Here is a 119756-nt window from a genome sequence, read left to right as displayed (position 1 = left end):
TCAGACAACTCACACACACATCCATCTGCACAGACGGGACGGATACAATTTTCTGTCCTTCCTCACAACCTCCACTTCAAATAAATGGTAAATAAATGTCAGTCACTCTCACACCTTTATCTGTTACGATTTTGAAATGTAGCATTGTCACAGTTTTCATTCAGAGGGAGCTTTTAAAGCTGGGCACATTTTACTCAATCAATAGGCAATTACAAAGGAAGCAGTAGTGGTTGTATGAGCCTGTGTAGCAGGTAGAGAGAGAATTATTCATTCAGGCAGCGATCCCATGAGCACGGAGCAACAACGCAAACAGCGATTAGGGGAATACTGAGTTATATTAAAGATGATCTAGTTTCAGACATTACGGCGAAATAATACAGAAGTGAGATGGAGATAAAAGCTGATAAACCATTAAACACCGAGCTGAAATGTGAGGTCCAGCTACATTCAGATATCTCTGACAAGGTCGAAATGAATCAACAAACTGAGCCTGTCTCAGTGGGACTGGGCTGGCATTACTGGTAACTAACTAAGCACCAAGGCTGGAGGAGTTAAGTCACATGTGTCAAACTCCAGTCCTCAAGGGCCGGTGTCCTGCAGTTTCTAGATGTGCCACAGGTACAAAACACTGAAATGAAATGGTTTAATGACTTCTTGCTCCAGACAGGCACTAAGGGTTGAGTATTGTGTTGAAAGAGATGAGTATTTATAATAGGGAGGAAAATGTTTATCACTGTACTCCAAGGCAAGGTAGAAGACATCGGTTTGAGAGACAGCACTATGTGGCAGGTAGTCAAGGTGAGTGTAAATGAGGAATGTCTGATGTAGCTTGAAAAGCCTCCTTCTTAAAAGAAACCAAGGAGAAGCTCAGATGATGCCTTCTGGAAGACGGCAACACCCGATAAGCACACAAAGTAAGATCTCAGAGGTAATTTGACTTGGAACTCTCACAGCAGGTTGGCATCAGGCTAAGAGGGGCCGTCTGGCAGCTCCTTAAATCCTGACTGCCTGATGAGTCTGAAGGAAATCAGGTGCGCCAGCTGCAGCCTGCTCGGCTCCTCCCTCCTTTAGAGAATCACCAGCTCAACTGGAAGTAATACAAACTACACAGACACAAGAAAACCTCACAATGATGACAATGTAGATGGTTCAGAATTTCAACTTAATTCAGAAGAGTTGAAATGATTATTTGTAGCAACAAATTGCAGGGTTAAAGATCAGTGCTCAATTATACTCAATGCAAGAAAACATTTGGCTAAAACCCAAAAAGTATGTAAGCAACCTGACATGTGGACTCAAATGTAAATTTTAACAATGGCATCAGCCCTGGAGAAAACTCCCTGAAGATCTGAGATGTGCAGAAATTGTAAACTCATTTAAATCATGAAATACTTATCACCCAGAAATTTTCCCTAAAGGATTATTCTTTCATTATATATTTATTGATCTTCATGACTTTGTTTATTTCCTGTAAAGCACTTTGATTAACCTGATTGGAAATGTCACAGGAACATTAATGAAATTAAAGCATGGTGAATAATGTTTCACAGCATTTTGTTATTTCTTCTTCTTAACAGATTTTGCAGTTACAATTGAATATGTCTTAGAGAGTAACAAATGTATTTAAAAAGAAAATATTATCCACATATTAAATATGTAAATGTAAATTTTAGTTTTCTTGTTTCCAGACTCTACATGTACACTGCCCAGCTCAACTACTGTGTGTAAAAGTAATTCTTTTGAGGCTTAAACATATTAAAGTGCAGTTTTAGCCATATAACATCCATCCATCCATCCATTTTCCGTTCACCCTTGTCCCTAATGGGGTCGGGAGGGTTGCTGGTGCCCATCTCCAGCTACGTTCCAGGCGGGAGGCGGGGTACACCCTGGACAGGTCGCCAGTCTGTCGCAGGGCAACACAGAGACATACAGGACAAACAACCATTCACACACAACACACACCCCTAGGGAGAATTTAGATAGACCAATTAACCTAACAGTCATGTTTTTGGACTGTGGGAGGAAGCCGGAGTACCCGGAGAGAACCCACGCATGCACAGGGAGAACATGCAAACTCCATGCAGAAAGACCCCGGCCGGGAATCGAACCCAGGACCTTCTTGCTGCAAGGCAACAGTGCTACCAACTGCGCCACTGTGCAGCCCGCCATATAACATGTTAAACTTAAAAAGTTCACGCGCTTTGCAAGAGTAATTGTGGATCGTAAGATGCATCTTGCCCTCAGGAAGGTAGGTCAGGGTGCTGCATCAATTCCTAGCTAATGCCTCATAAGGTCTTATCATAATTCTATCTCCCCAACTGTCTCACTGACTAACATTTTCTGACACTCTTTGCTTCCTAGTCAGCTGCAAAATTATAGATTACAGATTTGCTTTGAGTCAATTGAGGAAAGTGGTTCACTGGAAGGGAGAAAGATGAAAGAGGGAAGTAAAAGATGGGAAGGGGAGATTAACAGAGAGAGGGTGCTCAAAACCTACAAAAAAATATATCAGACCATCAGAGGCTTGAGCCAGAGCCAAAGTAGAAAACGGTCACCTGAATAGCAGCAGGAAGAGATGAGAAATTTTGAAACGCTGAGGTTTCCCAAGGGAACCTTTCGAATAATGCTGAAGCACTTTGGCACACAGATGCTCCAACCTCATCACAGCTGTGACAGAAAAAAAAAGGCTGAGTCATTTGGGAGAGGATAAATTAACAGAGTAAACAACACCTTGGTTGCTCTTTTGCCATGCTAAAGATCAACTGGAGAGAAGACAAAAAAGTGAGGACTGTCAGTATGTTAGAGACAAAGTGACAGTATTCCTGTCTGACCTTCAATTAGCATTTTCTTTCTCAAATTCAGATCAAATCATTAAGCACAAATGTGTCACACATTAATATGGATGCTGTCTTCATGCATACTTAGTTTTTTCCCTCAGTTTTCCAGTTTTCCCACAATCCAAAAACACGCTAGACAGTTTAATTGAAGATCTTACATGGTTCCTATGGGTTTGAGTCTGTGCAATCATCGTCATCTGCTCTTTCATGGACTCTATTTGAAGGCTTTGGACTTATCAATAAATCAATATGTGAACAAAGACAAGACTGTGTGCAGTTCCTGTTCCTACGTTAAAGTGTTTTCTGTGAAAGTTGTCAGTAAAGCCAAGAGCAGCAGAGGGTAACCTAAGATCTATACACCGAATAAATGCCTAGACTGGCAAAGTGAAGGTCCTCAAGTGAAGGACTTATAGGGAAGAAAGAACCTCTGAAGTTCAATCTCTACCTTGAAACCCGGGGAGATAAAAGAAGGATCAAACAAGGGGTCACAGCATTAAAGAAACCTGCTGTGAGCAGTGAGCTCTGTCACTGAAGTGCATGTTTTTATTCATTTATCAAACTTTTCTCATCACACAAAAGGACAGTGCCAGTCAGACGTTTAGATACACTCATCATCACGATGAATTAGTTTCTCATTTTAGGCTTATAATGATGCATTTGATCAGCTGCTTTAGTGGCTTGGGAATGATTATTAAGAATATACCTTTAATAGATTAACTTAACGACAACTTTGAATTTATTGTGGATTTTTTTGCAATTCTCACAAGATTAAAAGTATACACACAAGCTCAATACTGTTCAAAATGTTTGCCACTTTTTTTGTTTTGTTTTTGGCAAACCAAATAATCAAAAACTATCTACATATGGAGAAAACATGGAACAGTAATGATATGTTCCAGGAGTGGTCAGCCAAAAAACATTCTAATATTCTATTAATCAGCCATCAAAAGGGGTTAGAAAGCAAATTAAGCAAAGTTAGTTAAGTTAGATTAAGCAAAATTGAAAGTACTGTAGGTCTTACTTGCCTTATTCAATGTTAATGTTTACAATTCAACAATAAGAAAGAAAATGGTTGACATATTGCTGACATAAAAGGACACTGAGTCTTGTCTCATATTTGGAGGGAAATAATCCCCAAGAATTTAGCAAAACTATTTTAGAAAAACAAAGCATCATACCGAGAGCACGCCTGGTGGCGGTGGTGTGAAGTGGGCCTGGTTTGCTGCTTCAGGATCAGAACCTGTTATTGATCGAACTATTAATTTTATTCTCAAGCAGAACATCCTGTGCAGGTTCCTCCCTCAGTCCAAAAAACTGACTGCTATTCATTTGGTCTCTTGAAATAACACTTAGTCATGAGTGTGTGCATATTGTTTGTGTATCTCTGTGTTTCCTTTGTGATGAACTGGTGTCCTTTCCATGGTGCATCCCTGGAGATAGGCACCAGCTCCCCTCAGTGCTGCTTTGACAAGCAGCTGTAGGCCATGGACAATGTATTTTTTGTATTCTTCCACTGACTGACAGATTTGAACAATGAGATCCTTTCTATTCATTGTGACCTCTCTGTTCAACATTTTCGTTCTCTACAAACAGGCAAAAATCAGAAAAATCTTACTGGGGTAAATGAACTTTATTATGGGTTAATAGAAATTGTTGTAATCAATGGCAGATGTGAACTCAAGAGGTGCTTTAGTGAAGTTTTAGTTTGAAGGAGTGAACACTTGTAAATCAAAGTTATTACAACTTTTTTATATTTCATTTACCATTTTAACTGAGGTTTGTTGACCTTTACTATGCAAAAACTCCACAAACCACAAACAATGTATTGACCTCTTGCTAGAAAAAACTATTTTAACAAAATAATAAATTTTACATAATCCACCCTACTGCTTTATATTGAAAAGCAACAATAATGTGTAAAAGTACTAAAAAGTGGGATTGAAAGTCATTCTGTTTTTTCTGGTTTTCAGGTTTTTGGTTCTTCAAACCAAACATGGAGAATCATTGTTCAGTTTTTATGCTCCTCTAGTCTGGAGCTAACCTTCAGAAAACTGCAAAGCGGCTGAAACACTGAGTTCCTTTAAATCATGGTGAAAAACCCACCTGTTTAGAGTTTCCTTTGACTAATAGTGGAACATTGATTAATTCTACTTAATAAGAATTATTTTTGATAATTTTGATTTTAAAAAAATGCATTTCAAATTGAAAAATGCATTTGAAAAATGTTTGTTGATTGTTTGCTGTCCTCAACAGAATTGGTTATTGTGTTAGGTTTTTATTATGTAAAGCACTTTGAACTGGCTTGTTGCTTAAATGTGCCAAACAATGAACATTAAATGCAGTTTTGCTGCCTTTCATTTGTACTTAATGGTTGGATTTTTCAGGTCCATGTAAGAAAACATGGCTGTAGTGCCCCTTGAAGATGAAGTAACTTGATGCAATGAGAAGGTTTCTGTGGACTTTTGCTCTAATATTTCCTAATATTTGCCCTCAGGTTATATTTCAGTGATATACTGACAGTGGAGATGAACCGAGTGTCAATCTACCTGAACTGAACTCGAACACAACCACTTCCTGCACCTTTTGAAGATGAGCAGTATTTGCACACATCTGACTCAACACAAGACATAAGTAATATGGATCATCTGAAAATGGATAAAAGTGAGACAGAGCACATTCCGACATGTTTCATCGCTATAGTAACAGCCTTTGTACTTGTGGATGGAAGTGGGTGGCAAAAAAAGAGCAAGAGTTAGAGTGAGAGGAGTGAGAGGAGTGATAGAGAGAGGGAGAAGTTGGCTTGCTCCTCTCTGTTGGCGAGCTTCTACCAGCGCAGCTCTGTGCCAACTCAAGACCCCGGGGGCTTTAACAGTCAAGGTCACTGAAGAGGAAAAAGTGAACAACTCCTAGACGTGTTTCTGCATAGTTTGTATCCAAGAAAGAGTGTGAAGAGCAGCTTTGGCCCCATACAGGCAGAGGGAGAGACCGTTGTTCTCACAGCATGCAGATGATTGTTCTCTACAAGAGCTGATGCACACGTGTAGAAGGTAGATTGCAGACAATGTGCATCAAAAATAAGTAAACTGCTACTTATTTCTTGTTATATTTCATCTTTCAATGATTTTCAATGAGGTGTTCTGACTCCTTAAGTGTTCCTCTATTTTTGCGCATTACACCACAAACTTCAATGCATTTTTAGTGGATTCTATGTGATTGATCAACACAAATTAGTGCAAAATTGTAAACTGGAATTATGTAGTTTTGAAATATTTTTACTAAACTTTGAACTAAGTGGCATACAGACCTATTCAGATCTCATGAGGAAAATTATCTCCATAGCATGAAGCTGCAACCACCATGGGTGTCGCTATGCTAATGGTGCATTCAGGGTGATGTGGGAATTGCATGCCAGAAGTTTAATTTTGGTCTCAGCTGATTAGATGCTAGTTTTTCACATTTTCTGTATCCCCTACAAGGTTTGTGGCACACTGAACATGCAGTACTCTTGAAAGAGAAATAAAATACATAGATGTTTTTGTTTGTATTTTGGCAAAATGTGGAAATGTCCAAGGAGAATTAATACCTTTATAGTCAGTTTAGATACCTCATGCAGACATAACATTATGACCACCAACAGGGAATTATGAGTGTACATAGTTGTACAAAGCATTTTGGTAAAGTTTAAACTTGCCAGTTCAATATGCCGCTGTGACTTTTGTCACCTCCCAAAAAGATATTTCTGTAGATTATCACTCCCCTGCTAATAACAGCATGTGGTGAATATGCAGTCTCACCATCACAGCAGAAAGAGTAGGTGGATGAAAACTGCATGTAAATATGTTTAAAAAGTTGTAAGTTCAGAGACGCTTGCCAGTCTGGCTGGCGGTGATGGCCTCCATAGGAAGGAAGCTCACACCAGAATTGAGTCTTAATTTGTCTTGATCAAAGATGTTCTGGGGAGAAAATTTGGTCCAAGTTAAAACTTGTGTTGAATGTTTGGAATTAGATTTTTCCAAGCCAGAAGACTTTGGAAAATATTTGTATTTCCAGATGTTTTTGCTTATTGGTAAATTCGAAAAACCTTAGTCTTACTGTCCATTCATCCACCAGTATCTTAAGATTCTACATTTAAACCCTGATCTCAATACAGTCATTTTTTTGACATTTATTTCTAATCAAGAAATCTGGTGAGAGCTTAGAAGAGTATGAAATTTGGTCAGAGAAAATCTGCAGAAACCTTCACTGTGTGGTATTTTGCTATCAAACTTTTACCTCATCATTTTAGAACAAACAGCCATCAATTCAAATTAGCAATTTTATGCAGTGACAATTATATTATGAAGTTGCATCAAGAGCAGTATTAGCATGTGGAGGAGAAAATAATGTCATGGCTGTGCATGTCACAGTGAAAGCCCTTCCTAGAGGTGGAAACGTGTAAACCAAATTAGATATAGTTATTACTTCTCCCCCTTCCTATCCACAGAGGCACACATTAGTAATCAGTCTTCTACACACACCCTCCCACCCAAGTGTTTATGTAGACACAGACATGCACCTACCATCTTTATATGTCCTTTTAAAGACTTGTGAGACAGCTCAAAAGGCTTTAGTGGATTGCATAAAGCCTGCTGTTACGGCTGCTGAAATCAGTGATGGCTGCTATTTTTAGAACATGCGAAATGTATCTGTACCAGCAAACAATCTCACACATACAGCACATAATTACAACGAGACGGACAGAAATACACGGCACAAAGCCTTGTGCCATGTATTTCTGTATTTTGGGAGATTTACAGACCGAAATAAAGTGAGACGTCAGATTATGTGCAAATTTAAACATGCAGTATCTTCTCATTTTCTTTTAATTCCAGCAAATCTAAACGTCAGCTTTATGAAGCTTTAGTAGATGAGGGCTGGAGGTGTGTTGGTGCTGGTGCTTTGAAACATAAAAGTCATTATAAAACATTGGATAAAAGGTAAATTGAAATGGTTACCCTGCACTTAAGACATGCTGCACAATAAACAATTCTGGAAAAAAAGAGGATGGCCTGTGTGGTTATATAACATTTAAATCATATGAATATACAATATCTTCTTAACACTGGAAAATTAAAGTCAGATAATCACGCAAATACAATAAGAGAACATCCCTTTTATAGATTTTCTTTTTAAAGGATGCAATTTTTGCTGAGGAATAAATTAGGACAACTCCACACTTATTCCTGCTTAAGATGACTAAGGTTACACACAGGTGCACGATTAAAGCATCATTACTCAGCGTTTTGAGGGAGGTTTTCTCTGTTTAAGCATAACACATTTCGCTTGGTGTATGACTTTTAAAGAGCGAGTGAACACCTTGCTAGGATCTAAAGAGATATCCAGGCCTTTCACAAAGAAAAGTGTAGCAGCTTATGAGTCTGGGAGGGGATCTAAAGAGATCTCAGAAGAATTGAAAATCTGCCATCCCACTGTATGGAAAACTGCAGGAAAACACTTAAAGCAATTACTAATAGGTCCAGATCTGGCAATAAGTACACATGAAAGCTTTTAATTGTAAAAGCATTGATGAAGAAATGATAAACCAGGAGGAGTGTTCTCTAATTTGTTCTCGTCAAGAGCTTTGTGGCAGCCATCTGGAGACAATCAACGGCTTGTTTGCCAAGACAAAATATCTAAACAGAAGAAATGAAATCTTTAGTAATCATCCGTAATTCAGGGTTGACACCAGTGTTTCTTATTTTGCATATTTCCACATGAAGAAAATAACAGAGTTTAAGCCCAGCTGCTTAAGGATAACTATCCATCGACATCTATTTTCTAATAAAATAACTGACAGCTTAAAATTGATGCCTACTCTATGATAATAGAGTAAGTTCTCAGATAATAAAACACTGAATGAAACACTTAAGATCCCATTGCATTCTCTTTATATCATTTGGGATTTTGTTAAATTGGACCATTTGTGTAAATGTAGCCTCTACAGCAGGGGTCTAAAACTCCAGCCTTTGAGGGACAGTGACTTGAAACTTTTAGGACTCTGTAAACATGATGAGGAGTGAATGCAGGCATCTCATTCAGGTATGTCGTACTATGAACAAACTTCCCCAAACATTGGCCCATATGGACTGGAATGCACACTTGGGAACCCATTACACAAGATTAAATTTTTTGCATTTAGTACTTCAACTTGGGTTTCTGCCAGTTCTAGAAACAGTCAGAGTGCTAAAAAAAAACCCAACATCCAGCTGCTTTATTGAATTAAGTCAATAATCTTTGGTGTCTGGAAAACTGTTTCCAACACCTCCTGACTATTAAGTCACAATTGACTGGCACGGCCTCATTACGTTAAGCAGCAGCTTATTTGGATTTAAAGTGACAAGAGGCCCTGAAGCAGCTCATTCTGAAAGGAGCTCCAAGTAGGCAAAACTTGAAAGGAGAAATCTAATTATCTGAGAATGCAATAAACACTTTTGTATAGCTAATAGACCTGTTCTAACTTGTTGAAAAGGAAACATAAAAGGTCTCTTTAGGTAAAACCAGAAGAAAAAAACCTCATAAAAAAAAAAAACAACAAAAAAAAAACAATGTTGAGTAACAGAGGACCATTACAAAGTGCAAATATTTTCCATCCTACATATTCCCACAGTTCTCAGACCTTTTTAACTCAATCTTTTCATTCGTGTTTGGAGGCTTTTCCACCTCTTCATCCTGACATGTAACATCTCTCTCCCTGCACCGCAGTGCTGTCCTACCCAATATAACCACCGCCTGCACCTGATGAGATGACTTAGATAAGAAATAAATTCAGGCTGAGGTGAAGGAGTTGATAAAGTTGCATGAGGTCTGATGAAGTCAGATGAAACAGATACGGAGCGAGTGTGTCACGAAGCAGGGGAAATCAGGCGAGGGCAGAGAGCAAAGACAAACACGGGAGGAGGAGTCGTGGCTGACAGGCGTAAAATCTTCTCATTAACAAAATCTGCAGATGAAATTACGACTAATAAGTCACACTCCTACACTCGCACTCGTAATTTTTCTTTCTCCTCAAATTCTCCACTGAGAAATGATCTTGTCATTATTGCCGTTTCATCAGATTTCAGTTTCAATCTAATTCTCAAGGTACTGATTTGTTAATAAAACTTTGCTACTTGCTCAAAAACATCTGTAACAGAGGATGAACAGAACAGACACTAGTACCACTGAAACATTTGCTTTATTAGAAATACATAGTTAAACACTGACAGATTTATTTATTTATTTTTTTACCACAAAAACACAAGCTTACACTTTCAACACACAGTATAAAAATACCTTTAAAAATAGCACCTTTTCTCTGGCAGGTAAACATGCAGTCATGAAAATAGACACAACTTTCCCCCAAAATAATGAACACACCAATATATACAACAAATTGTTGTGCTTGATACTTCATTTTTAAAACAGATGTTAACACGATACCTGGAATAATATAGTCATGCTTGCATAGTTATTTTGGTGTATAGAATAGGAGGGTATTTTGGTCCTGTTCATCTGTTTTTACATAGAGAGTATGTGTCGGTGCATCAGTCTGGTTTAATTTAGATTTTTATGAGTCTGGAGAACCTGCCTGGAAAACTCAGAAAAATAAACAATGTACAGCAGATGACAAACCTCATATATTGGTCCCTGGATGAAAATAAATGTGAAGAATATAAATGAAATGTGCACACAAGCTCTCCAAACTTGGTCCAAGATGGTTACTACTAAAGGGATGTGATTATCTGAGTTCTCAAGTGTCATATCAAGAACGTAATAGAAAACTGCATAAAACGTAAGTTGGATAGTATTATGTACCTACTACTACTAGGTACATTTTGAACATTTACAGTAAAAACAATTTGATGGTGGGTTTATGTAGCAATGCCTGAAGCTGTAGCTTTCAAAGTTAAATGAGGTGGTGGAAAGACGTTTGTTTCTAAATAACCCTGGAATACATAATAAAAAAAATTCTATTGAGAAAACCAAGATAAAATTATAAAAATAAGGCATGATGTATAAAAAAAACCTTTTAATTTTCTTGGGAGGAGTTAAACGGAACAAAACTTTAAGAAATAAACACTTTTCCCTTAAAACAATTAAAATCACAGGGTCATATTTGCGACTCAATTGTATCAACCTCATTGTTAAAAAATAAATGCTGCATTTTTCTCATCTTTAAATATCTCAAAGGAGGACAAAAATGTAGAAAATTATACCCACAAATATCTACCTACAAAATCAGCAAAGTCACTTATCAATAGTTTATTTCAGAAAAATTTCAACCTATTTCACTTTTTGTTCCTGAATTCACAACTTTTCTCCGACTGTATTCTCCATCATGCCTCGTTTATATGGTGCTCTGCAAATTCTTCCTTCGCAGCTGAACTTTTTAACATTTTGCCACATTACAACCACACCCTTCAAATAGTTTTGTCTTTTTTAATTAAAATCTAAGAAGTGTGATGTTCATTTGCATTGAGTCCCATTTATGTTGATCCTCTTAAGTAAATCCAGTACAGATGATTGCTTTATCAAGTCCTGTAGAGTTTGCCTGTGTGTAATAAAACCTCAGTTTAAATAAAGCTGAGTTGTGAAGGTTTCCGATGTTTGTTAGTGACCAACAGAAAACAAACAGCATTATGAAGACCATGGACCACAGCAGACCTGCCAGCGATGAATTGTGAAGAAGTTTAAAACTGGATTAGGTTCTAAAACTGTTTCTAACTGGACTAGTATTATTCAGAGAAACAGCCAAGAGGCACACGGTAACTCAGGAGGAGCTGCAGAGACCTTAAGCTCAGGTAGGAGAATTTATTGACAAGACGATTAGCAGTGCTCTCCATAAATTGGTCCTCTATTGAAGAGTACAGGTAGCAAAAAGAAAGTTGCTACTGATAGGATTGCTTGTGAGAAACTGGTGGCCGTATGCCTAAAACGATGTGAGGATACTTTTCTTCTGTGGAGACAGGGAGGCTGGTCAGAGTGTAAGGAGATGAATACGGGATAATTGAGCTTTTAGAGGCTGTAAAAGGCTGGAAATTGGGGCAAACGTTGATGCAACAGACATAAACCCCTACATATAGAGCCAGAGCATCTCTATTTGACAGAATGGCCCAGAGTCAAATCCAGTTGAGTATGTATGGCCAGATTTAAAAAACATTGGATGCTCTAAATCCAATTTGGCTGAGCTTGAGCTAATTTGGAAACAGGGATGAGGAGAAAAATCCACCTGGCAAAACTGGCAGAAACATACCCCAAAAAACATGCAGCTGGGATTGAACTAGAGTAGACCAAGTCTGCATGCAGCATTTTTAAAATTTGAATTTTGAAAAAAATAAAGTAAAACATTAAAACCATGCCTCATAATCTTTCCATTTTACAATTATGTACTACATTGTGTTCATTCATTACATAAAATCCTAACAGAATATATTAAAGATTTTGGCTTAAACATGACAAAATGTGCAAAATGTTCAAGAGGTGTGAATATTTTTGAAAGGTAAAAAAGTTAAACAGTGTCAGGGCCACAAAGACCAGAATCCACTGGTCCAAATGTGAATTAGAAAATAATAAAGACATGGGGGGAAAAAAAGAAAATCAACTACCTTAAATTACTTGTAAAACTTTGGCTTGTGAATCTCTACACTGCAAGGTGAGCTGAGTTGTCTGCCCTTGCTCTTGCTTAATTTGCACCTATTATTCTTACTGCCGGTGAAGGATGTAAACTGATGGTCCCAAAACACCTTAAAGCGGCGGCAATGTTTAATTGAGAGAACTAGCTCTACAGTGGTGAAGTCTCAAAAATTGACAAAGACAAATTTTCGGTGTCAGATTGATAAATAAGGATTTGTTATTACACTGACAAATGATTCTGTTTCGCTAAATATACACTTTGAAGTAACTTGGCCCTTTGAAAACAGTGTAAAGTCCCACCGGGTGTAAAGAGGCAATAAATAAACAAAAACTACTGACACCTGAAACATAATGAGCTTTAAAAACATTCTTGTGGTGGAGGAGAAGGTAGCCACAATCACCGTGTCGCCTGTAAGGGTTGAGCATCTGCAAAACAGAGCCCCTAATTAGATCCTGACCCTTAATATTTGACTAATAACAGTTTGTTCCTTCATGTACCTTTGGTCTCCCGGAGGCAGGCCTGCTCACACTCCTCCAGGTGAAGGAAGCGGTTGTCGTTTCCTTTGCAGCCGCTGTAGATGAAAGGCCTGCAGGCTCGAACCTGGTTGTTAAAATACCAACGCAGAGTGTACTTCTGGCAGCTGCCCTCGTCCATGGGCAGCAGACAGAGGTCTGTCAGACCTGCAGAACACACACATGTAAAAAGTGTGCATGAACGAACGCCAACACAACGAGGGATGAGCACAGTGCTGATAAAATGGAATAGAGGTAGAAGAGCAGTGAAACCAAAGGGGTTGAGCCAAGCAGGCATGATATGTACAACTGTCAAAACTGGTAGAGATTTACATTAGAGGTTTTTGCAAAAAAATACTGATTCTTTACCTGGATGCATGCATGAAATCAATTACTTCATGTGAATAACTATTAGAAAGTCACTATCAAACACGACATACCTACTGCAAGATAAAACAGTACCAAACATCAGACATGGACAGCAAAATTAACCCTGAATTTGTCCCCAAAGTGAAAAATAATATGAATTGTTTTACCTTCCTCTTGCACAGCCCTCTTCGGCCTGTCTGATCTGGACTTGTCTGCGGCCAGAGGTAGAACTTCTACTTGTTTCTGACCGGCAGCTGCTTTGTGAGCGCGAGCAGTGCCGCTTGATTTGCTTGAATCGGCTTTGGCAGCTTTTGTTTTAAAATCCTCGCCTAGTGATGGAAGGAGAGACAAAAAGATTTACAGAGACAGAAAACAAGACATGCCAACATTTCAGATTCTAAAAACAAACACATCCTAACACAAACTGAACGTCATGGAGACAGGATGATTGAAGCTGCACAGCTGCAGAAACAAAGACATTTAGGATGAGATGGTAAACTGTCTCAAATTGAATTAAAGGCAAAAATTTTAACTTGACTCATAAAAAAGGGTACACAAATTACAAACCTTATTAAACATAGAGTACCTTCAGTGAGATTGGCAGACTCTGTGGAGAAGTAGACCATGTCATCCATGGGGCCATCCAGGGCCTCGATGGAGTAGATGTGCTCGTATTCGGGGTCATTGGTGTTTACCACCACACGCAGCTCCCGGCCTGACACAGGAGTGGCATCACACTGATCAAAATCCTTCATATGACTCTGAAACTCTCCAACCCTCAGACAGAGTGAAGAGTAATGATGACTTGCAGTGCCAACAGAGCGTGTTCTGAGCCTTTCAAGTTTTCCACGGTGGAGTCTGTTTCCAGACTCCTAATTGAGACTCAAGACTTTTTCTCACAAACATAAAACTAAATTTGATGATCATCATTTGTTAAAAAAAAACCCCATTAATTTAGTCCAGCATTGGCCTACATCTTATACTGGAATTGGTGTTGCTTATTTTGTTTATTTAATAATTAAAATGTAATGTTACTTCATGTTTCTGTGTTGTTACTAATATTTTTTGTTTATGGCTTATCATGTCATCTAACTGAAGGCTTCACTTAAGACAGTTTATTCTAACACAGTAGTAAAGGGTATTTGCAAAAGGAAGTCCTCAAAGGTGCATCGTTTTATCTAAAATTCCTCTTAAAGCATTGCATTAGACTCTTTGAACTGAATGTATTTAGTAAAGACAATGTGGACTTTTTGGTTAAAGGTCAAAGAAAGTTAAAGAAACACAGTTACGTGCTGCTCATCCGGGAGTTTGTTTAAACTGGAACTTTCTGAATAAATGAAAGCTCAAATTATCAAAGTAATGTGGCAAAGCTAAGAAGATAATTCCAGTGAAAACAGGACTTTCCTTGTGGCCATGAGTAGCAAGTAAAAACTTTGTTACTTGCATAACATGAATATTGGAGTTCTTTTTAGTTGTTTTTTGATTTTTTATTTTTTTTTATCAGAGCTTTTAAATTGCTCTGTTGGCACTGTGAGATCAGGATAGTCATTAAACATTACTCTTGTATTTGTCTTCACATAATGTGACAAATACATCCTGGGTCAAAAATGGAGTCCTCTGTTTTCTAGCCCAGAAAACCACCCAGTTCTCAGAGGTCTCCATGTGTTTCACCACCAGGTTTACATGTTTGTTAATAATGGACAGACAAACAGACTAAAGTCAGCTGCAGAGCTGTGGAACAAACACTCACCCTTCTCACCATTCAGTACCAGTTCTTGCTCTGTTGTAGGTCGAGCCCTGAGTGTGGGCTGGGACCGAGTGTCAGGGCCTGAACCTGAGAGAGCCGGACAGGAGGGAAGATGGGTGCAAAGGAGCAAAAAAGATGATCCGGAGCGTGAGAGTGACCAGGTAGGTGACACACAAAAGAAAAGGAAAATGGCTCAGGAAAAATAAAATGAGGAAATTAGAAGAAAGACGTAACATTTTGGCAGCACCAACGCTTGAAAGTTTAGTTAATCTTTACAGGTTATTTATTTTCTTTTTGCATAATTAGGAGACCCATTATCCTTACATTTTTATGATCTCAAAGAGTAAATGCAGAAATCTTATTCATGCTGTTTCATCCTCTTGATTTTAGCTGATTTAACATTGAATTTAGAGCCTTCTGAAGTTCCCGTCTCATAATTAAACAGCAGAATGGAGCACATGAACCAGATTTCTGAATGATGCAAAATAAAACTTTATAAAGCTGAAAATGCTGGCTATTACTTTGCCAAAAGAAAATAAAAAAACACACAGGTTCCCCCTGCTGCTAAATAAGAGAAGATATAAATTAAATATAGATTTAAGATTAAATTTGAGATATTATTTGTAGCAAATGAAATGTTGCATTCCAGCATAAAAACACCTCATCAGTGAGACACAATGGTTGAAGTGTCTTGGTTTGGGGCTTTTTCACTGCATATAAGTCATATTACTTTTTGTCACTTGTGTCTTTTGTGTGGGGGGTTTAAAAGATATCAATGAATTTTAATTGTTGTACTGGCCAAGTTAAAGTTCTGACCTTAACCTAAAAGAAATCTTGCTGCAAAAAATGAAGTAAAGAGAAGAAAAGTTGTTCTCTGTGCCAATATGGGATATAATTCATCCAAGGTAATCAGCAATTACTTCAAACATTTAATTTTCAGCGTTTCTTCAATACACACAGCAAAAGCAAAACATTTTTCTTTGGATCATTTCAACTTCGTTTTATCTTTTTATTCGACTTTCAGTAAAAATCTGGTTCTGAATCCCATTTATGCAAAAAGACAAAAACATCCAAAGAGTTTATAAACTTTCAAGTCCCACTGCATAACATTCATCCACATGACCTATGAACAATCCCAAAAGCACCACAAAAAAATTAATAAATCAACCCACCAATCTTACACAAACACCAGATGAAAGGATTCACCAATTTCTCCCAACATAAACAATCTTTCCAAAATTGGCTTTTAATCCTTTGAAGTCCCAGTTTATAATGACTTCCGTCATTTAAGCTGGGCTTAGATTTTGTTTGCCATCACAGTAAACTGATGACTAAAATCTTTGTTAGGTTGGTAATTATGAAACATAAAATAGATTTTTTCTGAAAAATAACACATTGATTAAACACGAGGAGAAACTGACTTTGGCTACTTTTTTTGCATATTCATTAGCGGTCTGCTTCAGCATCACTTATCTCATGCTGGTTCATAACACTGGTGTTATCCTGCATTCATTAACAACTTACACAACGAACACATTAATTAGAATGTGGGTAAGTACAATCATTTGGGAGGTTTTTGCTAATTTGCATTTAATTTTCTTACATTAACACGGACACAAGTTGAATTTTATGCAAATAATTAACTCCTGGAGTATTAAAATTAATCAAAATGAAATATGTCACATTGCTTAAAAAACTGTGGAGTAACTTTGTTTAATAAAATATGAAACACACTTTTTTCAATCAAGTATAAGTGACTGCAGACTCCATAATACAAAAGGAGTTCATACACTGTTGCAAAATTTGCTTTAAAAGATTTTGGTTCATGCTTTTCTTCATATTTCATTTGTATCAACCATATTTTCACACAAGTAAATATAAAAAGTGATGTTTCTTTTTTTGTTAAGGGATAACAGTATCCAAACCAAACTGATCCTGTGTGGAAAAAGTAGGTCTTCCTTTCAAGATTACCAAGAGCTTCTGAAAAATATTCTGTCATTTCTAAGGTGTGTGTGTCGGTACATGTGGCTGTGGAATGACCCGAATCAGAATGAAAACCTTCCAGTGTAACAGAATTAAAACAATTCTGAAAGGAATAATTGCTTCACAGAGGAATAAAATCATTGCAAGTTATTGCAAATGTGGCTGTGGTTAATGTGGCAGGGCCAAAGGTGGCACATCCGTCGACTAGGAATAAAGCTACTGCATCTTTACATCAGACTTGGTTGGTTTGGAAAGTGTTTTTTTTTTTTAAACAAAGGAATAATTTGAAAACTCCTTTTTGCATTTACTTGAGATATACAGTACATCTCCAATACTGAAGTATTTCTATGATCTGAAACATTATTGTGTGACAAAAATCCAGAACAAAGGGAGTCTACTAGCACTGAATACTTTTTCACTGCAGTGTAGCTAAGCCTTTTTTGTCTTACTTGCAGCAGTGGGGCGGCTCACTCACCTCCACACGCTGAGCAGATCAGTCAAACAGACCGAAGGGAATCAGAAAGAAAGAAAATGGCACAGATTAGTTTTGAGAAATGCAACGTTGCTACAGTTCTTCTATGGCTTCTCCTAAACAGTTTCAAAATACTGTGACTCGTGCTCTGTTATCAAGTTTGGAGTTCAGCTTGGAGGACAACATTGTTTTAAATTGGCAATGTAAGCTGAAGGACTCACCACAGTGCTGTTTCATCTCAGCGCGAACATACTCTCTGATCTCATCCTCCTGAATATAAAACAAGAAGCAGACAGACAGAAACTGTATTATGAAGCAGCACAGTAAGAACTCTGCGGATGAGTGTCATTTCCTGTCTTCACATTGAACCCTGAGGTAATGACGCCACACTGACCGTCATGCCTGGCTCTCCTCTGTCTCCCTTGGCTCCATCTGGTCCCAAGTCTCCCTGCAATGTGGACAGGTATTAGGACATGCAGGACCCCCAGAGAGACTTTCAGGGAAGTGGTTGCATAGACTTGGGCCAGGTTCCACATTTGAACAAAATCAACAAATAAGCAGGAAGGTTAAATCAGCAAAAGTGACTTGCACTGAAGCTGTTCACACAGTCGCATCCTCACATAAAATAAGCTGAGCTGTAGCTCTGCAAGAGCAAAAGAAATGCAAAACACAACTTTAAAGTGTCATTTTATATAATCAGCTTTTTGGTCCAAATACCCTCAAAGCTATTTGTCAAAGCAATAAATAAATAAAAAAAAATGAAGTATTTCTGAAAAAAAAAAACAATATTCTGCAAAACTAAACAAACCTCAGCGGCGAGGGACAGAATACTAACCGGCTCTCCTCGCTCGCCTGGGATTCCTGGGATCCCCCGAGGGCCCACCATGGCAGGACCAATTGGACCTCTTTCCCCCTGATGCAACATAAAAACAGATAAGAAGGAGAGAAAAAAGCATCATGAACTAAAAGATTGATGAGTTGAATAGAAAACAATGGTCCAGTGTCAGCATACGAGTGATTAGCAGGTTTTCAGTCAGTAGCCTGTTCAACGAAACTGGTATAGTGCCAGCAGGGTCAAACACTGACAAAGCACAAAGAGGCAAATAAATGCTGCCCTGAGTTATTAATGCTGCTTCCAATAAACACGCATCAGAACACACACTGCATTGCAATTTACTTTTTATTGGGCTATATAGCTGTAGAATGGTCTGGCTTCTTTCTGCTGATTTGTGCTAACCACAATCACCTATGACAGGGATGTGAACAAAAGAAGGAAGCTACAAATCAATGGAAAAGGCTGGCTGTGACTTTTTTTTTATCATCGTTTTGACAATTAAAAAAAAGAGTGCTTAACAGTGCCTTGCAAAAGTACTCACACACATTTTGTTTTTCACATTTTGTCGAAAGAGACACAACTTTAATGTAGATCATGGATGGATGGATGTTTCCATGTGACTCTTATTTATATGAAGCAGAAAGGATTTAAATGAGAGGAAGATAACTGCAGCTTAAGCGGCAGGAGCTAAATAAGTAAACTACAAATCAATCCAATTTCACCACAGTTATTCAGATCTTTGTATCAGTCAGTCACATACTATCAAGCATTGTAAATACTTTTCAAAGGCACCATTTATTTCCTCTGTAAGCCTGTTCAGGTGTTGACTTTAGTAACATTTTGGACTGGTGGGCCATTTTAGTTCTCAATTATCTATTTTTCAAATTCTGATTCTCCCCTCAGAAATGTCTTCCTGCAGTTTTCCATTTGATGCACCAACATGACTGACGATGAAGAAATTAGAAATCTTTTTAAATGATTATTTATCAACTTCCATGTCCCTTTGTAGGAGGGAAGATCAGTAAAGACAAAGATATTTTTTCATCAGTGTAGTAGAAAATAGTGTCTGGATCTGAAAGGTGCGTCCATCACAGGGACCTGATGAGCCCCTGCACCCCGTCACCAGCTTCCTTTATTAACTTGATGATAAACCAGACAAGCCAGTCACACTGAGAGCCCTTCAAAGTGCCAATCAACTTGAGGCAATAGATGGCAATCAAAGAAGACAAGTGGAAAAGGAAGAGGACAACAAAGACAGGAGAAACACAAAAAGACTGTAATCTTTTTATATCAGTCGTAACATCCTTCCTCCACTCTCAAGCCTATTATTAGATTGTGTCAACTACAACTTCAAAACCAAAGCTATTTTTGGTGTACCAGTAGACTTCTGAGATGTGTTTATTCTTTGTCTTTTTCTCCCTATAAATAATTCATGTACTGTAGGTGTAGAATCAGATTAATCCAGTGAGGAGAGTCACCTTCTGCCCTTGGAGTCCTTCAGGGCCTTTAGCACCAGCGTGTCCTTGTGGGCCAGTCAAGCCGGGGGGCCCGTCGGCCCCTCTGGGACCAGGAGGCCCAGGAATACCAGACGGTCCCTGTTTAAAACACAAGCGCAGTACACTGTGGATTTCAGGTTTTGTGACTTCCTGCGAATGGGTGACGCTGTGAGACACAGTGATGATAGATAAATATGTATAATTAATAAAAAATTATTAGATTAGAATACTCACCCTTTCACCTTTCTCTCCTTGAGTTCCTTTAGATCCAGCAGCCCCATCAAAACCTCTGTCACCCTACATCCACAAATACATGTTTTAGTTTAAACATCAGGATTATTTGTCAGTATTAATGAAGGCATATTGCCTTTTACCTTGGGACCAACTAGTCCTTCTTTCCCAGGAGTGCCAGGCGCCCCAGCAGGTCCAATGTCCCCCTGGAAACACAAACAGAGCAAAATGAGCTGCAGGAAATCCTTATTAAACACCTTTGGATCTTTTTTATGTGCAGATATCACTCATACCTGTTCACCTTTTCTTCCTGGTAAGCCTGATCGTCCATGAATGCCTGAATTCCCCTGAACACACAAACACACCATTTAGTTTAAATATGAAAACATGTCAGAGGAGTAGATCTCTAGATAGAATTAGAAAAGCTTTATTATGATAGTAATATTTTTGCAATTATTATCATCATTGCCTACAAATACAACTAAATTACAATATTATCAAATTATTAACTTATTAAATCAATTTACTCAAAAAGTGAAAGTTACTTATATACATTTTTGATTACACACAAGGATTTCTTATCCATTTAAATTGTTTTAAATGTTAATTAAATCTAATAAAAAAACCTTTGAAATTTTAAATATTGAAAAAATTAATAAATAAAATGACATTTAACAGATGTTAAAGGTATAAATTGTTCTGGTATGGCCTATACCAGTGGTTCCCAAAGATTTTCTGGGCCCCCCTATAGATTACAATAAAATCCATCCCAAAAAAGAAAACAAAATCCACTGGGCACACACATTGTTCAACCAGACATAAACCTATACACATATTTTGTTTTCAAACTCCACTGAAGTTTACTTCACACTTCAGGTTGCAACAAAACAAACTACAAACCATCTTTACAGTTAAACACTTTCGTGTAACTGTGTTTTTTTTGGGGTTTTTTTCATTCATCCATACCGCTTCCCGCGCTCCCCTGCAATGGCACTGCGCCCACCTTACGGGGCGCGCCCCACACTTTGGGAACCACTGGCCAAGACTATCATAGCAAAGACTGTTTTCCAGCTGACAGCCACTGACATCTGCCATAAGAAAGATACGCTATAAAGATGCTGGCTGTTCACAGAGTGCTGTGTCCAAGTATACTCATAAAAAGTTCAGTGAAAGAAAAGCTCGATAACAAAAAGCGAATCATTGATGCGGGAAGAGATGGCATAGAGTCACTCTTTCACAGGCAAAAACACACACACACACACACAATCAGAAAATGGGCAACAGTTGTAGCGTTTCTCGTGTGAAGCCACTCCAGAAACAGAGACTTCAGAAGCATGTTGAAGTCTAAGGAGAAAAAGGACACTACATGAGTATTGTCAAGAGGAAGAAGAGAGACACGATGAAGATGACATGAAACCCACAAATAAATCAACTTGGGATTCCTAAAAACCTCATCAGAATCACAGTGTCCACGCCACGCCGCATTTACTCAGTAATTCATTCAAACAGACCTCTAAGTATTGAGTTCATGGACATACTTGTAAGTTGTCCAAGATTATTAAAAATCTTTTTAGACCAATGGAAAAAGTCCTTTATGGATTTCTCTTATTTAATATTTTAATTCTCAGAAAAACTGAATTTTCCTCAAGTCATAATAAATAACAGAAATAAACTTTTGAAATATATCACTCCCTGTGTAATAAATCTTAATATGTGAGTTTAACATTTTGAAAATAACCAATAAAGACATTCATTTTTAATGATACTTTTATCTATTGAAATGCACCTGTAAAGGTTCACTCATGTATTATTCTACACATCCGGTTTTCATTTCCCTGTCTTAGTAGCTAACCTTTTCTCCTTTGGGTCCATCACCTCCACAAGCCCCCTTGGGTCCGCGGTCGCCCTGGAAACACGAGAGATCATCACTGACAGACATAAAAGGCAGGCGAGACTTTAAGTGAAGTGGCAGCTGAGCAGAGAACCCATCTGGCTGGATGGTTCTCTTACTGATCACTTAGGTTATTCAGAACGGACTTCCACAAACCACGGACATAAAGCGGCTTCTGCAGCGAGTTTCCATTAACAACCCGTGTATATGATGGGGAGCTGGATGAAGTTATTTTATAGGTAATGTGTGTTCAGACACTCAGGATATAATAAAAGCATGATAAGAAATGCAGCCGTCTAAAACCCAAACAGAAACTTGATTATACTCAGCATGGTTATAAAGAATGCAGACAGATGATGAAATCTTTTATATTTTCACGTCTTACAGAGGTGTTTCTTTTAAAACTACATGGTGAAGTAGTAGTAACACTTCTATGCCTGGTAGTAACAGGCATATTGCTCTTTGACAGACATTTTCTTCCTCTTCTTTAATAACTGAAAATAACACTTACTAAACTAGAAACAAGAATATGTGCAGTTTACACCGTTGTCTCAAAGGTAAGCACCACTTTCAAAGCTTACTGTTAAGACAGTGTTTCTCAATTCTGGTCCTCAGGCCCCCCTGTCCTCCATGTTTTAGGTGTTTCCCTTCTGCCACACACCTGGATTGTATCTGTGGGTGATTATCAGGCTTCTGCAGAACTTGATGGTCATGCAATCATTTGAATCAACTGTTCTGGAATAGAGGCACATCTAAAACATGCAGAGCAGGGGGGTCTGGGGACTGGAATTGAGAAGCACTGTGTTAAGAGAACTGCAGCATCTTGGAGTCACGCAGTTGCCATAACAACCATGACATGATTTATGAAAGTCAACTGGGTGTTCGGGATGTATTGTCTGCAACAAACACCTCAGGTGAGTTTTGCTTGGACCAAACAATGAAGATGTGGATAACAATCTCATTCTTACTCGTCAGTATGTAGGACAACATGAGATGCTGTGGGTCTCGGTTTCTTTTGCAAAAGAAGTCAGTCTGCTCTGGGAACTTTTTTAGAGGCCAAAGAAAAATCAATAAATCAATGTTTCAAGATATCTGTAGGTTTAAAAAAAAAAATCAAACTTTTTGTACTCTAACATAAAACTGAAAACGCGTGTCAGTATCGGTCTCTCTCGGGACATCAGAGATCTGTGACATATGGCCAAATCAACATGGAAATGATAAATCAGACACAAAATCAGACTTCTTCCATTGCAGTTAACGTTCTAGAGATTGGAATCATATGGAAAATCCTGCATGGGAACTGAACAAAAGGAAGCATAAGAGAGAACCCCGAACAATGGATGATCTAAAAAAAAAAAAAAACTGTGCAAAAAGTCAAGATCAGAGATCGCTCAGAGAAATGATGTTCCAACATTTTGAAATGTTAAAAAGAGAAGAGGAAGAAGTGCTCCGCTACAGGTAAAAATGGGTTGAAAGTTTCCAATAAATGTGATTTTATAAAAACAGAAACATTCTAAATTGGGATGACAATGTGACTGCATGCAAGGTTGACACCTGACAACACCTAATTGTTAAAAGAGGATTTAAACTCTGATTAGACCACCTCCAAAACCTTGAGGCAGTCATCACCCACCACTACTGGAAGGTTGAAACCACATATAATAAACAAACACTCACTGCAATGCAGACAACTATAATACCTTGATTCCTCTCAGTCCACTGACACCAAGTTCACCTTTATCCCCTTTACGGCCTGCTAGACCATCTTTTCCAGGTAAACCCTGGAAGAAAGAAAACAAGACAAAGTCCAGTTTGCCCGATCTTAATGAAAAATGCCCATACAGAAAAAGGATAAGTGAAAACATGTACCGATTCACCAGGCACTCCAGGATCGCCTGCCTCTCCCTGCACAGAAACAAAGCAAACAAAAACAATGATGATACTTATTAACAATTTATATTTTACAGACTCTTTTCTTTCATCTTTAGCATCATGATATCTGCACCTTTGATGAACTAAAACTCTAAAACAGGCTGAAAATTTTTTTTTGTCATTTTGTTTTACATTTCTTGTCCTTGGCATTATGGACACACCATATTGAAAAGATGGTTACCTACATGTGCCAGGGCAGGTTTGCTCTACAGAAAGCATATTAGATAGGAGTCTAACTGCATGATTGACTTTATAAAGTACAGACTGCATCCAGCAGGGCACATTGATATAATAACAACCTGTGTTTCTATGACCTTCAACTATTTGGTGTGTGTGGATGCTGGTGCTTGTGTCTTAATCTTAAAAGCAAGCACATTTGAATACATGGCACTTACAGTCTAATACTCTTGCAAGTACTACATCCTTTATGTCCTCACTCATTTAAAAAAAAAATTACTGCCGTCATTGGACATGTGGTGCAGCTCTAAATGCAGTGATGTTTTCAACAATGTCCTTAATTAACTATTCAAATGTTAATATATGTTACTGCATGAATAATACAAGTTTCTAAAGCTTAATTGATTAAAAAAAATACCATGGCAGAAATGTCTGTATCAGTATGAAAACTCAGTTTTTCTAGAGGTACTTGTTGGTTTTTGACTTTTTTCTGCATGTTGCCAAAATGAAACTTCTTACTGAATCAAATTCTGCTCTGCTGCCTGAATTCATCACTGTACTTTTACTCCTTTGAGTTTTTATTCATTCTGCTTTGATTTCCTTTTTTTTTTCTTCAAATCAAGTGTTTTAAAATTGATGGTTTTTATCAATCTAAACATTCTTCTCAGACAGATTTGGTTTTACTAATTAAAAATTATGTCACTTGCCTTCTGTCCACCAGGGCCTCTGGCCCCTGGGAAACCAGTGGATCCTCGCTCTCCAGGTTCCCCTCTTTGACCCTGATGACAAATATGCTCACATTGACAATCTGTACAATTTGATCATGTAAACTGCACAGATTTTCTTCCTTTTGCTGATGGTTGATCCAAGTCATTTAACTAATTAATACCTGAATACTCCTCAGAATTTCAGTGAGAAATTTCTATACACACGCTGCAGGATGAATGTCATCATATCCATACAGATTCACAGAATTTCAAAATTAAGTGGACAAGTTTGAATTTGTTGGGGATTTTCTTTAATCTGCACATAGTCACATTAATAAATATATGCTAAAATATATACACACTTTCCCAAGCGTTTTCACTAAATGTCCCTCAGCAAATTCCCCCTGAACAGCGTGTATTTTGTATCTGTCAGCAAGTTTCTGGATATTTGACCACCCTTCTTATCAGAAGGGAAGAGATAATGTAAATTGGTTGGTGTTCTGGGACATACCTGGCTTTTTAAGAAGACTCCAATTTTTCAATACGGTTGAGGTCAGAGTTTTGGTAAGGTTTTCCCAGATGTCTGACTTTTCCAATTCGAAAACAAATTTTACATCTCCATCCGATTGCAACACCCGACTTTGTCCAATTTCAATTAAATGACCTTGTCATGTGAAAAGAAAATGGATGTTCAAATGTTAAGAAAAATCCAAAGCTCAGCCATGAACAGAAACCTGCTGTAACATCTGTCCCTGTTTATAGTGACAGATTTCACATACTGAGGGAGCTGACAGAGCAATATGCTCTGTCCCACAATAAAAACCTTGAAGCCTGACTAAAATTTGCAGTTGCCCACGTGGACAAACCAGTTGAAGCATTTTCTGACTAAATTTTTCCAATTATGTTTCTTTAGTAGAAGAGACTACCCTCTTCCTACATTGTGACTTGGTAATATTTGCCCTCTCTGCCTTGCAAACATTCTCTAAATCTATCAGGTTAAGAGAACGCCAGAATCCTAAAATTAATCTCTTCTCCACAATCCTCCTGACTTCTGTCTTCCCATTTTATTAATTTTGGAGAAAATTCCAGTTTTTTCTTATATCAGTGTTGTTCCATATTTTCTCCAATTGTTAATGCCTTTCTTTGTTCCACGTGAAATACACAGCTATAGTACTTCAGATATCTTACCCTTCTACATATTGATTTAATTGTACAGCAAGATAACTTTGATCCTTTGTAAAGCTCTGAATATTAGGGTTTTGGTTTAAATAAACTAGCAAAAAAAACAAACAAAAAAAACAAAGTCTGGTTTCTGTGCAACCTGTGCATTTAAGGAAGTATGTATATATTTGCACCCTCATGTCTAATTTTGACTCTCTTCATTAAAGAAAATCCACAATAAATTCAAGCTTGTGAACCTAATTCTTTCTTGTTTTTTTCAATTTATTTTGTTTCGTAATCATTCTCACACACAGTTAAGCGCATAGTTCAAACACACAATTAAAGAAATCAAACTATCGATTTCCTTCATCAGTGTGTGTAAACCTTTTACCACAACCACATGTTCCATGTTGATGACATTACATTGTACACATTGTGAGAAAATTAAAAAAGGCGAAACAAGAAACTCTTTAACGCTGACAGAGTTGTGAATCAGTGCAACTATCTTCAAACTGTTTACATTAAACACCAAACAATCGATTCCTCTCCACTTAAATTTACCTGCTCTCCTGATGGACCCTCTTGACCTTTCGCCCCTTTTTCTCCTTGAGTACCTTTGACTCCTCTGTCACCCTGAGTTAAACAACAGCAAAATCCGGCGCTTATTTTCTCTGCGTGAATATTTGTTTAGAACAATGTGCCTTTGGACGTCCACTGACTGTTTCTCCTTTGTTGCCCTTTCCTCCAGGTGGTCCTCCCACCAGCACAGTGTCCCCCTGTGAGCGACAGGACAGATTTTGAAAGTGCTGTTTCGACCCCCACAGAGGAAAATAATAGTGTTTATTCTCGTTTGTTCTCTCACACTCTGTGATTGTTTCATATTTCAGCTCATCAGTATTCTGCAAATTCATCATATTCACCCAACTTGATGTGAAAAAGAGCTCTATCAAATCAGGCGCTGCTACTGTTTCCCATTGATTTCAAATGTATAAATAAAACAAAAACACTTTGCGAGAGAGTGAATGGCAGTGGCGCTCGCTGCATATTAAAATGCACAAACCTTATCTCCTTTCTCACCCGGGAGTCCGCCGTCTCCCTGTACAAAAAAAAAGAGAAGAAAAAACACAGATTAGGTGAAACAATTTATTGGTGTCTGTAAATTTAGTTCACTCTTTTACATGTAGAGAAAACTCAAGATGAAGAAGATGGACTACCTGAGGATAAGTAAAAATGGGAAAAGAAATGAATAAAAGAAAATCACCTTTTCTCCTCGAAGACCTCTAATCCCTGATGGGCCCTGATTGTTGAAAAAACACAAAAACACATTATGTTTCCATGTAAAAATGACTACTGTATGTCTGCTTCTGCCACTAAGAAATTATTTCTGTTCTTGTTCAACAATAAATGACCGGAAATTAAAGGAAGACACAACTTTGTAAGCCCTTAGAGCCTGTGGCTATTGTGATTTCCTTCTTCCCTAAAAGTTGCAGCACTGAGAAAGTAAAAGACACAGTGAATGATATGTTTACAGTCCAGAAAACATTTTGTGTCCTTGTGAGAAAGGCTCTTCATCTGTATAATCATTAAACAAATGCTTCTTTGCTTCCATTATGCCTCCAAACAAGACTGTTTTATGCTTTCAAAAACGAGAACGAGAGTGCTGAAAGCATTTCAGAAAACACCCGGGTGGTCTGCATAATGCTCCTGAGTGCTACATGAAAACAGAACCTTCTGATATTTACCGCTGGTCCTCTGTCCCCATCCAAGCCAGCTCGGCCCTCCTCCCCCTGAGACACAAAAGGCAAACACGCCAGAGTTAGTTTTCCATCATCCAAATGTAAATTTACTCTTCAGTGCAAACACACTGTTGCAGTCCCATAACTGGCTTCTTACTCTGGGTCCTGAATCTCCTCTCTCTCCTCTGGGACCGGGAACTCCAACACCGACTTCCCCCTGGAACCAGAAAACACACATTTATACCTTTAATAACCTCGATTGGCATTCCTGTAGTAAGACAGAGGTAGTGGGCTTGTGAGCTGGAAATAAATTACCTTGTCACCTTTGACGCCATTAGTACCAGCAGACCCCTAGAAATAATTAAAAATATATATATTTATTTATTTATATAAATAAATAAAAGTAATTGTATTACACTTAGAATTGAATTGGATACATTGTAACTACTTCTACATCTGGCAATATGGTTAAATTGCGATGACTTTGTTAGATTTGTAAAAATTTAATTTGGACTGAATAAGAATCTGTGTGGTCCTATATGAATTGGCCCTATTTGTCTTGTTAAATTTTTCAAGGATAGATTTGTTCAGTTGGTGCTTTATAATGAACTGAAATGAATTGAGATAAATAGAAAATATATATTCACCTTATCAATTTAACAGAAGAGATTTTAGAAAAACTCATCTGCACAGAGTGCTGTCCACACAATTACAATAAAAACTATCAGAACAAGTAAAAAGACAATAAGTCTACAATAAATCTCAGGAGCTAATAAATCAAAGAACAAAACAAAAAAAACAACACTATTAAAGTGATACCACAAATCAAACGTCAGTGTATCAGGCTCAGCCAGAGCAGGAACCTGAAATACAAGCGTTTCCAGAGGTGTTATAAATAGTTCAGTCATATTGGCAGATCTCGCATGAGGCGGGAGACTATTCCAGAGCTTAGGGGCTGCGACTAAAAAAGCCTCGTCAAATCTATTACATAACTGGCAAGTAGGAATTTGTAGAAAATAATTGGTTTTGATGGTCCTATGGGTCTGGTATGTGCATGAGTGATAAAAGTTCTCTAAAGTAATGTGGTGCTATGAATTCTTAAATAATCTAGGAACCAGTAGCAGGAAGCTAAAACCAGGATTCTGTTGTACCACAATAGATCTGTTAAGAAGGCCAGATTTTTAAAAGCTTGAAGACAACAAAGTAAAACCAAAGTTATTTGGTGAAAGGAGATGCTAGAAGGTCAATCGTACTCTCATCACCTTAAAAGACTGTTGAATTTCCAAATACAAGAAGTTATATGCTGCATTGAAGTTATTCTTCATCTAAGATAATATATGTATTTTTAGTCATAAAGACTAAACTGAAGTAGGACTGGGCCTTCGTCACAGGGAAACATGTAGTTATAATAATGCTGCTGTAATTGCAATTGATCCACTTTTCAATTTACTGCCCAACACTAAGCAGATTTATTTGCTTGAATAGAAAAAAATATATAATCTAATGACCAGCAAAACAATGAAAGGAATGTTGTATTCCTAAGAGTTAACAGATGCAATGAAAATATGTTGGGGCCTAAAATAAAGTCTTGGAGCATTCCAAAGAGAAACAACGACACTGAGGATTAGAGCATGTAAAAGAAAAAATCAACAAAAAATTTGTTTTACCTCAGTTTTAAAGCTGCAGTGCATAACTTTTAGAAAAATATATTTTTTACAATTTTGTTCAACCTGTCACTATGTCCTGACAATATGAGACAGATAATTTGTGAGAAAACAAAAATCAGGCTCCTCTGCAACCTCTCTGTGGACCTACTGCCATCTGCAGAAATACAGGTCAGAAACAACCAATCAGAGCCAGGAGGAGGGTCTTATCGCTGTCAATCACACTCATGTGTCCTACAATAAGATTGGCAGATGCAGGCAAAACAGATTCCCACTTCCTGGTTTAAAACTTTCAGACAGTTATCACAAAAGAGTTCTGCAACGTTAAAAATGAACTCACTGGCTGCCCTGCAGGCCCAGCAGGACCAGGAGGTCCAGGGTTTCCTGCACGGCCAGCAAATCCCTGGAGGCCCTGAAGATAGAAGCATGATTGTTCCAAACTTTTCCCAAAGCTTGGCACAGATAAACAAAATATAAAAAGAAAACAATGCTAATTGTCCACAAACCCTTTCTCCTGGGGGTCCAGGAGGCCCTAGTTGTCCATTTTCTCCTCTTACACCGGACAGTCCAGGATCTCCAGCCTTCCCTTGTGGGCCCGGTGGGCCAGCTGGACCAGGAAGCCCTGGATCGCCCTAAAATACGGTGATTGTTTTTTATGCTGTGGCAGATCTGATCAGTTACACTGACTCCGACTGGAGATAAAATCTTAGATCTTCCTCAGCCGTAACGCACCTTTAAACCCGGAGGCCCAACTCGACCGAGTGGACCTGGCTGTCCAAGACCTTTCTCTCCCTGCAACATAAATTTTTGTTGTTACTTTCATTGACAAAGTGCTTTGAATTCAGATGAAATAATGAAAATGCATAATAAAAGATGAACCTTATCTCCTTTAGGTCCTGGTGATCCCGGTGTTCCCTGAAAAAACAAATAAGAACACGTTTTAGAGTTTTAAATAAAATATGACAGCAAGAAAAAAAAGACAATAGGTAATAAAATAGAGATTTAGTAAAAGATGACACTTTGACCTTAAAGTTAAATTGTCCTTTCATTGTCTCTTATATGTAGTTAGTTCATTTTTCAAACTTTTTTTGTTCATTGCACAATGGTTTTCTTCTTGCTATTCTTTCAAAAAGTCAAGCTTTGTGGAGTGCATGACTCATACTTATCAACTGATTCTCCAAACAGTGCAAAGATAATTTCTCACTGGGCAATATTTCTGAATAAATGTTCTTTTTGCATCTAGGAATAAATGAACCAAAATGTGATGTTTGTCATTTTCTTTGTACACTCTGATTTATTACAAAAACTGAAATGAAACTCAAAATTTAAATCATAAACATGCAGTAAATGATGATTACTTACATCCTCTCCTTGCTCTCCTTGCTCACCAGCCACTCCCTTACATGATGACAGGTAATACGTTGTAAAAAGTGCTGTTATGAGAGAAAACACACTGCTCTGTTCTGCAACTATACTCACATTCTCTCCTTTGATGCCAGCAGGGCCTTTGTCTCCCTTGTTGCCCTAAAGCACAGAAGTTTACAAAAAGAGACACTTGAAGCTTGTTTTGTGTTTTTGACTGAGAACGAGCTTGTTTGGTCATACTCACCTTCTCTCCAGGTAGGCCTCGCTCTCCAGTCGTACCGGGCAGCGTCACACCCGGAGGACCCTGCATCAGACAGAATCAGATAAGTCAGCTGCAGTGAGCTACTGTTCTCATTTCTAATGAAAAAAACCCCCACAGCTTATAACACAGTATTTGCACCTTTCATGCCGACATAAACAGTGACTCACCCTGTCTCCTTTAGGACCAGCAGGTCCAGCCACAGCCTGGAGGAGGGAGGGAAGAAAAATACAGAAAATGACTATGATTTCTATTTGCAGCGGAAAAAAACACCTGCTATTGCTATAAGTAAATGCATAACTAAAAGCTCTGCCATTAAATGCCTCAACATTCATCAATATCCTCTCCAGCTCCTTGGTATTTTCAAGGATATCCAATAAACGCAATGTCAGCCTTGCTCAGAGTCAAAGGTGTTGGGAATTGACTTTTTTTTTTGGTTACTTGTGTAAGTAAGTCACTTTTCTTAGCAGTATTATATTCAATGGTTTTAAAAGAATCCTAATCTGTAAAGAGCAAATCTACCTACAAATAAGCCCAAAACTATTCATACCCCTGGAAGCTGTAGATTCAAATGAAAGAAACGTCTCAAAGATGATAAAGAAAACTGATGGCATGTTGCTTAATTGTCTTTGGCTACAATTTTTTAAAGTTTGTAGACCACTTTCCCCCATCCTAATCTTTAGGATTATCTCAAATGTATTTTCTGGCCTTGGCTAGGCCACAGCAAACATTAAAAAGACCAACATTTAGCTTATTATTATCCAGAGAAACTTCTTCTAGCTTATAAATTATGGAGTACTTATAACATGAGCCTCTTTATATTCAGGAATTAGAAAAAACTTAGAATCCAGAGAAAGCTTAACTAGAGAAACTACTCATTACCTTAGATCAACATTATCAGAACAAAGGTCCAGAGAAACCCCTACTAGTTTATAAATCACAAACTACTTATTCTTAAACATGGGGTTATACTTTTTATTTTCTTTTTTCCCCTTTTGCTCTTTTCTTTGGTTTGTTGTTTTGCTGTATTTCCTTCTAATTCATGAAAAGCACTTTGATTTGCCTTCTTGCTGAAAATGTGCTAAATAAATAAACTTACCTTACCTTACCTAATACCTTCAGTAAGAAGGTACATGTTGATTAAATTACTATTGAACACTATATATATATATTTCTGAGTGTGTGTGAGGATGTGTGGGCGTGTTGTGTGTGTGTGTGTGTGTGTGTGTGTGCGTGTGTGTGTGTGTGTGTGTGTGTGTGCATCCAGTGTAGGTACTTAGAGTGTTTCCTCAACAAGGCTCTCAAGGTCTGGTACATCCTTGTTTTAAATATCTCATGCTCTTCTTGACAGGAAAGCTCTCAGATAAGATGTTGGCTATCCATGCACAGCCACGTTGTGTTTCAGCGAGGGATGTTCTTCCAGAGCCACACTTTGGATATGGACACAATTCATAGTTTAATAAAATGTTATTGATGCCAAAAGCTCTGGTTTGTTTTCTTGGTTTAAGATGAGGCAGATAAAATATGAGGACAATTTAAAAGTGTCTGAAAACTGCCAAAGATGTTAACAACAGATGTTTACATTTTATACAAAAAAAGTATTTGTTTTGGTTAGAGTTAAGAGCTTTTCTTTGGGAAATAAATGTATATCAGTTTAGAAATTTCCATTTCTTTGGACAAAGTTTTTATCTAATCTTATCAGTTAATTGCATGTTTCTTACGAGTATATGTGAGGGATGATCATAACAGCAAGTAGATGTGGAGCAGATGCTGCCTGGTCATTTATCAAACTGCTGAACTCACTGACAGCATCACCATGGCTCTGTCCAAGGTGCTGAACCTGAGGTTGTTAACGATGGGGGAGCTTGTCGAGACACATGTCACCACAACTCATGTCAATATTATGAACAGCAGGACATCTGTTGAATAGTGGGGCTGCTCACAAAACAGAAAACTTGTAGGAGTGAATGTGAGTGTGTGTGTTTTCTGGAAACATTTTAAAGCAGCTAAAATAAGAACCAGCATCTCCAGATCAGATTAGGTTATATGACCACATTCCTTTCTATTCTATTCTACAGATTTATTTATTTATCATCAAAACACATAAAACTAAGATTTTTAAAAAAAGAAACCAAATATATTTTACTCTATCAACTATTATACTCTATCAACTATTGTGAGCCAGATTTAAATAAAGATGTACATAAAAAAGAAAACTACAAAAAATACATTCAGGACAAAAACAATTATCATATACGTTAAAATATGAAAAGCAATACATGTTTTCAGCTTATTCCGTGCAGCTTTGTTTTGCACTGATTTAATAAACACTGCCTTCAATGCTGCAACGATGTTTCCAACATTTCCAACAACGTAATGAAGCTGTAACCCAAACTGTGTATGAATAAAATATGTGCTCTAGAGCTGAAATGTTAGCTTGGAGTTTCATCTTACAGTTATGATGAACTTACATCCAATCTTAAATTCCTACATTTTTACTGGGCGCTGTGTGCCTCTGGAAACACTGCAGTCATGTGTTTGCATCCAGTAGATGCAGGCGCTTCTGTATATATGTCACAAAATCTGGCAGCAAACCAGACAGACATGTTCTGTGTTATAAAATGCAATGCTCCAGGCCAAAATTTTTGACTTTTGTTTCAAACAAAGAGTGTCGGTGTTGGAGGACGTGTTGAAAGATGTCACAGAAGGCTGCAGTTTAATTGATGGTTATAGGATGCCATAGAGAATATTGATGGCAATACCTACTGATGCCACTTACACCATTAAGTCCGGCAGAGATCAAGGAAGAGAGCACACAGCTTATGATAATGTGATGAATAAACAATCCAAGTGACCTTCTCTGTCACTTTGAGACTCAACAAGGCAAATTTGTCTCAGTTAAGATCCTTACTGGCAGAACTGGCACGTTTGTCAAGTCAAAGCCGGTCGTGTTTGCAAATGTCTGCAGTCATTACAGCAGAGACTGCAGGCAGGCGGAAACCTAAGAGTGTCAGCAGCAGGATGGTTCCTCTTTGGAACCATTAACAGTGACAAATTACACTTTTGGAGCTATGATGGCTTCATCATAGAACCATCCTGCTGTAACTGAGTACATTAAAGAGGCTGGCTATTTGTGTTGATGCAGAAAACACAGACCTTCAGGGCTTTGTGTTGCATTATAGATTATGTTGTTTTATTCAGCCAATGACATGGACTGTGTAGAGGAAATATTTTATGCGATTATGGCCAGGATTTGTACCAGAGTACCAGCATGTTGCTGTAATGATGCCTTAGGGAGTCACTTACATAATTTTCTGTTTGTACACTTCAACATAATGCCCAAATCAAATAATTATTTATTACAGTATAAAACTGTGTTTAATCTGTTCCTTTAGATGAAAACATGTTCCTGTTAGAGAACTGTGACATTGACAGCAGTCAGCTAACATAGTCTGCAGTGTAGCTTAACTAACTAATAAATATATAGTGCACATACATTGTGTGACATTATGTCCTTTTACAAGCACAAATTGCAATGTATGCTATTGATATTAAATGTGATAAAGTATAACCATCAAGTGGAAGCAGAGTGAAGCATGTATTTAATTAAGTAAAAATATTTTCAATTTGAAGTGGATTCATATTTAGTCCACTTAGTCATTACCTTGCAGAATCATTATTTTTGCTGAATAATAGTCAGATTGGAGGTAGAGTGTCTAAAAACATCATGTCTCAAGTCTGACCACAGATTCTCTGTTGGATTTTCAGCTGGACTTTGACTGGGCCATCCAATAGAAAACAATACTTTGATCTAAGATAGTTCATTATAAATCTGGAAGTTTGTTTAGGGTGATTGATATTCTGGAAAGTGAATCTCTGGCCTAAGTTAAGTGTCTTGTAGTCTTTTAGCAGCATTTCTTCAAGGATTGCCATATATTTAGATTTATCTTCCAATAATCTCCAACAAGCTTCAATTCTACGGTAAAGAAAAAGTTCACATTGATAGCCACACACTTGTACTATGGCAACACTACTATTTCATCACGATCTAAATGCTTCTATCAGGGTTAGAGTTGATTCATAGCTTGAAAGAGAAGATTGAGATTTCAGGCATTTACATCAATTTAAATATGCAGCAAAGATTTACACCAAAGTAGCACGTGCACTTGCACAGCAGGTTGGCTCTAGAGGACCCATTTAATTTATAATCTGCATTGTGCCCCACTTGGAAAAGCGGTTAATCTAACAACCAAATTAAAACAAACTATATAAAGTAAAAAATAACAATCTGAGCACATATATTTTTGTTTTTGCTAAGATAGACCAAGACCAAGTCAGGTTGAAACAAAGTGACAGAATAATTGTCATTTTCAGTGTCAGCCCAGTGGACAGAGAAAACTCTCACCTTCCCAGGAGGACCACTGTCTCCCTGCTCCCCCTTAAAGCCAGCCAGCCCTGGAGGTCCTGCAATACCCTGAGGAACAAAGTGTCCATATTAACACTGAGGATGAGTCAACAAAAGCACACAAGGAACACAATGCTGCTGTTCGATAAGATCTCCTGGTGAATTTAGACAGTTTCTGATCTACATGTGTTGCCCTATTGAAAACCATGGACTACATGTGAGTCTAAATGTAAGGAAATTAAGCACATTTTGGTTTAACAGGTTCTGTTATACCATTGAATTAATCTGGGATTTAAATTTCAAAGTCTCAGCGGCTGACTGCCTGGCTTAGAAAGACATGAAACTCCACATGCTAGATTAAAACTGGCCAATCCCGATCTTCAAGAGCCAGCACATGGTTTAGATGTGTCTGTTAGTCCAACAAAGCTGAATTACATTCTAAGTTCTTGCAGAACTTAATAGTACAGAAGAAGTCTGAACCTTTCACTTGACTCGTGTGCTGAACCAGGAGAATATCTACAATATTCTCCTGTTTTAGATACGCTGTTTTAGTACACTCTGAGTGTGTCCTCCTAAAACATGTGTGTGTTTTAGGACGAGTGTGTCCTAAAACACACTCGTTTTAGGACACACTCCTAAGTTAGCTAGGATAAGCTAACTTATCCTAGCTTATCAAATGTGGCATTTACCAAATCTTCTTATGCAGCTGAAAAACACGGCAGATGTGCAACAGTGATGGAAGAATAAACCACATATTACGTCTTTCTATCTTCACAATGACTTTGCATTGATTTCAATCATTTTTTTCATTAATTTCATTAATTAACCTAGACTTAACCATCACCAGTACATCCACACCCCTAAAATTCACCAATATTCACAATAAATCACACCATGTCTCTAAACCGACACAAGAACATCACTTCTTCTTATTGGGCCAGGGCTGTGGGCCCCATAGTGAGCAGTGAATCCTCACAATATAGTATTTGTTGGAATATTAATATAAGCAAAAAAACACACACACACTCATATATAGTACCTGCTTTCCTGGTAACCCAGGAAATCCTTCTTTACCAGGAACCCCGTCTCTTCCAGGAACACCAGGCTTCCCCGCTTCACCCTGAGGAACAGGCCACATCATGGTGCATTTCATATTTGTTATAAACATGAAATGTGTAGTTACAAAACATCTCCACTCAATTCTACTTATTCTATGCACATATGTGCACCCAAACAGCATGTCTGAACAAACCAAATATGAAAGGAGAATGGTAGAACTAACATTGACCTAAAATCTTAAGGTTCTTCTCCATAAGCTTATTTTTAAGCTGCCAAAGAAACAAAAAGAAATGCTACTGAAGCTGCTATTTATCAATCAGGCCTTGTTACAGATGTTTTGGCATCGACTTTAATCACCTTCCTATTTTCACTACAAGAGAAAAATGCCTCAGGGGCAAAACATTTCTTCCATTTCCCATTTCCCCTCCATGCTCCACGGTGCAATCAGAACAGAATTAAATACTCACCACCTGCCCTGGCAGTCCTGGGGGGCCCTGCGGACCCTGTAGGGAGAAATAAACACATTGCTTTAAGGGAATATAATCTATGTTACACAGCAAGGAGTTTTCAATGAGGAAATATGATGGTTGGTTTTCCCTGAAGGGAAGCTGGCATTTTTTAACACATACAACAGCTCCTGGTGGGCCTGGTGGTCCAGGCAGACCTGTGCTCCCTTGAGCACCGGGAGGACCCTACAGAGAGGAAGAATAAACTCAAACACTGCACATCTCTTTCACAACTTCAGTGTTTGTACTGCTGTGTTATTGAATCCGAGGATAAAGAAATATTTAGTGTAAAAGACAGGCTCAGCTGTCTTACCTGGACACCGATGCCTGCCTCTCCTTGATTACCCTGTGGGAAGGAAATGTGTTTGGAGTTTCAGGACTTTATAAATGCAGGCAGAACAGACAAAGTGCTGAAAAATACTGTGAAGTTACCTTTACACCTGGTGGACCTGGGATCCCAGCAGGACCCATGGGTCCCTATTAGCAGAAGCAGGAAATTGAGCTTTAAACTGTGGCAAGCGATCATCAATTAAAACACGTTTTACTGCATGTTTATACATACAGTTGGTCCCCTTATGCCAGGCTCTCCTTGGTTTCCCTGTGAGAAAATGTTTCATATTTAATGTTAAAACTTTGTTGACAAAACCATAAGACAGCAGTATCAGGTGCAGGTACACACACCACATGCTAAGGAACATTCTGACATTTAGGAAATTGTCTTGGCTATTTCGCTGAAAGTTAAAGAGGAAAATCAATTTTTTTTTTTTAGATAATTTATCTACTAAGAAAGCTCCAGAACACCACTGAGTCTTATTAAACCTATTTTATCTTTTATAAAATTACTAAATGACACATTTCCAGATGTTCAGCTGCTAATAGTGCTGGAACTCTAAATACATTCCTCATGGAGTTCAAGGCCTTAATTTTACTACAACAGACTGATTTAAATATACATTATGAAAAGCACTGCCAGCTAAAATCACATGAAATATTCAAAGATACAGTTAAAGGATCAAACTCTGGTCATGTTTGTGCTCAATAAAAGTCACCAAACAACACAGCACATATTACTGACATAATCAACATTTCTACTAATTTCAAATGTTACACATATTGATGGGCTATAAGAAAAAATCTTGAATCGATGCAAATCCTTTATTCTTTGTGCCCTTCCTGTCAGACTAATCACTAAATCAACACAGTGCATTTTGGTTAATTTGCAATCGTGACAATTGGAGCCAATAACAACCCAATGGCATCAGTACAGATGTGGATACATTTATCCCTGGCAAATATGTGAGAAAAGCCTATTCATTTTTTATAAATAAATAGGCTTGGTGGAATAATGTCATAGTGTAAAAAAGAAATTCCATACTTAATTTTTAGATTTATTTAGTGAGGAAAACCACAAGAAATCTGAGTTTAAAAAAAAACTGCTGATAAAATGACAGCAAATCGTGCTCTCGTTTGTTGTCTTGTCTGGAACAGGGTACATGTTTTTTTTTTTAGAAAATATTTATATTTCTGAGGACCAGCTGACCATGAAAGAGGAGTCTGGTGAATCATATGTGTTGATTTTGGTCATATGTACCTGAGAGACACAAAAGTGACTCATTTTTATTTTACTGACGTTGGCAACCAAACTTTTATTTATAATCTCCTGGTATTTCAAACAGGTCATGATTCAATGCACTGAAGTCTTCCACTGCATTTGAAGGAGCACCAGGCATCAAGCGTCATAGATGAGGCGCTTTTTTACATAACCAGAAAAAAGTGTTGTGACATCCTGAACATATTTTCTGAAACAGACTCTGTTTTTTCTAGCATCACTCCCAAACAACGAGATTGTCTATAGATTGTGTCTAATAGTGTTTATGGCAACTTGGAGACTCCAAAATGTTGCTCTTTACTGGAGTTCTCCAGCAGTGAATTTTGGCTAGTTTTTTCCCAACTATCTTGCACTATAACATTTTATTTAGTGGCTAATTAAAATGTCTCTGTTTTTATGTTAAGTCTGTTAAGATTCTTGGCTCCTAAAACAAGCCATTTCTAAACAAATCCCCAACATTATCCTGACAGCAGCTCAAATAGAGATAAGATTTTACAGTAGCTCTGCTTATTATTTACATCCTGTCAATAGATCACAGTGACCTTTTCTTCTAACTTTCAGCAAAAGAGTAAAAAAGAGTTTGACCTTTTCCCAAAATGTGGAACTATTCTTAATACAACATTTATATACATTGAAATAAAACTGCACACACTACATTGTACACAGAAATGGACAATACTGAGTCTCCAACAAATAATGTCATACATTTACAGACATCAACATTTGACGAGGAGACATGAAGACACAAATAAAAAACATGTACAAAACATATAAAAGACAAACAAGAGACACAATGACAAATCAGAACTGTGCAAGACAGACAGCAGGCACAGCTGCATGCACGAAATGCAACAATAAGTAAGTAAGTAATAAGTAACGTTTCAGAGCAACCCCACCTCGAGACAGACAGACACAGTCACCGACACACAGCGCCGTACACAGGAGCCTGATGGAGGCTCCACCTCGGGACCAGAGCCCACTTCCTTTCATCTTCATACTTTCTTTAAGTCTTAAAATGTTTTGAATCAAACTTCAAATATTACCTCCTGAGTTCAACACAAGTGCCTTTAGGGACATTTCATGAGGAACTAATCAAGGTCTGACTCTTATCCAGGCTGCCAGAATAAGGTTTAAAATTCATATGAATTAAGATTAAAGCAGCTCAGTTTGCCTAGGAGTTACTTTACAGTGCCGGCATCATGATGATAGGTTGTTCTTCCATTTGTTGCCGCTTTTCATGCTCCTTGCTGTTTAATCTATAGCCCTCAGGCATATCAGTGACTTTGGTCCATACCCACTTGTGTCTGATGTCACAGTGACACATCCCTCCCTCCCTCCTGCAGAGCTTAAAGCATGCCAGCCAGCAGCAGAAAACCTACCGGTCTGCCTAGAACTCCTGGGAACCCAGGAAAGCCCTGGAGAGGAGGAAAGACAAAGAAAAAAAAAGGAAATGACAGCAGGGGTGTGGGGAGACAGTTTGGTGGAGGAAGGTGTTGAAAAAAGAAGACAGACAGAAAAGAAAATGAACAGAGACAGAAGAGATGGTTAGAGAGTTGGGTGTTAGGTGCACAGCTGCAACAAGATCAATGAAGCATCGGCGCAAGGGAGGGGAAAAACAGAGCTCCGTTTGATTTGAGCTTGCAGCCAACCCAGTAGTTTTAGTCTGCAGGTCAGATCTAAAAGCAGACTAGCTAATGGGTTACTCACTGGTTGGCCTCGAGGACCAGGAGGCCCCGTAGAGCCCTGCTCCAACATGTCGAGAAGGAAAATAAAAATTGAGAGGAAGTGCTTAATGTCTGCAGCTCTCCTCCATTTTATTCACATCCAAACAAGCAATAATGAAACAGTGAGTTTGACTTTTAGTTTTTGAGCATAAAAAAACATCTTTAGAGTTAAAAAAAAAAGATGCATGGACATTATCTGGAGTATATTTTCAAAAATGTGTGTGCTTTTGATTAAAATACTAAAAATAAATCTGTTGTAACATATGTTGACTTCTATAAACAAAAATAATACTTACCAGTTCACAGTTTGAATCCCCATGCTTATACAAGCTGCTACTTCATCAAGCTAATCGTGCTATAATTACAGAATTGTTAAATTCAGAACTCCAGATTATGTCCTCCACTTACTGGTTTCCCCTCCTGTCCAGGTTTTCCAGGTTCCCCTGGCACACCCTGGAATTACACACCACTTATTGATACAATTGTGAAAACAATACCTTATGTTCACATAGTGTTTAAATATACAGTACACAGCAAATATGAATGTATGTGTGAATTGAAAGATTATCCTCTTTTGTGAAATAAGTTAATCATTTTTCTGCCATTTTTAATATGAACAATCTTCACATTTTGTTAACATGCAATCAACCCTGACTAGGGATAGAGATAAATGTGCCTCTTAAAATAAAGCTTAGATTTACCTGAAATAGACAAAAAGCATCTTATCCATTTTTATGATAACATTTCTCAAATAGCTGATTTTTTATGTAGCAGTCTAAATGGCTTTTGATTAGTTCAAAGTGACAACAAATGTTACTTACCACTTCTTGTTTTCATACAACCTAATGGCATTTTATCACCAAGATGTATATAAAAGAACGTCAATATAAACAAGCACTTTTATGTCCACACTTAAAATGTTTCAAGATAAAAGACAAATTATGATTTTGTTTATTAAAGGAAAAAATTACCCAACCAATTTAGTTCCTGTGAAAAAGCAATTGGCCCATCAACCTAATATTTGGTTGTGGCATAAATGGCAGCAACAACCACCATTAAATACGTCTGCTCACTGGAAATAGGTTTTTTACATTTTTGTAGAGGCATTTGGACCCACTCGTCCTTGCAGAATCAATTTAATTCGGATATACTGGAGAGTTTCTAAGCCTGTTTGAGGTCATGCCACATAATCACAATTATTTTTATATTATATGGCTTCTTCATCAATGAGCTCAGTTCTCATCTGTTCTTGAATTTCTTAAGATTGCAGCATGAGATATTTTTGGTTTACATCATATTGTGAGACAGTTTATTCTTAAGTGATTTCCTAAATCTGCAATTTAGTAATCAGGTAACAATGTGGCAAGTAAAACTGAAAGGACATGTGGCTAATCAGGAACTTTGTGATCTAATAAGCTGGTAATTGTTATTTCAAACAAGGCCAGGATGGTTTGAATGGATTTTAATATTAAGAAAAGAAATCATCATTTGAAAACATTTTATTTCATTAATATGTTATAAAAGAAGAAATATGGCTAATACTTTTTCAGGGAACTATACGTGAAGCTTACTGAACATCAGTTAATAGTTTGGATAATTAATGAGCACATTTCCAAAATATTGCAATAACCACTTTGAAAAATGATCTAAGTGAGGTTTGTTAGTTTTCAAATATGATGTTTTCTTTCTCTGTCCCAAACATTGAAGTGGTCAACCCATCTCCAACTCTGATGAACAGCATTAGCATTGCTAAAGCTCATGCTAGCTGAGCGTTAGCACTTTCCCAAGGCTAACTTAAAACATGAAAACATGATCATATTATCTTTACATCTATGTCTCAGTAGAACCAGACTTATTCATCATTTCACCCACACAGTATTTTTTTCATTATGCTTGTATACTGTAACCTAAACCAAGAGTTTTCTCACCATTGAACCTTCGCGTCCTTTATCTCCAGGATCTCCTCTGTCTCCTTTATCACCTCTAGGTCCCACAAAACCCTGTAATATATTTAACACACAATAATTCCACAAAACAGAGCATGAGATACTGACATGGGATTTTATATTCTTTGTTTCGTACTCTCTCTCCTTTGGATCCTAATGGTCCTGCAGCACCAGGCTCTCCCTTCACTCCAGGAAGGCCTTGAAGCCCAGGAGTACCAGCCAAAATCGAATCTCCCTGCAAGGAATATTTGCACTATTAAAATAAATTTTTGTTCTACTCTTACAAATACTGTTTCAGTTACAAAAAAAAAGCTCTCAGGTAGAGGGACTTAACCTTTTGACCTGGAGGGCCAGCTGGTCCTGTTAATCCAATTAGGCCCTGATAAATAGAGGCAATTATCAGCTGACAGTAAAAACCGTAAAAGCTAACTACATGTGTCTGACATAATTACTCACAGTGTTGCCTTTGTCACCTTTCTCCCCTCGCTCTCCCTGAAACACAGATACATGATCTCACTGTGCATGCTCAATGAAAAAGATCTTCATTTTGTGCACCATTTGTCTTCCTCACCTTTTCTCCTGGCCTCCCAGTCTCTCCAAGTTCCCCTGCTCTCCCTGGAACACCCGGTATTCCCGGCTTGCCAGGCTCCCCAGCAGGCCCTGCGGGTCCCTCTGGCCCTCGTTCTAAACTGGCTCTTCCTGGAGGCCCCGTTTGTCCTATGGGCCCTCGCTCCCCTTGTTCCCCTTTCGGTCCCCTATCTCCTTGAAAACCTCGAGTGCCCTGGAACAGAGACGGATTCACATTTTAGGATTCATTCAAGCAAATAACTTCATTTTTATTTGTTTTAATTTTTCATTTTGTACTTATCGTTACTCTTCAGGACACAATACATTGCCAAAAGCTTTGAGGTGTTTGTCTTTACACACGCATGTACTTTAATAACATTAGGGTGACCAAACGTCCGTATTTCCCGGGACATGTCCGTATTTCACGTCCTGTCCCGGGCGTCCTGGGTTTTTTTTAGAAAGTGAGGAAATGTCCAGTTTTTTAAAAATTTCCTTCATTGGACCATTAAATTTACAGGCACTAGGGCACTGCGCTGCGTGTGACGTAATCCCTGAGCCGCGTCAGTGCGGGCAGCCCTGTTCTTAATCAGAAGATAGATAGCGTGGCTGTCAGTACGCCAACAACATGCCAAAGCGCAAATGTATGGAGTTTCCCCGCTTTTAGAGCAGCCCCCGCTCCAAGGTGTTCTGGTTTTCCCAACCAGACTCTGGTCTTTAGTGAGACCAGAGTCCAGTGGTGGCCGGTTTTACACTAATGAATAACTTTCATACCAATCAACTCTGAACTGAAAGGTTCTACACTGAGCAGACATTTTTAAACGCAGTTTGAGATTCATGTAACCATTATTCTCTGTGTGCAAACACTAAAAGGGAGCTAGTACAACCACCTGGGAACCAACCAGGCATAAAAACAACAACATAAACACTAGTTTAACCTTTACTGGATTATTCTAAGCTAATTATGGTTTCATAAAACACATTTTGGGATTTGTGCAACCTTTCCTCCACATGTGTGAACAAATTTGATTCATAGTTTTCAAAAGAATATTCCAAAAATCTTGCCCTGTGCCATAAAATTTAACATCATGCATTGTTTTGTTCTTGAGAGATAAATTGCAACACCCCTTAATCAGATTTTATAATTATTGACAGCTCCAGTGCCCAGTTCTGCAGCCCCTCGTTTCAGTAATGACCGCAGCACTTTACCAGTAGTAGCTCTAATTAACAGAAAGTGACAAACAAAGCAGCTTGCAGCTAATCAGGAGATTGCAATTCACTGACGGCACACAGTTTTGTGTTGAGTCAACTTGGGTCAAATCAGAATCCGTCTGATTCACTTGCTCTTTGTTGTGCAGATAAAACAAGAGGCTGTTTGGTTCCCTTCAATAAATAAAATCATACATTCACATGAAAAACATCGGTCCTACCAGCTGTTTGTGTGCAAATCACTTTGCTCCTCATTATCTCTGTATGCTCATCGGAGAGTTATAAATAAAAAAATCTGTGCTTATACAATAGAAACATTAGAAACAGCATTGCAAAACACTTTTTAGAACACGTGCAATAAATCAAAGCATACAAGGATTTAAATGGCACCACTGGCAGATAATAAAGGTTATTAAATAGTTGCTGTAATTAAACTTACACTCTCCTCACTACATAACAGCCTCATAAAAAGAAACTCCCATAAATACATGTGCAACAAGGCAGATATCAAAGATCCTTGTTTAGATGCCTCTCAGGTGTAGTGCACATCTTGGTGTACACTTGGAAAATTTACCATCAACAGTCTTAATATTGCACAGAAAGTGATAGAGCATCAGATGAAACGCCTGAGTAACGGAGTGAGTCTTAGTCACGCTCACATCTGCTCCAGATGGTCCTCTGATCCCAGGCTCCCCTCTGTCTCCTTTGTCACCCTTCTCAACCTTTTGCGGAGGAGAAGACAGCATTGTGTCCTTTATGTCCACAAGCACCTTCAGATCCGACACCTGTACGCCAGGAAGGAATCAGATAAATGCAGGAGTGTTACAGTGGCAGCAATGAGTCCCTGTGAAATGCTTCTGACCTCAGGTAAAGGGAGGTCAGAACAAATTCATGTCCACAGCTTCAGAAATGCATTTGACTCCTCTACATGCCACATTCTGATGCTGGCTTCAGAAATGAAAGGTCTCATTATAATTTTAAGAGATGTTGGGGCGTAAGCTCTCAAACATTTCAGAAGTGTTGGGAATATCAGATGAGGGGATCATTTGGATTTGGCAGCCTTCTTGAAGAGCGGGGCTAAATAAGAGTTTGAGGTATTAGTAAAAAATAAAAGGATGATCCTGTCGCTGATGTTCCTAAAAAAATACTTTAATAATCCTGAATTTGTGTTTTATTACATATTCCTAAAACAGTACAATATTTTACATACATTAACTATTGGCATTAATTATGGCCTTTTGAAGAGGCATTTGAGTTGCTCTTTGGCCAAAATATAAAAAAACTGAGTTTATTTTGATTTTCTGTGACCTACAGAAAGTCAAAATTCTAGGTTCAGTTATCAGCATAGTCTCCATCTCACCCTTAACCCCTGCACTAATACCTTGAACCACACACTTATAAATGTCACAACGCAGTTCTGGTAGTATTCTGACCAGATGACGGACCATCCTTTATGGCATAAATTGACTACGCCCCCAACTACATGGGGAAAAAAATAATTTTTTTTCTGAATTTGCTTACTTTTATCTCTTTGATATAGCTTGAGTTCCTTATCTCTAAAACAACAGTCTCTTAAATGAAACATAATAAGCAGAGACAGACCACGTACCAGTATCCCGAGGCCGGACAGAGCTCTTTGTACATCCTTTTCAGAGAGCACAGACACCGCATTAATAATAGAAGCATAAATATATAAATACAAACAAACAAAGGAAATCATGACATCGCCTGTCATCATACCGCTGCTGTTCCGGGTTTACCAGGAGCCCCATCCTCTCCTGGGTCTCCCTAAGCATAAACAAGGCATGCAGAGCTCAACACAACAATGATGAAACTTGGATTTGAATTCTTTAGGACATCAGCATCAATTGTGACTTACAGCATCTCCTTTAGTACCTGCTGGACCTCGCTCACCCTGACAAAAACAGTGAAGGTCATGAAACCAGACAGTACATTTATTAATTGATAACAAAAGGCAAAAGCTGTTGCCTCTTACTCTGGCTCCCATCGCTCCTGGAATTCCAGGCACACCCTGGAAAACAGAGGAATGGAAACGAGAATATCAAGACACTGAAGATAAGTTATTCCACTGAGACAGGCGTAAATGAAACCCACAGCAAATGTTGCATCATATAATCAATACGTATACTGTATGTACACATGACATGTTTTTCAAACTTTATTTTATTTTATTTTTTTAAAAACTGAAAGAAATGAGCATAAACTAGTTAGGTCATAACTTTTAGATAAGTTCAGGATGTTAAGCAAGTGAACTACAATCATTCTTTGTCAAAGTGTATAAATTGAAATTAAAGAAAGTTCTTGGAATGGGTGTTCACAATAATGTAGTATTTTCTAGTTAAACTGCATGATTCTCATTGTTACAGTTTCTAGCTTATGGACCTAAAATTATGAAACTTTGATGAAGTTCAGGATGAGAAGTATTTTGCTTTTCAGGGATTTTTAAATCCTGAACTCACCGGCGTTCCTGGAGGCCCCTGTGGACCTGGGATGGGTGCGGCCCCATCACCTTTTACATATACAACCTGAAATAAATCAGAGATTATTCAAAATGCTACTTTCTTCTACTAATTTTCAGTTTTCTTCATGAGACTTACCTGCCCAGGTAATCCAACAGGCCCCTGTGGTCCAGAGGGGCCGGAGGGCCCAGCAGGACCAAGGTCCCCTTTCTGCCCATCACGGCCCTGAAAAAAAACAACTTGTGAACTTAAGACTGTGATTCACTCTACTCTTGGTGACTTCCTACTCAGTTGAACTATAAAATCAAAGCAGGTGGCTGCTGCCACCCCTCCGCTGATGTTCAAGAGATAATTAATATGAATTTGCACATGAAAACAGCAGTGTGACATTTGGCGCCCCTCTGGATTCCTCTCTGAAGTGGCTCCCCCCTTAAAGGCTAAGCTTCATCATTAGAAGATAGTGAATCTATACAACTGGGTCTAAGGAGCCTATTGATTCAGCAGAGGGCGAGTGTGTGATGTCAGGGTCAGAGCAAACTACGCCTGAGAAGCGAGCCATTAGAGAGAGGAACAGATGAATATAAAAGAAAGCTGGTGAACGAAATGATACAAGCAGGAAGTATGAGGGGAAGAATGGAAAATGTAGAGCAGAAACAAACTTTAAATCATATGCGTGAAAGATAAATAAATGAAAAAGGTTGAACCAAACTGACATCTCTTCCAGCTGCTCCAGCGTCTCCTTTGTCACCCTGCAGATTAGAAACAGCAGCGTCAAACCCCTGAGAATTTGAGCGTAAACACAAGCTGCAACAATTAGCATGCACTTACATTATCTTCCTGACATATTTATAGGTCTGGAATATGTTCACATTTTGCCACCTTACATCAACAAACCATAAAGCATTCTAATGGGATTTTCTTCACAGAATAATGGGTAATTGTTACCTGGAAGAACAACAATGCATGCTTTTCAATTTTCTCTACAAATAAAATTCTGAATGATGTGGAACGCAGTTGTATTCAGCCCCCTTCAGTCAATACTTTATAAAATCGCATTTTGCTACAGATAAAGCTGCAGGTCTTTTGGGTTATGTCTCTTCCAGATTTGCATATATGAACACTGGATGTTTTGCCCTTTTCCTTCTTGCAAAATGTTTCGATCTCAGCCAGTCAGATTTGAAGGAGAGTTTCTGGAAATGGAAATGTTCAAGTTTTTCCAGAGATTCTTAATGAGATGTGGGTTTGAATTCTGACTGTTCCACTATGACATGTATTTGTTTTTATCTAAACCAGGCCATTGTAGCTCTGGCTATGTGTAGGGCCATTCTCTGGCTTGAAAGTGAACTACCACACCAGGAAAGCAACAAAGATACCACCACCATGTTTGACATCTGCAGGAGATGCACTGCAGATGTGACCAGGTCCATTCTTCAAGATCATCCTGTAATGTTTAGATGCACACCTTCTCTAACTGACCTGAATTAAAGGAGTGTGAATAAATGCAACACTGACAGGTCTCTGCAGATCCAACTGACATGCTGATGAGGGTATTCAGTAGTTTGAAACACCTTGTTTTTTGCATGTGTGCCACAAAATACAATTTTGGTCTAATCCTGTCAGAAGACCTATTCCAAGCTGTCAGCTGTGATGGCTTCTAAAAGCAGTCCAAATGCATTCACATCACGCTTTTCAGATTATTTTTTGTAAATAACTTTGATAAACATTCATCATTTTCAACCCCCTTCAAAATTATGCAGTATTTTCTGTTTATCTATCAAATAAATCCCAATTTGACTTTTTTTTGTGGTTGTAATGCGCACACTTTAGTCCATTTAATTTTCATAAATTAGTTTAGTGTTATGTGTTATGATTAATTTAATGTTTATTTAGATGCTCACTGGACCATGAATGTGCGTAGAATAATCTCTGTATGTTCTGCACATATCACAAATTTTAACAACAAATTTGATTTTGAAAAAGATTCAAGGTCTGAATCTTTTTGAAATGCAGTGTAATACATTTGCTTGTTTTAGTTTAACTGACTTAAAAGTGTTGCCCAAACATAATCAAATACCTAAAATCAGAACATATTTTTATAACTGATAGGATGCTTTGCAATATCGTGTTGCTAGTTTAGCCTAAATATCTTCCACTGAGCTGAAATGGTAAACACTCATATGCATAATCATGTACTCATACATTTTAACCTCCTGGTGTCAGATGATATAAATTCATAAACAGCCACAGACCTTTCTCCCGTCTTCACCTGGCACTCCATCCTCGCCCTGTGTATAAAAAAATGCATTACATTCTGAATTATGGCCAGTCTGCTCCTGGGGCTCTCAGCTCTGCTGTTCCAGTGGCTCACTAAAGGCAGTCATTATGCAGCTGACTTTATAATACGTATCTGCACAGCTTTTGATCCTCCACAGAGAAATGGATCAGCACATCAAGCCCATTAGTGAGAGAATAACAGAAAGGAAAAAGTATGCACATAATTCACAATATTTTTACTCTTAATAAACAGAATCAATATCACATTGCTAACCAAAAGCCCAAATGCATCTCATCTGAGTAAATCAAAAGCTGGTAAAAACACATCCAGAATATGAATAGTTACCATTTTGCCCACAAGACCAGGTTTTCCATCTTCACCTGCTTTACCCTACATCATAAAAAGACTTGGTTATGACAGAGTAGTTTAGAGACATAATATGAAACAAACGTGTGAGTAAGAAGGTGAGTACTGACAGGTATTCCTGGATTTCCTGGAGGACCAACAGGACCAGAGGCACCTTGCTCTCCTCTTAATCCTGGTAATCCCTACAAGAACAGATCAAATTGGGAAAACCACATTAAAAAAAACAAAAAAACAAATATGCACAGAGTTTGATCATAGCATACATCAGCAGCTGCAGAGGTACAGTGTGTCCACCCATAAAAGCAGGAATTAGTTTTATTAAACCGAATGCTTGAAGCCGTTCAGAACCCTCAGAACCATTATTACTGTCAATATTACATAACGGTCTCCTGTGTAACTGGCCTGGCCTGGAGACATGTTTCTCCACTGTTAGCTTATGCAACGAGCCACAGGAACAAAGCAGGAATTTCAACATCTACACAGCGCCATCTGCTGTATGAACGCCTCAACTTCACAGACACTTAGACGCCAGTGGAAAAAGAAGGGAATGTATGCTAACAAAACTATCAGAAAAAAATACTTGTATTTCTTTTTTTAGTAATAAGAAATTTAATTTTAAATAGAAAAGGGGAACTTACGTCTCTTCCAGCGTCGCCTTGCTTCCCAGGATCACCCTGTAGTGGAAACAGATATTAAAATACACAGTATCAAAAATACATATTTTATAATATGTAAAATTATAAAATATGTTTATTAAAATAATTTTTTTATTAAATCAGAATAATTTTTGTCCTGTTTTAGGTTTTGTAGGATGAAAAAAAATTCTATTTTTTAAATACCTCAATTAAGTGATTTTAAAAAAAAATACTTTATTTAAATTTAGAAGCTTGCACACATTTTCTTAGTACTGGGTAGATTTTCCTCTAAACTGTATGGCCTGGGTCAAACTTTGGGTCAAACTTTTTCTATTTCCTTCCACCATCTTGGCCCATTCCTCCCAACACAGCTTAACTGAGTCAGGTTTATAGACCGACTTGCTCTCACACTTTTTCAGGTATTTTTTTTCTATGGGAAGTAGATTAGGGTTGTGTCCTATTGTGAAATATTGACATTAAACTAATTTGTGACTAATTTGGCAACATTATTGGGGTCGTTGTCCATTATGGATATCCATAAAAAATTTACTTCCAGGCTGATATCTTGAGATGTTGCTTCAATATTCACCCAAGAGTTTCTCATTGTATCTATGATACAATGAGCTACTACTCCCACATGGGAGATGGTGTTCTCAGACTTACCGTCTTACCTAATCATCATCTAAATTAAACAATGCTCATGATGACCAAACACTCAACTTCAACTCCTAACCATAGGACATGTCTTGGGAAATTAAGGTATCTGTTCTTATGTGCATTTGCAAATTATACTGTAGCTTTTTATTTTGCTTTTTGAATAACGTCTTCTGCTTCACTGATTGGTCTTTCAGTCCAGAACAGGACTCACTGTGATGCATTCCTACTGGCTTCAGCCAGCGACTTTACAAAGTCTTTTTCTTCTATTGTACGGTCATTTAGCAAATTTCAGCTAAAAACACACCTTGGATCTGAAAGGTAAAATTAGTAAATATTAAAATTATGTTTATATTTAAGTGTACATCTGCTCACAGGATGAACCAGACTTTAGCCAGTGTACCATTCTCTTCCTGACATCTTGGTTGATTTGGTTGGTTGTTATATCACACAAGGAAGTTGCTGTGTTTAAGGTGTTGCCTTAAAATACACCCATCAACTCAAATACAGTTGATTTACCCATGCCAATTTTACACAGCCATGACATCATCAACTGGGCTTTTGAACATTTCTTAAAAGAAAACTAATATTACATAAACTTCTGTCTTTGAAGAAAGCAATAAAATATTCTCTAAAAAGATTTCTAATGTTATTTTTGGCTTTCAGCAAATAGTAGGTTTCATGCCAACCCCTGACTCACCTAAACAGGAAAGGTTTAGTTTGCTTTAATGTCACACAGTAAGAAATAATGGTAGCTGCATTTGTGGTACACTGTATGGAAATACATGGTTTCAACTGTAATATAGCAACTTTCATTGCAATGATTTTTAGAGTTTGGTCAAACATGTGAGGAACTGGGTTACCCTTGATCCGGGTGGTCCTGGAGAGCCTGGTTTACCATCCAGACCAGGACGCCCATCTAAGCCAGATGCTCCTCTGTCTCCCTGTCACAAGAAGAGAAACAGTCAGAAGTACCAAACAGTGTTTTCTGTAGTGGTACATAAAGAAAGGCGTTCTAATTTGCTGCTGAGACGAGACTCAGACAAAAAAAAAAAAGTGAATAATTGTTGGATTCAGTCTTGATTAAACCAAACAGTGTCACACTTATCAATGGCAAACCTTCTCTCCGGGCGATCCCCTTTCTCCTGTGTCACCCTGCAAACATTCATAGCAAAATTGATTTCATTATATTTGAAAATGAGATGAACATTTCTACTAGTTATGATGACTGAAGCACAGAGTAAACTCACTTTTATCCCTGCCGGCCCCCTCGGTCCCTCAGGACCCTTTATAGACAGAAGAAGAAGTCACAGACGATGATCAGTCATGCACAGCAAATCCACACAGAAAGGAGCGGATGTGCATGTGGGTGCATTTAGAGCAGAGTGGAATATCAGCAGCCATTAGAGCATTTAAAACACCAAACTCACTCGCAGGCCTGGAGCTCCAGGAGTCCCTGCTTCCCCTTTCTGACCTTTGCTGCCATGCTCTCCGGGGTCACCGTCGTCACCCTGGGGTCACGATAATGTAAGACCTCTAGTGAGTGAGCTACTACTGTTTTCAAAACAAACAAAGTGACTTGTAATAGCATACGCAGTGCATGATTATGAAGTGCAGGGAACACATAGTTCATTTCAAAATGTTTTATGAATAAAAATCTCTAAAGTGTGGCACGCAGTGATGTTCAGCTCCCTGATGAATAATGCTCTCCTTGCCGAACCTGTTAGTTTTGATGGAGTTGGAAGGTTTGCAGTTGTGCCATACCGTTTTTGTGACTTTTGGTTGCAATGGATTTTATTTAGTGGTACCAAAGTAAAGGGAACTAACAGAAATGCAGACCACACTTGGGCTTTTCCTTTTTTTATTTTAAAAATCTATTAGTTTATTTCCTTTAATTTCACAACTTTCCTCTACTTTATGTTGTTCAATCACATAAAAACACATTGACATTTCTTGCTGTGACTTTCATGTTGTGGGGTACGAGTACATTTCCAAAGCTCTGGGTCAAAACCTGCAATTTCAAAATGAAATGTTCCTGCATAATTGTTTTTATGCACTGAAACTAGAACACACAGTAAGAGCACAAACCTTCTCCCCTCGCTCTCCTTTCAGCTGACCCTGGATGTCAGCCTGTTGACAGACAAATATGAGGTATCGCTTTAAGCTCGGCTTTTTCAACATATCTGTGTTTTTGTCCAAACAAAAAAAATGCTAAGTGAGAAACTCACCACTTTCCCCGGTGGCCCTGCAGGCCCTTGAGGTCCCTTAAAGAGAACAAAGTGTGTAAATCTGCTGAGTTCACATCTGAAGATACATGAGTCGATTTCAATATTAAGGAAGACTGCATACTAGCTCTCCTTTCTCTCCTCTCGGTCCAGCGGGTCCAGGGCTGCCCTGTAATCAAACCCAGATCAATAAAGGCACTGAGCAGACAACCTTCCTGGCAGTTTCTTCTCTTATGTATTCTCCGGAATAGCACAAGAGCACATTGAAAAGCTGTCTGTACGATTAAACATAAAAGAGTCTCACATTTCTCCCCTGCTCTCCCGGATCTCCCGCGTCTCCTTTCTCTCCTGGCCGCCCCGGCTGACCCGACAGTCCCTGAACGAGCATTCAGTAACGATGTCTGTTACCTGGACTCGATGTAAGGTGGCAGCTTTAAACATCTTAATGGGGCAAATTAACCGGAAGAAAATCTCCTACCCGCAAACCTCTTTCTCCTTGTTTTCCTGGAAGTCCAGATTCTCCCTACAGGAGAAAAAGATAAAATTCTCAAGATCACATTTGGCACCTAATCATCAAGTCAGAATGATGATTAGGTACAAGGGACATTCAATTAAAGCTCATGTTAAATAACACATAAAACAAAACCAGAGCTACTTACAGGTGTGCCTTCGTCACCTTTATCACCTTTTTCTCCCTAGAATTTAGAAATAGTAAAATAAATGATAGAGAAGTTGCAGGTAACATGAAATGTGAGTTTTACACCAAAAAAGAGGCTTTTTTCTTTACCTCTAAACTGCCTTCATTAGAAAGGGATGCATGTTAGAAATGAGAGGGAAGAGCTTAGCATCACAGCGAATATACTGTGAAATGTATCTACTATAAAAGAGTAAGACAAAGTGTTACAGTACTGGTAGAAAAAGACTAACAACAAAAATCAGTGAATCGAATAAAGCGGAGGATGCAGCGTTTAACAAAAGCCACCCCAAAGAGACAGTTATCGAAAAGTATGAAATTAAAACCAACTGAGATTGAAAAACTTTTTTTTTTGGCTGCTTTTGATTAAACCAAATGAGTATACGCTGAAAAAAGTTGATGAAAAAAGCAAATAATATGTGTTCTTAAAATATTTTTGTCTGGTAGAGATCACACAAACAGCAGAACTAAAACAGCTTTTAGTCCTGAAAGATTAGCTTGTCTGGACTGCTGGACAGATTATTTTCATTATTAATTGTAACACGATTCCCAGCATGTTCAAGCTGATATAAACTCAGATGTAATTTCAATCAACAGGCGAGTGACTGAAGTCAAAGATCATCTGAAAACAACGGTTACACTAATATATATGCAACATAATGTGATCAACTCTGTGACAGTCATCGTATCTGAATGGCCGATCCGACTCCATTAGAGCAAATTGCAGTTTCATACAAGAGACTAGAACGACGGGCCATTAAGGCAACTGCATCTTCTAGGGCAAAAGCCTCAGTCATAAATCTACAACCTCACTTAAAAAAAAAAAATGCTCCACAGCATTAGCAGGGCAGGTGCTCTCCACTCTGGGATCTTTGGACATCAGGTCATTTCAGTGGGAGATTGGGAATGTGCATATTCACTCTCAAGTAGGTGAGTAACATCATTTGCAATAAATGAATAAAACTATTGATTTATTGGTTTAAATCAAAAAATAAATACATATTTTTTTATTAATAAATAAATAAATCAGCAATAAATCTGATCTTCTGCAGCACATCAAATTCACAGTTTAAAAGCAGCACTTTTAAACTGTGAATGTTAAAAATCAATATACTTACCAAGTAAGCTATTAACATTGCAATATATCAAACATTTGGAGAGACTTTATTTATGGATTTAAATGCATCTAAAAATATCATTACTGTATGGGAAACATTGCTATTTTTACTCTTTTGTTTAATTATTACACAAACTCTTGAGGCCAGCGGCACCGTTTGTAGCACTGCTGTCTTACAACTAGAAGGTTCTGGGTTTGAATCCCAGCGTTGGATCTTCCTGCACTGAGTCCTCCATATCTGACTGTTTTTAAATGTTGTCTGAAGCTCTTTTTATTTTGCTTTTAAGAATAAATTTTCCCTCAATACGGACCTGTTTTCCAGGCAGGCTGGGTTTTCCTGGGATTCCTGGGCGTCCATCCTCTCCCCTCTCGCCTGCTTCTCCTGGGTCTCCCTAAATAACAGTGAAAAAGATCAATTTCACAATTAAGCTGCTGAAAATTTGAAGAAAAAGCCAAAAAGGGCCACTGCAGGACACAGACCTTGGCTCCTGGTCGTCCATTAAGACCTGCAGGTCCCTGAGGAAAGATTACATGTTTAATCCAAACCAAACTGGAGGAGTTTTAGTGAACATGGCTCAAAAGATTGTTTCGCAAATAAGGAATGCTATTGTGAAGACTATATTATAATAAACTTACTCGCTCTCCTGGCTCTCCTTTAGGTCCAAGAACACCTGACCCTCCAGAACCTGGAGAACCCTGATGGAGCAACAGAAAGTAATGTTGATTTGATAAACAGGATTTCTCCAACATGTGATTCCTCTTGTGGCCGCTCACTTTCTCTCCTCTTTGCCCTGACTCCCCTTTCTCCCCCCTCAGGCCTTCAGATCCAGGCAGACCTCGTTCCCCCTTTGGAAAAAAAGATAGCAAAGAACCAAGAACATAAAATGTCTGTATGAGCTGATAACAGTTTATTTTATTTTTTATTCAGACACGTTTTATCTCTAACCTGTTCTCCTTTCTTCCCTGGGAAACCTGCCATCTGAATGATAAAAAAGAGAGCAGGGTGTCTCCATTTCACTGTCAGAGACCTTCAATCAATACTTGCAGGTATCAGATTTAAGCACTCACACTTCTGCCCGGCTCCCCTCGTGCTCCTTCATTCCCCTGAAAACAGACATTGTTTCTTGAAAGTCCAACCAATTAGATTATGAAAGATCCAGCACGCAGATCTGACCTGCAGCTTCATTCATCATTGATCCTAATAGACTCTCAGTCTCACCTTTTCTCCTGCTGGTCCACTTGGGCCTGGTAAACCCTTTGATTAAATTAAAACAATAAGTTTAGACACTCCATATACATAAGAAGCGTCAAAAAGAAAAACATATAGGCAAGGAATGAAGTATTTAAGCAATGCTCACTCTCAGGCCTGGTGATCCCGGGATGCCTGCCTTCCCTGGGTCTCCCTAAGAAGACAGCATTATGCTGAAAACTTTGCAAACTTCCTTTAAATCAATAAAGGTCAACGGATAACAACTTCAGCTCTACTCACTTTCTCTCCAGTCTCCCCGGCAGGCCCTCGCTCCCCCTACAAAGATACAAAAGTTCAAATGCATCACACACAAAAAATATCTGAGTTTACTGACAAAAATAAAAACAGAAATAGAAATAGAGAAGAGAAGGGGACAGAATTGAAATTAAATATCCTTTATTTAATTTCAGGTGTACAGTATCAGTAGTGAATGTAAATGAAAGTAGATACATATAAAATTAGCAATAAAACAAACAAAAAAAAGACAATAACAGATTGTACAGTGAGGGCAAATTTATATAAAACATGTTCACCTATTAAAAATAATGTAACCAAGTTCAAATGAATAAGATGATTTTAAGCAGTGCACAAACTTTGCTTAACATTACTGCAAACTTAACACATTATTGACAATAAAATGAAAAACTGTGCAAAAAAACATGAGGGATGCAAACAACTTGTTGGGTTTGTTGGAAGCAGTGATGGTTATAAAGTTTTATAGCTGCTGAGAAGAAGGATCTACAATCATGCTACTTCGTGCACCCAAAACACAGCAGTTTCTCAGAGATCTCCAGTTCTGCAGCCCCTTCATGCATGAGGTGGGAGACATTGTCCAGCAGTGATGTGATTTCCACTAGAGGACGTCCTAGGACAGAGCTGGTCTTTCTGATGAGCTTCTCTAACTTCTTCTTCTCAGCAACAGACAATCTGCTGCTCCAACAAACTGTCTATTTTCGACTTTCTGACCCAAACTGTCCCTCTAAGATAAAAGCAAATCCCTTAGGAGATTCAGAAACAATCAACGAGGCACCAATGCTTTGCTGTCTAAGTCATACTGGAACATCAGTGTCCACAGAGAAGCGAGAACATCATCAACATGTTTTGCTTAAGCTGTCGCAATCGACTATCAATTTCAGGAGAAGCTGAAGATTTTAAGCATTCGCGGAACCACCCCTACTGGTGTGGACATGTCCGCAGGGACTAACTGTTTTATATGACTCACCCTGTCTCCCCGTGTCCCAGGCTCACCCGGCTGTCCTCGGTCTCCCTGGTGGGACAGAGATCAGTCATTCCTCTTCCATCTTGTTACAGAAATATTTTTTAATCACATGCGTCTTACCTTGCCGCCGATCTCACCTGCAGGCCCGCGGGGACCCTGGAAAATATTGGAAACATGCATAAGCTGAAAATGTTGCATCACAGTGTTTTTCAGCCAGAGCACAGGATCATTCAAAAGAGGCATTTCAGCTCAGGTGAAGCAAATACAAACTAATTCTAAAAGATTGCATGGTTGAACATCATGCATTATCTCCAGGTGTAAAAGAAATATACAGCAAAACAAAAAGACACTCATCTGGACAAAAACTAAATCACATACCATAATTATTTTTTAGAACCTGCTGTGTGAGTAATTACCAAAGTCATTTATTAAGTATCCACTGCTATGTTTTAACAGCATAATAATTTTGTGAAATCTCTGCAAAATCTGTTGCTGTTTGTCCTACAGGTGGAGCCACTGGATAGTGAATCATGATTGTATTGCACTGATCCACGTGGAGAAAACATTGGTAATACAGTTTGCACCGTGCATCTAGTTCAAAGTTAAGCTATGCTTCTCTGAGGCAGCCATTAAATCTCACCGGCCAATCAGAAATCTTCTTCAATCAGACTCACCCTGTCCCCGGTCTCTCCTTGCTTTCCTGGAGGTCCAGGTAGGCCGGCACCGTCTTCGCCCTGACGACCACAGATGACCCATTCTCATTAAAACAATCACTCTCCTCTGTTCACATTTAGAACACCAAATCAAGCCTGCAGAAACCTTTTCTCCTCTGCTGCCCTGTGGCCCTGCTGGCCCCCTCGGCCCCGGGCCACCCGGCGTTCCTGGAATGCCCTGAGGATGTAAAAGCAATTAGAAAATGCAAAGTACACGAGATGAGCACGAAGCGTCACCTGCAAAACTAACGTGTCAGCACATTATGAGTGACTGACGATGCTTACAGAGGAGCCCTTTTCACCCTTGACGGCCACGCCGCTTCCCACTCCTGGAGGTCCCTGTCAGCAAAGAGAGATAAGAGCTGAGGATCTTTATGCTCTTTTGCTCCTGAGGAAATTTCTGCACTCAGAGAACAAGTTCAATATGGCATGACTCACCCTCTCTCCTTCACTGCCCTTATCTCCCTGTGGGAGATAAAATGAAACAAAGTGAGAAATATTTTGAGAAAAAAAAAAAAAAGCTTAGTAAGCAAAGACAAAAAAAGAAACTCTACAATAACTGTGTAACAGATAAGAAAGTATCATTTGTAAACCAGCAAAAATAGAGATAATATTTTGCTAAAAGAAACACTTGTGTTTCACTAACCGATTAAAAGCAAATGGGACATTTAAGATATTAAATTTTTAGAAAAAATAAACTAGTGGGAAAAAATGAATGATTTTTCAATGATAAATGCATTGAATTGTATTTACACAGTTTCCTGTTTTGCCATGTACGCTCGTGTAGTGAAACAAAAATATTACTTGGGTCTAAATTTAAGGAATGTAATAAAATTTTATGAAAATCAGGATCAAATCCTGTCAAACCTTGTAATGTACATTGAGACCAAGCACAAGGACTAGCAGTGTTCTACTGTATCAGGAAGCATACTTTGTTTTCTTTATTCATCTGTTTTCTTTTTTTATTTAATAATCAGCTGATAAACAGAAAACTGACAATCAAAGCTCCATGAGTGGATATGATAATTATTTGATAAATTCATTAGAAAGTAGAACAAGCCATCATTTAAGCTTTCAGTTTCAGTTTCAGTCCTGCTTGCAGAAGAGGAGTGAATCTTCATCGGTGTAGACAGAGGAACTGCAAAGCCCACCATGAGATTACTAATGATCAACTGCTGCAATAATTAAGCAGCAATTATTTGATCATGTATCAGAGAAATCTAGCTGGTATAAATGGCATCTTCTACACTAATCTGGCAACATTGTTCGACATGAGCAACAAAAAATGAAAGTCTGTGGCAGCCTGGCTCAAGTTGTTAGAAAATAATGTACGCTACATTGTGAAAAGCATAATAAGGTGTTACAGGAATCCTGTGGAGTGGAGTGTACTCAATGCAAGGATTAAATCATACCCGTTACATAAAAGTAGCAATAGCTAATGATTCCGATTTACACTGCTGATGATGTAACTAAGAATAAGCTAAAATATATCCTAAGGTCATATTCTTAGTATATTTATTATTCATTTTACTGGCAAGAAAAGAAAAAAAAATTCAAATATGCAAGGAATGAAACAGAATTCACTGAGCTGGTCAAATACCGGTAAAAATTAGCAGAAAGCGTTCATCCACAGCAACGTTTTCTTGGTGATTAAAAGTAAATTTGAGCCTCGGCTGTGATGCTTTCTCTGCATGTAACTCAATGGTACTACCATGCGAGTTATTCTGAACACAGCAGTTCTACTTTGCTAACAATAATCTAATTCAAAGAGGACTAAAGAACTAATGTGTGGCTCTCCAATTTGTTATTTTTCAGTCATGTTAATTACCAAGCAGGGCCTTGAAAATGTATTAGTACCTTTTCAGCTTCATCTACATTTTGACATGTGGCAGTGACAGATTCCAATCTATTCTATTGGGATTTTATGTGACAGGTCAAAATAAATAACTTAGAGATTGTTGTGGTAAATGAAATGTCGTTTAGAGAATCTGAAAAGTGTGGCAGGCATTTGCATTCATTCCCTTTTACCCTGGTAAATAAATTGTAATTAATTAATTTGCAGAGAAGCTGTGGAAGAGCCAAACCTTAATGGAAAGTCCTGGTGTTCCTGGAATTCCAGGGCGACCGTCCTGACCTGATCTACCTGGAACTCCGGGGTCTCCCTTGGCTCCGTTGGTACCTGGTCGACCTGGATTACCCTTCATATGAGATCCAGAAAATTATTGGGTTTCCCCAACAAGATCTATGACATCTTCATGAGTCTTTCTCCACCCCTCCATAGAAGTCAGACATGATCTTATCAATAAACGATGAATGTTTTAAATGTGGAACTTTTTATTTACTATACAAAATACAGTAAAAATCAGAATTTTGTCACTTTTTTCCACCTTTATCTTGATTTAGCAAATTTATAGGTTCTTACTGGTATTCCTGGGATGCCTGGCTCTCCCTTCCTCCCTGGAAGACCCCCACCGGACTCAGAGGAACCCGGTTCACCCTGAAATGTCACCAAACCACACCTAAAGCACCTCACACATCACTTTGGTCTCGGCTTTAGTTTGTACTGAAGGAACGTTTTTCTTTGTGAAATTTGAAATAAGGTTAAAGCTCACCCTTTCACCTTTATCACCCTTTGATCCTGGCATGCCTTGTCCTCCTGGTTCGCCCTAAAACAGGAAAACAATACAGGGCTGAGTTTTGACATACACCTGGTAGCTTGAGGGTCAGTGTGTTACTCACTGGGCTTCCTCTGACCCCGGGGAGACCTTGTGAGCCCTAAGGGTCGACAAAAAGTTGTTTTTTTTGGTTTTATTGTTAAGCTAAAACCAACAACAACAAAAATCAATCAATGAGATCCAGTAGCTCTACTCACTGGAACACCTGCATTTCCAGGAGCTCCTGGTCTTCCTGGTAATCCTGGATTTCCATCCACTCCAGGAAAGCCCTAAAAGAAGAAAATATATAAACATTTCTTTGAAAGTTTTATTTTCATCATGTTAGCATGAACTCGGGTGCACTCACCCTCTCCCCCTTCTCCCCTTTTATCCGCTGAGAAGGGTCAATAGGGGTCGATTGTCCTGGTGTTCCTGGACGTCCTTCAGGACCTCTGGGACCTTCCCTCCCTGGCAAACCATCACGACCCTCCATCGTGACATTAGGGGACACATAGTATGTTAGCTTAAAATATAATACGGTATGTTATTCCATTGTCAAAATGGCTGATCTATCTGACTCACAGGCTCGCCCTTGCGTCCATCTGCACCATCTCTGCCTCTTTCACCCTGTGGTATAAAGCAGAAAGAGGCACCTTAACATTTACTGGTGATTATTTTTTGCAGAGACAAAAAGTCACAAACACTCAAAAACTGGTTAAAACCTAATAAATGTCATTTGATTAATAACACAACTTTCTAAGATGTTTGAAAGATGTTAAATAGAGAAATAAATTTTAAAAAATTTACCGTCTCGCCACGATCTCCCTTCTCACCCTAAAAGGCATAAATTAATAAAATCCATAGCAAAGAAAAAGGCATTAGTAAGTTTTATTTATCCTGGATGGAGAGGTTTGAGTTAATACAAGATTTGGATTACAATGGTATAAAACCGACTTACCTGAGGACACTGTATGGTACACCTATCTGGACCTGGAGTGACCTGAACAAATCAAAGGAAATGTTTAGGTGGAATGAAATATTCATCAAATGATCCATTAACTTTCATTTAACTGAGATCAGGTTGAACCAGGACCAGATCTAAATCCAGACATCTCTCTACCCAATTTAATTCACAGACTCATTGTTGGACCATGAAAGGTGCCAGTAGGCTCCTCTTACTGCTCACTTTATGAGTTAAATCAAGCTAGAACAAGTTTGGCACTGATGGCACCGATTCAGCAAGGTATCAGAAACATTCCTCTAAAATTTTAGATTAAGGATAAAGATCCATGAAGGCCAATAAACTCGCTGCCATTTTTCAAGAAACTAGTTTGAAATGATTTAAGCTTTATGACCTGGTGCGTTATTCTGCTGCAAGCAGCCATAAGAAGACAGGTACACCATGGTGATAAAGGAATGGACATGGTCAGCCACTATACTCAGGTGGGTTAAACAATGCCCAACGGGTTCACCCTGGACAGGTCACCAGTCTGTCGCAGGGCAACATAGAGACAGACAGGATAAACAACCATGCACGCACACATTCATACCTAGGGAGAATATAGAGACCAATTAACCTGACAGTCATGTTTTTGGACTGTGGGAGGAAGCCGGCGTACCCGGAGAGAACTCACGCATGCACAGGGAGAACATGCAAACTCCATGAAGAAAGACCCCGGGCCGGGAATAGAATAGTTGCTGCAAGGTAACAGTGCTACCAGCTGCGCTACTGTGCAGCTGATTTGTTTCTCAACATATTAAGAGAGGACTGTAGAGGGTTCAGTTTGATTTTTTTGACTCTCAGTTCTTTCTTAGAACACGACAGCCAAGAGTAGCACTAGCATTATGCAGACAAAGCCCCTATCCATTGATCTATCCCCACGCCACCCCACCATTACTCACTAACAAAACCCAAAGAGAATTTCAAGCTTTTGTCTTTCCAAAACCAATTTGGCCTGTGAATCAACAAACTCACCTCTGGGATTCTGGCAATTCCACAAAGCAAGTCGGCCAGATCAGGGTGCACAGTGTTGAGTCGTTCTGCGGTACCGGCATACAGGATGTTCTGTGGGCTTCGATTCGTCACAGCCCGCCGCAGCTCCTCCATGTCAGCTTGGCCTATTCCCACAGCTAGCACGGTCACACCTTACATGCAAACACATATGTGAAGATTTGTGTCAAGTGAAGCATTTCTGCAACATAGATAAAGTCACATGTTTCTGTGACTCAACAGAGTCAGAAACATGACAACACAATTAGGAGAGTATGACCACTAGAACCTTTCAGGCAATCTATAATAATTAATCCACAAAGTAGTTCTAAAAGACCATGGACATGGATTATTTGGAAGTCAAAAAGAAAATAAAACTGTATGTCACTGAAATCAGGAAAAGATAAATGATTTCTACAGTTTTTCCCAGATCTAGACTCTTTTTACCACACACTTCAATTTTTTTTTTATTGGTAATTTATCTTCTGGAACAACCAAAGTACCACATGACCAGTGGCGGCTGGTGGTGATATTTGAAGGGTGGGCTTATATATATATATATATATATGTATACAGTAGATTTCACTGGAGTTTAAATATGACTATCTGATTAAATGTGGATGAATACAAGTGCATGCCACACATTTCAGATTTTTATTTGAAAATATTGTTGGTATTTTTCCATTTATTTGAATTACTTTGTTACAAAATCCCCAGAAAATACACCGCAGTTTAAAAATATTCAAAAGTTTAAGGGCATGAATACTTTAGAAAGACTGATTCTCTGAATTACTTTTTTTTATAATGAAAAGTTGTAAGTTTGTTAAAATCTGGAACAAGCTTCCAAAAAACTGAAAAACAGCTGAAACACTGAGGACCTTTAAATCTAGACTCAAAAACCGTGGTTGGAGTTCCTTTAGAAACATAATCAGTGGAACATTATTCAGCAATCTGATGTCTAACAACGGCAAAATGTTATGTTTCAATTGCTGACTGTTTCTATGACTTTGTATTTTTGTGTTTTTATGATAAAGCACTTTGAAATGCCTTGTTGCTGAAAGGTGCTACGCAAATAAACTTGATTTGATATTTATAACTCTGACTTTTCAGTCTTAAAGTTTGCATGATGTCAGATGTTTGCTTCTTGTTTTAATTCTTATGGATTATGAAGGACACAACTGAAAATGTATTTGATTTAGGAAAGGGATTAAATTATCCAAATGCTTAACAGTAATTTCATCTAACCACGGTGAGTTCGGTGTCACTCATCATATGTTCACAGTTTCAGTCCCTCACACCTGCATCTCCCAGACTGCTGGCTGCGAGGGTCAGGTTGTCCACAGATTTTCTGTCAGCAATGATCACGACCGCCCCGGGCACCCTGGGTCTCCGTCCAGCTGAGGGGGTCAGCAGGTATTGTCGGGTGAACGTCACCGCCTCACCTGAAGAGCAACACAGTTAATGTCACCACTGCACACCGCCACACAATATCAACTGCTTAAACAGATGATCCTTTAAAAAAAACTGACCGATGTTATTCCCTGGGCTTTCATCAAAGGGTGTAGACTGGACATCTTGGAGCAGCGTGTCAGTTCTTGAATGATGATTGAGCAGGAACCAGATTTTGGGTCTATAACTGTATACAACCACCCCCACCTATAAAAACAAGATTATTGTCAAATAAAAAAAAAAATCTATCAACATTTTAACCTACTTTTCTCTCTTTGAGAGTGAAATGTACCTGCGAGTCTTGGGGCCCAATCGCTGCGAGCGACCCTGTTGCACTGGTGACAATGTCCCGCAGAGGTCTCACCAGGTCAGACCGATCGGTGGACGCAGGCACAAGAAACACCACATCAAGACGGCCACCCAGACACACTGCAGAGAAAACGGTTCACAACAATAGGCAAATGTTGCCTGCTTTGAGGCTTTTTAATGCGATGATGGTGCATTACCGGTGCGTTCATCTACAAAAGTCTCAGGTGAAACTCCGCCTGCAAAGGTGGGCTGGATGGTGAATCTGTATCTGCGGCCCAAACGCAGCCCGGTCACCAGGTACGAGCTGGACGAAGGAGGCAGCGTGATGGACAGACCCCGGCCGACATCTGACAAATATTTATATTTAAAATGATGAAGCAGTTATTGACAGAGTTTGGCTGTACAATGTAAATCATGACTTCTTTTTTTTCACCTGTCTCCTCTTTCCAGCGAAGAATATATCCTGTGGCGCCGGTAAGGAGAGCCCAGCTCAGCCGCACAGAATCCGAGTTAACCTCGGTCGCTCGTAAAGTTGTGGTTGGTAGTGTGGAAGGTGGGGTGACATAACCAGCTGTGCAAATGGAGAACACACAAGATCACAACCCAACGCTAACATGTTTCACCATATGATGTATCTGACACTAAAACACAGCGCTCACGTGTGGTGACTCTGGCAGAAACAGGCGACCCTTCCCTGTTTTCAACTAAAGCGATGACCTGAACCTCGTACTCAACCCCAGGATCGAGCTGGTCCAGATCCAGGGAACTCACATCCCGGCCCACCAGCTGGCGCCGCTCTTCCCCACCTACAGCAGCAGAAAGTCATGTTCACACGTACTTGCTTGTTGAGAAAAGAAGACCTTCTTTGCATGAAAGTTAAATTTTTATTAATATTTACATGACTTAATATTAAAAACAAATTGGTTTCATTAAGAAGGGTGTATTGAAAATCACACCAACATGGATGCAATGAGCTGTAGGAGTCTAAAGTTGAAGACAAAACTACTGAAACAGTTTGGTTGAAATGTTTAATTTAAACATGGATAGGTTGTCAGTCTGATCTGAGATCGAACAAGGATCTTATTGCAGAAAGAGGCAGGAAGATGGACGTTTCTGCAACAGATCAGTGAGGCAGATGGGATCATAGCAGGATGACAGAAAACAGATGGATAAAAACAAAATGATGTTCCCCAAGAACTTGCTTACCGTCGACTCTCCTCCAAATGACGCGATAAGCTGTTGCTCCCTGCACACCAACCCAGGAGACCCGCACCACTTCCCCTCGGGCTTCCTGGACTTTAAGCGACGTCACAGTTCCCACAACCGACTGATCCGATTCTGTCAGGACAGAAACATTTCAAACTTTGTTCCCACTTTTTCCCCACTTGCAGCAGGGGCATTGTTAAAAGCAGCAACAGTAGTTAAGAAGAAAACAAACGAGATACCTGTTCTAATGCTGAGGATAGCTGGACTTCCTTCTCGAGAGCCAAAAAGGGCAGAAACCTGCACAGTGTAAGCCGAGTTAGGCTGAAGGCCATCTATGGTGTAGGAGGAGACATCAGCAGCTACGGTTTGTGTTGTTTCGGTTCCTGCATGGAGATATAGAAAGTGTCAACATTAACCTTCTCAATATTTTTGTATGTGTGATACATTTGCCCCTGTCCCCTTTACTCTGAGACCCTTAAGTCAAATCCAGGATAGCAAATTACTTTCAAATATCCCCTAATCAGTAAACAAAGTCAACATATATGCAATTTAATGTCAGTATAGCAATAGTTGCTCAGTAGAGCGATCAGAAGTTTGTTAGAAAACATTAGTGAACAAACCAAGACCAAGAAGCACAGCAGACAGGTCAGGGAGGAAGTTATGGAGAAATCTAATAATAGTATACAAGCTGTAAATATCTCCCTTTGCGTGGAATAGCAGGGATTTCCCCCCTGATACTTGCAGCTCTTCAACAAAAGAAATCTATACAATATAAAAAGTATTTCTATATTTAAAGGTAGCAGAAGGCTCATGTGAGAAGTTTGTCTGTGATTTCATGCAAATATTTTGTAGAACTTCAATAACAGACCTTCTTTTTTGAAAAGTTTAAACTTTAGGATTCGTTCTAAAACAAAATATTATTGTTATTCTTAATAATTTCACCATAAAAAAAACAACTAATTCAGTATCATAAGGCTAATAAGTCACCATTTTTTATTGGAAGGGTCATGCAGGTTTTACGGTTGTAGACACATTTTATTTAGTAGGCGTGAGGGCAAAAAAGGCTCTTTGGACTGTAAATGATGTTGACCTCTGACCTGCACTGACAGGTCTAGCAGGGAGATCATTAATCACTGAAGCAGCCAAGAGGCCAATGACTGAAACAAAAGTGCTTGGTCTACATATATAACTCTATGTGTGGCTGGAAACTAACACCGCACAGCACCTCAAACACCCGTCCCCATGGTGGCACATGGTGGTGGCAGCATCATGTTGTGAGTATGTTTTTTTTTACCATAGATAGGGAATAAGGTCGGACTTGTAGGAAGATGGATAAAGGTCAATAAAGGGCATTCGTGAAAGAAAACCTGTTGAAGGCTCTACAAGACTTCAGAAAGGGGCAGAGGATCCCCTTCTCAGAGCATATTTATGTGTTTGAATGGTCCTGTCAAAGTCCAGAACTTAATCCATCAAAGTTGGTCTCTACTCAATCTGACAGAGGTTGAGCTGTTTTGCTACGAATGGGAGAAAAAAGTAGTCTCTAGTCTCTATGTTTTTTGTTCTAAATATCTACTATATCCCATGGCTGAATACACACACAGGCCACACTGTTCATATTTTTATTTGCAAAATGAAAAATTTGCAAAGCCATGTTATATTTTTGCTTACCCTTCAAAATTATGTCTAACTTTGCATTGATCTGTCACGTAAAATACCAGTAAAATACGTAAAGATAAAATGTGTAAAGATGCACATAATTTCAGAGGTTATGAAGACTTTTGCAAAGAACTGAACATGTAAACCCTTAACAGCTGCTGTATCTACAGCAAATCATTTCTTACCATCTTCATGGCGCCAAATGATCTTGTACCCAGTAGCTCGAGAAAAAGATGACCAAGTAATACGTATCCTCTGTGACAAAACCTCAGTGGTACGAAGCCCAAACAACGCTCCATTAGAGGGATTTGTCCTCGAAGACACAGTGACGACTTCGCCAACACGCTGATTAACAATAGGGGCAACACCGATTACCACAGCCTCATCCGGCTGCAGGCCATCAATTGTGTAAAAAGTCGACTCTGCTCCCAGAAGACGAGATTGCTCTGCACCTGCACAGGAGAACAGAAGATTATAAAATACAAGAAAATATATCACAGTAGAACATCATTAAATATATGCCTATATCACGGCTCTCAAAAGCATATACACCCAATTAAAAGTCCAAGTTTTATTATTAGCATATTTTTTAAGGCACCTTTAGATTTAATTTCAGCATTCACTCTTCTTGAGTTCATACCTGCCATTTGATCTCTCTCATAATTGCTCATTTACATCTTTTAGATAAAGACCAAGGTTGCAGAGAAGGAAAGGAGCATGCTGTATAAATTTATCAGTCAGGAGAAGGATGCAAAAACCAATGCACAGTAATCCATGTATTAACTATGGCACAGTGACATAAAAAATATGGAAAAAACTTTACATTTCTCCAAAACTGATAAAAAAGTTGAGTTAAAAACTTATCAAGGAGGTTAGCAAGACCATGGCAGTAACGCTGAAGCTTTTAAATAAGAACCGCTTGTGTCTACATGTGACTTTTAAGAGTTTAAGCAGAAGATAACTTCTCTTGTTTCTTGAAGATGATTCACCTTCCATCAAAATGTGTTCTTCTTAAGTTGAACACTAACCTATAAACCATTTCTTTCCATGTTTAGAAGTGAAAAAGCCCTTTCGGATTCAAGGCAAAACATCAAGAAACAAGAGGAAAGGTACTACTCCCTTCCACTTAAGTACATGTCCTGTGTGACCATAAATCTACACCAGCGATATCTTTACTTACTATTTCCTTGCCTCCAAGTAACTCTATATCCTGTTGCACCAGTGACTCCTTGCCAAGCGACGCGAATTCTCCGACTGTTTGCATTTGTTACTCTGAGATTGGTCACTCTCCTTGCAGCTGGCTCTGCAGTAAACAAAGGTTTTCAGGTGTTTTACATTGTTTTATATTGAACATTGTTTGATTCTGGTGTTGCTGGTGTTGTTAAAACCTATGCATACAAATTCTCTTTTCAGGTGATTTCAAAAGAGCTGTTCAGCTCACCTGGTTTGATGAAGACGGTGACGGTTTCTCCTTCGTTTGTTCTCACCAGTGCAGTGACACTGACGCCGTATGACACTCCCACTGTCAGATCTTTGAGGTCAAGGGTCGTCTGGTTTCCAGGAATAACTTGGATTGACTCTGTTCCATCTGACATGACACCAGGAGAAGCAGAAGCTATAATTATTTCCTTAACCAATAAAAAGTAAGAAAAAGCAGAAATTAAATTTGAGTGCACCTTCTGTGTTTAAGATAACAATCCGGTACTGTGTGGCCCCCGCCACGCCTGTCCACCCAATTCGAACTGTACTGCCCAGTGACTCCACCACTCTCAGGTTGGACACGCTTCCTATTGGCTGCTCGTCTGAAACAGAGAAATAATCATCCATGACATTTAGTTCAAAGCCGAAATAGTAGGGCATTTCTCACCAGCATGATTATGACCTAGAAATTAAACAGAAATCTGTTTATAAGAACTGACTGACCTATGTTTTCAGTGGAGACAGGTGTGGCTTCTTCACGGCCTTCATACAGCGTGTACAGCTTGAAGATGTACTCAGTGTTTGGTCGGAGACCTGTTAGCTCGTAGCTGGTGGAGCTTTGAGGAAAGGACAGGCTCTGGAGAGGGCTTCCTGCAGAAAAGAGCAAGACTGCACCATTAGAGGTTTTAGACTCAGCATTTTATCTTAACATGCGATCTTTTCTCCCTATGAAGGGGGAGCAGAATTACAATTCTTCAGCTGTATCGAAAATGTACTTCGTCCTGGACAAAAAGTGAGAAGTGTTAGAATCTCGAAAACCAACTGTTACAGTACATCTTCTGCACTGTATTGAATTTTCACACTAGTATTTACTCAGTTGTTGAGAACTGGTATATTAAATTGACAATAAACCTTTGAAATCAACAAGATATCGAGGTTTTCACATAAAAATGTAAAAATAGGCAACACAGAGTCATGCACAGACACACCAATTTAGAGACTGAGGGTTAAACTTGAACAATATTCAAAATAAACTAGACAAGAGCTATGTGATCAGAAAGTTTCAAAACAGAACTACATATTTTTGATGTAGTTTGGACAAAGATCCTGGTTACTTAAAACAGGCTGTTACTTATGATTAAACTTTTCAAACTGTCAACATATTTTCAAAGAATTGTTTGCTTGTTCATATGTTTTCAGGACCAGAATTAGAAGGAAAAGTTTGAGCCATCATGTTGCATGTTTATCTGACCTTTTCCCGCCACCCACTCCAGGCGGTAGCCTTGAGCGGACCGGATCAGCCTCCAGTTGAGGCGGATTGAGGAGGGTCCTGTGGTCACTGCTTTGAGAATCTGCTCTTCTTGACGTTCTAAGGAAAGCACAATAAGTAAGCAGCATGCAATTATTTTCTTCCTAAAGCTCTTTTCCAATCAATAAAAACAAACGCAAAGGTCCTGCAAGGCAACATCACAAAAATGACAAACATGCTCACATAGTTAAAATTACAGAAGCAGAGGATATCAAATTGTGTGTGCATGTCCTTTCTGAAACCCTTTAAGTTTTCAGACAGTAGTTCACTCATATCGCTGCACAGAAAAGCAGCAGCTCTGGAGTGACTCACTGCCTTCATCTCATTGAAGTGACACCATATGGGAATCACACATGAAAGGCCCAGGCTGTGAGACTGTGTCTGTCCGACCTAAACAGTAACACGTGTTTGACTTTTAGAAGAGAGACAAACAGGCAGAAAGATTTTTGGCCATCTTTTTTTGTTTTCTTTTCTTTCTTTCCTCGTTTCCCGTCTCGGTTGTTGACTGGTCAACACAGAGGGCATTCACCTTTTCAAAGAGGATTCTTAATGGCTTACAGCATGTCAGCAAAAAGAATAATGCTCAAAAATGTACATTTTTATCTGATTAGTGAAAGGTTTTCAGAGAAGATGAAGACCTACTAAAATTTACTGCAATATGAGAAATTTGGTCTTCTGTTCAGGCTGTGGCTTTGAGTTTCAAACATGGACAAAAAGCAATAACTAAGCCTTCGCTCAATTAAAGTGTGAGGTTATAAACATAATGGTGATCTTAATACTGACGTTAAGCAAAATTATAACCAAATGGAAAATGATGCAAATTCTCACATTAATGATAAAATAATGGACACAGAAGTATCAATAATGTGCGTCCTGTTCACCTTCAGAGGCAAAGGCAACAGGCAAGGGATTTGAAACTGAATTGTTGTTTATAGAAATGCCCATCCATCCATCCATTTTCTGTTCACCCTTGTCCCTAATGGGGTCGGGAGGGTTGCTGGTGCCTATCTCCAGCTACGTTCCGGGCGAGAGGCGGGGTACACCCTGGACAGGTCGCCAGTCTGTCGCAGGGCAACACAGAGACATACAGGACAAACAACCATGCACACACACACTCACACCTAGGGAGAATTTAGAGAAACCAATTGACCTGACAGTCATGTTTTTGGACTGTGGGAGGAAGCCGGAGTACCCGGAGAGAACCCACGCATGCACAGGGAGAACATGCAAACTCCATGCAGAAAGACCCCGGCCGGGAATCGAACCCAGGACCTTCTTGCTGCAAGGCAACAGTGCTACCAACTGCGCCACTGTGCAGCCCAGTGTTTATAGAAATGGAACTCAAAAATAGGAAAATGTCCACTTTGCTGCTTTTTACTATGTACCATTTAGAGATCTAGCCTCACATAAAGTACTGTAATTAATTGCTGATTTTAACATGCTTTGAGGGATTAGGATGCAGTAAAGATGGGGTAAAAATCCGATAAATAGAAGAAGCTTAAAGTGACAAACATCTCACTTCCTACCTATCTTGAATCTGGCTGTGGCTCGGGGCCCCTCAGTGTTGCCCTCATACAGTGGGATGATGGTGACAATGTACTCAGTATCTGACTGCAAGCTGGACAAAGTATAGAGCTCAATGTCACCAGCAACCTCCACAGTCTCCACGCTACGACCTTGGTGGAAAAGCAAAGCATAAATATTTTGTAAATGGAAGATTTTAAAGAAAAATATTATCAGAAAAAAAATACCTCTAACCTGTGAATGGCCCCCATACCAAACGGTACGCTTGTGCACCACTGACTCGTCTCCATTTGACACGGATGCTGCCCTCGGACACCGTCTCCACTGTTAACTGCTGCACAGCCTCCAGGCTCACTGAACCAATCAGAAACAAATTATTAATATCATTTTCTGTTCCACTAAAAGGTATTACTGTGTAAAGGATACAGTACATGCTTTATAACACATCATAATATTGATCTAATCTGTTTTCTTAAAACCTACTGATCAACCAGCAGAGATGAAAGTATCAGTTGTGACGGACTTACAAGTGCGAGTGTTGAGGACAGACGGGGATGCACCATTTCTGGAGAACAGAGGGTACAAGTTGATGACATACTCTGTGTCAGGCTGGAGAGACTTCAAGGTGACAGAGGAGGTATCTGCAGACAGAGACTGCTCTAGCAGCTGGGCCGCTGGTTGTCCTAGTCAATGCACAGGGCAAAAAGACACATGGTGGACTGTTATTGGTCTGGGAGTCCTCTCAAAATACACTTAACGTTTCATCCAGCATAATTACAGGAGCAGAAATGTACAGTATGTGTGGTCTTTAGATCAGGTAACCTTTTACTCAATAATGCCTTTATAGGTCATGTTAGTGAGTTAACTGGGGTGTTGAAAAATATGTCCCCCTTACTGATATGTTCTATGTTCTTTCTTTAATATTCTTAATATCAAAGAAAATTTTTGTGAGTACAAAAGGCTGTTTTCAAATTATGATTTCATTTATTTCAAAGAAAAAGATTTACAGACCAACTTGACCGTTTGTGAAAACTAGTCGCTCACAAAAGCTGCTAACTGCTTGTGCCACCGTTGGCTGCCATCTAGCCTCAATGATGACTGACAATAAATCATTTACATAACTACAGAGGAATTCTGTCCCACTTTTCAGCCAATGCAAATGTCTCTGAACAGGAACGTCCCCTTTAAGGTCAGACTACAGCATCTCAATATGATTTAGTTCTGACCTCTGAAGAGCTGCAAGTTTCCTTAAACCCTTACTAGCCAAGTATATAGCAAAGACATACAAAATACCATTCTTAAGTTTGCTTATCCATTCTACTGTAATTGAGCTTGAGGTGGTGAATTAACTCAATTTCAAGGTTAGCCTAAAACATAAACAGTGAAAAACTTGTCCTGTAATTACTATATGCCTGGCGAGTCGAAAGGTGAATATGAGATTCCTCTGGCAGAGGAATGAGAGTGGCACTCCTGCCACATGTTCAGTGGGAGAAGCTATACCTTCCCTCAGGGGGGGCAATTTTCCCTCCTGAATCACTATGTAATCATCAAAACCTCTTGACACACCCTGTCCTCAGAAATGAAAGGATTATATGACTAATTGTTCACAGTCTATAAAAAGAGTTAAACTTAGCCTTTTTCACACCTATTGAAGACGAATGCATTTAATAAATTAGGTCATGGCTACAGCAGTACAAACTCTTACAGCCAGTGCCTGAGGGCACTTCAGAGTAAGAGAAGCTAGCGTTAATCAGGCTTTACTCAAACTCCTGCGCACTCTTCACACGGTTCCAAATTTGCCATCAACAAGTTAACAGTTTTTGACTACTGTATCGACTTGATTGTAACCCTTCACTCTGCTAAGATTGCTCACAGTCCTGTGATAATGTCAAAACAAAGGAGGAATGTAAATTCATAATGTAGGTTAGAGGCAGAATGTTTAAGACTGACAGAAAACAATAACAGAAATGTGAGTAAGCCTGACCTCGTGGCCCATAGGTGAGCCTGTAGCCCTGCACAGGAGTTGAAGGCTGATCCCATTCGATAGCGAGGGAGAAGTAGCCTGCCTGGACCAGGCGTAGGCTGGACACTCCTGGTAGTGACCCTGTGTGAAGAGGAAAAGGACAGGAAAAGTTTTCCTAGTGTTATTCTAGTCTTCACCTTCTGGTTTTTGTCTGCTGTCAGTTCTTACTGGTTCGCTGCTTTGCAGACATGGACTCTCCAACACTATTGGGGTACTGGGCGATGACAGTCACCAGGTAGTCTGTTCCTGACCTGAGATCTTGTGCAGTGAAAGTCCTTTGACTGGCTGAGACTGATTCCTGTAGGGATAGACACATCTCTTATTTGTAGCCATTCCTCATTTAGATTTTTGCAAGAAATGTGGCTAAAATCAGCCTAAACTATGGCATTCTTACATCGATATAATAGCTGACAGGAACACAAAATTTTAGTCAGCCACACTTTAATCTCTACAGTGTCTACATGAAGAGGATCCACCCATTAGACATGTTTATACTCAGCCTGAACGCATGTTTTTCTTGCAAAGCATGATTGACTTTGGCTCCCAAGACTACAATTATGCTTTTCTTGAGTCAGGGCTGAGATAGATGTGCTGGTTCATCTTTCCACGAGTCACGACATAAAATTCTCTAGCACCTGGACGCACCTGGCGCAGTTCTGCATTGATTGGCTGACCCAGACCAGAGAGCGGCACATACTGGATGGCATAGCCGCTCACGGGGCCTCCTGCAGGACTCCATCGAAACCGGAGAGAATCAGTCGTTTGTGCCGTGAACTGAAGATTAGACGGACCAGAAAAGGCCTCTGGTAAAAGGGTTGGGAGACATGGATCAATATAAATATGATATACTGTCCAAAATGACATGCATATGTGCAATGTATTGCAAAAGTATATATAACCTTTGAAATTTTTCACATTTTACCAAGTTCTAACCACAAACCTCTGTTCCCTGAATACGAGTATCTAGTTTCTTTACTTTGGATCAACATTATTAGATTTTTCTTCTTTTGCTCTTTCTTTTGGTTTGTTATTTTGTTTGCATTTCCTTTAATTCCTGTAAAGCACTTTGTTTTGCCTTGTTGCTGAAAATGTGCTATATAAATAAAATTACCTTTATTTTACTAATGTTAAGTATGAATGCATGCAGCACTTTTCAGATATTTAATGGAAAGAATTGAATTGAGTCACATTCCAAAAATCAACATCATGTTATGCTGGTCTATTCCATTAAATCTTATTAAATACATTGTGCTCTACGGTTGTAATGCAATAAAATGTCGAAAAGTAATATGAACATGTTATATTTCAATACAGTGATGTTGAGCTGTGGCATCCATACATACCGTCACTTGCATAGACTCCCCCTGCTGCTGAGCACACTCGAGGGCTAACAAGAGGAAGAAGCGTATTCAGCAGCTTGAAGTCCCCAACAAACGAGGTGAAATCACTGCTGGGCTTTGAGGAAACCTGAGCCAGTTCATTCCTGTCTGCACTCTTGATTCCTAAAATTAATTTTATATTATTAAATTGGGCAGAGGAAAAAAAGAAAGAGATGATTTCATATTTGCTCCTTTACTCTGACAGCCAATCCACAAGGCTGCAAATATAAAAAAAACATACCAACTGCAAAAACATTCACTCCCTGACTCTGCAGCTTCTGAGCCGGTTCCTGCACTTGGTCTTGTGATTTCCCATCAGTAATCAGAATGGTGACCTGAAAAGGTAACAGCAGGTAGGATTAGCTACCAGTTCCTAGCATTAAGCAAAATGTAATAATTAAGCATTGTGGTGGTTAGACCTTTGGGACGTCGCGGGTGGAGGCTGGGTTGAAGAAGTTATCAGAAACATACTTTAGACCAGCTCCAGTGCGTGTGTTTCCACCTTTATAGGTCATATTCTGCACTGCTTTGACGACATCAGTGCCTGTCAGGTATGTGTTAAAGGTGAACTCCACCCTGAAGAAAGAGCAACATCAACAATAAGGTAATTCTGCTTATCAAGTAGAGAAAAGAGGTAGTTATTAATCCTGTCAGTCACCTTGAGGTATCACTGTATTGCACGGCCCCAAACCGGATCCCCGACTCGCTAACAAAGCTGGCAAAAGGCTTTACAATTCCAGCCATGAAGCCCTTCACCTGCAGGAAGTTCAAGCGGCCGATACTGGAAGACCCATCAATCAGGAACACAATGTCTGCTGCCTGTACATTATTACACCTGCCTGCAAAGTGAAGGAGAAACAGTGACGTATCATTTACTCCATGTCCATAAATTTAGCCTCAAAACTTCCGTTTGTGTTGAATAATGTGAGGGTGAGGCTTTTGTACAGTAAATCGTTAAATTGGTATGTTGCTGTCTGGGATTAGGGCTGCCTTTTTTCCTCCGGTTCAGTTGATTGATAATTACGCCACAGTCTGACTCTTCTCTTCAAAAGCAACTTTTTAGTTTCAATAATTTACTGAAGCTTAAGTAAAATAAGAGTTTCACTTTTTTTTTCTTGCTACTCTTTGCAACAAAGCCAGTCATAATTGCTCATGTTACGTAAAGCTAAATAAAATCTGATGTTCCTTTAGTTTAATTTTTTATACTATCTTTTTAAAAAGTAACCGATTTGAAAAACAAGCAGATGATTAAATAATTCCTGCAAGATCTAGATTCCATCAAAATTGGAAATAATTTATATCTTAATTTCATCCTTCCATCCTGACCACAGTTTACCCATTTTCTGATGATGGCTACCTTCAGCAGGATAACTTTTTCTGTCACAAAGTTCAAATCATCTCAAGCTGATTCGTTGACCAGATTGATGAAGTCGCTGTAGTCCAGTGATCTCTACAGACCAGATCTAAATTAGTACAGTTGGGATGTGGTGGAAGAGGAGATTCACATCATGGACAGTTTAGCTTCATCTGTAACTGTGTGCTGCTGTGATTTCAAAGTTCTCCAAAATCTTGTTTAATATTTATAATGAAGCATTTAGGGATTTTTTGAGGGCGAACCGTTCTCCAACTTGAAACTAGCGAGGTGTAAACAATAAAATGGGCACTGAGTGAGGTAATAAACTCTTTCTTTAGACATAATGAAACATCTTTGCATATCTTTGTCAAAATCAAAACACTATGGGGCAGATAAACAAATCTATTGTGTGATGCTAAATGTTTTCAATTACTGGGTTTCATCTGTTTCCAATTCTACAAATAGCTGCAAAAAAAGCATTTCTTTACACTAACATAAATCAGCCACGTATAAATTAGACATTTGTCACACATTTAAGGAAAAGCTCATCCATTTTCATGTATGCCACAACCCGAGCAAATAATTCCTTATTTTCCAAAACAAAAACTGGTTGAGTTTTGCAGAGACGTTGCAAAATAAAGCAAGTTAGGGAAGTAATCGCTGTACACCAGATGTTTCTGGAAATAAATTTGTGCAAATTAAATCCAATACATTTATTGGATACAATCATTTTTAACACAATGTGTTAAAAATTATTCTGTCACTTTTTCAAAATTAAGAATGTTGTGGAATGTTTTAGCAGATGTATTTCATGTTGACTTTCGTGAATTGATTCCAAATGCATGAAAGATCAATCTATACAGTAGTTCCTTTTTTTGTTCTGACATTATAAAAGTTACTATAATTATTAAATGAATGAATAAATCTATTGATCTACATAGTCATCTATGTATCTAGTCTGTGTCTGTTACTTCTGCATCTATTATGTTGGAGAATGAAGAGAAAACAACTATCACGATAAAAAAAAATGGTGCAAACAAATTGCTTCCATCTGCTGGACTTTATTAGTGCAATTGTTCCTGCATGCATGTTGTTCAAACAGCTTTGAGAGTCCAGTGCAGAAATAAAGCAAATTGCAGGTGAAAAGCTGATTGCTGTGCTTCATAGATTTCCCCATGAGTGTGTAGCAACTCATCTGCATGAGAGTAAGGCTGGGTGGTTTGTTCTTCAAAGGCATGTAGCCTCCGGTCCAAAAACAAAAGGAAATTACAGCCAGTCACTCAAAGTTAAAAAAAAAGACAATAATATCTTTATTGTCTCTCTTTATTTTGCTTGTAAACTTCAAAACAAAACTGGGCTCTTTTTTTTGTGAAATGTTACTTTACTTAAAAAAGTGGGATATGTTCTGATTGACAGATGATTAGCCTGAGGGCCTGAGAGGTTTCAGCAGATTTCAGTCAAGTCTGCAAAAGCTGGTGTTAAAACAGAAACTGCGACAGTCATTTCTGTAAAAGTCAAGTAGTTAACACTGGAGCCTACAAACACAAGAGTGATCCAACAATGGCTTTGGCAAACTCTTCTATATTATCTAAAATGTATACCAAATAGAGAATAGTGAGCTGCATTGGTCTGCTGTTAGGTTTTTAATGTTTAGTTTTTAATTTTCATAGTTTTCTAGAATCATTTTCCTAGATTTTTCCATCTGTTTTGTGGATATCTTTCTTTTTCCACAAATCTGCAAGCAACACAATGCAGAAGACTTATGATCTGGGCAATGTGATAAAAGGATATTTCATAGATTTTTGAGATCAACACACTTTTAAATCGGTTAAAATCTACAAAATATAAGATATATTATATATAATTACATGAACTAGACTACATCACTAAGAAAAAACAAGAAACTTCAGTTTACATACAGTTCAGCAAATTTCCAAAAAGTTCAAATTTCATTGCTTTTGTAGGCATTTCAGTCAGATCAAGTTAAATTTGATTAAAAATTCAGACATAAAAGGATCTAGAAGTTAAAAACGCAGCAAAATTATAATAAATACGTTGACAAAAAACTGAAGTTGTTTTGATGAAAATCAAAACTAAAGCTGAATATCTAAAAATGGATCAAAATAAAATAAATAATTTTACCCTGAGCGTCAGCAAGTGTGATGGAGGACAGCAGGACAGCAACAGTGAAAACCCAGCTCCACATCTTCACAGCCTAGACAGACGAAAGAGGAAAAAAGCTTTCAACTTTTGCAACACGACCAACATTTTTTAAAAGCATCACACTCATTGTCATCCTTCAGCTCCTTAGTCATCACCAATAAAACTGTTGCATATTGTTGGGTTATTCTGTGATCTTTGGAATTTCCATTTTAATCTTGTAAGTCATTTACTCCACATCTTCTTCGGATCTTCAGCTGTTATGTGTCACTGTCTGCTTCCACACTGCTTGGTCCTGTCTGTGCCTGATTCTTGTTATCCTGTCTGCCAGTCTTATTAATTGCAGCAACTTACCAGGTTTTACAGCTCTGTCTGACAATCAGAGAGATTATCTACATTTATATCAGTCACGTTCAGCTCCAGGCTATATTGACATGTTACACTTTGTCAGTATTTATCATTAATGGAGTGCTTTTCCGTACAGACAACTCCTAAGCTAGCATTAAGACAAAAAAACTGTGACTGAAACAATGTTAACATTTATGTGTTGTATTTTGAGTTTTCCCATACTTCATAAATATGGCTTTATTTTCTGTAGCATTTGTTTGTGTTTAGTTGTAATTGCTGTTATTTAATTTTTGTTCATTGTTCCTCTGTGTCTATATAATTTTCATTTCTCTGTGACATAGATTTATTTTTCTCACATCATTCGTCATGCACCCTTAACACCTGTCAGTCGTTGAGTTGATTGGGACACATTTCTGGTCCCACTAATCACCTCCCCTGCATTTACAAGCTTGTCACTTTCTTTCACAGATTCTAATGTTGTCATTCTGCTGTCTAGCCATCCAGTTTTAAGTGTGTTAATCCTGCTGTCTCTCTTGTTGTTTGTGCTTCCTTCTGGGTTCCTGGAGGTTTGTTTATTTAAGAAATTACAATCTAGAAATGAGACCTTCTCCTTTCTAGATTAGGCTCCTACTTCTCCACAAGATGCGACATGAATTCAATATCATTACATCAGGTTATTTTGGACTGAATTTGACTAAAAGTTCTGAATCTGACTACATAACTGGATTTTATTGGAATAAATGAAACAAATTTGATTATATGATAAAGATCTGCTTGTCTTGATCCAAAGAGACTTGAGATGTGTTGTAAATTGTTGAGATGTTGTACCTGCATTATATTAAATAGCTAAATTCAATCTATGACTTCAAGACATGTATAATTACATCAGGGCTCAAGAATTGTTAGAAAAAATGTGTTTCCCTTAAAGAGTTAGCAAAAATCTAACTCTATTACCTTATTTTGTTATCCAAATACGATGTAAGCAAATAAATACAAACAATTATGGCACAAAAGGTATAAAAATAAATAAGTAATTCTCTCTGATTTGAGTGCACACTGCCACAAAACCAGCAAAGCTGTTAAACCACCTCAGTGTTGTTGAACCCTCAATTAGGATTAAAAATGTATTATTTTTAATACATTTTAAAAATAATTTATTATTTTCAAAGTTCATAAGAACTTTGACTATGCTTGTCTGAACTGTTCAAACTGCTGAAATTAATAAGGTGAATAAACATCTGCTATAAAGCACCAAATATGCTCTTTGTTTAAGTGTTACAAAGGAAAGTTTTTATACTGACTGAAATTCAAAAATGTCAGCAAATAGTTTATTACACTGTCAAAATTTAGTTAAACGTCTCCACTTTTTGATTGCGCGCATTAGAAATCAGTGAAAACAATCACTATTTGTGTCATTGACCATTATCCAGCCATCCTAGACCTAAAAGACAGACATATGAATGTTATTACATTTTTGGAATAGGTTACTTCACTTCACCTTCACATGCCAATGTGTATCTCTGTAGGTTTTCAGTAGTAATATAGCAGTGGAACGTACAGTATTTTTCCCGTATGTTTTCGATCTGTCTTTGGTTTTTGTTCATATGGAAGGCAGATACCAGATTCCTATATATGGTTGATATAAAGTCCATGAGATCCCTGTTCTTCTTCCAGACATAAAAAAAATTTCCTTTTACCTTTTAAAAATAACACTCTCTTATAACTTATGGCAACATCTGTCAATATTAACTATAACATGTGTCAGCTTTTGTCAGGTGGGGCATAGCTATAAACCAAGAATATCCTTTTCATCAGAGTAACACAACGCTCCCTGTCAAGTTAACAGAACTACAGGAGGCTATACAACAGGATAAAATCAATGGTTTATGGGAATCAGCAGGACAACATAAAACATTTTAACTCTTGAAACTTTATGAGAAAACTTCTGAAACCAGACAGAAAGTTGGATAGCTGAGGAGAGCATGTGAAAGACAGATGGAGTCAACGCATGCTGACAGACTGGTAAAGACTGTTGACTCCTACAGTAGAATAATGTAGAACAGATTACCTTTATTTATAATTAGTACCATATTCATTTTGAAGAGCACAATTTATTTCTCTCGCAGAAAGATTCTAGCAATTTGGCTTGAAATCTGTCTTATATAATTAAACAAACACTTAAATATTGGTTCAATGAGCAACAAGCTGCAAACAGCCTCTGGTAACTTATCTGATAATCCCTACTGAAGGTTGGCGCAGGGTTACAGTATTAAGGAATTTAACCAGAAAGCACATAATAATTCTTATTTATCTCCACTGATTCCCTTTACCGTAGCATTAATATATGTGCAGATGTCAGACCGTTACAATAATATTTGATTATTTTCTCAAGCTACATTGTTTTTCCTTCTCATATTTGATCTCAAAAGGCAAAAGCTCTCAGCTGATGACAAACGGTTATTCCCCTAAAAGATGCAGACCGGACAAGACTACCAGCTGAAGATTTTATTTTGGTCCAAAACATTCTCATAAAGCCTGAGAAGCTGCACATGCAGTCTTACTTTTCCTTGTCTTTAAGTATTTTCAGATTCCATACGCTTAAAGCTAAATTATATCCAAAGATATCCTGAGTATGCACATCATATCGTATACATTTCATTTTATTTTCCTCTTGCTGTTTTAAGTTTGGTGAAGCAGTCAGCCAAATACGTTTGTACACAGTGCACCAGTTTTACTAACAAAAAAGATATAAAAACCAATGGTGAGACAGATGAACCCAAGCTGAAGGCTGCCAAAGATTTACAACATTTTAGTGGGAACACAGTAAATAGAAAAGCTTAAGCACATTTTCCTGCTTGTGTTTGTCACTTGAAAAACAGGGTTGAATGTTTATAGCTACATGTGTACCAATAACATAAATACCTGCAGGTTAAATGAGGCTGTGCTTTTGAATTTAAGTGACTCCAAAGCAACCTTTCAGACCCTGCAATCTAGCTAGACATGCTAAGCTAGCTGTGCTGCTGGTTAACATTCAGCTGCTTGGAAGATGCTTAGAAAAAGCCTGGGGTTGGTTGGGTTCTGAAGGATGGGAACCTTCAGAACACAACCTTGAATCAATAGTCATTTGAATTGATCTGATAGGATAGTTACCAGTATCGAGGTACAGTAAGGATTTGGAAAGTTATGGTTTCAAAACTGCTCAAATGTTTCACATATCATTCCTACGTTTTGAAATTTATTTTAATGACATGTCAGAAAATCTAACCAAAGCTTTCTCTGACTCTGTGGAGCACAGAGTAACACAATGCTTCCCCTCCCCACCTGTTGCTGCACACTGGTGAAAATGTTGAAAGACAGGTAGAAAGAAAGAAAGAAAGAAAGAAAGAAAGAAAGAAAGAAAGAAAGAAAGAAAGAAAGAATGACAGAAAGCACCTTCCAGCACTAACAAAAAGGACTAAAACATTTTCTTGGAAATGTGTCCACTTGCAGCCTTCCTACCCCTAAAAGAACTTCTTATTGGTGTATAATGCCATCCATCACTCCATTGAAGTAATCCTTCTGTAAAACTACAGTTGGCAGCTAACACATGTTCGTTAAGCAGCTGGCACACTCTGCATCTGACATATTAACAAGCAAATACAAATTTGCATACATTTGCTAAAGTGTGTATATCACAATAAAAAATATACAATTAATAAATGTTATAAATTACATTTTTGGAACTGTAGTGATCAATGTGTTATATAATCTCAGTAGCAGTATGAATATTTGTTGATTTCCTGTTTTAAATGTAAAAAATAGGTGATTAGATGGTTTCTCTGTGTAAATACCATGATCCTGAGAAACCAAGTTATTTTTACTCAAGATTATTTTGTGGTGAGAATCGCATACTGGGCTGAGTATCCAACACCACATCACTATATTTATGGTCACTGTTAGTTTTTGGATCTCACTAAAGGAACTACAGAATCTCCAAAACCCATAGAAACTTTAGACATGTGTTCACTTTTGAAACTCCTGGCTTGTATGGCCACAACCCATACAAATCACATGACAAATTAAACCAAGCAGGTATAATTAAAGGTGAAAGAAACAGTAGAAAATAGTATCTCAAAGTCCTTTTTAAACAAAGTCCAATTGAAAAGTAAAGACAATGTGTAAACACAAGCTTTGGAATGAGTTTAACAATGTATTTCCGGGACAGAAGGAAAATACTATGACTCATTGCAGAGTTTCTGGTAGGATTTGTATGAAAACTGAGCAAAGCTATAAACTTGTCCTCTGACAGAGTCACAGAAATGTATTTCAGTTCAGATGCCATTCTCCCAGCAGGAGAAGTGGGCCACTACCATGTGACAGAGTTCAGGGCAGACTGTGAAGTGAGTGGACTGGGAACTGAAGGGTCAAACGAGGGTGACATGTCCCACTAAATTACCCAAGACTGCTAAAAATTATCACACCACAGGGATCTTGTATTCTTGGTTCTCTGCTATTGGTAAGAATAAATAAGTCCTTGTCAGAGGTTATCTGAAAACCATCTGAAGATTCTCAAGTCAAGAACAAGATAAATCACTTCTGCCATTGTCATGGTTTTCAGCCAACTTCAATAATCTATCTATTATGAAAATAAATCGCCTCTGTGAAAATAGTTTCCAAAAGGTTCAAGTTCGTTCCAGAATTTCACAAGCTTTGAGTTTCTGTTAAGAAAACATAAACAGACTTAATCAAGGAAAGTGCTCTCTTTGTCTTCAAAGGCTAACTTGTCTCTTTCAGAAACATGAATGGGGCATGAAAAGACAGAGACACAGCAGCATGCCTGCCTTCCAGCTGACTTAGCCAAACCTAAACACGATTAGAGACTAATTCAAGTGAAATCAAACAAAAAATGACTCATTGTAAACTACCACTTTAATGCAGAACAAAAATGAATATCCTACTTCTAATCCCCAACCGGGGAAAATGAAGATAATCACATCCAACACACCCAGGGACCAGCTGTGGCCGTTTTCAGATGTTGGCACCAAATGTCAGAGAGGCACCAGAGACCTAACCAAGTCTGGCTGAAAATATGCAGAGAATGAAGAGTAGAAAGAAAAAAGCAAGAGGATGAAGGTGAAGCAGAAAGAGCCTCATATTATTACTTTTAAAAAAACGGAACTTTTTACTGTTCTGAGCTAAACCACAACAAAGCTGAGGGTGCAGTCGGATGTAGACCAGATAATTGAAACCAATAAAGCATGCAGAGGGGAGTGTGCATATTTTCCTTCATCCTAAATCAAGGACTGTCACTGTCTTCATCCTAAATAAGTTCAACTGAGGTCAACACACTTAAAACTCCTGGGTTATTTATTTAGTCAAATAAAGGGTTAATGTTGGGACAAAAGTAAGACAATTTTAACCAAATATGTGGCCAAAATGGATGCAGATTTCATTAGACTTCTTAAAAAAAAGTCTAATGAATCTCAGATACATGACAGCCTTGTTTCTGTCAGACTTCTCCAGGGCAGCTGTGGCTACAATGTAGTAGCTTACCACCTTGAATGACTGAATGTAGTGTGAAGTGCTTCAAAGTCCTCTGGACTTCATAAAGTGCTACAAATGTAGCACTTTATATATCTAAAAAGTATTTGGCTAAATGGCTACTTACGTCCTGAACAGGAGACTTGAGATGTACTGTTTAATCTAATTTAATTTGTGAAAATGATGTAAAATGACAGAAAAAACTAAAATTGTTAAAAGCAGATTTGGGTACAGAATAATGAAATAAGAAATTAGTACATATAACTGACATCATTAAAAATAACACATTTGGGCAGGAGAAGCATGTTTCCAAGTTTTCTAATGCATAAAACTTTAGAAGTCAACACTTTCTGTACTGTGTACATGTTAGAGCTTTACACTGCACTTCCATTGACAATAAGTACCGGTACCACTTGCTTTATGTTCATTTGACCTCCAAATGGCACATAAGGCTCAGCAGACAGAAAATAACATTAAAGCAATGAAGGTTGTTTACAAACCCGAACACAGAAGCTCCGGTGCGTTTTTAATTAAAAATGCTTGTCATCCAGTGAAGCAGAGGAAGGTAATGACATTGTACTCAAGTTGGAGTAGCACAACATCAAATAAATGTAAACAGCATGGCGCAGTTAAACTTTTCCAAAATGTTTCACATATAAAATGTCACTTACTGCCACCTTCTATCATGCTAATGAAATAAACTAACAGTAAAAACAATTCATTTTAATCCAAATATTACTTAATATAGTCAATATTTATTTATTTTTTTTTCTTTTTGCATCCACTAACTTTTAAGTTTAAATTTTGCTATCCATGACCCATCCCAGTTGGTAAAGCAACTGGGATGGGGGAAAACACAAATTAGTTTTTGTTGGGGGGGGGGTTGTTCTTTAACCAACAGCTTTAATAGTGCACACTCTGTTCTGCTAGATTTCTGTTCCATTCCAGGGTTTGAGTTTAAAACACGTTGTTAGACTTAACCACGGGCTTTTAGATCCCCGCCTTTGAAAGGGATTCATAACATTTTCTGACAACACGTGCGTAAAATGGAGAGGTTTCCTGTGAGAGCAATCCTTCGTGACAGTGATGTTGCAGCAGAATCAGTACCAAACGGCACTGCATGCATGCAGGTGTTATATCAGAGCGTTTAAACCTTGCGGGAAGGTTTCAGGTAGCAGATACGCGCGTTATGAAAATGGCACTTTGAAAAACTTTGCAATGAAATGCAAAAAAGTTTGTTCGTACCTGAGGATTCCTGCTCTGTGCGCCCACAGCCCGCCGCTGTCCACCTGTGGTACATCCAGCCCGAGCCCACGGTGCGGTGGGGGTGTTTCACACAGCAGTGATTTCCACAGACGACCGGTCTCACAGTGTCCCAACTTCACGGAGCAGGATCGCGTCGCCACCACCAGCCAGCCAGCTCAGCGACCCAGCTCTGATCGCTGCATCCCTGCAGGCGACAGTCAGCAGCGTGAAAAACAGTTTCTGATTCCCGAGGCTGCCGCCTTGTTCGAGGAGAGTTGAACACAAGCAGGAGCAGAACAGTCCAGACTTGTCGGGACGCCTGAAGGAGAGCAGCTCCTGAGCTCTCCCTTTCTGCTGTTTTTTCATCCTCCTCCCTCCCTGCAGCCGAATGCAAGTCAGACTGACTGTTAGTAACATCTTTATTCCCCCGGGTAAGATTGATTAAACTGGACTCGTGGTTTGTTTGTTTATTTATCGGTTGACTTATTGATTTAAACTTTTGGGGGCAAATTAGATCTTTACACTACATGGGTATGCAATCATTTGCATGGATATAGTGTAAAATATTTGCCACCTTTACAATATTTTTCTGTTAACCTTTTTATTCAAACTTTAAGATAAAATGATTTTTTCTTTACATAATTTTTTTTTTACCGGGGTTAAATATGCACTTTTATTTTTAAAATATATGATTTTTAAGTATTTGTTAAAACCGTCACAATGTTGTGAGGCAAATAATCTGTGAAAAAAACAAAAACAACAAACAAACAAAAAAACAAGCTCCTGCAACCCCCAGTATTATCATCAGCAGAAATGACTCAGAAACAACCAATTAGAGCCAGGAGTCAGATCTTAATGTTGTCAATCAGGCTAGTGAACATGCTGCAGCTATGCTAATGGCGGGGAAACAGCTAAGCTTCCCAGATAACTGTTTTTCTGCCGTCATCAGTGACCATACTAACTAGCCTGAGCATTCATGGCATGCTCTGTTGTGGTGAACCAGCTGTAGCACAGCAGACACAAGCATGATTGACAGCGCTAAGACCCCCCTCCTGGCTCAGATTGGTTGTTTCTGACCGAGCAGTGTATTGCTGTACTTAGAAATACTAGGAGACAGAGGAGCTCAACTTTTTCAGTCTCATCCTGAAATGTCATGACAGTTTTAACAAATATAAAAAAAAAACTTTTTGATAAAAGTTACACACTGCAGCTTTAATACAAAAAACAGGTTTCAAATAATAGTTGTATTTATTGAGAGAGAAAAGTTATTTGTTTTTGTCAGCAGTAGTTTTCACATAAGAACATTGTAAATCACTTTATATGCATATATGTCTACATGGAGTAAACAGCTTCTGTCTATTTGTAAAATACACATGACACATAAACAAAAACACTATGTAAGCTTTAAATGCTGCTCTTGTTGCCATGTGATCTAGTTTCGTTCACTTAGAAGTAACGCTGGGAGCCACCGGTGTCAAACAAATGTTTGACCTAAATATAAGATGTTAGCAAGTAGCTGAAAAAAACATAAATTCCAGCTTAGAGTGAGAAAAAAACCTCTGTGGAGTCATGAGACTTGGATTCTTTTTTTGCGGTGACTTCTTGATTCCATGTGTGAGACAGAGCTGGCAGTACTTTCTGAGAATGAATAGAGTGGGTGTTTTAGTGAGTGGGCACGTAGCCACAGATGAGAGCAAGAGTTTTTCTAAGACTTTCCCATGTCACACAAATATGTTCCCATGTTCCTGTTCATAGAATCAGGTTCACAATGTAACCCTGCTTGTGACATTGAAGTTTAAATAGGCTGTGTTCAAGTGTTTGTCTCAAAACCTGCAACTCTAATGTTACGTTTTTATTAGACTGACATCACACCAGTGTTGACCCTCCTACATTAAGAAGTGTGAAAACTAGTTTGATTTGTTCAGTCTTAAGGTTTTTGACCATGGAGTGCACTACATTGTGTGAGCCCTGATAAATATCTGATTATGAGACATGAAATGGTGAGATTTTCCATCTTTTACAAGTGTTTTGGAAGATATTTTGTTATTGTCAGAAAGTGATATACTGATATTTTTTAAAGATTCAAGAAATAATTTCAAAGGTGCTGTGGAACAATTTAAAATCAATTCTACACAAGTTTTCTGTAGATCGAACATGGATTATCTGCTTTAGTGTTATTTATCTTATCATTTTCAGCAATATATTGATAGCTGGTAGGTCCAAAGACTGGACTGAAACCTAAAATAATAACTAAATAAAATAAATGTCTCCAAGTAAGCTTGGACAACCTTTACGCCATCTGCATGGATATTACAATGTTTGTCTTATTTTAAGAAAAAAATAAACTGAAGTCAATTATCTCATCTCCAGGCCACTTTCATAGCATTTCATACCAATCTACATCCATTTAAAGCAGTGAATCAATATTTGTAATATTAAATAATAATAAAATACATAAGTCTCATAATTCGGTTTATTTTCTTTAAAAATAGCTTTTTGTATCATGAAATATTGCAGATTTTGAACAAAATCAAATAAAATTTATTGGAGAACAGAGATCAGTGGCAGTCAACATTTGTTTGAGTCATATTTGATTACAGTATAAGTAGTTTATGGAAATGTATTTTAAATTACTACAAAGCAGGTACAAACACCCCAACAGGAAGGTATGAATAAAGTTTGTTTTTTTTAAAAGGTATGAAACGACCAGAGTTGCAAAGGTGCAAAACAATAAATGGACGAAGTGATCAGCAGCTATCAGGGCTGAAGAGATTTGAACAGTAACCTCAGCTCTAAATCACATTCCTCCAATCCTACTTTGCAAAGAATGTGAGAGCCAACTAACAAAAGTTAGAATAGATAGGTGTTTATATACAGTACAGACCAAAAGTTTGGACCCACCTTTTAATTCAATGAGTTTCCTTTATTTTCATGACTATTGACATTGTAGATTCACACTGAAGGCATCAAAACTATGAATAACACATGTGGAAATATGCACTAAACAAAAAAGTGTAAAACAACTGAAAATAGCCCTTATATTCTAGTTTCTTCAAAGCAGCAACCTTTTGCTGTGATTACTGCTTTGCACACACTCTGCATTTTCTTGATGAGCTTCAAGAGGTAGTCACCTGAAATGGTTTTCACTTCATAGGTGTGCCCTGTCAGGTTAATAAGTGGGATTTCTTGCCTTATAAATAGTCATGAAAATAAAGAAACCCAATTTTAATTAGAAGGTGTGTCCAAACTTTTGGTCTGTACTGTACGTTTCACTGATGGTAAAATAAAAGTTAGTAAAAATAGGAGTTAATTTTTACTTTGTATACTGTGTGCTTTACTATTTTGTAGTCTTTTGTTACTATATGGAAACTGTACTCTGCAATGTAGCAGTCAGTTATAATTTATAAGTACCCCATGCACGATATGAGTGCATTTATTAAGCAGCAGGAGACGTTATAATTTTGGTTTCCTCCATCTGAACACTTTAAGCTCCCTCCAGCAATGACATTATTACCACTTATTCATGTTGATTCTTGCAAGTGAAGATGTGGCAGTGAAGTTGCAAATTCCCACCCTTGAATGGCAAAGTTCTTCATCAGGGAGTGTGACTGCAAGGTATTCAATTACAGGGGAGAAACTTTTCTTTTTTTTTCATGAAACATGTGATTGTCAGCCATATGGGGGTCAAAGTAGATGTTTTGGTTAATGATGGATGGTCTCATCAACTGCTTTCATTATTTCTGTCATTGAATTAAAATATTTTGCTTTTACAGCTGGAGACATTTTAGACAAGCAGGCAGGAAGGCAAACCTATGTGAGCCAGATGTGATATCTTGCATCTCTGGATTTTTTGAGTCAGCCAGCAAAACTAAAACCAAAGCCATGCTGCAGTAATGAAAACACATTCCACCAGAAGAATCTTGCCTGTATTCTCCTGGTTCTACGTTTCATAGATTCCACTTATAATGAACAATATAGATAAGATGCAGTTGCAAATATATTTTATTCTGTAAAATGGTCTGTATCACATTCATCTTTGTTTCTTTCTTAATCATAGCTACGAAGCAGAATAAAAACATTACATATGGCGCATTATGTAAAATTGACTTTTTTAAAAGCTCTATGTCATTTTATGTTACCCCATCATGTTGCTTTGATTCTTTCTTGCATGTTTGAGGAATTGTTGCATCTCCTCTGGCAGCCATTTGGGGGTGTCTTGCTCACATAATGCTCTGTCTATTTTCTCAAAACTCCTCTTTGGAGCTGCATTCAGATATGCTATTCAAGTACAAGTGAGATCATGGTAATACATTGAAATACACTTCAAATATGTCAGATTAAATATTCTGAATTTAACTTAGGAAGTCGTGTGTGCATGTATTAGAGTGTGCCTCTGCACTCACTGTGGTGAATCGACATCTATTCCTGAGTGTATCCATCTCTTGGTCATTGGTGATCAAGGTTTTTCAAATTGCTACATTAAATTAAAAAAATTAAAAAAAACAGAAACCACATTATTATGTCAAAAATGATTTATAACCTACACTTGGCAACCAGTAAATTGTTTCTACCATTTTGTATTGTGTTATTTGAAGTGTTCAGTCTGGAACAACAGGAAGTAGAATTTGGTCAACCACAAAAAATGAAAAACTGAAGAAGAAGAAAAGTCGGCAGGAACTGTGGCTCGTAATGTTTTAAATGAACTCTTACATGCAAGCTGGATAAACAAGTCAGAACATGTGTGTGAGATGGAGGTGGGTACATTAGAAAAATTGTTCATTATTATTTCAATTTGCCAGTTTCAATCAAAAAAATTAAGTAAAAAAGACACGAAAACTTAAATGCCTGAGTTTTTTCTGGATATCTAAAGTAACTTATATCTACTTTCTTTTGAAAAACAGCTTAAAATTTAAAGGGTTATGCAATGAGAGAGAATGATGTCATGGGATGCCCTTTCCCCTTTTCTCCCCATTTTGTGATCGACACAGACCTCCTCTTCACTCTTCAGGTGTTCAACAGCTTGGATGTTAGTAGAGCTTACCCCACCATATTGCTTATTCTTGTAGACAGTCATTGTCGTATTGCTAAACATCTGTTTTTGTGAGAGGATTTGGGATTATTTTCACTGAATTTATTTACATATCTGAGTGCAGACTGGTGTCAAGACTCACATTAGCTTGGGGTTTATGTTGTCTGACAGACAGAGCTCCGACTATGCGTTTGTTGCTCACCTCCTGGAGAGGCGTTTAGTCCTGTCCATCATTCAACAGGAACATAAAGGAACAGCTAACTTCAGGAATTCATGGGCTGTCTCACCTGCTGCTGCTGAGGAAGGTTACCCTTTTTTTAGTCCTAGCTCGCCCGCAGGTTTCTGCTCAAATACCACATGTCCTGGTGATAAATAGGGCATGACTTGCATTTATTATCTCCATCAATAACGTTGTGGTTAGAGAAATTTGTAATCAAACTACACACAAAGTAAGTGGAGTATATAAAGTGTGTTGAAAACGTATCATTTAGGGAATGATTTCTACTAGACAGTCCTGCATGCTAAAGGAATGAATGAGATCAACGTTGAGACATTTTTGGGATGTAAACAAGTCTACAAAGTTCGGATGATTTTTTACACTTAATACAAAAAAATGAAGTGATGCAAGATACACTATTAGGAGAGTTCATTTTTTTTCTTATTGGGCAGTGGAATTTGGATAGTTTACAAAAATATGAATTTGCAAAAATGACTTTTTTTTTAAAATCCATTTTTATGATGCAAAACGCTGGTTGCAAAATTTCATCATCTTGAGGTCTTGTCCACATTAAAAGAACTGGGTCACATGAGGATAATTTAGATCCAGAATCTGAATTTAAATGGTGCATTTTGAAATTTGATAATAAAAAGAAAACATATAGGAATTGAAAAGCAACACAAGATGGTCACAAAGTAATGGGTCATAGAAGAGAGACCAAAAACAGAGGGGCTTACGTACTGGGCTGTGTGATTACTGAAGAAGAAACAGGTGGTTGATTAGTAACAGGGTGCAGCAGTGAGAGAAGGCAAGACTGGTAGGCTGAATGAAGGGGACAAATTAATATGTGGGAAGCTAAATTATAAATCAATCAATTAAGGAGAGATGGCTAACACCAATCTAAAGAAACTACATTTAAATGCACAAGGAACATAAAAGTAAACTAAGAAACCAAACACAAAAGAAGAAACTAATATAAGACCTTCTAAATATGGACACAGAAAAATGAACGGCATACAGCAAACCTAAATGGCAATAATGATACCAGATGATCCAGAAATTAAGCACAAAAGAGAACACAAACATTAGTAAATCACAACATTTTGAATCTCTTGTTTGGGCCGGACCAAACCACAGTGATGCCAGACAGGAGTACAGGTTTTATTGTTGAATTACCCCAAATGTAGCCTTTCTTTAGAAATTAGTTGTTTTTTTCTTAAACAAATTTTGGATGAGGTATTTCAAATCTTTGAATTTTCACAGAAGGGGTCTTTAGTAGTTTTACATTAAATAGCTTTAGAATGGTGGTCAGCAATCAGTATTGACCAAAGTACCAAGTATTACGGAATATAATTAATTCTGCACCTGTCTTTGGGGGGAAGGTATTGGGACTCTGTGCAGCATGGTGTGGAATGGTACGAGTGTGACTGAGGTCATGTGAGGTCACCCATTTGGAAAAATGGGACCTCTGTTTATTCCACATGGAGGCCAAATGTATTTTGTAATTGCGTAGCTTCAATCCAATCACTCACAAACTCAATCAAGACCTGATGCTGCTTTTAATTTTGATCTACAAGGAATCTTCTATATTTGGTGACTTCACTTCACCATTAGAGGTTCTATCTACTCTCTGTAGATCTAGCTCCTTTCAGATCACAGTACTGAAATAAATATGCATCCACAAATCTTCCATAGCAGACAGATTTGACCTCATAAGTTGATACTTTGAGATCAGAGTCTCCCTGTGCTTTCATGGCATGCTGTGAGGTTGCAGAACCAGCAAGCCATGGTTCAAAATGTGGAGAAATCACCCGAGTTTTCCATAGGATTGGTGGGGAATTTCCCTGTGGAAATCCCCCAAAATCTGAGTTAATGTTGGATCCACATGCATCCTTTTTAAATCTATGATTTGCTTTGAATACTAGCAGAGGTGAGCACAACCCTCAGTATGTTATTGTCTGCATTGGGTTGAGTTTAACAACTTACCTCATAACAGACAGACTATGAGAGATCATGAGGTGTTACTGCTTTTATTCAGTACCCAGTGCTCTTGATATTTCTGCTGTTGTCTTTGCGTTGTGTCATATCACTGACATCCCACTTGTTCCCCAATACTATTTTACCATTTATAGATCATTTGTGGGTTTGTGATATTGGTGGGTCAACTTCAGTGTCCTAGTTCCATGTCAGAAACTTGCTCCTAATTATGAGGCATGAAGAACATGTAAATCACTGAAGGAACGCAAAATATCAGAAAGGCTTCATATTAATAGTCTACTTGTGATGTTGCAACTTACTATTTGCCATCTACTTGATGTTCTAAACATGCCAGCTTCTTCCAGATGATTTTATTTTCATATCCATCCCCACTCAATGAGTGCTCCAAATTAAATCGACCCTTCTTACTGTGTAGTCTGTTTTACATAATTAGTTTGTGAATGTGTTTAGCAATGTATAAGTATGTCTAAGACATGAGACAAAAGAAAAAAATTGAATGAATTGTTTTTGCTCCCACTTTTTTTTTGTTTGAAATCTGTAAGAGTGCTCTAAAGAACAGAGATCAGATGCTTCGGTGGGTGCATCTGTTGGCATTTGGCCTATGTGCACACAGCTTAAAATCATATGATAACATGTTGTCATACCAGCATACTCCTGCATATTTTCCATTTTGGAACCATTATTAACCCCCTGCTTTTAAAAATTTCATTGCCTCCTTGACTTGTTTTTGCCTGCAAAGCAAACAAAAAAAACCCCATCACAATCCTGACAGGAAAATAGAAATTCACATGTATTTTCTTAGCAAATTTAACTCTGTAACCTCCAACACTTGGGACAAAAACACACTTGTGCATTTGCTTCCAAGATTCACCATATGCTGCTGCTTTTAAATGTGCAATTTCATGTAAGATCTCTTGCAAACAATCATGGAGTTTCTACAAAATGGATTCTCCGTTGTGCTTCCACCAACCTGCAGAAGAGGCCTGGTGTGGATCAGATGTGAATGTGCAGCTAAAGTTAATACTGACTTTCTAATAACATAGTGCCAGCTTGTCTGAACATACTGGCATTAAACAATGTGGATGTCTTTGATGACTCACCCACTCAGTCTGGTTTGGATGGTTCTTTCCCCTGTAATAGCACTGCAGGGCATCATCATCCAGGGTGGGAGGATGTGACATGTTTAAGAAGATTTAAAGGAAAAAATCCCAAGGATTAAATTCTCTTCACAGGTCCAACAGATGGAAGGCAAGGAAACAATGACAGAGCAGCTCTTCAACTATGTTTATATTTAAACTCTGCTTCTTAAGAGCATCTGGTCATGGTGACAGAAAAAAAACAATACTTGATTAAGTTTTTCCTATAAATACTGAACAACACAGCAATATATAAAACAGGAATTATATGTTTTCAATTTTAAGTGTGGTCATAGCTCGGAAACAAACATGTTCACAGACTTTGAAGACAAGTTTGACTAAAAACACCAAAATAGCTGATTTTCAGACCTGATCTGTGTCACTCTGTTTATAGCCAACATTCACACGGAAATGTCTTACATTGTCTCCCAGATGAAGGACAAACCGATCCTTGCCGCAAGCTAATTTCCACCTTTCTCATTTGAACAGTATTGTACATGACTTTACATTTCTGTTAGGGGATTTGTTTTCTCTTAACTGTCCATCCAGTCATTATTATTTCCAGAAAAAATTTCAGATACAAAAGTTCAGTCACATCAAACTAATTTGTAAACCCCATTTAAAACCAAAGTATTATGAGGCTCAGGACTACTGAAAGTTGTTAGTCACTGGTTTGAAATGTTGAGGTTTAGCTTGCAGGATGGAGCAGTGTTTTCTAAATCTCCCCTTTGATTTTCAGAAAGATGACTAATAAAGTCATCTTCTGTTATCACAAACAGACTTTGTGGTTTGCTGACAAGCCCTTCTGACTCACCTAGGTCTGACTAAATCCAAAGAATAAACACAGCAGCTCTCTGGCGCCCTTTAGTGGTCTGTAGTGGGGCTACACAGTCATTTTTCTTCCAAATAGTTTAGTGGTCATTGTAGCGGGCTATTACTGACAGAGCGTAACGCTAAGTTCATACTACTACGTCTTGTATTTCTTATGATAATAAACTGTTGATTAAAGCCTTTTCATATACCTGTTGGAAAAATAATGTTTTTATATTTTTTTTCTTGTCTTTTTCAAACACTTTATAGTTAATATAGTTTATTTGCACAACACTGCATTCATCAAGAGTTTATTTATCTTAATACAGATCAGAAGTAACTACAGATAATGAGAAAAAAGTAAAGAATTTCAATATTACAAGAGCAAGACAATGTTGTAGCCTACTACAACACTATACGAATTGTTGACTTGACAGTGATCCACTGGACAATTATCAATAAAAGAATATCTACCTAATTCCAGGTGATTCGGCTGGAGGTTTGAATATGTTAGCAGCTGCTGGTAGGACAGTGGCAGCTGCAGTAAAGAAGCTTGTAATTTAATCAGTACAGTCAAAATGTCTTTTTTTGCCTGGTGAGATAACCAGATACCTTTTGGAGCTCAAACAAGTCCAACTGGCCTACTTATTGCAACAACAACTTTATACAAATTAACCTGTGATGTGTCAGGTGTTTGTTTTACTTCAACTCAAAGGGACACTGGATTATTTCTATGATCAGTGGATTAATTTTCACTAGTTACCAACAGATGACTAGTCAAGACAAACATGAGTCCCGAACTAAAATGTAAAGAACTCAAAAACAAGCAAAGGTCCCAATTGTGCTCTATTTTTACTTTCAGACTAAAACCTACGGAACATGATATTGCTTACTTTAGTTGCACTTGGGCTGTAACAGACCACATGAGAAGTAGTGTTAAGATCTGAGAAAGATTAACAGCACTGTTGAGAGCAAGCCAGTTTTGTAGCAATAGCTATGTCATTTTATAGTCTGTAATAATTCATTTTGAATGACATCCTTGTCTTTACTTTACCAACTACATTTTCAACTAACATCAGACAATTACCACTTAGATATAATGAAATGCGCAATAATGATCTTAGAAAACATCAGATAACAGAATAATATTACTTTTTTATTTGCAATATTTTTATATCCATGGCGACAAGTTAACAGCATCCAGCAAGGAAAGGCATGCAGACTGCTTCTACAAATCTTTCAGAAAGCATGAGTCAGGTCATGGCACCTGTGCACCACATCCAGCTGTGAAATTTCTCCTACAATAAATATTCCACAGTCAACAGTTTGTGGTATTATAATAAGCTAAAAGAGGTTGGAGACTCATGAAGTGGAAGATCATATAAAATCAGAGATCAGTAGGTTCTCAGGAACATAGTGAGCAGAGGTCACTAGGTTTCTGCAGAGTTAATAACAGATCAAAGTTTATGTGGTCTTCAGATTTGCTTAAGGTACAGGGAGAATCAAGGAATGTGTTTGCATGGCTGAGAAGTTGTATTTATGCCTTACCTCACTGAGTGCAATGCAAAGTACTGGATTCAAAAGGAATAGCCCACTGAGATTTGCCTCTAAGCTGTGGAGACCTGTTCTCTGGAGTGGCTGCTATTTTTAGCAGGGATGAGTCTTGGTTTGGCAGTTCATATTGACAATATTTAACAATTTTGTTGAAGAGAAACTTGACTCTTTTTCCCATGGTCCTTACTTCAGCCTGACAGAACACATCTGGAATAGAGTAGCACTGACATACTGGGAAAGGAGGCTCCCCAAGACTATTTGTCCGTCCTGCCAGTGGTTCCCAACTGGAGTCCTAAGGCCACCCTGTTTTACCTGTTTTAGACGTGTCCGTATTCCAGCACACCTCTTTCAAAGGATTGCATGGCCTCCTCTGCATTCTGTCTAGAGTTGCAGAACCCTGTTAATCACTCAGTTATTTAAATCAGATGTGTGGCAGCAAGAGGACACCTAAAACATGCAATACAGGGCTGGAAACCACTGCTTCATGCAACTGTCGGGGTTTAAACCTTTGTTTCATTTCTTCCCCTTTTCTCTCTCTCTTGATTCCTGTTTGAAAAAATTTATATAAAGTCAACAGTGCTGCAAAATTAGAGTAAAGGACTGTGAGCCTTCTCGCCAGGCCTTCTCGCCCAGCATGAATATGTGACCTTGTAAAAGTGCTTCTTGTTAATCAAACAGACCTAAACCTAGATGAAATTCTTCCATAAGAGCTGGTGTAGCTACAAATTAGTTACCTTTGTATTAATAAGAGGGTGGCATTAAAGTCTGAAGAAGCAAGTGACCCCAACACCTTTTCAGTCCAACGTTTCTGGTGTTAGATGATTTCTAACAACACTAGGGGGCAGTAGAGATTCAAATAGGAATCATGTTTATTTTGAACAACTTTGAATTTTCTTACCATTTTCTTCTTATTTATACTTATGAATAGCTTCAACAAATGGGAAGCAGAACGTGTTGGTGATGCAAAGCGTGCAGGTGAAAATCCTTACAGTAAATGTCAAAGTTGAGTTTACTCACTCAGAATTAGGTTACTCAAAGCTGAGTGTCAACCTTTTGTTCTTCAACCTTGACGTTTTGTTTAAAACCAACAGAAAACTCAGTCAGTCTTTATGTTCAGCTCAGTGTGTGAGTGTTGTTTGCTACCAAATTGGTAATCCATACACCCACAGATTTCTGGTCTCCACCCTCTAGGCTTTTCCCATCTTCATGTTAAAACCTGCCAGCAAGCTGAGCAACAAAAAACCAAGGCGTGGATGAATAAGTCCTTGCTGAGGCCCATCCTAATGATTTTGTGATATTCAGTTAATGAGCTGTTGATGCATCATTGTGCTGCACACCGAAGGCACTGGGCTGGTTATTAAGCTGCTGCTGTGCTTTTGTGCATCACTTTGTAAGAACCAGAAGATATTCCAGAGGTGTTTTCATTCAGTTTGCTGACAAAATGAGTCAGTCTGTCAACACAGCACACTTGAGGAAGAAAATTAAAAAGGCTCTCTGGCTCCTAGTAATGGGCGAGAGGTCTTTTTATCCCTTCTGAATGGAGTCAGGCCTGGTGTATTTATACCTAATAACAGACTTACCCATGCAGCCCTTTCAATGCTTTCAGGAAATCACTCGTGCACAGACACACATGTAATCCCTGCCAGCCGTCCATCCATGACAAAAGATGCAGTAGATATAAATGGTCCAAAAGTTAATTATGTTGGTTGTTTGTTTGACTTTGTTTCTCTTTCCAATATTTTATCCAATAACATGGGATAAACAGATCTTTTTGTTAATTTGCCTGGCACCTCCATAATTTAAACAATTCATCTATGCATCTAAAAATTTCTTATTGGTTAGTAGTTCTTCATAAGATAATCACTTAAACTATTCTGTCAGGTTGTATAAAGGTGCACTCCTGTTGTTGCATAGCCACAATCCACCCATCTGTCCATCTGTTTTTGCATGTCCCTATCATTTTCTGAAAATAAAATCTTCCGCTTCTTATCTCAGTAAAATGTGTGGTTGCCAGAAAACATTTCTCACAAACCACAGATGAAAGGTTGCAACAATAGAGAGTTTATATTGTTCTAATTGTCATGCTCAGTTAGAAAGGTAATTAAGAACTGCATGAATTCTATTTAATTTATATACTGTATCTGAATTTATGCTAAACCTACTTTACTGTAATAAGAGGCAAGGGAAACTTCATTGGAAACTAATTTTCTTGAGAAGTTGCTAGAAATGTCCCAATAATTGAACCTCACAGCTGTGGAAATGAATGCAGGAATAATCTTAGTCATGCAGTTCTTCCACTTGGAGATTCCAGGAAGAGTCTTTCACTGCGTCACAGTTTCAGGGTCTGTGTCTGAGCTTGTCGCAGGTGAATAAACCACTGCAGTCATGCTCATCCCCTCCTTCCATTCTCTATGCTGTCTTTATCCTCTCTTTCACTTCCTGCCTCTTCGTCTGTCGCAGTTTACGTTGATTGTCTGTTTTAGGCTGAGTGAGATTTTTCAGGTCTGATAGCTTCACGCATGTTAAAATATTTTCAAAAACACATCTGCAAAGTGACTTGAAGCAATATTTTTATGAGTGAAAGAGTTAATTATACATATCTATATGAAAGGGAACATGTTTAGAGATTAATTGATGTGAGACTACCTGTCAATCATCCTCGGGGTTTGTTAGCATCTGACCAATCTAAGATTGCTATTTCAATTTAAAAAGGAGAAGATATTATATCCAAAATAAGATTTGGACATACAGGTTTAAATAGTACTCTTAAAGTAATTAATAAACACAATACAAGTTGTTGTAAGTATTGTGAAAAATTAGGAACAGTACAACATACTTTTTTTAGAATGTAATAAATATGTTCATGAAAGAGAGGTGTTAATTATAAATTTAAGCAGAAATAAAAGTAAATTAGATATGAGGGAATTGTTTCAGAAATCATCTGGGGATGTAGTTTTTAGCAGTATTTTTAGTTTTCTAAGAAGAACGGGTATTGTGGGGAGATCATAATAGTTAAAGCGTCTGATCCATACTCCAATCTGAGTCTGATCCATACTCCAATCTGAGTCTGATCCATACTCCAATCTGAGTCTGATCCATACTCCAATCTGAGTCTGATCCATACTCCAATCTGAAAGGTGGCGGTAATGCACCTACAAGTTGTTTGCCAACCGCCATAAAAAAAGGGGAAGAAGAAGAAGGTTGCCATTTGCTGCTGCACACGACCCTCATCTGGAGGAACTAAGCCTCAACATTGCCGGGGTTCATCATTGCTAACATGCTACTGTTATAGAGGTTTTGAGGAAAATAATAGGAAATCATGGTCCAACGCTGGCAGTGTGCAACACGCAATCCCGACAGTCGTTACCCAGAGCGTGTAGACGGTGAAATACAATTTATTACATTTCCAAAACTCAAACGAAGTCTGGAATAACGCAAGAAATGGTTCCAGGCCTGCAGCCGACCTCAAGTGCAGTTGAATGAAGCTGTGATTGACGGCAACTACCACATGTTGTTCATCTGCTCCAAGGTAACTGATGGTAAACATCCCATTACTAACGACACATATAGATAGTCAAATCAAAGATCAATAAGTGAAGGTTGTTATGCCTGATTTAATGTGTGTAAATTTTGATGGTAGCTCTAAGGCAGCATGACAACATGTGCTGGAGTACCTTTAATATTTGCATTTAAGCACCTTTTAATGCTACTGTTTCTTTTTAAGCACTTTCCTGAAGGAAGATTTTCACAAGCCAGTATTATTTAAGTCATTACTCACCCGCTTTGTTCCTGCAAAATGCGTCTGACAAAATGCGTCTGACAACGCTTTCACACTTCCCTCCAATGAGACTTTGTGCCCTCATTCTTCCTGTGGCTGTGACCCTCATTCTTCCTGTGGCTGTGAAAGACTTGGTCTTTAACTTTTATTTCTCCGTTGCTTCCCGCAAATAACCTTGCAGGCCTGATGTAGGACTGGTTGGAGATTTTTATTTTGCTTTTCATCTTTGCCTCAGAGTTGGCTGATGAGGCAAAAATGACTCAAAAAATATATTATAAAGTACGGAGTTCTTCTTCTCTTTTTCTATTATGGAAACTCGCAAGCAACTTTAAGGTGCATACCGCCACCTACTGTACATGAGTGTGTAGCCAAAACACAACTTCACGTCCATTAGGTTCTAACGCATTGAGTTCCACTACCTCTGCCATTATAACACATTTGTTTGTCATAATGTTTGTTATGGATGGTTTGCTCTACTTCAGCATGGCGGCAGAGCAACGTGACTCATCAAGGTTCATTTTTATGCTTTTGCAGAAAATCATTATGGTTTTCTGATGCTAGATTTTGTATAGTCACTTTTCTCAGAAGACATGCAATGTTATGAACACGTGAAGCATTAATGAGCTGAAAAGTGAGGTATTATTAGTATACTTGAAGATCAAATACAAAACATAAACTGAAGCTAAACGGCATTTACTGTTGAAGATCAGCTGGTATTACCAAAATTAATTATTTTTCTAAATGTCAATTGTATGATTTGGATTTTTAGTACCTTACTGTCAAGCTTTAAGGCTGAGATCAAAAACCAACTGAAAAATGAGATTAGGGAAACTAAGAGAAGCTACAGCAAGAAGTTAAAAGCAGCTTCTCAGCTCCTCAACATCTCATGAAGTCGTGAATTTATAGATTGATTTCATCAGGGGGCGCTTTGGGTCAAGGACACCTTGATATGTGTTACAAGAATCAAGGGTTGAACAAGAACATTTCCCATTTGACAGATACTGTTTAACCCCAGCCATAACAGTATGTTTTTTCCTTCTTATAAATCTCGACAAATGTACTCCTTCCTTCTGACTATTGACTAAATCTACCGTGCCAATTTCTAGATAAAATGTGACATTTAGGGAAATAAAAAGGAAGAAACCATAAATGTGCTTATTTTCAGTAACAGGTAGATATAAGACACCTGTCTTTAGAGACAAACTGATTGCTTCATATAAATAAGTAAGGGACTTAATATTACAAAAAGCTGATAACTTATCTTGACATAATAATCTCACAGTATTTATATAAAGTTAGTTGCCCTGCAGACAGATGTCTGGGGTTCTCATTGAAGATAAACACACAGAGAGGTAAAGGGGAGAAAAGAAATGTGAGCCTCTCAAGAGCTACATTTTGTAAACTTTGCAACTCTGTGAGTCTGTTTATATCTATAAAGTCTGTGAAGGTCTGCTGATGCACGCAGCAGCTGCTTGACCTGTCAGATTGTGTGTGTGTGTGTGTTGTGTGTGTGCCGGGGGTCTGGGCCTGGCACCCATCACACACAGGAAACGGGCGCTGGCCCTGAGCTGGACATTAAGCACACAGGAAATACACACAGGAAACCATGGCTCAACCCCATGTGCTCTGCTCCCAGACTCCTCCGTACCACCTCAGAAATCCCAGAAGTGGGGCTGGAAGCCAGCGATCCGATGCACGCTCAGCTGACAGCTTGATTACTCGGCAGTGTGTACCGCCTCATTCAGCAAATTCACCTCCTCTCTGCTTTAAGCCAATCACATTGTCCTGCAAAATTTACTGTATTTCTGAATCTGTCCAGTAATTGGTAATGCAACAGTTCTTAAGACTCTTAACGGAATGAGGTAAAGTGGCCTTTTGGTTGCACATCAAAAGTGTGCACAAAGGAAGCAATTCAACATCACAATAATGAAGATATTCTTAAAGGTATTATGGGAAATTCATCCTTGGATTTCCTTGGAATTAAAACTGCCGTCCAGAGGCTTAAAAGCCAGACGAGTTGCACATATTTAACACAAAATGATGCAACGTATGGGTAAACAAAAGGCAAAACACCACAAGTCATAGCCAGACAGGCCTTGGAGCTCCAGAGAGAATAAGTCAGTCTTGTCTCTCCTCCCACGCGAGCTGAGCTGAGCTAAAGCAATCATCAGGTTCTTTGAGGCAGTAACATGAAAACCCAATCTGTTTGCACTAATCAGAGTCACGTTTGGCTGTGATTCAACGCATTGCAGCCAAACGTGACTCTGGTTGGTCCAACTTTCTGTATTTGACTCTTGATTATACAAGGATGGTTGTATTTTTTTTCTCTTTTATTAAACATCCAGTCTTTTCCACTAGCAACACTTTGAAAATAACTAGTTTAACTTCTATGTGATTTATTGTTGTTTTTAGGCCTCATTGGTATTTAAGCTCTTTTTAAATCCACTTTGCTATTAATCCTGTAGATATACCAACTACAGGTACTTTTGTTTTTAAATACTACTTTTAATATAGTATTAGCAATACAACAACTAAGATTGCTAAATTATGGCTAGAACACCCTAAATGACACTAGTTATTCTTGATCCAATAAAGTAATAGTAAATCCTTGTATAAAAACTATTCTTTTAATGTTTGTTTTCAGTTCATCTCATTGTGAAGAATAGCCTGTCATGCTTTAAGATGATTGTTTTTGTCTCCAGTTGAATAAATAAGTTGGCCAACTGAGTTAAAAGGTGTAATAATTTGGAAAAGATATGAAAAGGTTTCCATATCTTTTTAACTTTTTTAGATAAATCTCATTGAGACGTGAGACTTACCTGTTGCTCATTTTTAAGAACAACCTTTTCTTTCTTTATGTGTCTTGTCTTTGGTATTATATATGGAGAAAATGGTTGCCACGAAAGTTTTCCTCTACATGCAGGATATCTAAATATGTTATCCTAACGGTATGATTGACTTTATTAAATCCAGACTGCTTCCAGCATCAAAGTAGGCAGGTCATGTTGATGTAATATTAACCTGTGTTTGTATGAGCTTCAATTATTTGGATTGTAATTATGTATATTAACATTTTATAATTTATTTTGTTTGATAAAATTAGTATGTATATGAATAAAATGAAAAACTCATATTAAAAGTGATATTATTATGAAGTTGGAGGGATTTGCAGTTTATTTGTGTCTACTCTTACTGACTTAAATACACTCTATAGGGCAAAGCACAATGTATGTGTAAAATACTTATGTTATTCTGATAAAACAGACAAAAGAGAGAAAAATATAAACACATTAAGTTTTCAGCTGTTTCTGTTTTCACATCAAACCTACTATTTTCCACCAACACATGACAGAAAAATTATAGGTTCAATGCTTCTGTTTTTATTCCTAATCAGAATGGGAGCGTTATTGCTTTTACTTCTTCAAGAAATTTGAATGTTTTTTCAAACTGGCCAAGATAAATACAGTTGGGCATCCTCTGTGTTTCTGAGTGTTTCCCAGTGGTCCCAGTAATGTTATTAGGAGGTTGTACAAACATCACGCTTCACCCTCTGCGTTATCAGAGAAGAACAAACAAAGGAACGTGTGTTCCCCAGGCCGATAAATAGTAATAGATGAGGATTCAGAGGATTCATGTTCGATAGAGAGGTGAACTTTCCGGGATGTCTTTTGAACCTTTAAAGGAAAGATGGATGAGGAGTTTTATATTTAGGCAAAACAGAAAATTAGCCATAAATCCTTGTGACATTTTAAGCTGTGACCTAATTGAAAACCGACTCCTTGTGTTTCAGGTTGCCCCCGCCTCCTGACTGTTTCCCTCCATCAACTCCTGGGGTAAAGTGACCTCTTCCTCTTCAACCTCTGGTGACCTGGTCCCAGAGGTTTCGCTGGTTCAAAACCTGTTTTCCATTACTCATTTGTCCCAAGATTTAGCGCACAAGAAGCCAAATCAAAGATAACCAAGTGGTTGAGTGTCAAATGGGTTTTATTGTTGCAATTTCACTACAAACTCCACAGGCTTGGTGTAATTTGATATATATGGCAGGATGTTTTTTCCTCTTGGAAAGCCTTGTGTGTCTTTATGATCCTGCTGTCTCCTGACCTTGCATGAAGAAGCAGACAAACAGCATGTTGGCTCCATGTGAAGGCTCATCATCTGTGCCTGTATTCTGTTACCCGGTCTGGATTTACCTGGCATGTGTTCACAACACAGAGATCCAGATGGAGGCATGACATATGAATAGAAATGGTCACAAAGATCAGCATTACATGTGAACGCTGCATATAGACATAGCCACATCTGGACCCATAAATATCTGCATCTGTGTCTGAAGTGTCTACTGAAAAGAGAGTCAAATGATGGGGTCACAGGACCTCCCTTTTCCATGCAGACAGAAGTATTTCTGTATTCTTTCCATGCGTTTTGGACATATAAAGTGGCAGGTGTTTGTCAGGTCCATTTCAGAGTGAAAGTTCACATTCAGAGGCAAGCTCCAAATTAGCATTGTATACACCTCACCTCTTTCAGTCACAGTCATGATCTCTGCGCTAATCTTTGTGAGTTTAATGGTCCAAACCGGGCCATTACAATCCTCCTTCCCCCAGCTATCTGAGTTCAAGCAATGTACATACAAAAGAGACAGACAGTTTTAATAAAACAAACTACAGTTCTGTATCTGCCGCCTACATGAAGTATGTATATATATTCATACCTCTTTAACTTTTCAACATTTTGTCAGGTGTATTAGAATTTTATAAAATAGACCAGCACAAATTAACACATAATTGTAAAGTGGAAGGGTCATGAACCTCATTCAAAAATAATCACAAAGTAGCCAGAGTAAAACAATACAGAAAAGGATTAGGGCCACTGGAAAAAAAAATAAAACAGTTCTGAATTTAATCTCAGAATTCTGACTTTTTTCTCAGAATGTTTTATTTTTTTTTTCCAGTGGCCCTAATCCTCTTCCGTAAAACAATGTGTTGAAAACAATTCATACAAACTTTAGAAACAGTAGAAAATGTCAAAAGTGTCTATCATTCTTTTTTAGACATAACATAAGAAAACGTTTGCTGATCTTTAGGGGTGTTTCTTGGAAAATGGTTAATTAAACTTGCTAATTTCTTTTACATTTAAGAGAGTACAAGTTTTGTAACTTTACAGTCTCATTCATTTGGATGCTGTCAGTGGTTCCTGATAACATCAGGCGGTTGCTGATCAGGCCAGTGGAGCAGGCTCATCAAAACTCTGAATTGGTCCTGACGAGGAAGAGATTTCATAAAAAAATACTAGATGTGCAGAAGCAAAAAAGAAAGGATAAAAGATATGTGTTTAATTTAAAACATATTTGGATTTTGGAAAACTGACCTATTGACCAACAGAAGTGACAAATGCTGTCAAAGTGTATGAATAATGCTACAACTCACTGAGTGTTAATTGAGTCAGGTCACAATGACGTTCTGGCAAACAACCTCAGTTAACATCTCTACAAAATACTTAATGTTTGGTATGAACAAGCACGATGATGAGGATAATTTGATGTTATACTGCAGAACTGGTCTGGGAAGAACTGTCTTCCTGGCAGGAAGGGACTGCAGTAAAACAAGCTGTTACACAGGATGATGTCTGTAACCTGTGTCTATTCTGGGCCCTGTTGATGAATGCTGACAAACCAGGGGTTTTTATTGAGTTCAAGTTGTAATCCTTACACTGCCCTAAAGTTGCTTTAAACTGCTTACAAAAAATGCCATAAAATCTTCTGTGCTGTTGTTTAAATGTGGATAGAATGATTATATTTATTTTGTCCACTTTGACACTCTACAGGGTCTTGTCTGGTCAGAGCATCTTCTGCCTCATGCTTGCCCTGTCCCCTACTTTGCTTGGAAAAACCATAATTAGGACCCCAAACAGCTTTCGTTTAACAAAGTCTCCTTTCTTCCATAAGCGTAAAGTGAATGGCTGATAATTCACTCACCTAAGTCATAGATCTCTGCAAACTCCTTTAAAGTAAAATTCTCTACATCGGGAAGCAAGAACCACAACAAGGTGCTTTATAACCAAGAAATGTCACCCTTCACCAGAACTACACATCTCTAAGACACTAAACAGAGAATAAGTTTGAACCAGAATATGTATGCCTCCTGTGGAAGTTGTGAGAACAGAATATTGTAATTTTACTCTTGCAGCTCTGGCAGAGAGAAACCATCTGAATTCTGTTTATGTATTCACTCAGGCCTTCACAGAACAGCTGGATTTATACTGCGATTAAATTACACACTGACAGATTGTTTACCATTAACATGACTTCTCATTGCAATTGAATGCACTGAATTTAAATCAATATATTGCATGCCACAACGCTGGGATTTTTATTGTAGAAACAGTCAGAAAACCATGTATTATTTTTCTCTTGCTTCCTAATTATTCACTACTTTGTTTTGATACATCAAACTAAAGTCCCCAAAAACACATTTAAGCTTGTGGTTTTAATTTGGTAAAGTTATGAATACTTCAACAAGTCACTATACAGTTAAAAAGCAAAAAGGTAAATTAGCCAACCTTTGCTTTTGACCATAAATCCTGGCTGCAAATCTTAGTCTGCTGTAGCAGCTATTGGGTCCTGTGACATCCTGTGGGCTGAGTCCGATTCCCCGAAGCCTGTTTTGGTATGTGGTGAGTGTATCCCCTGGGAAATATTATGTTACGCTGCTGGTTTTGGGATCAGAAATATACATAGAATACGGCGGTGCAAGGAGTAGAGAAGTGCGGATAAAAAATACTGAGGTCATTTTTGGATAAGTGGTTTGCAGAGCTGCTCAGATACTCGGAGCAGTATTTAATCTGCCCACATGCTTCATAATCATTGTTTCTGAAATCTGAATAGCAACATGAACAGATGTACATATTTCTATATATATGAGAATCTATTCAAAACGGGTGCCCACATGTTCCCACTTATGGGCATTTCTGTTGGAGAAAAAAAAACAGTTTTTTCATAAATGACAATGGAACAATACACATCTATTTAGGTGCTTGTGTCTCTGAAATGCAACCAGTGCGAATTAAGTGGTGCAGCAGACTCTGTGCAGCAAAGAAGTTGAAGGAGTTCACTACCTTCACGAGTTACGCCACACTGGCTTGCTTTGTGTGCAGGCCTGTTTCCTGCATTCACAGGAAACAGCCTCATTGAAAACAGATTTTCCCTGACAGTTGATTTGGGGCAAAGCCCAGCTGAAACGACTATCAGCTGCTGCAGCCTGAACTCAGAGAAGGAAGAAGGAATGGTGAGAGAGGGCAGCTTTGAAACTCATCCCCCTCATCTTATGGGGTGTGGGGGTATTTCCTTCATTAGTTTCTCTTTTTATGACCACATATTTTTTCTCCCTCCTGCTCATTTTTTTTTCTTCATTCTCCACAAGTGAGGCTCATGTTTCCCTGCAAAGCAGTGTTTGGTTTTCTAAATGTCAACACACGGGAGCCTAACTGCATGGAGGACTTATCCCGGCCTCCGCGGTTCAGAGGGGATCCACACAGAGCAGCGGTCAGATGGAGCTGCCGGGGTCCAAACATAAATATAGCAAGCAACATGCCATCACAGCATGCTTTTAACCCTTCAATCAGAGACGGTTAACATCTGAGCATCACTGTAAGAGCAGCCATTCAACTGCTGGGTATATAAAACTGCCAAGAGAAATCTAAGTGACCCAGGACTCAACCCAAACAGAGTTTCTCTGCTGCACATGTCAGGAACATGGATAGTTTCACATACAGCTGTGAATTTACAGCTCTGTGTGCTGTTTAGTTTGCGCATCTGTAATATGAGTAAAGATTTTATGGTTTCAGTTCATCTAATTCATCCTTTTTCTGGAGGAGAAATGTTTACTTCTCCATAACCCTCCACCCTCAATTAGCAACATTGTTTTACTGGAAATTCCTGAAAACTAAACAATGGCAAGGCAGTTTTGTTGTTGTTGTAATGCTGGTTTGATTCCCTCACAAAACATCATTAGTAATACGTCATTTCTAATGTGAGACTGAGAAAAGTGCAGGCGACTCCTCAGCAACCAAAAGGAAGGAATAGCTCCTTAAATCTACCCGGGCATCACCCAGTAGCAGCCATCATTCCTCTCGGGTGCTGTAGCCTGGATTACCATGGCGATAACCTTGGGGTCAGGGGAAGTGTGCCAGGCGTTGGACCCCCCACATAGAAGGCAGCATCCCCAAGAGGCTGCACAGTTGCATCTCTGGAGACAATTGTTTACCTTATGTCAGTTTAAAGTGGCCTAAGTGACCGAGCAGAAGTCGAACTTAAGAACAGAATCTTTCCTGTTTCTTGGGTTTTTAGGAAGGGAACTGGTTTGTACCACCTGCACTGATATAAGTGGACTAGCAAACACAAAACATTTCACTGCAGCAGTGTGGGATATTTCTCAGAAACAAAGCCTTTCAGTTTATTACTTATGTGGTAAAGTACACATTAAAAAGTTAAAGTGGCTGGAAAATAATATAGAAGAATATGAAGATTTGAGATTTTGAGAATTCAATTTAATAAGTTACACATATGGTTTTGCCTTTAGTATACAAAGGAATTTGTTTTGTTGGGAACTTTTTTAATGTTGAGCTGCATAATATACACATGTAAAGATGTTTTGTCGTGCAGTTTTTTTTTCGTCCACTCAACTTTCCATTTATGTGCTTGCATGCATCACTTTTTAGCAACAGTCTTTCTCTGGCGTACTCTTGTGTGAGTTCTTGCTGGACCTGTTATCTGCATTATTTGTGTAGGACACAACTTTCAGTAAAAATCCTTTTCTTATTGGTCTTCTGTTATATTGTAGTTTTCAGAGAAAATGTAAAAAAGAGAGAAAATTTGGAGTTTTCATGAAGTGTAAGCCATAGTCATCAAAAGTAACAGAAATAAATGTTAGAAATATATCACTGTGAACAATAAATTCGTTTCACTTTTTTCAATTTGAGTTACTTAAGTAATCTTCCGGATGTTCTTAGAGACTAGAGATAGTAAGCAGGACTTACTACACTAACTTAGTAGTGTAGTACTAAGTTAGTGTAGTAACTTAGTACTACTAAGTTACTACACTTAGTAGTAGTACTAACTTAGTACTACTACCTGTTACAGGTAAGTCACAGGTACTGTGACTTACCTGTAACTTTGTTAAAGGCTGTGCAGATATTTTCCTTTTTTAAATGCAGTCCACACAGCAAAGCATTACATGCAGCAATGATGGCTCCATCACACATAGATGCACCAATTAGACCATTGCTGTTGGTCTGTAAAATATACCTCTCCCACAAAGATACCTACAAGCCAAAAAAACATTATTTATTTGAAATCCAGACAAATATATTTATAGACATTACTGGTTTTATGTATAGAGTATTTTTTGCAGAAATTGAATCACAGCCTTAAAGCTAAAATCGCTCACCCATTCAGTAGTTGTTTCTTATCTGCATTTAATTTTTTTTTTTTTTTTGCAAGAGACATTTATCCTGTTTATTCTATCCTCCCGTTTTGCACACATTGGGTGGCAGAATCCTGCAACGCTGAATCACTTCACTTCAGATAGATTCTCAGAGACTCTGTGGATGTCCTTTTTATATTCAGTCAATTTCGACATATCACACTTTCACAAGTTTATTTTTTCTCCTGTACTTGTTTTTGCTGCATTTTGTCATATTTTATTTCTCTATATGCTTGTGTTTGTATATTATGCTTACCATCTTTCCTAATGGTATATAGGTAAAATAAATATTTTAGTTGTAAATGGTTCATACAGATAAAATTAATATTACTGTCCCCACTGCACTGACACAAAACATAGACAACATATTATTTGTTGTCTATGATGTTTTTCTAACAAGTTAACTGTCGAAGCTGTGACAATGAATATGATTAATGCTTTAAACCTTCTCTTATGTGGATCTTTATCATCAATCTTCATCTAGGCCAACACTCTTCTCTCTGCTGCATGCTGGTCTGGCTCCATGCTTATCTTTTGTTCTGGTGGGACAGACCTCATCTTACCTTCCAGGTGCTCACATTAGCCTCTTGTATCTTAGCAACCAGCCAGTGACCTGCATCTTGGAGCGATGAGGGAGATGTGGGCTCACTGTGGACTCCACCAGTACCACCCCTAAATCATTCAAAACATCCGCCCGATTGAATCCTGTTATTCCTGCAATACTAAAACTTCATCCATGGTTCATTTAAACCCATCCTTCGCAATAAGCAAAACAGGTAATAGCATAAAATCAGGAAAAGCACTAAATCCAACTGAGGACAGGAATGAACGCAAAAGAGATTCCTTTAAATCTAGACTAAAAACCCATTGGTTCAGAGTTGCTTTTGAACCAAAATAAATGAAACATTGATCAACATTTTCATGTGCAACAATGGCAAGGCTTACTGGTTTACTGTGGTGTCTTTTGTGACTTTGTATTTTAGTGTTTTTTCTGACAAAGCACTTTGAACTGCATTGCCGCTGAAATGCACCATACAAACAAATTTGACTGACTGATTGATAGATAGTTTTGGGGAGAGAACCTGAGTGTTGAAAGCTATGCTAAGTGAAGGTTTCTGCAACTTCCCATGTGGGAGAGGGTGATTCTGTCCACAAAGCTTTCCACAGGGGGGTTAGAGGAGAGATGCTCATGTTTTTTTACATAGCCAAACAGTTTTGGACCAGGCTTCAGGGTGTATGCTGCAACCTTCTGCTGGGAAAGAATGTGCTCTCCTCTTCCTTTTATGCCTCTGCTCTTGTCTATATTTGAACATGAGAACCTCAGCTGTGGTGCACCAGATGCTTTTTCTCTGGGTTCAGACTGGGAGTTTCTTCTTGGTGTGGCCTTGTGATTAAACACTGTGGCAGGGAGAGAATTTGACCCGCTTGGGACTCCCACCATCGACCAGAGTCCCCATGCAGTAATGCAGCTCTGTGGTCACAAGGAGACTGAAGCTATTATGTTACACATTGTTCAAATTTAGGTATCGGATTTTCATTGCAGTCCCTGCTAATTTTCTTTCTTTCTTGAAAAACAGTTAGGGACCATTTGTGTGGCCTTATTTTATGTCCAGTTGGTCAGTAAATTATTGGCATGATGAAGATAAGGGCTTTTTAAAATATCACATATCAATGCAAAATAGCAACGTGATCTTAACCAAAACCAGATGAGCTGCAGGAGCAAACGTCTCCCCTCAGTGTTTATACTGAGAGTCCCACTTTCATTCTGCACATTTTCTGTCTTCTTTTGTCACCTTTATCTTGTTGTAGCTTGTCACGTCTGTGCAAACATCACAGTGCAGATTGCTGTGATTTTAGAGGTGGGTTCAGCAAGTGGTCCAGCTTTTTACACCAGGATGTTAGGAGGAGGGGGAGGGTGGGAGCTGTACAACACTGCATTGTACTGATGTGCTAACGATAACAAACTATTCAGCAACTGCATATGAACCGACAATAACTTACTGTAGGGTTGTACCATTCCTAATTTTAGTAGCATGAGTCTTCTTTCTGGAAGCAATATTAAAGCCTAGGAGTGACCTAGTCAGAGTCCAGACTTTAATCTATGGATGGAGCAAAATATTAGGGCCATGGGAAGGAGGTCTTCCAATCTTAAACACCTGAACCTCATCACTACAGATAAATTGTCAGAATACCAGAGAAGTAAGACAAAAAGTTGGTCAGCAATTGACAAAAGCATTTGCCTTTTGGTATTCTAGTTTTTTTTTTTTTTTAACTATTTTACTATTTTCTACTAATAGAGATGGATGTAAATTGTTTTTTTTAATTAATATTTTTTGCTAAAATGCAAAGTAAAACAATGGCTTTTTTACTTTCCTATGTTGTTTTATTGTCTTTTGGTGAGTGTCTGTAATTTCCTATCAGAAATAAATTTTTTAGACAAATGAAAATATTTTTGAGCCTAAGGATGACAGGGGTCTGAATAATTACGAGTTTCATTCAGCAGTCCACCCACCACCTGCGGTTCTGTGATATGGCAGCTTCATTTATGAAAATTCATCTTAATGAGAAAGGCAACTGGCTTAATTAGTTATTCCTACATTTGTAACTACATTGCTCATACATTCAGGTGTTCAGTACAGTATGTCATGTGTAGACAGCTAACTTTGGCCCATCAATTGTTGTTTTACAATGTGAAAGTTGAATTTTTATCTAGTTTCCTCGTGTTACATGACTGATGGATCTGCATATTGTTGTGTGAATGTGTCATTACAGTACAAGTGTAAAATGTATTGAGTGGTTTGTATGACTAGAAAAGAACTAAATAAATTCAGCCCAACTACAGACAACAACACAACTTTATGCATCCCATTCCAGAGACGGTTTCCACATAAACTAAAACAAAGTCAAAAGGATATCATTTTGTTTAGCTTTTCTTAATGTGAAATGTAAGCTAACAAATGTAGAAGAACTATTTTGCAGGATATATTCAGCAAAAAAAATTTGGGGGGTGGGGGGGAAGTTGTGACATAAAACAATTGCAGAAGCCTTATGAGACTCATGGAGGACCTTTAACACTTAGCAGTCAAATGACTATTAACCAGGTGTAAGTAATGAATCACTTGAGAACAAATCCCCAGGAAATAGCACAGCACTAATTTAATGGATGCCAGTGCATTCTTTTAAAACTCAGCTATGCAACAATAAACCCCTGAAAGTGCCAAGGAAAGGGGAGACAAAAATCCATGCTAAACCTTTCCTTTGTAGCTTGCAGTCTGGTGCCAATTATCCTGATTGGACAGAGTCTGCTGTAAGAATGTGATTACATCCCAGCTCCAAAGCCATGCAACATCAGGTGTTGGACCACATGGAAAAAAAAACTGAAATTGGAGATGGGTAGTAAAGATCATGGGGGGAGGGAACTGGCCAATTGCAGCCTGTATGCGCTCACAAAAATTAGAAATTATATCTTTTCACAGCCAGACTAAACACATTCCTACACAAAATGGTGTATTAATTACAAAATCTGGAAGGCACCTCACCATACTTTTCTTAATGCCTGAAATGTTTTACAACATGTTGGATTCATTTCTACAAAGTGCAGCTCATTCAGCAACAGACATGGAGACGATTAAGGAAAGACCAGATTTAACTTTAAGCCAGAAAAAATATAAATGTGCTTCCATATGGAGCAGTTAAGTCATTAATATTATCTTCAAGTTAAAGATATTAGCTGATCCAGAGTGAGATGGTGTGTGTGGGGTTTTTTTTGTTGTTTTTTTTTTATATATATAAAAGGGAGGGAATGATACTCTTTCCTCTCCAGATCTCCCAAAACATGTGATAACAAACTGTTAAGCCACAACTGTCACTTTCAGCCATAAATGTTTCTGGATGATCCAGGAGCTTTTTCCTTCCACATCTACTTCACTTGCTATTGTTTAGACAAGTTGCTGTAAACGTCTACCTATAGGGATGACTGGAAAAAGTTAAAGAGACTGTTTAAGCTCAGCAGTGCTTCCTGAGTTGTCTCCTTGTATAAACCAGTATCTGTTTGGTCCTACAGAGATGGAGACAGTGAAGCTCTGTAGAAAGGCAGCCCTCTGGGTCTGGGAGGTCACTCTGATCAGGGCCCTTTTGGTTGGATAAGACCCCTGCCTCTTTGTGTCCTCCTTGTCTCCCAATGCCACACTTCCTTCTGCTTTAATTAACAGCTAAAGTCTTTGCAGGGTGAAGAAGACTGTGTTGTAAAATGCCAGGTTGCAGTAAGCACAACTAGCTCTATTGATCCTATTCAGCCGCCTTGACATCTGGTCTGCTCTAACTGAGAGAAGCTTCCAGTGTGCAACCGTCAGCCGACACAGTAAAGTCCCAGACTGTTGTAAAACCAATTCCCCCTGTGGTGCTAACAGGTTTGGGTTGTTTACTGATGGACATTGATCTAATTCTTAAGATGACCTTCAGAAGAATATTTCTCAGATATTTACATGAGCCTGGTTGGCTTTAATGTGGTTTGAAAACAAATCATACACCCAGACTTTTTTCATTGTTTGACCTCAAACTTTTTGGCTTTTATTGGTATTTTGTGTGATAAAGCAACACAAAATAACTCATAATTTAGAAGAATTTGGAAAATTAAAACAGTGTGTAAAATGAATAGTTGTTGATTCAAACCTGAGTTTTTCTCCTCCAGAAGAGGATCTTCATCCTCAAGTCTTTGGCTGACATTAACCAGTTTTGTTCTAAGACTAAACAAAAACTAACCTTAAACAAAAACTATTTGGGATTTTAAAAGAATGTGCTTAATATCTTAACTTTCCCACCTATTTTTTCAAACCTCTAAATGTCAGTTTAATTGCTACAAAAGGCACCAAGGAATGCAAAATGGGAATGTAAATTTTTTTTACAAATATATTTTTTAAAATATCACAATTTCCACAAACACACAATAGTAAATATTTAAGTTTTTTTTATTATTATATGGTTTAATAGTTTACTGAAAATGAAAACCATGGCAAACTGAACTTTTCATTTTCTGGATGTTTAGTCTGACATTGCTTCAATTGATTAATTGGCTTAGATTTTTAATTAAAGTTTTGTAGTTCAGATAAGAAAGCAATTACTAGCTATAATTATGCCATAGCACATGAAATATGATGTATAACTTAAGTCCTCTACAATAAAATCTAAATCTGCTGAAAACACATTTTTAAAAGATGTTTTAAAATTCAGTATTCCACAAATATCTGATCCTCTTCAGCTTCCCTGTGAGATGATATTGGTCCTATAGCCACTCCACTGTATTCTGACACATGTGGGCCAGAGAGATCAGAGAGCAGACTGAGGGTAACAAGTCACCTCAGGGTTCAGAGGTCAAGAGGAGCCACACTTCCTGTAGCCAGCTCCATCGGACCCCTGCTGACTTCTTTACTGGTTCTCTCATTGTTCAGATTTATCATCTCTTCCATTGATGTGGCCTCTCACAGAGGCAATTAAAGACCAAAGGAGCATCACCCTAAACCAGATGTTTCATCAAACAGTGGAGCCTGTCACAGAAACGTACAAAGTACATGAAGGATGAGCCTGTGGATAATGTTTAAAGGTCAGCAGCCAAGATAACTGAGATAAAACATTCCTGCAAATGAAAAGATCTGCACAGGTATTGGATGCTGCTAAATGTATTTGATGAACTGCATTTGATTGATCTATTGTGTCTATATTCCACTACTGTGAGAATCATTTTAGCTTTTATTGATATTTTTATGTTGTTTAGTTCATTATCATCCTTCAACCTGTAGCTGACAGCAAACTGAGCTACTTTAGCGAAGAATATATATGATGATAAACTGTCAGCAAAGAGTAAAGAAAACATCAGTTTTCTGCATAATTCATGTTTGAAACTGAAGTAATAATTAAACTTTTAGTTACTGCTGTTTTTGGCTTTGCAAAAAAACCAAAATATGTTTTAGACTCATTTCTGTAACAACAGACTTTCATTGAATTGGAAGCTCTATTAGAAATAGCCCAATCTGCTTTTGTTGCTAACTGTGACCTATGTGTTAACAGGGCACAGTCTGCAGAGCTCATTGGTCAGAGGGGTTAAATTATGTCAATAAGTCTGTGATGTATTAAGGAACAAGATCATTTAAAGTTTGAAGGTTAAAAAAGGATTTAAAGTCAATATTTAATTAATCAGATGCACTGTTATAATAAAGACATCTTGAACACAGATGGCTGGACAAAAAAATAATGTTTGTCAAAATATTCCCGATGCTGTGTCAATGAAATTGTTCATTTAGAAAAATGCACTTACTGAAATTTAATATTCACGTACACTTTATTTCTAATCGTTTCAAAACTTTTTCTGATTTGTCAGACTCAGTTAGGGAAATGTTCATGGAAACCTCTGACATTTTTTTTTTCCTGGTCTGATCACTTCTTTTTCAGTCGTTAGTCTGCTGCAATCACTTTGGTTTAACAGCGTCAGCAAAGTTGCCTTCTTCAAGGGAAACAGCTGACTGGATGAAACTCAGGAAGATATATCTTGCAGTGTTTCCCAACCCTGATCCTCAAGGCACACTGCCCTGCATGTTTTAGGTACTTTCTTGCTTCAGTCCAGCTGATTTAAATTGATGACTGATTAACAGGTGTTTGTTGAACTGCAATCCGTTGAATCAGGCACATTAAAGCAGGGAAACCTCTAAAACATGAAGGACAGTGTGCCTTGAGGACCAGGGTTGGTTGAGGACCAGGACCACTGTCTTCGGGAGATCTGTCTTTTCTGCGCTGCCAGCTTCCTATTGATATTTATCAGGAATCCACCAACTGATTAATGGCCACACAAATCAAATAAATTAAAGATTTGGAAACTGTTCCAAAACCTGTTGCTTCGGACTAGAGTTCGCAGTCTCAGGTTAGAGACACAAAACCCCTGAAAACATCTGAGTTTCAGGTGTTTTCTTTTCCACTTAAAGGAAAGAACACTTTGCAAAATCGTTGAGATATATATATTTTTGAGTTCAAACAATACATTTCTGTGTAGTAACAGTACAAAGTCATTTCAAGTAAACAGGTAAATGAAACACTTAGGTACCGCATAAATGCTGCAAGGGCTCAATATTCATAGACATGGACAAAGAGTGTGAAGGAATGATGGAGGAACAACATGAGAAATAATGAAAAAAGAGCAAGATAAGAACAACATTACCCAGTGCTGAGGCAGATACTGACAAACACAAAGCAGCTGTGGTTGTTTGTAACCAGGACAGAGTGTTTCAGGAAGCAGGCAGCAAGAATAATCACTAATCAACCAATCAGAGGCAAATTTAACAGTTTACTTACCGGTTATCAGCAAAAACAACACATAAAGTTAAATCTTCTTTTGTTCTCAGTTTTGAAAACAGGACCACGAGGTCAAATTGTGTTAAAAAAAAAAAAAAAAAAACTAAAATGATAAAACTTACAATTTCAAAAATATTCATCCTAGCCTTTTAATGCATTATTTATAATTTGCATTAATTAATAACTCTTCACAGTAATAGGAAATTATGCCTTAAAAGGCCGTAAAGATAACAACTGGAGGTGATATTTGTGCAAAAAAGCTAAACAAAGTGATAATAAAGCTGAAGGACACAGATCAGGTAAAAATACATTCTAGACTTCAGTCTAATCTGAAAATGTTAGTAAAACATTTTTGGCAGCCGTACATTGGGTATTCTGATGGACTCATCTTCTTGGCTGTTTGGGCTTCTTAGCTATAAAATACAATTATTTTTGTAAAAAGTTGATACCAACATTTCCTGTAAGTACCACCAAAGGCATTGCAAGCATAACCAGGTGTAGTTTGAGACCCATGGATTTAAGTGATCTGCGAAGTTAAATGGTGGTTTAGGGATCATAATTTAACTCCATTAGAGAGAACGCGTGTTTCTGCTGTCCTGAAACTGGAAAAAGAGAAATAAAGAAAAAAACATTAGCCAAAATACTCATTTATGATCCAACATGTTGGCATGCTTCCTGTGTCACTTTTTTTATTTATCTGTGTCAAGTTACACACATGCTCTGCCTTAGAGTGACACATCACTGAAAGCCTGCCAAGAGCTTTGCCTCATTTTACTGTGTAAACATGAGCATTATCACAGCCTTATTTGCTCTAGTTTGACTTACTTACATGCTTGTATTGAAAAGCAGAGCAGTGAGAAAGCTGTGCAGATAACCATCATGAAACAGAAACCCACTTCTGATTCAATTACTGAGTGTTAACGCGATTAATTGTGCTGATAAGAATGAACAGGAGCTGCTGCTGCTTCACTGAGTAGCAGAATATATTTAGTGTTGCTCTAGCCAGCTTTTGTGCAACGCTGGATGTAAAACCAAAATACTTTAGAGCATATCTGGACATATCTTCTTTGAGCCAGAGTTCATCTCTCAGGTCAGACTTTCAGAGGCTGTGTTTGGGGGAGGGGTAATGGACTGCGTGCTGGGTGGGTTGTGACAAGTCACAAGGGACCAGGGAGGTGACAGAGCTGAGCAGCACAGTAATTAGTAACACAGTGGTCCGCCTGTGTTCCCAGATGTAAAAGCTGCTGTACTGTTCAGCCCTGCAGCCACACACACCCTCTGCTGCCTCCGATCAGAGCTTTGGCATCACAAGAACAGAGAATAATCTCCATTTCTTTGTTTGTATCTTTGTGAATCACAGATCACATGTTCAAGTTAGTGTGATTTTATGACATTTGTACTCATGTGTTTGTAATAAGTTAGTAGTTTTCAGAAAACTACATTGTTTAGGCTGAAGAATTGTTTTTCTTATTATTAATGTTGTATTAATAGTTAACAGGGAAAAGTTAAGATGACATTTAAATTGCCATTCAAATAACTAATAACAATGTCATGTATACCATCACAAATGTAGATGACATAAAACGACACAGTGGAGTCAGTAGATGCTGATGAACAAAGTATGCAAAGGTCATGAACTTTCTGCAGTCAAAAGTCTTTCTCCTTGATGCGGTCTTCAGATTAGCTCAGAAAATGTGCATAGAGAGTTTCCTGGTCTGGGTTTCCATGGCCAGGAAGCTGCACCCTGCTCTATATTATTTGTGCTATACAAAGCATCAGAGGTGGTGGTGTAAAGCAAGGCACCGCTGGACTGTTGAGCAGCAGAGAAATGTTCTTGGAGTGATGATTCATGCCCCTCTGTCTTGCAACCCAGCCGACAAGTCTGGGTTTGGCAATTGTCAGGAAAATGGTACTTGTCAAACTGGACTGTGTCAAAAATAAAGTTTTGTGCAGACAGGATTATAGAGTGGCTGTTTTTCTTAGTTCCAATGAAAATAACTCTTAATTCATCATCATACATAACTTTTGGAAAATATCATTCGACCTTGTAGGAAAAGGTTTATAGATTGCACCTTTCTGTGCACACAAGTACAAGAAGCAAGATCTAAGGACATGGATGAGACCTGACCTTAATCTGATAAAACATATTTAACATATTAATATGTGATACTGAAAACACTTCAAGAAGTGTTGCTAAAGCTAATATTGCTGTATCTGGTGTATATATATCTATATATATATATAGATAGATATATATAGTTAGGTTAGTGACATTAGATTCTGACCCACCAGTAAATAGATACTGACAGTTGATTCAAACCTCAAAACAAAACTTACGGCCCGGCCTTTTTCAACCGCTCTCTGATCCCTGAATGTGACAGCTTTCTCACTCTGCATCCTGTTTGCTGTTTTCCCTCGTCACAAGGCTGGTTCAGCCGGTCTATAGAGGTCTTAAGAGTTCCCATACTGCGATGCCTTGGGTGTAATACTGATCCATCTAGTTTCCTGACTCATTATGTAAATCAAATCTTCCCATGTTCTTCCTTTCACCTCCCCATCAGGAGACAGAGGGTGTGGAAACAGGTACAGGAGGGACATTTTTAGACGTGTCTACAGGTTTGAAACAGTAGCAGAATATCTGAAACCATCCTGGTCCACAGCCAGCACCTCCAGGAAATAATATTTCTGGTGAGAACTGAATTTTAATGAGTTACTAGAAATAGACTGAGCAACTCCCACTGCAAAGGGGAAATTTAGTAAATGTGCCACCTGTAGAATTAAACGTCTGTGGTGTAATGTGAGGGGAAAAAAGACCTTCAACGAGTTACAAATGTAGCTATGCCCCACATTTTGTCACATTACAGCTACAACAAATAAACCAGGTATTTTGTGAGGATTTTATGTCATAGACCAACACAAGAGTGGTGCATAATTATAAACTAAAACAATTTGAAAATGTTTTTAAAGCTCTGACAGTGTGGTATGCATTTGCATTTATCTCCCCTTGCTCAGAGGAAAATAAATAAATCCAGTGCAAAAAAAAAAAAAGCATTTAGAAAGCTAGACTGGACTGGCTGACATTAAGACATATTCATTTGTTAAAATGGCTCAGTGAAAGTTAATCTAAAACCATCTGAGAATATGAGGGAAAGGAAATTGATGTCAACACGTAACCTTTATCAAATGATTGAGCTAAT

At 38.2% G+C, this 119756-nt stretch overlaps 1 protein-coding gene across 2 annotated transcripts; it reads right to left on the bottom strand.

Moving 5' to 3' along the window:
* Positions 1-10031: 10031 nt before the first annotated feature.
* col7a1 (collagen, type VII, alpha 1) lies at positions 10032-85781 on the bottom strand. 2 transcript variants are annotated; one of them, XM_028002654.1, is made up of 119 exons: positions 85221-85781; positions 78090-78162; positions 75252-75432; positions 75013-75169; positions 74835-74928; positions 74558-74716; positions 73860-74017; positions 73383-73512; positions 73176-73295; positions 71719-71874; positions 71426-71545; positions 71194-71343; positions 69611-69727; positions 68863-69009; positions 68616-68741; positions 68381-68527; positions 68120-68242; positions 67125-67391; positions 65523-65666; positions 65284-65415; positions 64737-64883; positions 64511-64648; positions 64275-64424; positions 64061-64197; positions 63849-63975; positions 63618-63761; positions 62305-62474; positions 61288-61329; positions 61137-61163; positions 60912-60956; positions 60697-60816; positions 60548-60619; positions 60415-60450; positions 60288-60341; positions 60098-60172; positions 59760-59873; positions 58114-58140; positions 57961-58014; positions 57782-57853; positions 57637-57696; positions 57083-57118; positions 56966-57010; positions 55984-56019; positions 55853-55897; positions 55714-55749; positions 55563-55598; positions 55441-55473; positions 55269-55340; positions 55131-55190; positions 54975-55010; positions 54806-54886; positions 53343-53378; positions 53162-53206; positions 52988-53059; positions 52808-52852; positions 52687-52722; positions 52547-52588; positions 51889-51969; positions 51709-51744; positions 51578-51613; positions 51322-51402; positions 49808-49843; positions 49280-49351; positions 49149-49193; positions 48778-48813; positions 47242-47277; positions 46667-46753; positions 46529-46594; positions 46045-46080; positions 45928-45963; positions 45789-45836; positions 45658-45693; positions 44708-44833; positions 42847-43056; positions 42732-42767; positions 42610-42654; positions 42412-42510; positions 42258-42329; positions 40738-40782; positions 40313-40348; positions 37559-37594; positions 37429-37473; positions 37310-37342; positions 37120-37182; positions 36958-36993; positions 36471-36551; positions 35432-35500; positions 31197-31232; positions 31012-31071; positions 30882-30926; positions 30765-30800; positions 30282-30317; positions 30135-30194; positions 29909-30034; positions 29743-29814; positions 28054-28089; positions 27896-27955; positions 27745-27789; positions 27264-27299; positions 27063-27098; positions 26722-26778; positions 26564-26635; positions 24842-24913; positions 23895-23930; positions 23726-23806; positions 21987-22040; positions 20428-20481; positions 20278-20340; positions 20138-20200; positions 19886-20002; positions 18408-18485; positions 17967-18020; positions 17794-17842; positions 17576-17584; positions 15121-15204; positions 13957-14085; positions 13538-13699; positions 12987-13169; positions 10032-12914 (listed from the first exon to the last, which is right to left on the bottom strand). In XM_028002654.1, the coding sequence occupies exons 2-119, from the start codon at positions 78151-78153 to the stop codon at positions 12886-12888; spliced, it is 9225 nt and encodes a 3074-aa protein (XP_027858455.1). In that variant the 5' UTR covers positions 78154-78162; positions 85221-85781; the 3' UTR covers positions 10032-12885. The 2 variants fall into 2 exon arrangements, with proteins under 2 accessions (XP_027858455.1, XP_027858456.1); XM_028002655.1 differs by lacking the exon at positions 40313-40348 and adding an exon at positions 39985-40020.
* Positions 85782-119756: the final 33975 nt, after the last annotated feature.

Source organism: Xiphophorus couchianus, chromosome 20 (assembly GCF_001444195.1).
Source record: "Xiphophorus couchianus chromosome 20, X_couchianus-1.0, whole genome shotgun sequence".
Classification (NCBI taxonomy): domain Eukaryota; kingdom Metazoa; phylum Chordata; class Actinopteri; order Cyprinodontiformes; family Poeciliidae; genus Xiphophorus; species Xiphophorus couchianus.
This window is presented reverse-complemented; position numbering and strand designations above follow the sequence as displayed.

Coding starts and splice junctions, on each gene's coding strand:
- col7a1 (XM_028002654.1), bottom strand. CDS start 78,153: ATGTGGAGCTGGGTTTTCACTGTTGCTGTCCTGCTGTCCTCCATCACA. Junction 45,694..45,788: donor GTAAACCCGGAACAGCAGCG/GTATGATGACAG, acceptor CTCTCTGAAAAG/GATGTACAAAGAGCTCTGTC. Junction 37,183..37,309: donor AGGCAGGCATCGGTGTCCAG/GTAAGACAGCTG, acceptor TCCTCTCTGTAG/GGTCCTCCCGGTGCTCAAGG.